Here is a 140,597-nt window from a genome sequence, read left to right as displayed (position 1 = left end):
GCCTCTTTCAGATAGCTTCCATTCCCCACCGACATTAACTTTCTTTCGCCCCCTTGGTGCAAGGAATTGAATTTAGGAACTAAGAGGTGCTAGGTAAGCGCCCCACCATTAAGCTATCGTATCTATCCCTAGCGCTTCTGTTGTTGTTTGCCTTTGTATATCGGCCGAGGAAGTAGTCACTAAGAGCTAATAGAACACCAAACATGGTGGCCTCCGGAGTACATACAATGTAGTAAGCGCTCCGTTGAACCCAAGCCTACTAGGTATGGAGTGCTGTGTGTAAGATGACTTAAAGCTACTCAGTGAGATGGGTTCTCTTACCCTCAGTTCTGCACATTGAGAAAGAGAATCTCAGTTTAAGCAGTTAGAGAAACGGTAAGGCTGTGCTTAAAATCCAGGGTCGTCGTCTGAACCCAAAGTCTGTAATTAGAATCTCTTAAGATAAACTCCTCAAAGGTGAATCTTTCAAGCTTTTAAGACTTTCCTTACAACAGACAGATTTTTTTTTACAGAGAGATTATGTCAGTATCAAAATCATGCAAAGATAGTGCAAGAATTAGCCTGTCATTAGCCAAAAAAAACCCCCGCAATAAATTATTAATGCATACATTAAAAAGAGTTAAGTACTTTTAATCCCTAAATAGCATATTGATTAATTCGCTTGTCTTTAATGTATCTGAAAACAAGCTCAGAACTTATGTCAGGATGTGTAAAAGCATAATGTAATTTTTACAACTTGCCTTCTTCATTCAGTATAACATTACTAAAATTCACCCTTTCTTGCCCTGCTGAATAGTATTATACAGTGTGACTGTGAAAATTTCTAGCTACTCATTTTTCTTGAGACATTTTGGTTGTTTCCAGCCTGTGGGAAAGGGATAAATAAATTCAGGCTCTAAATACTCTTGTGCATATGTTCACATTACTATATCTGGAACATCACAAGTTGTACGAATATTTACCTTCCCAAATAAATCAAGTCTCCACGCTGGTCAAAGGAGTGTGTGCTGCTCCTAGCAACATTTGACATGCTTGTCAACACATGCTATTATTACCAAACGTCTTTGTAGAAAGTAGATATAAGAAAGACTCTTCCGCATCGTTTTAATGGGCATTTTCTTGCTCGCCAGTGATGCTCGTGGTTTTCCACATTTATCACCCCCGCATTTTGCTCATTGTGATAGCTTGCATAGGCAACCATATGCAAATGTGTTCCTCAAAAGTTCGTTTGCTGAAGGCTCGGTATTTAGTGTGATGGTATTGGGAGGAGGTGTTTTGTCTGCGTGCATGTTTGTAGAGCACAGTGGGTTAGGGTGGCGGATGTGTATGTGTAGCATCTCTCAGGTTAAGAAAGGGCATATGGGGACCCGATGCCCTTGATGGTTGTGAGCTGCCATGTGGGTGTTGGAATCAGACCCTAGTCTTCTGAAAGAGCAGCCAGTGTTCTTTAACTGAGACATGGCTACACATCTGTCCCAGTGACTCGCCCATACCATACATGGGATTAAAAACACAAACCCCAACTCCGGGCTCCATGTCTGATCTGAGTGGAGTTTTCTGTCATTTTCAGCCAAAGTTCCCAATAGTAGGTATCTGTAGTGAATTTGTGGGCTATATTTCTATGTTAAAGACATGAACTGCTTCACTGACACAAGGGTCACAATGCTGTGGGAAAACTTTGCCTCTATTTCCACACGCTTTTCAGAGAGCATTAGACATGCCTTTCAACAGGGTCATTTTGAAAGACAAAGGACCTTCCAATGTCCATTCCTTCTCTCTGATCCTCGTGGCATATTTACAAACTTTCCTTGCTTTTACATATATGTGTGTGTTGTGTTGTGCTGTGTTGTGAGTGGGCCTGTGTATGGAGGTGCACATGCGCAGATGCATGTGCATGTGTGTGCTTGTGGAAGCCAGAGGCTGACAATGGGGATCTCCCTTAGTCCCTCACAACCTTATTTTTGAGACTGGACGTCTCATTGGTCTGGCTACTTGCTGGTGAATGAGCTCCAAGGATTCACCGGATCATCCTTATTGCCCGCCCCTCCCTCAGCTCTGAGATTACGTAGGTGCACACGGTGCACGTGGTACCTGGCTTTCGTAGAGTGCTGGAGAGCCAGCTCAGGGCTTTATGCTTGCAAGGCAAGCGCTTTATCAAACAAGGCACTTCCTCAGCCCTGGAATTTATCTCAAACAAATAATCAGAAAGATCACAATTATTAATTCATAATAATCTTTCCACTTTCATTTATAACACAAAAAGAAACAAAACTGGCAAAGACACTTGCCAAACAAACCTGGTGACCTGAGTTGGTCACTGGAACACATAAAAGCGGAGGAGAGAGCTGATTCCATAAAGTGACCATCTGATATCCACATGCATATTGGGGCATGTGCAGGGCCCATACTTTACATCCCACACAAAATGCAAATTAAGAGGTTAGTTTAGAACATTATTGTATACTCAATGGAATATTGTGTTTTAATAATGGACAGGAAGCATCAGTGGATAAAGCACTTGACACAGAGACAGATATTGGGGTTCAACCTGAAGATCATAAAAGCAAAGCAGCAAGCCACTGACTCTTACCTCTACCTCAGACCAAAATTGAACGAGATTCTTTCTCCACAAATCCTGAAGACTCCACACCCCACACCACACACGCCACCAAGTTATTATCTCTTCCCCCTTATATTCCTCTCTCTGCCCAGCCATATTGTTCCTGTCTCCACTTCCCTAGTGCTGGGATCACTTTTGTGTGGGCTTTGCTCTCTGATCTTCAGGCAAGCTTTATTTATTAAAACACAAATAATATACCACATTATTTCCCCCTTTTGTCTAAAATAAAAAAGAAGCCTATAACTAATATAAGAAAAACTTATAGACAAGAAGTACAATAACTATATACAATATATAGGCAATAAATACATCAACAATGTCTAGTCCATTTGCATTTGACAAATTCAGAGAAAATACTCCACATCTATCCTATTTTGTGAGTTCGAAGTCTTGTGCCTAATTTACTTTCTGTCATAACTTGCTTTCTGCATCTGGTAAACAAGGAAAACTATAACTATAGTAATCTACCCTTCAACCTCCTCAGAGACCCAAGAAGGAAATAATACTAAGTAAATAAGAAGTACAAGCAAGCAACTTCCAAAAAATGTGAGAAACGGCAGAAACAGCTGGCTGTCTGGACAGGCACCCAAAGTTCCTCTGCAGTGTTGGGACAACTTCAAAGGTCTATTATTAGGCTCATGGTTCACCACCGAAAACTGATAGAGACTCAAAGCCAAAATCATGTAAGATAGGTATATGAAACCTTTTTCTAGAATTTCCGGGAGCTGGGATTAAAGGCGTGTGCCACCATTGCCTGGCCCTTCAGCTTAATGTTACTTTTGTGTAAATTAATGATTTCCAAGTACGCTCACTGGTCTGTATGACCTCAGTTATTAATTCATTCCTTCAGCCAGCCACATCTTCGTCCCTCAGGTCGGCCATGTCCTCGTCCCTCGGGTCAGTCACATCCTCATCCCTCGGGTTGGCCATGTCCTCGTCCCGCAGGTTGGCCACGTCCTTGTCCCTTGGGTCGGCCATGTCCTTGTCCTTCGGGTCGGCCACGTCCTCATCCCTTGGGTCAGTCACGTCCTCATCCCTCAGGTCGGCCATGTCCTCGTCCCTCAGGTCTGCACAGCAAGTCTGCAGCACCTCACTCCAGCTGTTTCTTCTGTTCTTCTGCTTCGCCATCTCTTCCTTGTATTTCTTCTTTTTTTCACGAAACCAAAGGTAGACCTGCTTATCTGTCAAGCTAAATTCAAGTGACAGTGAAAAACAGTCTTGCACTGTGGGACTATTTCTTAATTTAAATTTTGCCCACAGAGTGTCCAGGAGTGGCTTGCTGACTGGCTTCTTGGGACTCATGCCTTTGTTTTCCTGCTGGGCTTGTTTTTTTGGTTTCACTTTCAGCTTCTTTCTCTGTTCTCTGTTCCATTTTGTTTTCCTCTGTCCTTTCACTTTGCTCCTGCGGAATCGTTCCCATTGCTGCCTTCTTTTCACGGGATTCCAACTTTTCGATTTTGCCATCTTCTTGATAGCCAGACTTTTGCTCATGATGTGAGTACGCTTTCAGATCAGATCCTCTAGGCTCTGAATGGTTCTGGAAGGCTCCCAAAGGACGTCCTTGTCTCTGGAGAGTACCGAAGCCTTGTGTGACTGGACTGTCACGGTAGCTCTTCTTATAGAAGCTGCAGAGATTCAATTACAGAGGCCACACCTTAATGATGACGTATCTAATCCTACCAATCTCCAAAAGTCCCACCCCAAACACCAAGATCTCTCCCGTGATTCCTATTCTTGATTATATATCTTGTAACTGAATAAATAATGAAGTCAATTCGGTATCATCTGGTGTAAATTCTGCAGTTTCAATATGTAAAACAACTCTTTTGGCATATTGTGAGTTGGTAACTATGTTGAGATGTTCTTTAAAATTTCTAAACCGGGCGGTGGTGGCACACGCCTTTAATCCCAGCACTCAGGAGGCAGAGGCAGGTGGATCTCTGTGAGTTCTAGGCTAGCCTGGTCTACAAGAGCTAGTGCCAGGACAGGCTCCAAAGCTACAGAGAAACCCTGTCTCAAAAAACTAAAAAATAAAATAAAATTTCTTAGTTCCATGAGAATAGCATATAATTCTGACTTTTGGACAGAATCATAAGGGCTTTGTTCCACTTTACTTAAATCTTCTGATTTTTAACCTACTCTTCCTGATTTATTTTTATCAGTATAGAACGTAGGGGATCCAGTTATTGATTTGCCAAGTACAATGCAGGAGAAGGGTCCAATTACAATTAGCTCTCTTTATAAGTTGATTTCTCTTGCTTTTGTGATAATTGTTGTTAATCTGTCCCAAAAATTGCTACAAACTCTGTGCCAGGGTTTACCTTCTCCCCATAATTTGTCAATTTTATCATTGTTAAAAGGTACCATAATTTCTGCTGGGTCTATTTGTACTAATTGACAAAATCTCAATTTTTCTTTTAGAATTAACTCAGAGACATTTTCCACATAAGTTTTTAATTTTTTACTCAGTTTATGTGGTAAAAGGATGCATTCTAATATATCCCCTCTATATTTCTATAGAATAATGTTTGGAGGGTAATATGACCAGAATGCAGTTAAGATTCAGATCCATACAATCCACATGTACTGTGTCTAATTTCTCTTCAATCAAAACCAACTCTCTCCAGCTTTAGCTAATAATTCTCTGGGACTATTTCAACCCTTATCACCAACTTAAACACACTAAGGTTTTGTTTAAATTAATCAGTTCACCATGTTTTATCCCAGTAGTGCTCCATAGATGGGAAATGTCTTTGGAACTCATTAAGAGTCTGCAACCGATCTCTCTAATTTGCACCTTTTGAGGTCTAATTTTCTGTAAGCCTATTTTATAGACTAAATAATTAATAAAATCTCCTGTTAGTATTTTTTTTCAGGAGCAATTTGTAATCCCTAACAAGGCAAAATTTTCTTTACTTCTTCAAACATTCTAAAGTATCTACATGTGATCGAGACAGTAAAATGTCATTCGTGTAATGACAAACTATAGATTGAGAAAATTGTTTATGTATCATTTCCAGTGGCACAGGGTGGGGCTCTTTAACATTACCTTGTGGGAGAATCTTCCATTGATATCTCTTGGCAGGCTGAGAATTATTATAAATAGGCACTGTGAAGGCAAATTTTTCTCTGTCTTTTTCTTGTAACTGTATACGGAAGAAACAATCTTTAATGTCAATAACTATAAGAAGCCATCTGTTAGACAATAGAGAAAGCAGAGGAATGCCAGCATTCTCCTTTTTTTTTTTTTTTTTTTTGGCTTTTTGAGAGAGGGTTTCTCTGTGTTGCTTTGGAGCCTGTCCCAGAACTAGACCAGGCTGGTCTCAAACTCACAGAGATCCGCCTGCCTCTGCCTCCCAAGTGCTGGGATTAAAGGCATGTGCCACCACCTGGCAGCATTCTCTATTTTTCTAGATTTCTTTTTATCAACAAATACAGGAGAATTACAAGGGCTGGATTATTCTTCAATATGCTGAGCATTTATTTACTTCTGTACCAGCTGTTCTAAAGCCTATAGTTTCTCTGATGTTATAGGTCACTGCTTAAATTAACTTAGAGGTTTGTCTGTCAACCATTTTAAAGTAGGGCCATTGGTGTCTTTGAAATACCATAAGCTATTTGCCCTGTCCTTGTACAACCTGAATGGTCAGTGACTGTTTATATAATACCTTGTAATATTTTTTCCAGAAGCATATGTTAATTTATGGTCTATTTCTAAGATTAGAGGAATATTAATCTGAGTATTCCATTGCTATAACAAATTATGGCCTCACAAATTCAACGCTGTGTTAGCCACATATGGTTTTAATATTCCTCTCTGTCCTTCTGGCTCTATACATTCAACCCATCTCACACTCTGCTTTGCCTGAGATAAAGTTCCAGTTCCTAAAAACTGAACATTTACATCCTGAAAAGGCCAATTTGGATGCCAAGATTCTGATAAAATTGTTGTTACAACTGCACCTGTATCTGCCAGACCTTCAATGACAATGTCATTTATTTGTATTTTTAATTTTGGTCTTTATTCATTTATGGAAGTTTGCCAAAGTATTCAATTTATGGTTTCTGCTGAATTTTTTGTTCTCTCTTCTATAGATATTCTATTACCGAGAGCAGTATAGTTTTTTAGAATAGGAATTAGGCTCTTTTTGTTTTGTTTTGTTTTTTGAAATAGGGTTTTTCCATGTGACAGTTTTAGCTGTCCTAGAACTAGCTCTTGTAGACTAGGCTGGCCTCAAATTCACAGAGATCCACCTGAGTCTGCCTCCCAAGTGCTGGGATTAAAGGCATGTGTCACCACCACCTGGCTGGCATTAGTTTCTTTAATTGCTCTGGGAAGGAGCTTCCTCTACAATGGCAGGAAATGCCTGAACTGATTTGGCATAGGGACCTGCAAAAGGCCCCTCATGGACTTTCCTGATGGCAAAGGATTACCTTGAATATCCCTTGTTGACCTATATTCATTAGTCCAATGCCTACCTTTGCCACACTTGAATAATCCAGAAGAGAGGGGTGTTCTAAATGGATTATTCTTAGAAAAAAAACATTGTTTCTAGGAATACCCTGTTTACAATCCCTTATAAGGTGACCTTGTTTGCCATGGTTGAAACACGTGGCATTTATATCTTTCCTCAAACCGCTGGAAATCACCTCTCCTATCCATTTATCATCATGGTCATGAGATTCAATATTAATTGTATCAAGGTGCTGACCTTGACATTAATGGCCTAATTATCCTTTTGCAACAAGAATTAGTATTTTCGAAATTCAGAGATTCAATTATTATTTGTATAGCTTCTGAATTTGGTATCATTTTATTTACTGATGAAGTTAATCTTTGTAAGAAACTCATAAAGGTGTTTTTTGGGCCTTGTAGAATGAATCAGTTTTCATTCCTATTTCTCCAATTCTGTCCTAAGGATTCAAAGCTTCTCTGTGGCATAAATCCAGGGTGTGGTCATCGTAAACATATTGCCTTTTTACAGTCACATAATTTCTTCTCCAAGAATTTGATCTTGGGAGATTTTCATACCTCTAGCTTTACTCTGTTGTTCAATAATCTTAGCTTCTTCTCTGAACCACATACTCCATTAAATTGTGGACCAGTCTCTAAAACACCTTTAACTAAATATAACCAGTCTTTTTTGTTGTTGTTTTGTTGTTTTTTTGTTTTGTTTTGTTTTTTTTTTTTTTTGTTTTTTTGTTTTTCGAGATAGGGTTTCTCTGTGGTTTTGGAGCCTGTCCTGGAACTAGCTCTTGGAGACCAGGCTGGTCTCGAACTCACAGAGATCTAGCTGCCTCTGCCTCCCAAGTGCTGGGATTAAAGGCGTGTGCCACCACTGCCCGGCAATAACCAGTCTTTAGGGATAATTCTATTACAAACTGACCACGCGTTTAACATTTGCTTCACTAAAGGTGAATGCATGCCATATGAGACTATTGTTTCCTTGAGTCTCATTAAGTCCAGCATTGGCACAGGAGTCCAGTTAGCTGTAACAGAGCATCTGCCATTTAGCCATTCCTGTAAGGTTACTGGATATATTAAGGTTGGTTGTCCGAAAACCTTAGGCTATTCCTCTCTATTCTTATAATGCAATGTTGAAATTGGTTCTCCATGAAATTCCTCTGTCTGGATTTGATTATGTTATCTATTTTCTTAAGTTTTTCTAAGGCTTGTATCTTAGCACTCAGATTAGCCAACTTTTTTAGTGATAAAACAAATGATAACACTGATAATGTTACAACTGACCTTACATAAATCTCATCTAAATTAGATATCCTCTCATTTAATCATTCCATTTTCAAACTGTCTAGCATAGTACTATACAGAGACCCAAACCCTCCATTGTAATGGTTTTTCCCATTTTTTAATGTGGGTAAAAAAAAAAAACTCTCTCTTTTAACTTATTCCTCCCTTTAAGAATTACCAATTGTCTTACCAAATCTACCAGCAATGTTGACGAAGATGTGAGGCTTATTGCTGCTGTGTAGAACGGTAAAAGCCTGACTGGATTTCAAGGCAGCCACCTAGTTTGGCAGCAATCCAAGAAGGTATTCAGGGAGAGCCCACCAGGAGAGAAAAGAAAAAAACCTAGCCAGTAGGGCAGTGACTCTGGTCATATGTAGCTCTGGCCTATGCTAGTGGATCTAAAATCACAGGCAAAAGGGCAAAGGCTTTTTTTTTTGTGTGTGTGAATTTATACCCTAAACTTTGGATGGCAATTGTAGTTTGAATAATGAAAACCCAGATATAGACATTGGAATTCAACCTGAAGATCATCAGAAAAGCAAAGCAGTCAGCCACTGACTCTTATTTCTACCTCAGACCAAAAATGGGTGATGTACTCAGTTGGTAGAGCATGGGACTCTTAACCCTAAGGGCATGGGTTTGTGCCCCACATTGGGTACCATTTTGTAAACGGAGACTACTCATTTGTTTCCCAGCCTCCCAGACCCAAATAATTACACAGAAACTATATTAATTACAACACTGTTTGACCAATGGCTCAAGCATACTCCTGGATAACTCTTATATCTTAAATTAACCAATTTCTAGCTATCTGTGTATTGCCACGAGGCTGTGACTTACCATTAGGGTTCTGGCATCTCTCTCCTTTGACAGCTGCATGGTGTCTCCCTGTCTCTGCCTTCTCTCTCTCTCTCTCTCTCTCTCTCTCTCTCTCTCTCTCTATCTCTGTTCAGATTTTCCACCTGAGTTTACTCTGCTAAGCCATTGGCCGAAACAGCTTTATTCATTAACCAATTAAAGCTCACATATACAGAAGAACATCCCACATCAGGGTGAGAGCCTGTATCCATGAATCCGGAAAACTTCACACACTCCACACACCATGGAGTTCCTGTCTCTTCCCCCTTGTAGTCCTCTTTCTGCCCAGTCATGTCGCTCTGTCTCCACCTCCCTAGTGCTAGGATTAAAGGCGTGTGATCCCAAGTGCTGGGATTATCTTTGTGTGAGTCCTGTTTCTCTTTTAGACAGATTCAATCTTGGGTAGCCCGTGGTGGCCTTGAACTAACAGAGATCCATCTACCTCTGTCTTCCGATTCCCAGGATTAAAAGTGTGTGCCACTACTCCCTAACCTGTATGACTGACTAGTATGGATGATTTGCTTTCTGATATTCAGGCAAGCTTTATTTATTAAAACACAAATAATTTACTCTTATTCCTGTGTTTGGATCTCCAGAGCCACTGTGAAAGCCGATGCAGTGGAAGGTGTGTCTGTAACCCCAGTGCACCTAGGGGATGGGAGGTAGAGTCAGGGAATCTCCAGGAATTCATGGGCAGCTAGCCTGAGTTATGCAAGAGTAAAGAGATGATGTCTCAAAAACAAACAAACAAACAAAAAATGCGGAGATGCAAAGATTAATACCCAAAGGCCCAAAGGCTGTCCCTACTTTCACTCAGAAATACATCTCTCATACACAAACACAACATCGGAAATACTTAATAAGAACTCTTGACAGCACATTAAGTTTTAAATGCAGTTTGCATATATGCAATCTCTCATTTTTTTTTTCGAGACAGGGTTTCTCTGTAGCTTTTGGTTCCTGTCCTGGAACTAGCTCTTCTAGACCAGGCTGGCCTCGAACTCACAGAGATCCGCCTGCCTCTGCCTCCCGAGTGCTGGCATTAAAGGTGTGCGCCACCACCGCCCGGCCTCTCGTTTTGTTTTTGAGGTGGTTCTCATGTATATCACACTGATCTCAAACTCACTAAGCAGCTGCTGCTGGCCTTGAACTCCTCATCTTCTCCCTCCCTTTTATGTGTGCCGGGATTACAGGTGTGCATTATCGTGCCCCTTGCTGCACCTACACACTCTTGAAAATAGTTTGGAAAAACTAAAATGGGTTTACTTGACTCAGTGAGTGAGTTTTGGTCCTTTAGAGAAAGAATGTCACATCGGAACTTGTACGTGAATGTTTATGAAGATTTATTCATAGTAACTGAAACCTGGAAAATACCCACCTCTCCCATAGTCGTCAGATATTAAACTGTGCTACCTCCCTGCCATAGACCAGTACTCTGCAAGCAGACACTGAAACCTGCGACAGCTCAGGTGAGTCTGAGGGAGCACCTGTGGGTCAGAGAGGTGACTCAGTCGCTGCAGTTGCAAGGGTGAGGGCCTGAGTTTGATCCCAGGACCATGTGATTACAGCGTGTGCCTGTAATCCTGGTGCCTAGGAGGAAGAGGCAGGACGCCTGAGGCAGGACGCCTGAGTGTAGCTGGTCAGCTCCAGGCCAATTACAATCTCCAAGGAAGTGATTGCATTCCTGTGGATGATACCTGGTTGTATCATGGTCTTCACAGGTACCTGCACATGTGCATACATACACCCATAGATGGGTGATTATGCACATACTTAAAGATTCACATGCATAAATTTCTCAAAAATGTACATACTGCACTACTCCATTTATGTCATAATTTGGAAATAATATATTTCTAGAGGTAAAGAACTGATTGTGGTTACCAAGAGTTGGAGATGGCTCTGTGTGTGTGTGTGTGTGTGTGTGTGTGTGTGTGTGTGAGGGGGGGAGAAGTAATAACACAGGAAGTCTTGTAATAGTGTCGGGTTTCTTGATTGTGGTGTTTATGCACGGTGTAATTACAGCTCATGTGTGACCCATGAATAAACTGTGGATTGTGCCAATGTTTCTTGGTTTCAACACTATGTTGTAGCTGTATAAGATGTCACCATTGGAGGACACCGAGCAGGGTTAGAGAGGGGTGTGTGTATCCATAGAGATCTCCTGAAAATGTACAATTAATTTGACAATAAGCAGGCTTCTTGGGGAGTATGGTTTTGAGACAGGGTTTCTCTGTGTAGCCCTGGCTGTCCTGGAACTCACTCTGTAGACCAGGCTGGCCTCGAGCTCAGAGATGCCCCTGCCTTCACCTCCTGGGTGTTTGGTTTGAAGGCATGCACCACCACTGCCCCAAGACAATATAGCTTTAAATTTATTTGTTTGTTGTTTTGCCATGCTAAAATTCATCCAGCGCCTCGCTGGGCAGTGGTGGCCCAGCTTCCTGGTACAGCTGTTAGGATTTGTTTTAATTTATCTCTAATTGTTAAATGGTGCTGAGTTACCGTGGCGTGTGTGTGTGTGTGTGTGTGTGTGTGTGTGTGTGTGTGATCACGTCTGTGCATGCGCACAGGCACCTCTGTTGCCAGAGGTCAGCTCTAGGTGTTCTGTCAGTCATTCTGGAAGAACTGGAATTTGCCAGTTTGGGTGAACTGACTGGCCAGCAAGCCCCAGGGAGTCTCCTGTCTCCACCTCCCCGTGCTGGGATTACAGATGTGTGCCAACTTTTCGGTGGATGCTGGGGATTGAACAACAGTTTTTTTTGCTTTAAAAGGCAAAGTACAAAAATGGTCTATTTGGTAGGATCTCAGTTTTACACACAACTGAATGTATTTACATAGATGTACCGAGATGGGTGTGCTGGCTAATTCTATGTCAGCTTGACACAGGCTAGAGTCATCTGAGAGGAGGGAGCCCAGCTGAGAAAATGCCTTCTTGCCAGCTGGTGGTGAGTCCACAAAGTTGCCCTCTGACCTCCACACAGGTACTAAGGCACATCACTGACTCCCATACCATATACATAGACACAATAGTAAAAATAATAATTTCCAACTGGGCAGTGGTGGCACATGACTTTAATCTCAGCACTTGTAGGCAGAAGCAGGTGGATCTCTGAGCTTGAGGCTAGCTTGGTCTATATACAGAGGGAGTTCCAAGACACCTGTCTCAGGGTGAAAAAACAGAGAGAGAGAGAGAGAGAGAGAGAGAGAGAGAGAGAGAGAGAGAGAGAGAGAGAGAGAGAGAGAGAGTCAGTCTTTGTAAGATAAAGCTGTATGAAAGCCTGTGGAGCATTTTCTTAATTAGTGATGGGAAAGCCCAGCCCACTATGGGTGGGGCCATCCCTGGGCGGGTGGTTCTCAGTTCTAAAGGAAAGCAGGTTGAGCTTTGTGGTGGTGGTGCACACCTTAAATCCCAGCACTTGGAGGCAGAGGCAGGTGGATCTCTGTGAGTTTGAGACCAGCCTGATCTTTAAAGTGAGTTCCAGGACAGCCATGGCTGTTATACAGAGAAACCCTGTCTTGAAAAACCAAATAAATAAGTAAATAAAAAGAAAGGAAGGGGGGCTGGAGAGATGGCTCAGCGGTTAAGAGCGTTGCCTGCTCTTCCAAAGGTCCTGAGTTCAATTCCCAGCAACCACATGGTGGCTCACAACCATCTGTAATGAGGTCTGGTGCCCTCTTCTGGCTTTCAGGCTTACATGCAGACAGAATATTGTATACATAAAAATAAATAAATATTAAAAAAAAAAAAAGAAAGGAAGGTTGAGCAGGCCAGGAAGAGCAAGTCAGTAGACAGCACCCTTCCATGACCTCTGCCTCAGCTCCTGACTCGAGGTTCCTGCCCAGTTTGAGTTTTTGTCCTGACTTCCTTCTGTGATAGACTATGATGTGGAAGTGTAAGCCAAATAAACCTTTGCTTTGGTCATGGTGTTTCATCACAGCAATAGAAAGCCTAACACAATGGGCATGGTGTGTCTCTCTGTGTAGATGTTAAATGACGGCCTGACTGGTATGTTTACAAGCTTACCAACCCTTAGCCGCCCCCAAACCATTCTTCCGCTTTTCTTTAAAATATTCTAACAGAATTTTAGCTGGGCACAATGGCCCCCTGGAATACAGACTGCATTTCCTAGTCTGGAGCAGGCAGGTGTTTTCTCGCCAATGGGAAGGCGATGTGTTGCTGCTTCTGGAATCTTCCCTAGGAGAGTGCTAGAAAGTGCCACTTTCTCCTCCTTGCCCATCTCCACTCTGCCAGCTGAGATGATACAGGTGCAGGATGCGGTGGGAAGCGGGTGATGAGTGACAGACGAGTTGGCAGCCATGTGGGTACCCTGAGGCTTCTGAGGAGAAGAGTTCCCATACCAGCCTGAACTGTTTGTCTTTGGATTTCATGTAGCAGGGAACAAATCCAATGTGGGTTTTATTCAAGTCATTGCTATTCTGTGTTTTCCCAACTTGCAGTTCCACCTAATCTGAATACATACAAAGACTGGTGAGGGTTTTTTTTTTTTTACATTTGTGAAATGTTCTGCATTTCCCAAAACATAAACAATGGACACAGCCCACCAAAAGTAGATGTTATTTCTAAGAAAAAAAAAAAAAGAAAGAAATCCTTCATCAGGCTCCTCTCCACTGGGAATACAATGATTTTGATAGGCTTTTCCAACTCTTCCTCAAGTGTCCCCCATATCAGACATTCCAACAACCATCTCTATCAGGTGTGTTTCCTGTGCTTACTCTGGAGACCAGCCAGTTGGAAAGACAACTTTCAGCTGGAGGTTGGTCCAGACATTTGCGTCTTTCTCCGCCTGAGCTCAAGATTCGCTTTTAGGCCACAGATCACTTCCTTTTCCTGAAAGGCTTTGACTCAACCCTTGGGCATGCGAATGCATCACTGTTTTTATCGGCCTTGGTTGTTTTGCTACGTAGTCATGTCTCCACGCAACCTGAGAACAAGTGCTATTGTCGTGGCCACCTGTTGTTTTCGTCTGCCCTGCACCCCCTTTCCGCCAGGGACTGCCCCTCCAGGTCCCGTGTGACTTGGATGGAACTGGCAACCCAGCACCTTCTGGAGTCTCCAGTGGCCCCTCACCCACAGGCACAGCACACTGCCCTGTCTGCTCAGTCATCCAACTTCCTCGCTGATGGGTATGCAAAGCCCCTCAGTTCTTCCCTGTGACTTGCCAGCTATACCCTGGGATAAAGGAGGGTTCTTTCTGCCACATTATCTCCTGTAAAGAAGTTGGCTTTGAACTGTCAGGGGTCACGTTTCTGGTCTCAAGGAGAGAGCTTGCTCTGCTTTAGGAGAAAACCAGGTAACTGCCCAGAAGGAAACCTGGTATTTGCTTCAGGAGAGGTGTGCAGAGCCAGGTCCCTAGAGCAATGAATTGCCTGTGAACTGATGATTTGAAACAGGCTGACTTGGGCTTTTAGATTCCATCAGGCCTGAAGCTAGAGACCCATAAGCTTTACAACAAACCCCTTGTCTTTACTCTGCTGCTGTAGTCTGGGCTAAGCTTCCCTTTTATCCTCTAGGAGCCCAGCACCGTGCTCTGCCAAGGTGGGATCCATTCTTCCATTGCTTTTGCTGAGCTTGACGCTTCTCTTGGTCTAAATGTAGATTTATATTTTTGTAGAACCTGGCACTGTCCCCTTGAACACAGTCAAGTGTTAGGAATTTGGAGAGAAATTCAAATGACAGACTTGGGACTTGTGGTTAGAAAAGTCCACTTCGCTGTTCAGTTCCCAGTTGGATGTCAGCAGCCGCCCTCACAGACCGGCGCACTCTCCATGTGACACGAGCTTCTTGAGTCCTTTATTCCAGGCTTCACGGAGGATGCAGAAAAGCACCATGCACCTTGCTCCATGCTCACCTCTTTCCTTTGGTAACAAGGGCAGCCCCAGTAAGAGGGCTGGCTCAGATTAAATCAGCTATTCCACTTCTGCTGGGTGAGGAGTACCAAGCCCTGGGTAGACAAAAACAAATGCCGCCTGTGATTCTGAAGAGGGGGTGGGGGGTAAAGACTGAGGTCCACCAGTTATTCTTTCCGCTGTGCTGACAGTGACACTGAATGGTTAGCCATGGAAAGTTGGGTTTAGAAGGTCACAGACAGCCTCAAGCTCACCCCCTATCCTAACTGGGTGATCTCGTTTGTTGGGAGAGATTGATACACAGTAACAGTGGTTCACAGTGGTAGTAGTAGCACTGGTAGACGACAGTCTGATAATTTTGAAACATTGTGACAGACTGTAGAGGTATGGAACATAGCACGATGGTTTAGCCTCAGTAGGTCTAGATTTCATAGCCTAGATGACTTTTTAAAAATCTCTATTAAATTATATTCTAGAGTGTTTAATGAGGACCCAGTTGTTAGTTCAAAGGCCAGATAAAAGACAAAAATAACACCCCCTTTTTCTTTCAAGGGGTTATCACTGCACCTACCCGAGAACACAGCGGCTCAGCAGCTTGCACGCCCGTGCCCTCCCACCAGGATCCTTGGCCCTGGGACCCCAAGCTTCTTGACATTCTGTGCATAAGGGACACTCAGCGACTTGTAGATATGGCCTGATGGCTGTTCCCAGAGGCCCACGGCTCACCCGCTCCCATCATGCCCCTCACCACCACCACCAGGAATGGTTTCCATCCCTGGGATGATGCATGTGGCCAGAAACATCCCGACACAAGGCAGTGATTGTCTGGCTTCAGAGAGGGGTCTCACTGACTGGTTTTGAGAGGGACCCTCAAGCTGCTCTCTGTAGAGAGCAGACTGGGGGAGTGGGGATAACGAAACCTAGAGTTGAGTCCAAAGATTCTTGGGGCTCGCATGGTAGGGACACTGAATCTTACATGCGTGTGCATCCATGTTTGCTGTTTCTCTGCCCACAACAAGGAAGTAATCACTCTGGATTCCCATCAGTACATGTGTGATGAATAAAAATGAAATTATAAAATTTGTAGGAAAATATTATATTAAGTCAGGTAACCCAGGCTCAGAAAAACAAATATGTGTCTTCTCATACTGATACATGTGTATTTATGTGGGAATGAAGGCTAGGAAACTGGAAGGGGCCTGTGGTGGAGAGCTTAAGGGGAGGGCTGGGAAGGGTAACAGAGCATGCGATGAAAGAGTGCAAGGGGAGGGATGACTGTGTAGCCTTTAAGAGCAGCGGCTGCTCCTGCTTCATTTGCAGAGGAGAGTTCAACTCCAGCCGCATGGCAGATGGCTCATGTTGGCCCTATTTCAGCTCCAGAAGATCTGAGGCCTTCTCCTGGAAACACATTACATACACACACACACACACACACACACACACACACACACACACTCAAATAAAAAATAATCTTGTTTTAAAAAATGGAAGGGGAAATCCCTGGGATGGAAGGGCGTAAGCAGGAATGGGACAGAGGAGTGGGGAAGGGAGGGATTGGGAGAAGACCAACCAAGGCTAAGTAGGGAAAATGCCATGTTGAAACCTTCTATTTGGTAAGTTAATTTAAAATAAAAAAAATGAAATGGCAAAACCAAAAACGGTCACTTTGGAGCACTCATGTGTGAAGACCTGTGTTGTACCAAACACTGCATATTTGCCCTCAGAGCCTTCTTGGGATCCACAAGGGCTATGGGGAGAGAGGTGAAAGGGAGTGGGCAGAAGAGTTACCTTAATGTGTAGCCCAGGCTGGCCCGTCTTGAGATCTTCTTCCCTCTGCCTCCCAAGTACCAGGATGACAGTCATGTATCACTGTGCCTGGCTTAACATCTGTTTATAGTAGGGGAATTGAAAACTCTGAGCCCTCATGGTCCCACAGCTAGCGAGGGACAGGGTACACATAGCTTTTAACCCAGGTTTCTCTCTCTCCGGAGACTCCCCTAGTTCTTTCTGGAAGAGCATACCAGAGTGGTAAGAAAAGCCTTTTATCATCCAGTAGGGCACAGGCTTTTACCTGGACCCGGTTGGTCTCTGTGAGAGTTGGGGGGCCTCTGTGTAGCTATCCCTGTCACATGACTAGGGAGCCGGCGGAAGAGACAAGCTGAAGCTAAGACCGCTGAAGAGCGGCGGTCTTACTGCACCAGCCTGGCTAGGACGCTCACAGACTGCTGAGATGGAAGGGTCCTGGAAAAGTCCTGGCTGCCAGCTCCCGGAAGCAGAGCATCTCTCCCGCCTCATGAGACTCGGAGTGAGTGCTCCAGAGTCCAGTGGCCGGTTGCACCCCGTGGGAAAGCCTTGCCCCTGGCCAGCCCAGGAGCCACGATGGTGCCGCCTCCTACCCACGGCTTGGCTCAGCGGGTTCCCAAGTGGCTTGACTTCCTTCTCCACTCCCATCTCCTTTAGTCCCCAGGGAGTCAGGGAGCCACTGGCAAAGTTGTCCTTCAATCCTGAAGTCCCACAGGCTTCCCCAAACCCCTTCCTCGCACACCTCAGAGCCAGGCTTCCCTAGGGGACAGCAAGGGGAGAGCCTCCAGCTGCCCGAGACACCCCTGACCCTGGGTCTCTGCAGACCCTATCTCCTCTCCTTGAGCTGCTCACCAGGCTTCACTCCCCCTGCAATAACAGGGCGTTGGGTATGGGATGTTGTTTTTGCAGCTGGGCTGGGGTGGAGCAGCATGGGAAGGCGTCTTGGGTACTGGCTGTCTGAGAAAGCCCCGAACCCACATTCCCACTAGAGCAAGGGCAGTGTCTTCGGAATAGTGACTGGGCTTTCCTGGGAAGAGAGGATCGCGAGCAAAGAACAGACCCAAAGTGTCGAGGGCCTGCAGAGGAGGCTGGCCAGCAGGGTAGGGTGCTTGAGGCGGGCTAGAAGTCTCGAGGTCTCTATGCCACCCTCTCCACCAAGACTCTGGCTGTGGTTTTGTGTTACCAACTGCAGCTGGAAGCTCCATCCATTTCCACACATCTGGGAGACTCTGGGAGCAAGCTTCTTCTAAACAACGAAAAATCTCATTTATTGAGGGGACACTGTTAGAAACTAAAAAGAATAAAAGAAACGCCACTCATAATCCAATGCACACAATCTTTATGAACCTTTCGACGTATTTCCCCATAACCTACACTTTTAAACTGTCTCAAGATACACATCACATAAAGTTTACCATTTCTACAGATGTTTAAGCACGTAGTTAAGCACATCCTCGTTGCTGTGTGTGCTATAGTTTAAATACCAAACGTTCCCTGGAAGCCCATGTGTTGAACATTTGGTTCCCAGGTGGTGGCGCTATTTGGGGACATTTTTGGAAACTGAGAGGTGGGGCCTAGCTGGAGGAAGTGGCACACCTCTGCAGGTGCTACATGGTCCCTGGTCCCTTCCTCCTCTCCCTCTGCTTGCTGCCCTCCGTCCTCCTCTGCCACACACTCCTATCTCCAGTATGTTCTGCCCAAATGAATGGGACCAAGTACCCAGAGATGTAACCCCTCAAACAGTGAAGCCAAACTGACTCTTTTCCTCCTTTAAGTGGCTCTCTCAGGCATTAGGGTCACTACTACCACACTAATGAATGCTCTGTGCAACCTTCGCCACCGTCTGTCTCCAGAACATTCCGTCAAACCAACAGCAACTGTGCACCCATGCTTTATGCATGAAATCACATCTGTCTGGCTGACTTCACGGAGTATAGCTCCAAAGTTCATCTTTGTTTCGGCATGTGTCAGAATTTCCTTCCTTTTTAAGGTCAAATAATATTCCGTGGTGTGTCATATTTTCTTATTCGCTCATAACCTATTTTAAAACACAATAAAGATTACACATAATGAGTAGACCCCTGACTCTCACTCAGGTGTTGCCACGTCACTGAGTGTTTCCCCAAACACACGTTGCAGAATTTGCTCTTTAATTCCGTGCACAGCTGAAGCTAGAGCAATATATTGAACCGTTATATATCTACCGTTACATAACCAAATGTGTTCTTTGTCTGTTGTGCTTATGTTAGTATACATGACACTGAGAAGGGCATCTTTCTAGGCATCTTTTATGGGTCCCTGCCTGACTTCCGGAATTTTAGAGTATTTTGTAAGGAACAGTACTACCTGAGATGGCCATTTCAGTGACCAATGTTCTTGGTCTCTTAAAGATAAAGTGATAACTCAAGCTTCCCGGAAGCACAGCACTCAGCGATGCATTCTGTTGCTCCCATAAGCAGCACAGGGAATCTGTAGCCCCGCCTCCCTTCCACCTACACCCGGCAAACTCAGAGCCCCCAGGAGCCAAAGTCTCCTAGGAGCAAGGCAGGAACCAAGGCAAGCAGAACTTCGGGAGACCCAGCCACCTTCTTCCAGCCCCTCCTGCCACTGCTCCACCAGAGCAGGCGGCCCAGGCTAGTGGAGGAGCCACATTTTGATGGTCGCAGGGTAGAGTGCATCAGAAGAGTTAGTTTCCAGCCTAGAGCCCACTCGGAGACGGCAGGATAGCGCCACCCTCAGGTAAATGAGCAACGAGTAAGGCGGGAATGGTTCCTTCCTCGATATGGTTCAGGACCACTCTGCAGACACTCGAGGGATTGCCCAGCCAACCCCTACCTGGAGGCAACTGTATAAACAGTGTCATCTTTTTATAAAAATTATTTTGCTTGTATGGGCGTTTTATATACATGTGTGTTTCTGCACCAGGTGCATGCAGGGTGCTCAGAGGCCAGAAGAGAGCATAGATCCCCTAGGACTGGAGTTATAGACCATTGTGAACTGCCATGTGGGTGTTGAGAATTGATCCAGTCCTGAAGGTGACATTTTTAATAAGTTACTATATTGAGTATTGCACAGATCCTATGTCATGGGTGCCTCTATTGTACCCATTTTTCTGACAACACTACCGAGTCCCACAGCCACCTGGTGTCTTGTTGAAAACTGAGGCTGGAGTGTAGCAGGGTCTCTGACTCTCAAGCTTGTCCTGTGTCCTGCTCTTCCTAGGCTCTCTGACAGCATTTCATGTCTAGCAAGGGAGGAGGGAAGAGCTGTGTGAGCTAGGAATGCTCTCTGTGGTGGGATTTGGCTCTGCCGGCTCTGCCCAGTCCTGTCCTAGGCCAGAGACCTCCAGAGACAGGGAATGAAGAGCCCTTCACGCCCCAAGGGATCTGGCTGGAGTAGCAAAGGCCCAACTGGAGAGGGGGTGGCCTGGGACCGCACTACACACAAAGGACCCGATTGTGTTACAGTTTTAGTCTTTGGGAAAATAAGTATCACAGAGTCGTCTTATTTTTGACAGTCTTGCGTCCCAGTGACCCTGTGCCAAAGAAAACACAGATTGAGGAAACGGCCAGCAAGGCTGAGGCCTGCAGGTGGAATCGGCCCCCTGGACTTGGTGGGGTAGGGGTTTCCGCTGGGTCCCAAGCTAGAGTCCAGGTGCCGAGAGCTCCCCAGATGCAGTCCCAGGATGGACTTCAGGGAATCACTCCACATATCCATGGGAGTCTCCAGCCCAAGTCTTACAGTGGTAGCCTTGAATGTGCAGAGGGTACTTGGCCCGAGCATGCAGAGGGACAAGCCCTGAAAGTTTTGAAGGTCTGTAGAGTCCGCTGCCTGAAGGGTAGGGCTCGGGGCAGACTAGCTGGGGACTGGCCAGGCCTGAGTTGTTGTAGTACCCTACAAGGGAGAGGACAGCTACTCAGTATGAACCATGGCAGGGAAAGATGACCTTATTTTTTTTTTTTTATTCTGGAACATGATTCCCTGTGGGCACAGGGCAGAAGTCAGTGGGCTCAAGACTGGGACGTGCCTGTTTGGCTCTGCTCAGGGCAAGAGGGCAGCCCACTGGTCTGGCCCCATCAGCCAAAGCCAACACAGGAAATGCCAACAGACCTCAACATCCGGGCACCTAATTTGCTCTGGCTGGCAGGGAGTGCCCGCCTTCCTGAGCTCAGCAGTTGGCAGTGTTGGCTGGAGGGAACAATGACATTAGTGCTCAGAGGATGCCCAGTGCCTGTCCTCAGTCCCGTGGTCAGAGGAGCCGGGCAAACATGCAAAAGACCAGCCGGCAGCAAGGGAGCCAGGCGTTGCCCTGGATGGCGGCCACCGCGCTGTTGTTGGGATACAATTTCATGCTCCTTCGAGGAGAACTGCTAGGGGTCATCCCCTCCTCTACGCCCCAGGAAGGAGACTGGTGGGCAGACAGTTGTTAACGCTGAACCGCCGCCACTGTGATGATTAAGGCTGCGGTAATTGGTCTCACAGCCCAGCAGAGGCCTGACAGCGGGCAGCCGCTGGGGTCTGCAGGGCCAGGGAGGGGGCCCGCGCAGGAACAGCCCGTGCTGCGCCTGTGTGCATTGAGCGGATTAGTTAAGGGAATTGACACTCAATCCTTCTTAGTGATTTCCTTCCTGGGGCCCTGGCCAGGACCAGCAATGTGAGGGTGGGAGTGGGGGTTGTGGGCAGAGAGAAGACCTCAACCCTCCTTTTAAGTGGGTGGTAGCTGGGTTTGGATGTAGGGGGTCTCCGCTTTCAGTATGGCTAAGCTGGGCCACTCCGCAGATCCCACAGTGACTTCCAACCAGCTCAGATGGCTGAATAAGCCCTCCCAGGGGTACTTCCTGGCTGTTGGTGCTTGCTGAGCCTCACAAGGAGACTCCACAAGCCCCTCAACTTGGCAGCTGGTTCAGGATAGTTTTCTCAAAGACACTAAGAACATGAGTGAATGGGGTCTTCCTTGACTAGCCCAAGTGTTCTGTGGGAGGATCTCTGTAATGCAACATTTTTCCAGATGACCTCAACACTGGAGGTTCTCCAAAGACCACCCATCTGTGCCCTTGTCCCGAGGGAATCATCCCCTGCTGTCTCTGCTGCCAGCTGCGTTCCTGTGGACTTCTCCCTTGTGAGTCAGTGTGGTGCTCCCGAGTGTATGGGTGCGTGCATATGCCCGTGTGTGTGTGTGTGTGTGTGTGTGTGTGTGTGTGTGTGTGTGTGTGCATAGATAGCCGTGTGTGTGTGTGTGTGTGTGTGTGTGTGTGTGCAGCTAGAGGCGCCCGTGTGTGTGTGTGTGTGTGTGTGTGTGTGTGTGTGCAGCTAGAGGCGGCAGGAGGGTGAAGGATGGTAGTCCTAGCAGAGAGGCAGGCTTTTCTCTTAGCACTCTAGCAGGACCAGTGGCCACACCCACCAATGAGCACTAGACAAGACAAGCTGGAGAGGGACAGCCTGGATGAAGATGTGTGCCTGCAGCACCCCGACACTGAAAAGCAAACCTCCCTGCTCTCTTGCCAGGTATGGCTTGAAAATCCCTCTAAGGCCAACTATCGTCCCTGATCTGCTCAGGCCTGCAGGGCCCTGGGCTCTGTGTCTGGGAGCTGGATGGGTTCCAGGGGCCGATGGAGAGGAACATCAGTGCCTCCAAGCCGGCCCACCATCCCTCCCTGCTCACTGCTCCAACCTTACTCTTCCCTCTCCCTATCTTGTAGCTGGGGTTCTAGAGCCTCTGCCTTACAAGCCAGCCTTTTCCTGGCTACGGCTAGGGGCTGGAGGCTACGGCAGGCTGAAAGCAGGGACTGATCGCGCAGGCTGGGGGCTGCACTGAACCTTTAAGAACCTCAGTTTTGCCAGACACACACCTTTAATCGCAGCACTCGGGAGGCAGAGGCGGAGGCAGGCAGGTCTCTGTGAGTTCAAGGCCAGCCTGGTGTACAGTGTGAGTTCTAGGACAGCCAGAGTTGTTACACAGAGAACCCCGGTTTTGAAAAGCCAAATGTAAAATGAAACAAAATAAAAAAATTAAATCATAGGCAGGGGTGACCTCAGAGAATAGGTGTCAGGGAGGGACAGGGTGCAGGCGGTATGTTGGGAAATACTTTCACTTTCTTCTTATTATGTCTTGACATCAGTAGACTTTGACTATTAGGCAACTACACATCTTATTTTGTAATAAGACAGCAAGGAAGGGGTTGGAGAGATGGCTCCGTGGTGACGAGCTGTCGTCATTCTTGCAGAAGAACTGGGTTTGATTCCCTGTGCCCACATGTTGGCCCACAAACATCTGTAAGCCCAGTTTCAGGGAATCTGATCTCCTCTCCTGACTTTTGCAGGCATGAAGCATGCATGTGGTATGCATACATACATACATGCAGGCAAAACCCTCATACATGTAACATAAGATAAATAAACATAATTTAAAGCCAGTATTTTGTTTAACAGAATTGTTGCAACTTTAAGTGTTGCTAATGAACTTGCTAGATGGCTAAGTGGATGGGTGGATAGGTGGGTGGGCTGGCAGCTGGCTGGTCGGATAGATGGGATGGGATGAATGAACGGATAGATAGGTGCATGGATGGATGGATGGGTGGGTGGATGGATAGATGGATGGATGGATGGGTTCATGCGTGTCTGAACTGAGCCCTAAAGCTCGTTTCCCTAGCGGGCTGATCGATTCGGATCCACTCTGCCATGTGTCCACCTTTTTCCTTGGATACAGTGAATCAGAAGCTCCGCAGAGCAAAGGAAAGGTGAACCCACAGCCATGTTGTGGGTGGGTGGCACAGGGGTGGCCTTCCTGGCCCGCCTCAGTCCCCACTCATCTCCTGGATGGAGTGGCTGCCAGCAGGCCGGTAGGGCCGCCCACTCTGCTCAGCTCAGGACCTGCTTCCAATTAGCCGTGAAATTTGAGCTGGAAGAGACCTATTAAAGTCCCATTTAGTTTGATTCCCCTGGGGTCCGGGGATCTTTTCCGGCGACATCCCCCTCCTTGTCTGACTGGGACTTTAAGCTCTTTGGATGTTATCTCCTCCTGGGTCAATATTGTGACAACTCCAGCTGTGACCCGGGCCACCCTGGAGCCAGAGCTAGTCTAAGTTTGGTACGGAGTAGCAAGGATCCCAAACCCAGCCCTTAGCCACTCCAGGGATCCCCAAAATGATGAGCTACAATCACACCGTGTAGACCGCTGTCCTTCCTCGCCAGACATACAGCCATCCTGAACCCTGCTCTCCGGGATGGTCTGGTGGCCCACCCACTTACCCATGGGAAGCTCTTACCACTAGGGACCTCTTTTCTATATTCCCAGTAGTGCCTGGTACAGGCTTCATATTTCATAACACCGTTACATAAGAAATAATAAATAATGACCTCCTCCCATTGTCCCTGGGCTCGCCTGGGTCAGACCTCCCAGCGAGGGCATGGGAGCTGGAGAGGAGATGGAGGGAGCACAAGGAGTGGGGTGCCCCCTTACATTCCCCTTCCAAAGCACCTCTACATGGCCTCACCCCCAGACCACTCTAGGGAGTGAAAAGGAAGCTACTGGGAAAGGCAAGATAGGGATCCTAAAGCCCTGATGGAAAGAGGGACCTCAGTGAGAAGTGGGGCTTCCCAAGCTCTTCTGATCCTGCCCATCAACTGCCCTCACCTCAGCAGAACCACCAGGGGAGAAGGACGGTGCCCACTGCGCTACCTGCCCTCGCGGAGACCTCTGAGTACAGGTGGGTGGAAGGCCACGCTCCAGGGACCAGGCTGGGTGCAGCCAGGCCTGTGGAGTGATCTGCTGTGGAGTAAAGTGACTTCTTTACTGAACCCTGGAACAGCAGGGAGGATGGGAGGTAGCACTTTGGGGGCATGGCTGCGGCAGCCACTAGGCGGGGAGAGGAGGACCCCAGAAAATGAGAGCAGGCAAGCTCCTGAGGGCAATGTAAGATGTACTCAGAACAGCGCACAGAAGTGTGCCAGTCCGTCGGCCCCCTCCACATTCCCCTCTGGGCCCTGCAGAGGTCAAGGGACAGAGTCAGGGGTGGGGGTCAAAAGTCTCCTGCCTGCTCGGCGGACACAGATCTGGTCTTGGATCTCTGTAGTTGTAGACTGCATGGCCTTTGGCAGTGCAGGATCTCTTCTTTAGGTCTAAGTTACTATAATTAATCAACCAGATCCAGGCTCTGACTATGTAGTCCCCGCGAGCCCCAAACTCTTGATCTTCTTGCTTCAGCCTCCTGTGTGCTGACTTTGCAGACAGGTACCACCAAGTCCCGGCTCCTTAACATCCTTTGAGAGTGTATTTCCTGTTTCGTCTAAGGTAGTTTAGCACAGGTCCCTCTCCAGCATTAAATCATTGCTTTCTTCTTCTGAAGTTCACTCCCCAGAGTGGACATCATAAATCTATGCCTCTTGGGTACCCTGACCTGTCAACATCCACTGACAAGCCCAACCCCATCACTCCTCACAGGTTACGGGAGGGATCCTGTTGCCCCGGGGACCCGGGCAATGCTGTCACCTCCTGCTAGACCCCTGCTGTATTTACCTAGTCTTGGTTGCCAACTAGTAAGGGGAGGGATGCTGAGGGCTGGAGACCAGGGACCAGGACACAGCAGCCTTGCGACCTAACAGGAATGCTGCGTTTCTCTCTGTCAAAGGGCAGGACATATTGCACATGCCTCCTCCCTCTCCTGGAGGTAGGAATGTAGAGAGCAGACTAGCTGGCCTCTTCCTTCCGAGGGCTGGGCTGAAAGAAGGCCATCGGTATGCATAGCCCACGGGCACACTGGGTCTGCTCTCCACATACAAGCACGTTCCCTCAATGCATCAAAGCACATGTGCAGTGGGTGGCATGAGTGCCCAGCTCATGCTTACCTGTGTCTACATGCACACTCTCTGGCACACAGGCATGTTGTCACACACTTCCAAACACACATGTAGATCATGTCTCCGTGCTCATGCTTTCTCATAGCATGTTCATCTCAACACAATGGCACACTACACACGCATACACACACACACGAGAGAGAAAGAGAGAGAGAGATTAATCATAGGCCACTAGCTGCTACTGCCTTCAAAATTTTGGAAAATGCAGGAGGAGTTGTTCAAAATCCATTGGCCTCTGGGAGCCACCAGGTTCCTTGGACTAGGAGACCCCAGGTCTTGCAACAGAGAGAGTTTTAATAAGCGAAGCCTGGTGGCAGCTATTCCAAGAGCAGGGGTGTGCACCAGGGAAGCCAAGGGCAGTGGAGACTTCATTTGGATGGTAGGTTCCTCAGGGTGACCAAGCTGACTAGCATAAAAGGGCTTTTTGCAGTGGGAGCCTGGGGCATTCTGGAGTCATAGTGTCAGGATCCAAATGGCTCTTTGGGAGGCTTCAGTCACAACAGTGCCTGCCCTGTGCTTTGGGCCAAGGGATCCGAGATTGGGCAGCAGGGGGGAGGGGTAGTGAGGGAGGCTAAGCCTGGAGTAACGCAGAGGGAGACAGCTTTCCACTTAACGCTGGCCTCAGGGATGAAGCAGAGGTGTCCAGGCAAGAAGGGACAGGAAGGGTGACCCAAACTGAACCTGGCAGCTGCATGGCTGGGTGGGGGGTGACAGTGTTACTCATTTGTGCATGCCCCATAGAGCCAAGCACAGGTTGTCCTGAGGAGCTGAACACAGTGTCTGTGCCAGAATCGTAGAGTCCAGGCAGCTATGACAAAGTCCCCTGGGACAAATGAGAAAGAGGCTCCAAACAGTGCCTGATACTACCCCAGGCCCTACCGGCCTGACCACAGGGAAAAGAGAGACTGTCTTCCTGAGTGAGAACCATCAGGAGATACAAGGCTGAGGAGGCTTCCAAGGCCTGTTGGCTGGCCACGAAACCCACTCAGGTCTCAGGGGCAGTGGTCATCTGTTTCCCTCTCCAGACAGAGGACACCTAGAAGTGCCCAGGTCAACCCGGCTTTGACCCTTTGACACATCCTCCTGGGGAAACTTCCACCAAAGCCAGTCCAACCATCCCTGGCCTCAGCATCCGGCTGAGATGGAGCAGCCCTTTTGTGGCCCCATCTCCAGCCTCCATCTCTTTGGAGCGGGAAACACCACATCCCAGCTGTCTGTCCCGAATCCACCTGGAGGCTGGCCAGCTTGGCTAGAAGCCAACTTAGTTAGGCCAGACCCAGGAGACTCTGCCGGGAAGAGGCAAGAACGGGAAGAAAGCACCGGGCCAAAGAGGGCCCCTTCTCCGAGGCCTGGTCTGTGAGATTGGTCCTGGCACACCCCTGGACTTACCCATCCCTACACAGTTCTGAGCTCCTGGCACTCTGGGCTGTGTCTCCCTGCTTTTCTGGGATGTGCTAAAGAGATGAATGTTACCATGACAGCTGGTGGCTGATTCCATCCTGATTGCAAAAGGCCTTGGAGGCCTGGCTTGGAGCCCCACGAGGGCCAGAAGGCAATCTGCTTGGGAACCCAGAGAATGAATGGCCATGTAGTCTCGAGATGCAGCATGCCCCCGCTCTAAGAGCAACCCTTCCTTCCTCCCGCTCTCCTGGGAAGCGGTCAGCTTGCCTCACCAGCAGCTGCTGTTACAACCCTGGAGGCAGCCTGGGGCCACCAAGGGTGGTGAAAGGCAAGGAAGGGCCCAGGGCTGCCTCATTCTCTGCAGGCAGACCTCTGTCCTTCTTCACGCCCACACTCCAGCCACCAGCCCGAAAATAGTCCGTCCTTTTCCCCTCAGTTTCACCTTCTCCTCTTCCAGCTGACAGCTCTCCTGCTTTCTGTGGAAACTGGGTACCCCCAACAAGAAGTGCCTCCAGAAACCCACTTCATCTCATACATGTCCTCTAGGTCCCTAGGGGGACCTGAAACACACACCAAATGAAACTAGAGTCAGAGTGACAAAGAGCCAGGAGGAGACCCATCTTAGGGATGTCCCTGAGGATACCTGGCCACTCAGAAAAGGGTGTGGGACAGAGGCCCATGGTCAGGGGATCCCGCTGGACAGCACGCAGGCAGCTTGGAGTCTGAAGCTGAAGGTGCATGGCTAGACCTGAGAGATCTACAGAGGATGCCCGTGCTGTGAGAGGGTTACCTGGTGGAGGTAGGAAGAGTTGAGAATTGTGAGCATGGCATCAACCACTGATGTTTCTCCTCACAGATGGTATGACTAAGAGCAAGCACTTCCTTTTGCCTATTTTTTTTTTTAATTTATACGCATTGGTGTTTGACCTGCATGTCTTTGTGACGGAGTCGGAGCCGCTGGAACTGGAGTTACAGACAGTTGTGAGCTGCCATGTGGGTGCTGGGAATTGAACCCAGGTCCTCTGAAAGAGCAGCCACTGCTCTTAACCACTGAGTTATCTCTCCAGTCCCCCCTCCTCCACCTTTCTAGGCCTTGTTTTCTCATCTAGTAAATGGACCACTATTGTACCTCCCAATCTCCCTGCAAACGTGTGTGTGTGTGTATGCACGTGTGAGCAGGCAGAGGTGTGCATAACACATGTACATGTGAGCGAATGCCATGCATTGCATGTGTGCCTGAGGAGGCCAGGAGAGGACATCAGATCCCCTGGTGCTAGAGTTCCTGGCAGTTGTGAGCTTCCCAGTGTGGGTGCTGAGAACTGAACTCAGGTCCTCTGGAAGATCAACAGGTGCTCCTAACTGCTAAGGCATCTCTTCAACCGTTCCATCTTATTTTTGGAGAAGAGCTCACCAGTACAGTCTGACTGACTGGCCAGCAAACCCCAGGGATCCTCCTGTCTCTGTTTGCCCGGGGCTGGGACTACAGGCAGGCGCTATCAGGTCCCAGCTTTGGTTTTGGTGTTTTTGTCAACATGAGTTCAGGGGATCCAGCTCAGGCATTCACGCTTGCATGGCTAGGGCAGCACTTACTGACCGAGCCATCTCCCCAACCCTGTACCTACTGTGTAAAGGGCTCCAGCAGAAGTCCTGGCACTGCCAGGTTGCCACCGCCAGGTTGCCATCGCCAGGTTGGGTCATTATTACTAATATTCTTTGAGCTATTACTTTCTTATTTGCCAAAGAGAAAAAACAATACACAGATTTCTTGTGGTCAGGGACTCGGTAGTGAGAGACCAATGGGACACTTAATAGATGTCAGACCTGCCATTCCCTCCCCCCAACTCCCACTCTCCCTCCCCCACAACGCCCCCTCTCCCCACCCTCCCCCACAGCCTCTCCTGACTCTGCCACCCAGGAGCTAGAGGACCCGGCTCCTACTCAGCTGGGCAACAGGTGGCAGGGTCCATGGGACACAGGTGCAACTTTGCAGGAGACAGGGGGTGTGACCCCTTCTGTTTCCTCCCACACTGCTTCCCCCAGCTGTGTGTGGGGGGAGGCTGCAAACACAGCCACGTGCAGTAGGAGGGCTGAGTAAGCACCTCACTTCCTTCTGCGCCCCCCCCCTCCCCCCCCCCCCCCCCCCCCCCCCCCCCCCCCGCCTGCCCCAGCAACTGTGGCCAGTGGGTGATTCACAATGCTTGTTGGGGCAGGCACTGTGAAATGAAGAGGGGTCACTTCCCTGAATTGTCCTGGCTGCCTGGTCCTCCAGCACACCTGGATGGCTTGCTAACTGGCCTGGGGAACCACAGGGTGCCCTGCCTGGGTGGCAGCAGGCACCCAGGCCTTGCCAAACCAGGAGGTGTGGCCTTGGCTGGGCTCTTGTGCTGGAGCCTGGATTCTGCACGAGGCTCAATCTGAGTTTTGGCTTTCGTTTCGTGTGCTTCAGCCGGATGGGCAACATAAATGTCCCCTGACTGCCACTCTGCACCAAGGCTGGGAGTGGCTCCCCTCCCGCTCCCTGGCCACACCTCTCACTCTCTTGGTGGCCTTGCAATGGACGCATAGCCAGGAAAGATGACATGGCTAGTATTCACGCGGAGACAGGTCAGCCTGATGAGAGCCAAGAAGGTGGCCTAGGACCCGCTCTGAGGTGTGGCTTCTGTGCCTCTGCTGGGTAAAGATGCCCTGGCATGGGGTGGAAAATAACAGACTGTTTCCCTCAGCAGCACCAGGGATTTCCCAGGGCATCTGCATGTATCAGGCAAGCGCTCTGTCACCTGAACCATATCTACATACATATTTGCGTGTTCGTGTGTGTGTGTGTGTGTGCGCGCGCGCGCGCGTGCGCGCGCTCACGTGCAAAACTTTTCCCAAGACAATATCAAGACCCTTTTCCTCAAAAACTCTACTTTTAAGAGCTTAAGGGGCAGGACCAGGATGTTTACTTAACATTGACAAGATTTATGTTGGATTCAAGCATAAATACATGCGTGTAATTACAGAACTCGGGGACATAGAAGCAGCAGGATCAGGAATTCGAAGCTAGACTGGGTTCCATGAGACCCTGTCCTGAAAAGAAAAACAAACAGACAGAATTTAAGGGGCACTGGCCACAAAACTGCATAAGGACATTTAACACAGCACTGGTAAGAAAAGAGAGAACACTGGACAAGACCTGAATTCCCAGTTGTGGGAAAGACTTACAGAGATACATTTTAATCACGCAGGGATACATCATCCCTGGGTGTGTCGCCACAAAAATGACTTCAAATAGTGATACTGTCCAATGTTGGTGTTCACAAGAATTGCTCAAGAGTCTTATTAAAATGCAGATTCTGATCTGGCAGGCAAGTACGTGAGTGCGTGCGTGTGTGCGTGCGTGTGTGTGTGCGTGCGTGTGTGCACGTGTGTGCGTGCGTGTGCGTGCATGTGTGCGCATGCGTGCGTGTACGTGCATGTGTGCGTATGCGTGTGTCTATGTGTGTGCTTGTGAGCGTGCATGAGCAGAGGTCACAGGAGGACTTTGTTTTTTGTTTTTTGGGTTTTTTTTTTTTTGTTTTTGGTTTTGGTTTTTTGAGACAAGGTTTTTCTGTGGTTTTGGAACCTGTCCTGGAACTAGCTCTTGTAGACCAGGCTGGTCTCGAACTCACAGAGATCCGCCTGCCTCTGCCTCCCAAGTGCTGGGATTAAAGGCGTGCGCCACCACCGCCCGGCCACAGGAGGACTCTGAATGTCTTGCTTTATCATGCTCTGCCACATTCCCTTGGGATAGGTTTTCCCACAGACCTGGAGCTAGGCTGGCAGCCAGGTGGCCCCAATGCCCCTCCTGTTTCTGCCCCTCACAGTACACTAGTTCCAGGCCCATGTGTGGCCATTTCTGATTAAAGAAATTAATTCAAGAACTTACCTATTTTCATTTTTATGGTATATGAGCATTTGCTTGCCTGCATGTATGTACACTCTATGCAATGTCTAACCAAAAGAGAGAGCCAGATCCCCTGGAACTGGAGCTACAAGCAGTTGTGAGGCACCCTGTGGGTGCTGGGAACCAAACCTGGGTCTCCTGCAAGAGCAACACTTGGCTATTGAGCCATCTCTCCAGCCCCCTTCTGGCATTGCTTTTGTCTTCTGTCTTTTCCCCCCTTCTCCTCTTCCTCCTTCTCCTCCCCGTCTTGTGTATTAACTCTCCTGATTTTATTATCTTCATAACACAAGCACTTAGAACGGATCACTCGACTCTGTCTCTGCATATTGCCTCCCAGCATCCTCTTTGCTCTGAGGCTGAGCTCAACATACTCAAGCTTCAGCTAATTTTCTCTGTAGTCTTACCCTCTTTGCAGAAAGCAGGCTTAGCTGCCACCGTAGCCGCTTTGTTTCCCATCAGAAGGTCACTTTCTCTGGGCACACAGAGAATCCTTGGTCTTCTCGTACTGCGTCACTTTGCGTAGTTAATGCTCAACACATTTCCTCTTGTTCTCTCTTTTCTTTCTTTTGTTTGTTTTTTGGTTTTTCAAGACAGGATTTCCCTTCGTAGTCCTGGCTCTCTAGAAGCTCACTCTGTAGATCAGGCTGGCCTCAACTCAGAAATCCACCTGCCTCTGCCTCCTGAGTGCTGGGATTAAAGGTGTGTGCCACCACTGCCCTATCTAGTTTTTAGATTTTAAAAAGTTTGTCTTATGTGTATGAGGGCTTTGCATATATATATGCACTATGTGCATGTCTGGTGCCTATGGAAGACAGAAGAGGGCACTGTGTCCCCCAGAACTAGAGCTACGCATGACTGTGAGCCACCATGTGAATGCTGGGAGCTGAACTCGGGTCCTCTGCTAGATCACCCCGAGACAGCTCTCCAGCCACCTGTGAAATAACAGTAGGGTTTTGCTGGGTGATAAGATTGTGGGTGTAAAACTTTTATTCTTTATGCTAATTTGTATTTTCTGTAATAAATATCTATTGATTACGGGTTGATTTTGTTTGATTGCTTGCTTGCTTAGTTGGTTGGTTGGTTGGCTTTTAAACACAGAGTTTCTCTGTATAGCCCTGGCTATCCTTGAACTGGCTCCATAGACCAGGCTGGCCTTGAATTCACAGAGATCCACCTGCCTCAACTTCCCAAGTGCTGGGATTAACCATGTGTGCCACCACTGCCCGGCTGTATTAACTGTTTAATTGAGGCAAAGTTTACACTTATGCTGCTGGGTCACCGGACAGGTGTTTATGCCATGTTCCTGGTCCTCAGAACTGTGAGTCAAAATACCCTTTGTAAATCAGCCAGTTTTGGCTACTGGGAGATAACAGTTGGAAATCAATGATTTGGGAGCATAGGGGATCATTTTAGCTGAACTCATGGACTTCCATAACACTGACTCAGCATGAGAAAGCTACCCCTTTCGAATCCTCTTCACAATCTTCCAGTGGGTTAGCCTCGAACACCTCACCAGCCTTCTGGTGGGCTAGCCTCTGACCCCTCACTCTTAATGAAATGTGAAGTTTCCTTTTCATGAAAAGAGAATTGGCCAGAGGCTGGGAGTGTTCACTGGGGACAGATACTCCCAATGCAATTGACTTGCACACTTGACCTTCTACTTAGGGCAAAGATACAGCGTCGTCTTAAAAATATTTTCAAGTTGCAAGGAATAAAAGACAAACTAAGCCTTCACGGTGGTACCTACATATAATCTCAGCACTCAAGAGGACTGTGAGTTCAAGCCTAGCCTGGGTGACATAGCAAGTTCCAGGTTATCCTGGAGAACAGAAGGAGACCTTTTCAGAGAGAGAGAGAGAGAGAGAGAGAGAGAGAGAGAGAGAGAGAGAGAGAGAGAGAATGAGGAGATTGCTCAGTGGGTAAGAGTGTTTGCTGTATAGCAGGAGGAACTGAGTTCAAATCCCCAGCACTTATATAAACACAAGCATGGCCATCAATGCTTCCAACCCCAGCACTGGGCTAGAGACCTGTGGATCCTGGGAGTTCACTGGCCAACTAGCCTAGTAAAAATGGTGAGCTTAAGGTCCTCTTCAAAAGCAAGGTGAGATGGCTCAGCATCTCATTTGCCATACAGTCCTAGTGACCTGAGTTAGATCCTCAGATCCAGACATTGAAACCCATGATAGAAGGAAAGAACTGACACTCAGCTGTCCTCTGACCTCCACATGTGTGTCATGGCATATGATGATGATGATGCTGAGGATGATGAGTGAGGTATAGAGTCAAAGTGGAAGAGACCAGATATCTTTCTCTAGCCTCTTCATGCATGGCATGGTGTCAGCACTAACGCATGCATACACATGAGAGAAAGAAAGAAGGAAGGAAGGAAGGAAGGAAGGAAGGAAGGAAGGAAGGAAGGAAGGAAGGAAGGAAAGGAGGGAAGAAAGGAAAAGAAGGAAGGAAGGAAGGCATGAGCAAGGAAGTCAGGACTGCGAGGGGTGCGCCCACCCACTGAGACTCTGGGGGCTGATCTAATGGGAACTCATCAAAGTCAGCTGGACTGGGACTGATGGAGCATGTGATCAAACTGGACTCTCTGAACATGGCGGACAAGGAGGGCTGACTGAGAAGCCAAGGACAATGGCACTGGGTTTTGATCCTACTGCATGTACTGGCTTTGTGGGAGCCTAACCAGGTTGGATGCTCACCTTCCTAGACCTGGATGGAGTGGGGAGGACCTTGGACTTCCCACAGGGTAGGGAACCCTGACTGCTCTTTAAACAGTAGAGGGAGGGGGAGGGGAAGTGGGGGGGAATGGGAGGAGGGGAGGAGGTGGAAATTTTTAATTAAAAAAAGGAAAAAGAAAGAAAGGAAGGAAGAAAAAGAAGGAAGGAAGAAGAGAAAAAAGAGAAAAAACAGAGAAGAGGTGAGTGTGGAAAGTGCCAGGTTCTCCAATTCAGTCTGGGGCCTGGGGCCTCCTGGTAGAAGCCACCAGCTGGGACCTGAGACACCACCATCCTTGTCCCTGGGGCTCCCAGGATGTCTAGTAGAGAAACTCCGGTCTTTGGAGTCATCTGACTAGGGCTCCTGTTTTAATTGCTATTGACTGGATAACTCAAGGCAAGTTGCTTATTTTGTGACATATTTTTCTCATGGCTAAAACAGAGCTGATGTCAACCTCTAGGGTCCTGCTGTGAGGTTTGAATGAGATCACCCCCCCCACACACACACACACACAAAGGGCCGGCCTCGGCCACGTATTATACTGTGAATGTGGATTCCAGGGAATTCCTCAGGTTCCTGGAGAGATGAGGAAGTGGCCGGAGTGTGAGATGTCACAGCACCCGAATCATCGTTTGAGGGGAAATTGCACTCTGAGACATTCTTTACGCGAGCACGAGGCTGGACCGTGAAGGAGTCTTGCAGATGTCAGCTTCCAACCCAGCTTGGCCTTCCAGCCACACCTCATCCCACCAAAGTGGGTTCCAGAAGCCCCAGACTCGAGGCCCCACTCTTTGAGATGAGGGAAGCCGAAGACAGAGCAGATCTTGGAAGCAGTAGCCAAATGTTCCCTGACACAGAAGACTCTGGGGTCTAAGGAGCCAGCTGGAGGTTCACTGTCTGTCTGCTGAAGCCTCTGCTAGACTTTCTGGCTCCTCTACCCCTGGGAACCCAAGCATAAGATGTACTAAGCTGGCTCCCCTTTGCACCCATTGCCCCCATCAGTTCCCTTCGTGTGCTCTCTGGGAGAAGACGGAGGCTGGGAGGAAGGGATGTGTCTGGGAGGGCTGGTCCAGCCTACTGGGCCTCCATATCTGTATCCTTACCAGTGGCCTTTCCATGTCTGCTTCCAGATGGGAGGGGATGGGACAGCCCCGATTCCTCCCAGGAGACCGCGATATGACTCACTCCCCAGGATGGGCCAAGGGCAGCCTTTTTCCTGTAAAACTCATGTAGAACAAAGGAGTTCATCGTCCCACCTTGGAGAAGCAAATTGTGAACCAGAACATAACACCAGCTTTAACAACGTGGAAGTTTATTAACTTTTAATATAAATTAATTCTGGATGGAAGTAGAATAGAACAAGGAAGGTAGGAAAACCTCATGATGTTTTGGAGGGATTCTACTTGACAGCAACTCATGGACCAAGATGACTCCCACAGCTCCTACCAGGCTCGAGCTCCAGGGAAACCTGGCAGAGACTTTAAGGGTGCTTTCACAACCCTAACAAGACCAAATGGGTAGGACTGAGCTAGGGCCAGGGCCACAGCTGGCTCAAAAGACAGCTGGGACACGACATCCTTTATCCAAGAGGCATTGGAACTAAACCTACTTTTTTAAGCTAAACTGTCCATCTGCCCCCAGATGCTTCTCCAAATGGTACATGCAGTCACGCCACTCCTCTGCTCAAGAACCTGTGGATTCTCAACATGGTCTTCAAGTTCCTCAAAACAAGGCTCCCACTTTCCCTCCCAGCATCACATCCAGGCCCAGTTTGCCCTCCCCCACTTCCTTTCACACTGTTTAGCTCCTGCACGGGCGTCCGTGTCCCTTAAACAGCCCATGTCTTGTCAACCCACCCTCCTTGGCCACTCCACCCTTCTTCGGGTTCATCTTGTAGGATGCTAAGAACACATTATCTTCACCGTGGTAAACCTTTCTCCACTCTGTTTTGTCTGCTCTGGGGATTTTTCTCAATCTTCTGGAATTTTCCAAAACATGGTATTCATCCTTCCTTCTTTCCTTCCTTCCTTCCTTCCTTCCTTCCTTCCTTCCTCCCTCCCTCCCTCCCTCCCTCCCTTCCTGTCTTTCTTACTTTTAGATGGGAGTTCATATAATCCAAGCTGGTCTCAAATTTGCTATGTAGCTAAGGATGGTCATGAACTTGATCCTCCTGCCTCAACCCTCTGAATGCTGGGATTACAGAATGAACTACACCTGGTTTAAGTAGAGCTGGCGCTGGCATGTGTTCTACCAAGAGAGCTACACTCCAACCCAAGAATGTTCTTTTATATCACCAAGTTGCTTGAGAGCCAGGCATTTGGAAGGTGTCTGGCACTGGTCACTGGCAGAACCAGGGATCTATGTCAGAAGCCCTGGAGACTCAGTATCATTGATGACATTAAGTCTCTCCCTCCAAACTGGAGCCTCCCGCTCACCATCATTAAGTTGGCAGCCCTACTTAATGAGTGAAGGATGCTCTCTCCTGGGAGATCCAGCCCACTTGGCATCCCAGATCTTCCAGAGCACTGGGTACTGGCTCAGAGCAAGTCCAAGGGACCTTCTGATCTCCCTGTCTGTAAAGTACAGACACTGACCAGGGCTGATAATCCAAGGTGTGACATCCCAATTAATCACTGAAGCTGTACCAGTGACCCTGCCCAGATCTGCCTGATATCCCCTCTTCTCGAAGGTCCAGGGCTCTTGGGATCAGCAAACACTGTGTTTCCTGCCGCAAAGAGCTCAGACGCTCCACTCTGTAGCTCAGGGACAGCCACACATTGACTGGCCTTCAGGCCAGTGCTCTTCAGACCCCAGCATGCTCTACCTGTTCTGTGGATGGAGTGGAGACTCCAATTATCAGCCCACAGAAGTATTTCACAACCCAAAGACTCGTCTGGGCTGTCTAGACTCCTTCCCTGGGAAGCCTACAGCCCTGGTCCTTGATTTCCTATCTGTTCACAGACTCATACAGCACTAGACATCCTTCCTGGGGAAAAGGCAATCAAGAGTAGTCTCCCCAGGCTGCGGAGATGCAGGACTCATTTTGATCCCCTGCTTCTGTGTGTTCATGAAGAGGTCAGAGGACAACTTTCAGGAGTTGGTTCTCTCCTTCCGCCGTGTGGGTCCTGAGGACCAAATCTAGATGGTCAGGTCTGGCAGCAGGGCCTCTACCCCCTCAGCCACCTCGAGTTCCAGCATTGTCCACTTTGGCCATTTTGCTTGAGATCAACTTTTAAAAATGTATTTATTTTATTTAATGGATGCTCTGCCTGCATGTATATTTGTGTACCACGTGTGTGCAATATCTGTGGAGGCCAGAAGAGGGGGTAAGACCTCCTGGGATTGGAGTTAGATGGTGAGCAGCTATGTGGGTGCCAGGAATCCAACCCAGGTCCTCTGGGAGATTCGCCAGAGGACTTAACTGCGTCTTTCCAGTCCCCTTGATACCAATTTTTAGAAATTATATTTTATTTTTTTTTTGTCGAGAGAGTGTGTGTACGCACGTGTGTTCACATGCTTGAGAGACTGCGTTCGGAGATCAGAGGATAACTTTTGAGAGTCAGCTCTCCTGCTACAGGGTGAGTCCCAGGGATTAAACAGAGGCCCAAGCACCTTTACCCACTGAGCCCTCTTGCCAGCCCTCAATTTTTTGTCTGTTTTTTTTTTTTGTTTGTTTGTTTTTTTGATTGTTTGTTTGTCGAGACAGGGTTTCTCTGTGCAGCCCTGGCTGTCCTGGAACTCACTCTGTAGACCAGGTTGGCCTTGAATTTAGAGCTCTGCCTGCCTCTGCCTTCCAAGTGCTTGGATTAAGGACATGGGCTACCACAGCCCGGGCTGAAAGTGTGTGTATGCCAGTTACCTTATTTTTGTTTTCTTGTTTGTTTTTGTTTAGGTCTTTTTTGTTAATTTCTCTCCCCCACACCTCCACCCCTACTCCCACTGAAGGCCAAACCAAGGGCCTTGCTCTTGCCTACCACTGAGTTAAATCCCCCAGTCTTCTCTTGCCATTTTTTTTTTTTTTGAGACAGAATCTCACTCTATACTTTAGAATGGCCTCAAATTCACCATTCTGCTTCAGTCTCCAGAGTCCTAGGATTTCAGGGGTGTCACTATATCTGTCCAAGACAGAATATTTAGTGGACTCTGACTGTCTATGAACCGGGGCTGTGTCTGTCTCCTTACCTGCTCGACAAAGTGAAAGGGTCAGGTGGACAGGTTACCCGGCCCTTTCACCCCATTCCTCCCCAGTTCCTTGCTCTATGGAGAGAGGCGCCTTCAATCCCCGAAAGGAAAGGAACAGCATAGAAACCTTAAGCCTGTGATATCAGCACCTACTAGGTTGCTGCTAGACCATGGCGGGAAGAAGCCAGCTGGTCTCTGCCCCCTACAGCGACAGTCATGACAGCTGAAGTTATGATGCTGTTCCAGACCACGGCTCTTTATGATCAGCTTCTGCTTTCTTAGTTAAGCCACACTGCGAGCGAGCGAGAGCGAGAGAGAGAGAGAGAGAGAGAGAGAGAGAGAGAGAGAGAGAGAGAGAGAGAGGTAAAAAGACTTGTCCAAGTCTATACATCTTAAAAAGAGTAAACTCGTAATCCTTGCCTAAAACTTCCACCTTGCCCCTTGGCTGGACCTTCCCCTTCCCCTTGTTTTTACTGCTGCTGGCGGAGGTGCCCTGCACGGGCTACTTCACCTCTCTCTAAACCTCCACTTTCTTTCCTGAAATGTACAGACAATAATTCTTCCCTGGCAGGTGGAGGAGGTTTCCATACACTGAGTGTGTAAAACACAGGGAGTGGCGGGAGAGCCATCACCCGCCAGCACCTTTTGGGCCCCCCAGGTAGCGGGCAGAGGAGAAAGAGGTGACCCGCAGTCCCCATCAGAAGACTGAGTTTCAGAGCCGTCCAGCTGTCCTCCGAAGGCGGGACAGCAAACTCTCCGGGGCTCTCGGGTTCTCCCCAGGCTCCGTTCCACATCACAGCCGATTAGTTACAGATACCGTCCCCTCCTCATGTATCACTGACAGCGCAGAGAAAGGGGTGATTGTTCCTCAGGAGGAAGGGTCTCTGGGCCCCTCTCTCCCACGTAGCGGAGAGCCGGCACAGGGATGAGAGAGGGTGGAAGAGGAAGGGAAAGAGGGCAGACACAGGAAATGAGCGTGCGGTGGGTCCCAGGCAGGTGGACAGACCAGCTGAGGGGCCGCACCGTGGACAGCAGACAGACAGGGGTTCCGGGCTCAAAAAAAAAAAAAAAAAAAAAAAAAAAAAAAACCCAGAACGGGGTTAGCAGGAACAGAGGGTAGCTCTGAGCATCAGATCCAGCGCCGCCGTTTCCTCGACAGTAGCTTCCAACTGTGGAGGGCCCTTTCCCTCTCCCCCTGCCCCCTCCCCACTACTGGATAGATACAACTCAGCAGGTGCCTGGCCTCTGGGTCTCACCAGAGCTTTCCACATCTCTGGCTGGGATCCAAATTCCTTCCTTCAAAGCAACCAGGGTGGGCCAGCCTGTCAGAGCCCCAGCTTTCTGTAAAACTGACTGTCAGGCCAGAGCCTGGAAGAGTCTAGAAGGAATCTGCATCCAGAGACTATCGGGAAGCAGTCACCTCCGGAGCTACCTCGTGCCCTTGCTGGTCCATGACTTTGCTAGGCCCTACACTACAGCACCGGGCCAGCCGTGTGCACAGTCCCTCTTTGTCACTCCCCTTAACACAGCTGAGAGCAGCTGGCATTTCCACAAAGGGCTTTACTAAACACCAAGGAAGAACAAAAGAAAATAATTACAGAAAACACAAAAAACCCAGCCCCAGCTGCCAAGTTCCCAAAATACAGGGTACCATTCCTTTGGTGACAGCACATTGCCCAAGAGGCCTGGGACAAGGCCTCGGGCACCCGGCCTGGTTCTCCTTGTTCCCAGGCCTGTGGTGGGTGCCATCTTTCTTCCCACCCTGGGAACCCTTTGGTCACCCATGGGTTCATCTCTGGCGCCTTTCCTATTCAGCTCTACCCCAGGCCTCCCACTGGGCTTTAGGCTATGGCTAAAGGCAGGAGCCTTGTCCCCTAGAAGTTAGCTCTCCACACTTGCCCCTGCTCCAGAGGCTTCTACCCTCAGTGAGACATGGTGAATGCCGCGGAAGAGCCGATTCCTTGGCAGATGGGAGCCATCTTCCCTATGGGAAGAAGAGGAGACTTGGAGGGTTGGACTGGTCACACTGATTAATGAATCCCCTACTGTGTGCAAGGTGCTAGAGAAACACAGATATGCAAGAGAGAGTATTTGCTCTTATACATCTTAAGGTCTTTGAGGAAAGCAGGTGTGTAACAAGAGAGTCGGGTGCCACTCCAGAGGGTAAATCCGGGTGCTGTGGTAGTGACCCCGAATGAGGGACGCAATAGGATGCTACTTGGAATAGGCCCCGGGAAAAGAGCAGGAGGACAAGGGGCTTTTCCTGGGCCACCTTGTCACCTCTGAGGGAAGCGTCATTTATGACGGAAGCTATAAGATAGTGTTTGGATTAGGCCTCAGGAAAAGGTTAGAGGTGGGAGGCCCAAGAGCAGGAGGACAAGGGGCTTCTCCTGGGCCATCATTGTCATCTCTGACGTAAGTGTCATTTATGAAGAAAGTTCTGATAAGGTGTTCCGAATAGGCCTCAGGAAAAGGGCTCTCGGGTAGAGGTGGGTAGCCCAAAATCATGAGGACAAGGTCCTTTCCTGGGACGTCATGACACTTCTCCAGAGGCGGGAGCTGAACTGCCCCTGCAGGGCAAGAGAGGTCACAGTAGGGGAGAGGTTCACATGGTGACACCAAAGGAGAAAGCCAGTCAGATGGTGTTTGAGACAGTGCCTCACTGTGTAGCCCAGGTGGCTTCGGCTTGCTATCTCCCTGCCTCAGTCTGCCTAGTACTGGAATGAAAAGCCAGCCCTACCAAGTCTAACTGAATCAGCAAAGCTGATTTGACATAAGTCAAAAAGTGGCGATGGGATAGTGAGGGCGTCTCAGAGAAGGACTGCGGGGGAGCTCTGTGCTTGGGGGCCAAGTGCTGACCTGTATCACGGGAGTCCATGCTGCCTCACCCCGAATGTTGACAACCACTTGCCCAGCACTCTGAGAAGGTTAGCTCCCCAGACTAGGACCTTCCTCCTCCTACATGTGGTCTTCAGCACCACCAGGACAGGGTGGGAGTAGTTAAAACCTACTTGGTGGAACCGTGGCAGAATTCAGTGAGTTAATGTGTTGTGAGCAGCAGGTCTGCTTCTTGGCATATAAAGTATGTTCAATAAACATCAGTTTTCCCCTTAAAACAGCGTCAAGGGACCATTGCTGATAAGCAGCTAACGGCTGGACTGGCCTGTGCCATCCTCGTAACAGATGGATCTGCTTAGAGAATCTCAAGGACAGCGGATGCCAATGTTGTGTGGAGGGTGGACGGGCTGGATTGTGATGGACAGAATGGTTGTGTGCATACACATGTGCTTTAGAGTGTACAAATCCTCCATCCATTGCTCTTCCACAACGGACAGAAATAACTTCTTGTTTTCCTTTTGTCTTTGCTATGCTCTGAAAGACTCTGGGATATAACTGGAGCATTTCTATTTCTTTTTTTGTTTTGTTCTGTTTTTCAAGACAGGGTTTCTCTGTAGCTGTGGAGCCTGTCCTGGAACTAGCTCTTGTAGACCAGGCTGGCCTCGAACTCACAGAGATCCGCCTGCCTCTGCCTCCCGAGTGCTGGGATTAAAGGTGTGCGCCACCATTGCCCGGCACGTTTCTATTTCTTTACTAGAGACCTGAAATTGAGTTAGAGACCATGCCCAAGAACTACCATTAGCAACACATGCACACACAGAGAGACACGCACTCGCACACACGCACGCACACATGCACTCACACATGCACAGGGCCTTTTCAGTGCTCCATGACCCTATGGAGTAAGCGCTGTCATCATTCACACTTTGCAGGTGGAAGGAATGCACTTAGAGACGTGGTTTGAAGTCGGCTGCGTGTCTGTCCAGAAGGAGGGCCACAGCACATGGGAGCAGAACCACTAGCTCTTCTCCCGGACGGAGATGATGATCCTCGTGCTGTAGAGGTTTTGGAGTCTTTCTGACTTCTGCCACCTTACCCACTTTGGCAAATTTGTCTCACAAACCAGAAAGCTGCATTTAGAAGGGTCTGGAGTTTAGGGACAAGAGACCGAGGGACACTACCCAAGGGGCTGCGTTCACGCGGGAATGATGAGGAGAGCTTCAGCATCCCCAGCCGTCTGTGGGAATGGAAATGTGGAGGGGTCATCCATGCTGAGTCTCCAGAGTTTGGGCCGGGGCCTGTAGCACAATAGTGCTGGGAGCTGGGGAGATGGCTCAGAGGTTAAGAGCACTGACTGCTCTTCCAGAGGACCCAGGTTCAATTCTCAGCACCCACATGTGTTTGTAACTCCAGTTCCAGGGGGTTTGACTCCCTCTTCTGACCTACCTCTGTGGTCATAAGTGGTGTGCAGACATACAAGAAAACATACTATGGCTAAAGTAATATGCCACGCACCGCGGCCCCGGTCTGCGCTCTATGCGCTAGACCCCAGTTAGTGAGCTTCGGGCAAGGGGCTGGAGGTTGAGAACACAGACGCAGAGACAGACCGACACGCAGACCAGCTGGCCTCGAACTCCCAGAGATCTGCCTGCCTCTGCCTCCCGAGTGCTGGGATTAAAGGCCTGCGCCACCACCGCCCGGCCCAAAGCCTCTCTTTAATAGCACCATGTAGGCTTAAATACAGTACAGTCAATGGCCAACAGGTGAAAATCCCATCCTCTGATCCTCTAAGCTAGGCACAGCTTCTAGTAACTTCAATTAGAAGGTTCTAGGAGAGAAGAGCAGCTGAAGACCAGGACTCATTAGTCCCAACACTAATACATGTCAAATGAAATAATTTGTGAACAAATGTATGTACACACAATGTACAGATCCCTATTCAAGTGCAGTTACCAGAAAACATGCTCAGTCTATTCACTATAATACAGATAATTAAGAATATACACCTGGGGGGGGGGGTCTAGAGAGATGGCTCAGAGGTTAAGAGCACTGACTAGCTCTTCCAGAGGTCCTGAGTTCAATTCCCAGCAACCACATGGTGGCTCACAGCCATCTATAATGAGATCTGGTGCCCTCTTCTGGCCTGAAGTAATAAACATAATACATAATAAATAAATCTTTTTTTAAATTTTTTTTATTGAGAATAAGAAAAAAAAAGTTTCCGCGTCCTCCCAGCCTCCCATTTCCCTCCCCCTCCCCAAATAAATCTTTAAAAAAATAAAAGACACACTTGGGCCAGTGACATACATCAACAGATAGGAGTGCTTGCCACCGAACCTGACAACTTGAGTTCGATCTCAGGAACGCACATGGTGGAAGGAAGGAGAGAGCCAACATCAGAAAGTTGTTCTCTGACCATCTCCATCCACATGTGTACCATAGCAACACACATGCACACACAAAATAAAATGAATGTTAAAAGATGTTCAAAGGGCACCCGCTGGTGCACAATACACACTTGTGCACACATACACAGATCCATCTGGGAGACACACTTAAACGCTCATGGGAACACAAGATGCTCTGATAGAGTGTGTATCACATTGGTCCACAGCATCCTTCCCCCATGCGCATGTGCAGTGACCCTGCACCATGCTCTGGAGCCAGGAAGACAATCCGTCTGCTGTACAACCCCAGCATGTTGGAGCTCGTCAACATGTTCTTTGCAGCCCCCGCTTAGCTGGCCATGACTGACTGGCCCCTGGCTCCTGGGCTCAGAGCCTGCCAGACAGAGAGGCAGCATCTCTGGCAGCCCCTTGTGGGTGGGCAGCAAGCCACAGACGCAGAGGTCACTGGGGGTAAGATCCAGGACTGCCCTGGCCTCCCTGCCTCTGAATGGAATGTGATCCCAAAGCCACCTCCCAAGGCCCATCTCCTCCCCCACAGCCACCCACCGGCTTCTGACTCTGAACCCTGCCAGGTTTCTGCAGTCCGCAGGCAGGCTAGTCACTGGGGTTTGCTAGGGCGGTAGTGATGAAGAAAGACCGCGGAAGCACAGACACGCATGGTCACACCTTGATGCCCAGGTATTCACACACTCAGGACACACACTGGCAGGTAGGTACACACTCACTATCCCATCAAAACACACACGCAGATACACTTTCAAACATCAGTCATCTTCAGGGCCACAGGGCACACACACATACCACACACAATCATACAAGCACACAGAGATACCAAAAGCCCCAGATCTGTGACACAGAGATTTGGATGCTCAGTGGGTAACATATACACACTGTTTCATAGTCCTACACACAATGCCCATGAAGACACCACCTCTGTTCAGTACATCCCTGCTGCTCCTAGAACACCACGTCCTCCTTCTGCTTGGACTCAGGAGGTGATACCAGGCTAATTCATTCCCTACCTCAAGTAGGTTGGCCTGGCCTGACAGGAGGAGGTGGTGCCGGACCTAGGTATAGCCAGGTGCCCTGGGGTGTTTCCTGTATGCTGCCCACAGTTGGGCTGCCCTGTGCTTGCAGTACGAGTTCAGGTAGTAGATGGAATAAAGGCAAGGTTCCGGAGGCACGTAGCTTGCTTTCTTTCTCTGCCAGGTCCCTGTCCACGCAGGCAGATGCCCGCTGGCACACACACACACAAAACACACACACACACTTTTCTAGGGTAAATATGAACATTGTTCAGCATCTGCAGGTGGAGCCCTCTCATAGGATCAGGTTCTTAGTTTATAAAACGGGCTTAGTAATCTTTCACTCCCATCCCCCGGGGTTGTAGGCATGGCAGGAACTGGCCAAGAGCGGTCATAGCAAGATGTCGCCTTCTTAAGGCTGTGATCCCTGTAGAGGTCACTAAAGTACCCAGCCGTCTCCAGGGCAGATGTTGGACGTCAGCACTTGAAGGTTCCCACCGAAGGTGGCACCAGAAGAGCCAGGTGCAACCCTGGCCGTCGCGGCGGGCTGATCCCGGAGCAAGCTAGCGCCAGGCTCGGAGGGGCCTGGCGAACTCCGAGGGCAGCGACCCTTCCACGCCCTGCGGGGTCACGCGCACACAGGTCTCACCGCCAACCCTCTCCCCCAGCGCTCCCGAGCCGCCACTCCTGGGGCCTCGGGGCTCAGTGGGCGGGACAGACTACAGCCACGCCCCTTGTACAGCCTTGAAAACCAGCGGCGGACTAGCTTCAGTTCGTAGCGGAGCTGCAGTCTGAGCAGGAAACTGCATCTTCAGACTTCTGCTCAGCCACGAGAGGAGCTAGGGTCACCGGACGCCTAGGACCCTTTCACAGTCATCCGACTGGCCGCGCCAACTCCCCACCAGTTTCCTCAGCCTTACCTGTGATCTCAGGACTTCCCCGACTTCCAGTGGATGCTCAAACTGACCCAGGACTGCAGTCAGTGGGACACTCAGCCCCTTACTCAGCTCTCCTCCCGTATCAGCGTCTCTCCCAAGGGGAAGAGCATGGTGATTGTTCCTTGAAGAACCCTGACTCTAGACGTCTGAGAAGATGCTGGCCATGAAGCTGTTCACTTGCTTCTTGCAAGTCCTGGCTGGATTGACTGTACATTCCCAGGTAAGGCTTCTCTTGACCTTCTCGTCCCAGCCGTAGCAACGGGGGCTACGGTCTGAAATTATAGTCTCACTTTGGAGAGCAGCTCCTGCTGAGATGTTCACGTTTTTTCCCAGGGGGTGGTCTGAACCTCAGGGAGGAGACCTCTGGCTGGGCAGTCCCCAAAGACTGGGGGGCTATCTTGGTGGGGGCAGGGAAGCCGTAGGGAATGAGGGAGGTTTCCTGTCTGGCCCCTAGAGCCCAAATGGCTTTGCTAAAAGCATCACTCCACTAATCCCAGTCAGTTCTCTGGCCTTGTGGTCAGGGTTGAGGCCCCATGACCAACCAGGCGCCCCCAGGACCTCTGACCTGGCCTAGTGGGGGAAGAAACCAGCTAAAGAAGCTTGCGGTGGGGAGATGGGGCCCTTCCCCCACCAGTGCTCCAGTTGAGCCGCGGGATCTTGGGTGGGCTTCAGATATGACAAGGGATCCTGCCATGCCCTTTTCTCCTGGTGGGTGGCAGCAGGTCCTGAGTGCAGGGCCTGGGGAAGTGAGCAGGGCCCTTTTCCCAGGAGCTGGGTGAGTCTGGCTGGGAGCCAGACTGGGCAGCAAAATCCTGACAAAGCCAATGCATTCCCTTCCTGCTGCACTGCCCCTGCACTGCCCACTGCCCTAGGACTCCTCAGCCCCAGCCCAGCGGTGCATGAGTTGTGCAGTCCTCTAGCTGAGCAGCCAGGCCGTCAGCCTGCTTGCTGCAGTGTTAGCCTGAGGTGTAACGTTACTGGCAGGCAACACCAGCTCATGGCGCCGCCTGCTCCAGCCCCTGAGTTCCCACCAGCTGATCACCTCCCCCTGGGCTCTGGCACCTAGCCAAGGCGGGCTGTAGAAGGCCCAGCAGGGCTGGCCTGGGGGCTGGGTAAAAGAGAGACCCCACAAGATTATAAGCTCTTTGGAACACGAGAAGCCTCCAAAAACCTCTAGTCTCCTCCCCTTTTCCAAATGAGGAAACTGAGGCCAGAGCATCAGGTGGTTTTTAGCAGCGCGAAAGAAGAGGCAGCTCTGAGACAGAGTGGAGTGTGTGTGGAGGATGGGGAGGAGCTCAGGGGGGACTCACAGAGCAGAGCCCCAAAGAGATGCTCCTTCCTCATAGCTGCCCCTTTGTGTCCACCACAGGGGACCCCGCCTGCTGGGAACAACTCAAGAGAAGTGGAAGGTAAGCCAGCCAGGCCAGCTGTGCACGCTGAGCCCCTCTCTTCTTTCCTAACGAGCGAGCCCCAGCAGAGAAGGAACTGGTCTGAAGGGTGGTCGCAGGCCAGTAGTAAGCTGGAGAGGGTCTGCAAGCTGAAGTCCACCTCTCGTGACCCAGCAACCTAGAGAGGTGTGGTCATGGTTTAGGGTCACCAAGCACACAGAAGCAGGGCAGGATAGCCAGGGTGCATCCAGCTGGCTCAGAGCCCCTGCCCAGCATGCTGTCAGGGTGCAGATGGAGTCTTAGTGGACAGGGTTGGTGTTGACTGCCAGAGACCAGGCTGGAGTTTGGGAGCTGAATGGAGTAGGCAAGCAGTCAAGGGGCTTAGTCAGGACGAGGAATCCTGTGTGGCTCTGACCAGGCCTTTCCAGTGATTACAAACAGACGGCCTGTGTCACACCCTCCCTCGCCCTCTCACTCTCTGCCCTGGGTTGTGTCAAGACATAATCTTCAAAGGGCAGTAGGACTTTTGCCAAAGAGACACACATGCAGGAGGCAGGGAACTCATGCCAGGTCCTTTCTCCTTCTCCCTTCCTGCCTCTCTGAGACCCGGAGGATGGCCACATGCCATGGCTGAGGCTTCCAACAGCACCATGGGAGAAGGGATGTGCTTGTAGGGTTGTCCTGACTTACACGGATAATAGCTGAACTGCTGTCTCAGGCTGGCAAGACCCTCTGCTGGCCTGCCCACTTGTCTCTTCACCAGCCCCGTGGGAGCCTCATCTCCCCTGCCTCACACCTGAAGCCTGGGCCACTGAATGGCTGAGAGAAGGAGCTCCTTCAGCTCCATGGCCTTGCCCATTTTCTGAGCTCTCTGACACTGGCGACGTATTGTGCTCTCTGGGGGTCGAGGAGGGCCGCCTCTCTCACCCCAAGATCATATCCCTTATTGATAGTTTTAGTATGTAGATCAGGCACCAGCTTTCAAAGATGTCTCAGCCTCGGTCTCCTCATCTGTGAATTAGGTAAATACTTGATATTAAAAACTTTTCCCAAGGCTGTAAGATTCTGAGTCCTTGGAGGAGACAAGAGTGTCTATACTTCCGAGGACCCCAAGGAGAAGGCTTGGAGGTATAGATTCGGAGTGTAGGCCAGCTCACCTGTAATCCTAACAAGCAAGGGGGCCTGTATTGTGACCAAGGAAGCACCAGCTGTTAAAGTCTGACATCACTATCCCCTCCCGCTAACACCAGAGTCAGAGGCAGCTCGGTGGGTGCAGTCACAGCCGCTGATTTCCACCCCTGTTCTTCCGGGTCCTAGGGATGGGCGTGTCCTGTTACTTGGCTTGACCATCAGCTATGCAGTAGGAAGGTACCAGTGTTTCACAGATGAAGAATCTGAGGCTCAGAGAGGCCCCAGGGATCAGGCAAAGCTCCAGGCACTCTTCAGTGTAGCCGATAGAACCAGCTCGCTCAGCCCCAGGCCTCCCAGCTGGGCAGGAGCTGAGCAGGCCTGAGTAGAAGTGGCCCTTGTGGCAGGCTGGCAGGGTGCCTTGCCAGTGGCCAGTGGCTACTGCAGACCTTTCCAGAAGCTTGCCATCAGGACTGAACAGGGTTCTTCTTGGAGTTCTTCCATCCTGGGTAGTATGCCGCTGGGGACAGATGGCTGCTCACTCACAGGGCTGGACAGGTAGCTGAGGAGCCTATTCTGGGCCCAGTCCCGACAGGAGGAGCCCTCCCAGTCCTGTCACTACCCACTTCCTACCCAGAACAGGTTTGGGGTTAGTGGGAATGCTCTTTGCAGCAATGAAACCCAACCTTTTCCTGAGGGGGCAGTCACACATCTGGGAGGAGCTGATGTCTGTGCTTAGGTAAACCAGGCCTCCGCTCAACTCTCTGGGCCTTTCTAGGCCAGTAAGAAACAGGCCTCGGGATTTGGGGGTCCTGGAACCCAAAATGTTTACATGATAGGATGTGTGAACAGTAAGGGAGCTAGGCCCCCTTTGCCGCTGTCCTTCCCTGGTGGCTGAGCTTTTTGTGCCGCCAACTGCTTCTCTCCCTTATTTACGTTTCCACGCAGAGATTAAATGTTCGTAGTGGCGTGGTGTTCAAGAGGCTTTAGACTAAACACGAAGCTCACGACGCTGGCGAAGGGAGGTGGCCTCTGACCCATTGTACAAAGGCAGGCTTTCCCTGGACTCGGAGGCTGCCTGTGAGGAAAGAGGCCTCGTTTCCCCACTTGGGTCCAGGGAGAGTGTCCAACAGCCTGGAAAAGTAGAGGGTCCCCACATCCCCCTCCAGGCCCTGGTCTAGCCCAAGTGCCTTCAAAGAGCAGCGTAGGAGGGGACACCAGATGCCTAGATAAGAATGGTTTATTGCCTTGGTGACTGCCCCGGCAGCCCCGCCAGCTCCACATGGAACAGCCTCTTGGGTGTTTTCCACCAGCCTGTAGCCTTTGCCGAGGGTCTCTGCTATGTCTGAAGTTTATTTTCCTTCCTAGAGCCACATCCTCGCAGGGTCTGTGGGATGGACTTTGGCCCCCTCTCCCCCTAGGAAGTACCACAGAAGCGAGGGTCTGCTGGGGAAGGCCACTGCTCTCTGTCAAGGCCAACTTGTGGGTGACCCTGGTCCCAAGTCTCCCATGAGTTGAGAGGATGGTCATCAGAAGTGGAGCAGGCTGATCCAGGCCTGGTGTCAAGGCTGACCAGGACTGTACACCAGGGCACCAAACCCAGACAGTCTGTCAGGGCCTACGTGACCTTAGCAACCATCTATTCCCAAGCTGCTTCTCGCTCCCAAGCCCAGGAAACTGATATACCTGGAATGGCTAAGTGACCTCCCCAAGGTCATACAGCCAAGTATAGGGCCTGGAGCCAGATGGTCTGGCTTTGGCTGTTCTCTGAGAGCCTGTGTTGGAGCCCTGGTACCAGGCTACCCCTTAAAGAAAGAGCATCTTTGGAGGGATTCCAGATCAGTCCCCCCAGAGATACCAACCACCATCACCACCAGGACATTGCAGGGGTCGGGAATGTTCCTGGTAATCCTCCGTGAACTGTCACCTCATCAGTCAGGAGTCACTGAGCCTGTGTTTACCCGGGGGTCAGCTCCTGCCTTCCCAGAGCCTCGTTTTGGCTCCAGGGGAGATAAGAACCACCAATGATGGTGGGAAGGATGTGAGCTGGGGACCCAAGCTTTGCTCCCTAGCGGAGCACCGCTCCTCGCAGAGCAAGTGCCTAGAGAAGGAAGGCTTCAGGGAGGAGTGGGGGCTGGGTAACAGGCACATGGTCTTCCTTGGCCCACGCAGGGTAAGATTCAAAGCTGAGGTCAATACTGATATGTCCTAGCTCCTGTAAAGGGTGGTGGGGCCACACAGGCCGGAGGCTGGATCACGTGGTTAGGCATGCTCTCGGCTACAGAGGAGTGATGTCAAGTAGAGCGGGACACGAGGGGGCTGTGATGGGGTTGGGACAGAGGGCGAGGGAAGTCTAGCCGTTCCTGGTAGGAGGACTGTCTTCAGGAGTTCTTCGAGGCTCAGGAAGCACCAGGTCAGGCTGGAGAGAGACCCAGGGCATAGTTCTCGAAGCTCCAAGGAAGACTTGGAACCAGAAAGAAAAACACAAGGAGAACTTGGGACCTTCAAAGATTCTGCTCTATTGACATTTAAGCCCCAAAGAGAGCTAAAGGATCAGCAGGGACCCTAGAGTGATGGCGGCAATAGTTCAGAGCAGAGGGACCCCACATAGGTCCAGGGGCTTCATGGGAGAGGTGAACTTTGTGGGAGCTGAACCCAGGAGCCACGTCTGGGGCATCAAGGAGCAGGTCCCTGCTAACCTGATCTGGCCTTCTGTCTCCCTACAGTGGTGCCCTTCAGTGAAGTGTGGGGCCGCAGCTACTGTCGACCAATAGAGAAGCTGGTGGATATCATCGATGAATACCCTGATGAGGTAGCATACATATTCAGCCCATCCTGCGTCCTCCTGTCTCGCTGTTCTGGCTGCTGCGGGGACGAGAGTCTGCACTGTGTGCCGCTAAAGACAGCCAATATCACCATGCAGGTAGGGAAGCTCTTCCTGACCCGCCACCATCTGCCATAGCCCACACCGTATCCCGAAGCCCACGGACTCTCTAGAAATTACCCAGAGAGGGACAGAGGCAGGTCAAGGACCTACAATAGGAACTAAGTTCCCAAGCCAGTGTCCCTCATTGCCAGCACAGGGTCTGTCCATCTAGGCTCTGAGCCCCTCACAGGCTCCTCACTGGTTCTCATCTCTCCCCTCCCACAGATCTTGAAGATCCCCACTGCTGGCGATGCTTCCTACGCGGAGATGACATTCTCTCAGGATGTGCTCTGTGAATGCAGGTAGGTCCCGGGTGGGCAGCAGGGACACACTGCGCACCTAGCAAATGCTAAGCCTCAGCAAATCTTCCGAAGGCCCCTGGGGCAGAAGAGGGGCTGCCTCCCCTGCTGCAAGTGGTCCCCGGCAGACCCCTTTCCATTTTCTCAGACACCCTCCCAGACCTGAGGAGCTGGCCTCAGCCACCCGCTCAGCTGCTAAGATATCACAGTAGGAAGGGAAGGCTGAGTCTCTCCCAGACTGCCAGGGTCCCCCCTCCCATGCATGTCACACCTCCACCCTCTGAGATGAGCAGCACCTGCCACAGGCCTCAGGAATGGGTGCAAAGACATCACAAGCCTGTACTTGATTCTGGAACGGGCTGCCTGCCCACCAGAGGGAGCAAACCGTGCCAAGAAGAGGGCAAAACGAAACCCTCAGAGAAGGGAAGGGACAAGAAAATAGAGATACAGCGTTGTCTTTAGGGTTGCAGCTCACTGTCCCCGGAGAGCTGAGGCCAACGCTCATCAGCCTTGCTGTTTGTCCCCCAGGCTCTTAGAACCGTTGCTGCTGGGGACAGCGGCCTGCCATGCCATCTAGGTTCAGAAAGAATGAGATAGTTAGATGCTGCTCTTTGCCATGGCCAAGGGCACCCGATTAGGGGTGTGGGGGCCCAGTCTGGAGCTGAAAGAAGGGGAGGGCAATCACCCCTCACACACGTTTATCCAGTACCCACTGTGGGCCATACACTGGCCGAGGTGCTCGGGATACAGTGGCGAGCAAGATAGTAGAGATTCATGCCCTTGTGGCCAGCTCCTTCGGGCGCGCAGAGGAGGAAAGTCAGGCTCCGTGCAGTTCCCTGCCTTGTGAGCGCGGAAGAGGGATCTAGGATTAGATTTGGCCCGTCTCACTCCTGCAACTGCATTTCCCCCGCCGCCTTTCCCGGCAGTCACCATTTCTCCATAGCTCTAGTACTAGCTCCGCCGCCTGGCCCTGCCTAATCCCAGGACTCTAGCTGCCTGCTTTGAACTTGAGCCCTGGCTCCAGGCTCTATCCACTATGCCAATATTGGGGGCCTTGATTCAACCTGTTCACTTCAAGTGAGGTAACAATAGCTCAGTCATGAGCCGCCCACCGCTCGGCCTTCACCTTCTCCATCAGCTTTGCTCTCCCCGTCACTCTTAGGACAAGGTGTGACTGGGGAAAATGGGCCAGCCCAGGACAGCACACACTCAGGGCCCCTGCTGCCCCTCCCCGTCCTCAACACTGTCCCTGGGAAATACTGAAGTTATCCCCTTCCATCAGGCCAGGCAACAGGGGCACCTTTCTTCTCACCGCTGGGCCAACAGCCACGGCCCCAGAAGGCAGAGCTGGGACATGCCTGGTGACTCCCTGCTGTTGCCACGGTGGGGTGGGGGTTGGGGAGACGCTTGAGCCCAGGAGAGCAGCCTTAGCTGGCCGCCACCATTGCCCTGTCGTCCACAGTCTTGTCCATCATTTACTTTCCTTGAGGGAACTCCCAGAATGCACCCTGGAAAGAAAAGGGGGAAAGTGAACAGAGAAAGTATAGTAGCTAAGGACGGATCCGAGATTTGATGCCAAGAGGCTAGGGCGAGCAGAAACATGTGATGAAGAGCCCCCAGGGGGAACTCTGGCCTCTCTGGAGGTTGCCAGGACCTAGGTAGGGCAGGAGCCCAAGCACTGGGACCTCTGCCGCGGTTTCTTCACCAGCTCCCGTGCTGCCTCCTAGTGGCGCTGGCGCGACTGCGTTACCGCCACTTAGAAAAACCGGGAAGTGGGGAGGTAGAGGGAAGCGCCCACTTACTCTTCTCTCCTTGTCTCTTTCTGTTTCCCTAGGCCTATTCTGGAGAAGACGAAGTCAGAAAGGTAAGCGTACTGGCTTGGAGCAGTTGTGGGACCTGCCAGCTCCTGTCCTAGCTGAGAAGCCCCAGCTATGTTGTGCTGATGTTTGGCTTGTTGCAGGAAGAAGATCAAGGGAAAGAGGAAGAGAGAGAAGCAGAAACCCACAGACTGAGGAACCCCACCTGTGAGTGTGCTGGGGCTCAGGGCTGGCAGAAAGGCTGGGTCTAAGGGGCGGGGGTGGTCCCGGCAGCAAGGGCCAATGGTCAGGGGTGGGTGAGGCAAAAGCTCAAATGAGATCTCGAGGTAAGAACAGGGAATTCATGTTTTTTAAGGACCAAGGTGCATCAAGGGACCTTAGTTCTTGCCCCTTATCTCTGCGTGGCCTTAAAACAATCACTTTCCCTGTAAAAGGATGGGGCTGGCATCTCAGCAAGCATTGGGCTAGTCTACAGGCCTCTGCCAAGCACCACTGTGTGCCAGGCACGCAGGTGACAGCCACACTCTTCCAGTGTTTGCCTTCTGCTCCACAGCTGGCCACTTCTGGGCAGCCCTGGGGAAAGCGCAATACCCCCCTGTCGGGTCCCCTGGTCAGTGTCTCTGTCTTTGGGTCCCTTCCTTCTTTTCTCTTCTCTGTTCCTTAACCATCCTGGCTTCGCACCTCGGGGCAGCAGGTGGTACTCAGGCAACAATGTAGCTTGAAGAGGAAGACCAGGGCAGGGACTCCCCCACCAGGTAACCAAGTTAGTGGAGTTGCATATCACACACACACACACACACACACACACACACACACACACACACACACAGAGAGATATCAAGTGCCGCCCGGCCATTTCTCAGACGTGGGTTCTCGGACGTCTCGTTCAGGTATTTTCCCAATGAGACCATCAAAACCTCACGTGCCTCTTGCTTAATTTTAGGTTGGCCATTAACATATGCAGGGTTATTTTAAATGGTATGCTATGTAGCCCACGTTGGCTTTAAACTTTCAGCAATCTTCCTGCCTCAGCCTCCCAGGGGCTGGGTTTACAGACATGCACCACTGCAATTTTTTTTCTCTCTCTCTCTCATTTTTTTTTTTACTTTTAAAATCATATTAACAAACAGTTGGGTTTAGAGGATCTAGCTTTCCGTAAGGGGAAAGGGCTGTAGGGAGGCTGTAGCGAGGACAGGCCTCGGGCACCTCCTCACACAAAGTTAAAACGGAATGTCCAAGAAGGCTGAAAATTCAGTTCTTACAAAACAAAAACAAAAAACACCTGTTTGGGGGGTGGGGATGTAGCACGGTGGTAAGGAGCTTGCCCATCGTGTGAAAGAATCCTCAGTGCCACAGAACATATAGTAAAAGAATACAAACAGGCCGGGCGGTGGTGGAGCACGCCTTTAATCCCAGCACTCGGGAGGCAGAGGAAGGCGGATCTCTGCAAGTTTGAGGCCAGCCTGGGCTACAAGAGCTTGTTGCAGGACAGAGACACCCTGTCTCAAAAAACAAACCAACAAACAAAAAGCAGACGACGAAACCACTGTCACCGGTTCTCAGTCTTTGGAACGTTTGTCTGAAGATTGAGGTGACCAGAGACATTGTTGCGTGACACCAGATTGACTTCAAGTGTCTCTGTCGTGGAACAGTTGTGTGGCCTTAGGCAAGTTTCTTAAACTCTCTGAACCCTCGCCCCTCATTTGTGAGCAGGTAACATCCTTGTGGGGTGTCATGAAGAGGGAGACAGTGCTTGGCAAGGGTGCTAACTGCTTGCTGGCCTGGGTGTGAGCAGCGGTCCCAGGGTGCTTGCTGCTCCTTGTCCTCTGCACCCGCCCTCCTCTAGAGGAGGGGGCCTCATCCTCCACAGTGCCCTGAATCTCCCTGACTTGTCTGTGTTTGGTCTCTGGCAGGTTTGGTGGTGCTGTTCCCCGGAGCTGACCAGCCCCTCAGAGGAGAGACCCCACACCCTGCTCATATATTTATTACCGTCCCCCTCCCAAATCCCTCCCTGCTGGTACCTACCCCCCTCTATTTATTAGCCAACTCGACCCTGCTGAATGACTTGCTCCCGCCAAGATAAGGAGCATGGAAGGACAGGACCCTCAGGAATTCAGTGCCTTAAACAGAACGTGAGAGAAGGAAAGAAGCCAGCCACGGTTCCGTGGGAGCTTCGGCTTGGGAAGACGCAAGACATGGACGTGGCCTCGCAAGGGGCAAGCCAGGCCCCTGAGGCTCTGGTTCTCCAGGGAAATGGAGAAGGAAAGAGAAGGCCCAGTACCTACCCTGGTCCCCAGCTCCACCCGGACAGCAGCTCTGGCCATGGCTGCATTGAAGACATGCAGTAGAGGGGACCCAGCCATGTCCTCCTCCTGCTGCAATCAACTGTTTACCCTGGAGACCAGGACAAGACATTCGGCTCTGGAGAACAGAGCCTGCCTGTGGGCTTTGCCTTTCAGCCTAGAAGTTCACTTCTAGGCTTTGCAAAGCACCCCCCTGCCCCCTCTCTGGGACATAGGCAGAGTGGCCTGGGACTGGACAGAGGGCAGGCTGCATGGGGGATAATCATCGCTGCAAGGACTTTCATCGCTGCAAGTCAGGGGCGTGTGTCCTAGTGTTATGGCTATGGAACGCAAGCAGGTTCCTGGAGGGCCCTTGCAGCTCACCGGGTATCTCTGCCGGAACTGTCTAACTGCCAAGCCAGATTCTCTTGAATAAAGCATTCTCATCTGAAACCAACCTGTCTAGGCTGTGTGTCTTCTAGAGCAGAGAGGGGAGGGATGTGGGGGAGGCAGAGACCAGCATGGTGGCTCCGAGCCTCGCTAACTCACCTCAGAGAGCCGTCTCAGGTTGGGAGGGGGCATGCCACCATGGATGACATCATATATGTTTCCCCTTTCACAGCTGGGGAAACCGAGGCCTGAGAAGGCAGGATGGATGATGGGCTGAGAGTCAGAGGTCAGCCTTACCCCAGGCTTGCCAGGGGACACTGCGTGTCTCTGCTACTGCTCTTGGCTGGACCTCTCTGCTTTGACACATGATAAAGGAGCTTTGCTACTGTCTTGATGGCCCTGGATGGTCTTCAGAGACTGTCCCCAGATAGATTATTTCAGGACTGCCCCCGGGGCTCGCCCATCCCCAAACATACAGTTCCACCTCTAAAAGTTGGGGAAAGGTTTGGCTCCAGGCTCCTCTAAACCCCATTTTCCCAACCCAAGGCCACCTTATACCCAGCCTGGAACCTGCACTCTGGATAGCCTATAAGTGGGTCTCCTCATGTCCTCAGACCTCAGGAGGGCTACCCTGTCCTAGGTTTGCTGAAGCACAATGTCCCCTCACTACTTGGGTCCTGGATGCCTGGATCGGCTGCCACCTTCTTCCTTTTGCCTCCCAACTTCCTTCACTTTCCTCCCTTAAAAAAAAATTAAATAAATAAAAAAAGAAAAACTTGTATTTCTTCGAGTCCAAACCACTTTCTAACAGACACTCAGCCGCTCCTGACGCATGAGGAAGTGTTGTGTGAGCACCTTTTTGGACTGTGTGTGCTGGTTGGAGAGCCCTACTTTATCTCTTGAGGCTGAAACATATAGGGGCTCAGGGGAACAGAAAGGGGCCTGCTTATAGGGTGCTGGTTCTCTCGCTTCCTAATACTAAGACCTTTTAATACGGTTTCTCATGTCGTGGTGACACACAGCCCCCCCAACCATGCATTTATTTTTGTTGCTACTTCCTAACTAATTTTGCTACCGAGTGGTGTCTCAGTTCCTAAGGCCTTGGGAAATAGGTGTTGTTTGGTGGTCTCGACCCACAGGTTGAGAAGTGCTGCTTTGTTTGAAGGTCACGACAATGAGCAGGGTCCAGCAGGCTCTGTCTGTTCACAGAAGCTTGGAGCCCTGGAGGACGGTCCGGTCTGGCAGTCCGGTCAGCATGTGTTCCTGGCTAGGGATCAGAGAGGGTGTGGGCTGGCCCCGGGGGACTCAGCTAAAGAAATGGCTTGCTTCTCTCTTCATCTGCAGCTGTGGGAAGACATCGTCGCTGGCTGGGTTCTCTGAAGAAAGCACCCCTCCCTCACTCAGGCCTCTGGCTGGGCCCTGAGGACCCCAACTCCACCCTGTAGTATCTCCAAGGTTTTCAGCTCCCATTCAGGCCAGCCACCTCTGCAGTAACCTAGACAGAGACCAGGGCAGTTCCTAGGTTAGAGGAAGAAACCCTTGTCCTTGGCCGGGCTGTTCACTGCAAGAACAGTAAGAAAAGGAACTTTTTCTTCTGTTCTGAATGGTGGGTGCATTCAAGCAAGCCGACGGTCCTCTCAAGTCATCTGGGTCCTCAGGGACCCGTGTAATGGGCTTATCACTCTTTGATGGAATACCACTCAATCAGACGTTCTGGAGGCACTGTGGGTAACGGCGCACGCGTGCCCTTTGCCCTTGGCTCTCATTCCATGGAGAGTTGTGTGTTAGAGGCTGCAGGTTGTCATTTCAGTTGTGGGCTCAAAGCTAAGGAAAAGGGGGCTCTCGAGCACCCAAAATTCTAATACAAGAAACTTTAGGGCCAGATCAGAAACACTGGCCTAATTAACTCAGCAAGTGTTAAACTTGAGGGAAGAGGTGAGATGGTTCAGTGGTTAAGAGCACAGCTGCTCTCCCAGAGGACCTGGGTTTCATTCCCAGCACCACACACGACAGCTAACAACCATCATTTCTGTAGTTCCAGGGAATCCGACACCATCCTTCTGGTCTTTTCAAGGACCAGACACACATGTGGGACTCAGACATATACACAGATGAAACACTCGTACACATGGATGGATGGATGGATGGATGGATGGATGGATGGATGAAGCTGAGGAGCAGAGAGGGGGACATAGTTAAGAGGGGCTAGCTTGTCAGATAAAGGTGCTTATCTTAAAAACTCTATGGCCTGAGTACAATCCTTGAACCCCACAAGAGGGTAGAAAGAGAGAAATTACTAACTCCGCAAGTTGGTCTTGTGACCTCTACATGTGTGCTGTGGCACTTGCCACACACACATATACACACGTCATGCACACATACACACACACTAATAACAACAACAACAATAAAAAATTAAAAATCTATAGTTGAAGGTGGGCTGGCGATAGAAATCTGTAATTCCTGTACTCTGGAAACTGAGGCAGGAGAGTCAAGAGTTCAAGGTCAACCTGAGCTACACAATAAGATTCTGACAAAATTAAACAGAAGGGAGGAAAGAAGGCAGTGAGGAAGGAGGGAAGGGTTTTGCCTCTCCAAAATGCAGCGGTGGAACATTAGAGATGGCCTCCACACTGCTCTGCTGGAGGTGACCCTTCAGTCCCCCCCTTTGGCTGAGTTGAGCTGGCTGCTTTGGCCCACAGCCAGTGGTTCTTACGCCAGCGTTCAAGAACACCGGTGCTTCGCCTTGGTCCCTTGGAACGCTCAGCTGTGATGGTGTTAGCCACCTTGAGGTCACTGTGTAGGAAGCAAGCTCAGACGACCGACCGTGGAGGAAACAGAGGAAAAGGCTCCATCAAACCCAAGCTCCCCTGGCTCCAGCCCTCACAGTTATCTCAGCTGACGCCTCAGGAGGCTGGATGGGGAGAGCGTTCAGTGGCTAAGAGCACAAGCCGTTCCTACCCAGGACTTGGGTTCAGTTCCTAAAGTCCAGCTTGGGTGGCTTACAAACTGCCTGTAATTCCAGATCACAGGTATACAAGGCCCTGGTGAGTATATAGGCCCACACATAGACATAATTACAAATAAAGATTATGGGGCTGGAGAGAGGGAGGGGTCAACAGGAAAGAGCACTTGTTGCTCTTGCAGAGGACCCGTGTTCTGTTCCATTTTCTCACCTTTGTAGGCACCAGTCACGCACATGGCACACAGACAAACATATAAACTACAAACAAAACATCCACACGTGTAAAATAAAATAAATAAATCTTAAACATCATTTTTGGTGATTTATCTTTATTTTATGTGCATCAGCGTTTTGCATGCTTATATGTCTGTGTGAGGGTGTCAGATACTGTTTTGAACTGCCGGGTGGGTGCTGGGAATTGAACCCCAGTCCTTTACCAGAGCAGCCATTGTGCTCTGAACTGCTCAGCCATCTCTTCCGCCCCTAAACAAATCTTTTTAAAATAAAATAAAGGTTAGAAGGGAGTTTACAGGCCTCACGGAGCAAAGGCAAACTGTTCCCGCCACGTCCTGCTTCCTCTCCTAGTGGGATCAGGGATCAGAATGTTTTAGAGTGGCTTGCTCTGCAACAATAAGTAATCGGCACAGGAACTGGGGAAAGGCAAAGAGGCAGCGTTCCAGAGAGTGCTGTCGACCAGGGGTCGCAGGAAGCCTCATCGTGGGGGGTGGGGGGGGAGGAGTATGAACACACATTTACATCGTTTATGACATTACGGTCACTCAGAGACCAGAGTGCTCCAAACGAGGACACTGGCAACGGGGTTAGGAAGGCTCCAATATGACTGGAGCCTGATGGGCAAGGAAAGGAGCCAGGAGCCAATGGGTTTACTCTAAAGGCAGGTAGAGAATCAAAATCTGGTGCAATGTGGCAGAAAACCTTCAAAAGGTGTTAAGCTATAGAAGAAAATGACACACACCTTTGTTCTTTTCTTCTCTCTGTCTCTCTGTCTCTCTCTCTCTCTGTCTCTCTCTCTCTCTCTCTCTCTCTCTCTCTCTCTCTCTCTCTGTCTTGAGACAAGATCTCTCTACATAGCCCTGGTTATTCTGAAACTTGCTCTGTAGACCAGCATAGCTTCAAGCTCACATAGACCCACCTGCCTCTGCCTTCCACGTGCTGGGATTAAAGGTGTGCACCATCACCGCCCAGCTACCACTGGTCACTTGGAAAATGTTCTCTAGGGACACAAGGTTGAGAGGTCACAAAATTTCATAAGATGGCAGCAAATCCAGGCGCAATTACGGTAGATGGTTCTAATGATGAGAGGGACAGGGCACAGAGAGATAAAGAGATTTTAGGGCACTCCCACATGTGCTCTGTCCACCTGGTTCCTAAACTTCAGCTGAATCTCAGGGCCAGGCGTTTTGGAGTAGATACATAGTAATTGTAGGTAGTAGACAGTGATGGGGCAAAATATATCCGCATGCAAACGTCCCACACTCCCACTTCCCCATCTGCTAAAGGAAATTCCATTCTAAAGTATTTAGGAAGCTAAGTGCAGCATGGCAGAGAGGCTACGTTGATCTACTTAAGAGAAAAGATAAATGAGGAGGGGCTGGAAGTAGAAAAGGAGTTTGGAGTTTGCCAAGAGACTTTGGTGGTAGAGAACACCTTGGGGCATGAAAGAAGTGTTGTAATAGGAGCGGCGGGGCTGCGTCCCCAACACCCCGGCCGCTTGGCTAGCTCATGCCCGAAATAACAACACACAAACTGTATTCATTTAACTGCTTGACCCATTTCTATCTAGCCTCTTCTAGGCTAATTCTCACATATTAATTTAGCCCATTTCTAATGATGTGTGTAAGCACCCCAAGGTGCGCTTACCGGGAAGATTCTAGCCTCCGTCCATCATGGTGTCTCTGCTCCAGAGAGCAGAGCTGTCCGGTCTCTCTGGGAGCAGAGCAGAGTCTGACCTCACTTCCTCTTCCGCCCAGAATTCTATTCTGTTTTCTCCTCCTACCTATGCTTTAACCTATCAGGGCCAAGCAGTTTCTTTATTGTTCAGCCAATGAAATCAACAGATTGATATGACACTCCCACATCAAAGAAGGGCATTGGGAGCATGCTGTGGTGCTCCCCAAGTGCTAAGGCATGCCGCTGTGCTCCCCGAGTGCTAAGGCACCAGGCAGAGATTGAGCCCAACGGGTCACACAGAGCTGGGTGAGATATTGCCTCAGCCCTTGGAATTTTTGTTGAAAGGGGTTGAAGAGCTGGCTCATTGTTTAAGAGTACTCGTTCCTAAAAGGACTCGGGTTTGGTTCTCAGCACCACATGGTGGCTCACAACCATCCTTAACTCCAGCTCCCCGGGATCTATCACCTTCTTCTGGCTTCCCTGCATGCCAGGCATGCATATGGTACACATACATACGTGCATATCAACCATTCACACACACGAAATAAAAAAATACATTTAAAAAATTGAAAGAGTATTTATTAAATTTATATTAGTGTTGTATTTATATAAATATTTATTAAAAGGGACAGAGGTATACCTCAGAAGTAGAAGACTTGCCTAGCACACAGAAAGCTCTAGGTCCAATTCTCAGAACTGGGGGGGGGGGGGGAAAGTTAGTCAAAGGATTAAGATTATAACTAGAAGGAAGGAGAAGTTAGTGGCATTTGAGTTGTTCCTTAAAGAATAGGCCACCATGGACTAGATGTGGTGACACATGCACTCAGGGGAATGAGGCAGCAGGATGACGAATTCAAGGCTAGCCTGGACAACATAGCCAGTCGGTGTTTCAACAAATAAAATAACAGAGAGGGGAGAGAGAGAGAGAGAGAGAGAGAGAGAGAGAGAGAGAGAGAGAGAGAGAGAGAGAATCACCTCCCAGCTCTAGGTCAAGGCAAACTGCTGACTGAATTGAGAAACAGGTGTTTGAACTGCGTTTGTTCTTAGCAGTTCTGGGGCTGCCGAGCTGGGAGCTGCTGTTTTTTAAACAAACACTATACTGGACCAAAAGAAATTTACAAATTTTCCTTTCCTTCTACAGATGAAGATATAAAGGTCCAGGCTGTGAAAAGCCATGCGGATTAAGTGAGCCAGAACTTTCAAATTCGCCAGGAAGGACTGCCGTGGGATGGAATCCAGCCCTGAAGCGGATGCTTCCTGCCCCGGCCACGGTACCTCCTCCACGGGATGGAGAACAGAGAGGGGACAAGGAGAGGATTGTACTCCCCACTGGAGAAGCTGGCCAACCCATCTGTGAGGTGAGTCTGGGCGGGTCCACAGAAATGGCCTTTCCACAAACTCGGGTGGGAAATCAAGGCTCCAGACAGGGCGGTGACAGGACAGAGTCTTGGTGTGGAAAGATGGCTGTCTGTCAGCAACAAAGCTTAACAGCTGTTGTTTTAGAGAAGCCCAACCCCTCCCTTTCCTGAGGGAAGCCTGAGCACCCCCTCCCATGACATTGGCTGTGACTGAGGAAGATGAGGCCCCACCTCAAAGACTCCAGGCCAAAAACATGGTGTTTCTGGTCCCTGCAGCCATGAAAACATCAGATGGCCAGCAGGGGGAAGGGGGCTGAGGCCGTCTCATAGCTGGACTATGGGCTGTCACCTGGATGGCAGGTGAGACACTATTGGCTCCCCTGCAAGGCTGTTCAGTGCAGGAGACCCATGCACTATCCTCCTGTCCCTCCTCCCTCCTCTGTGGACCTGCCCTGCCTCAGCCAGGGCCACCCGGCACCTTAAGGCTGCCTCAGTAACAGGAGCCTCAGGCAGCCCAGCCCACACTGACAGTGCTAAGAAGTGGCCCAGGAAGAGGGGGTCTAAGATTTGGCCTGAGGTTGGACAGTCCCTACAGGGCTACCCTCCTCTCTTGGCCCATGAAGCCTGTGGAGTCTTCTTCTCATTTACCAAACAAGTCCCCGAGGGGTGAGATCAGCCCTAGGAATTCCTTCCCCAGCTTCTTGGAGGGTCAGAAACTGACAGCTGGCCATGGCTGGCTGCCGCACAGACACAGAAGCCGTGGTCTATGGGAGCAGAGCCAGGCCCAGCAGGCTAAGATCACATGTAGTGGCCTTCCTTCCTCCCCCATGCATCGGGCCAGGCCTGTGGGCCGTGCGTGCGTGCGTACGTGTGTGTGTGTGTGTGTGTGTGTGTGCCTGTGTGTGCGTGCGTGTGTGTGCATATGTTTGTGTGTGTGTGTGTGTGTGTGGTGGCAGGGGGGGGGGGTTCAGCTAGAATTGCATAATTCCTAGACAAGTGCTCCCCAGGAGACTAGAAATACAACCTCTCAGCCCACAGGAAGATGAGGGGTCCTTCTCATGTCAGAATCTCTAGGAAGTGCCTTTGACTCCCCCTTTTATTGCCAATTTATTATTTTATAAATATGAGTACTCTATCTGCCAGAAGAGGGCATCAGATCCCACTATAGATGGTTGTGAGCCTCCATGTGGTTGCTGGGAATTGAACTCAGAACCTTGGGAAGAGCAGTATCTCTCCAGCCCCCCTTTGATTCTTTGAGAGAGAAGCCCTAGCCAGTAGAGATTAGCTCCACCAAAGGCACACAGTGCCAGGCTGGGTGTGGTGGCGCTCGACTGTAATCTCAGTCCTAGAGAGGCAGAGGCAGGAGGATGTCTGTGAGTTTGAAGCCAGCTTGGTCTGCAAAGCAAGTTCTGAGATAGCCAGGCAGGACCACACAGGGAGAGTCTGTTAGAAAAAAGAAAAGAAAGAGACTCAGTGCCTCATTGAGACTCCATCTTTGTGTATGGAGAGTTTGCTGACCCTCACCTTCCTTCCGCATGAGAATATAAAGTCTAATTCTCTTAGAGAGTCTAATCTTTGTGTAGCTATGACAACAGGTAACTCTTTTTTTAAAATATTTATTTATTTATTTATTTATTTATTTATTTATTTATTATGTATACAATATCCTGTCTGTATGCCTGAAGGCCAGAAGAGGGCGCCAGACCTCTTTACAGATGGTTGTGAGCCACCATGTGGTTTCTGGGAATTGAACTCAGGACCTTTGGAAGAGCAGGCACCGCTCTTAACCACTGAGCCATCTCTCCAGCCCCCAGCAGGTAACTCTTAGGACAGATTATAAACCTGATTTACACGGCAGTTTGGTCCAGTAACCAGGCTCTTGAGACCCACACTCAATCAGTAACAGCCCCCCCCCCCCCCCCCCCCCCCCCCACAGCCAACCCCCCCCCCCCCCCCCCCCCCCACCAACCCCCCCCCCCCCCCCCCCGCCCCTGAAAATAGCCAATCCACTGCGGGTGCTCCTAAAGTCAAGGAACGGCCAATAAAAATTGGCTCATTCCTGAACGCTGTCCTTGCCCCAAACCCATCCAGTAGTCTATCATGTTTTCTTTTCTTTTTGGTTTTTCCACAAAGGGTTTCTCTATAGCTTTGGAGCCTGTTCTGGAACTCCCTCTGTAGACCAGACTGGCCTCAAACTCACTCTGCCTCCTGAGTGCTGGGATTAAAGGCGTGTGCCACCACCGCCGGGCCATCTATGTTTTCACTTTCCAAAGCCTGAGTTACTTTGAATTGCGAAACATAAAGGGGAAACTTCCAGAAATAAACAATCTGCTATTTTAAAACCATAGGCTGTTCGTGGTGGTGTGACACAATCTCTCGCCGTCGCGAGCTATGCCACAGGGTGACGGGCGGCATCCCTTTCTTTGCTGTATCCACACTGTATGTGCTATCCTCCGATTGGTCGCTGACTAGCTGTCTGCTGTCGGCTTCATTTCAACCCTGGTGGTGTCACAATACTTAGATACGGGGTTTGGTACAGGGCAGGTTTTCAAGCATCAACTGGGAGTCTTGGAGCACATCCCGTACCTCTAAGACAAAGGGGACTACTGGATAGAAGAACTATCCATGCCTTGCCAACACAGCTCTCTCCCTTGCTTAAGCAAGCAGCAACTGCTTCTGGTTTCACATAATTGGTGGCCATATCTCCTTTCAATATTCTCCTCCAAACTCTTTCTTACAGTTGGCCACAAATTCTCCTAAAATCCAAAGAACAAGCAATAAATTTGCTTTAAGGCTTTGGTACAAAACCGGCCTAGGCTGCAGACGGACATGATTTCCCCGGTATACCTCTTTATCTTCTCTGCCCCCTCCACCGGAACCCGGCCCAATCCTGGCAGAATGTCTGTGGACCATCCTCATGTGTTGCTCTTTGGACGAAACAGATCACACCTCCTGTCGTAGTTTGTATGAGGGTGTTTTATATCAAAAGACCCCACCATTACACCATCATCCTCGGGATGAAGACGAGAGAAGGGAGCAACGCAGCCCCTTCGCACATCTACTTAGCTTACGACCCAAATGTAACCAGGATCCGTTGTTTATTTCATAGCCTGCGTTTAAAACTTAGTTTGGTCAGGGGCTGGGTGGATGGAACAGTGGTTAAGAGCACTGCCTACTCTTCCAGAGAACCTGGGTTCATTTCCCAGCATGCACATGGCGGCTCACAACTGTCTGTAACACCAGCTCTAGGGGACTCGACACTCTCACACAGACAGGCATGCGGTCTAAATAAATACCAACGCATAGAAAATAAAAATAAATAAACTAAAAAGAACTTAGTCTGGGCACTGAAGAGATGGCTCAGGGGTTAAGATCACTGGCTGCTCAGTACCCAGATGGCGGCTCACAACCATCTGTAGCTCCAGATGCCTCTCCTGGTCTCTGGGGGTCCCACGCATGTATGTGGTGCTCTTACATACATGCAGGCAAAACACTCATACACATAGAATAAAAATAAATAAAAGCTTTCTTTTGAAAATATCTGAAAGAGGCGGGCAGTGGTGGTGTACGCCTTTAATCCCAGCACTCGGGAGGCAGAGTTAGGCCAATCTCTGTGAGCTAGTTCCAGGACAGGTTCCAAAAGAAACCCCTGCCCGGAAAAAAAAAAAATATCTGAAAGAAAAGAAGAAAAAAGTCAAAGTCAAAATCAAAATCATCTGGTATGGACTGTTTCCAATGACATCACCTAGTCTCCTATGATATGATTTTAAGTACTGCATTGTTTTTCATCATCTGGAATTCCCACGGTTTGGTCAACAGATGCACTATTGGGCATTTAGGTTTTAGTGGTGGTTATTATTAAGAAAGCTGTGATAAGCAACCTTGTAGCTAGCTCTTTGTGTGCAGAAGTTTCTCGCTTCGCAACAGCCTTGGACATCAAAGGCATCCCTCTACTGTAAATCTCTGTCCAGTTCTTCATGCAATAAAACCTTCTCTGTCACTCACGGTTCATACCCAGCTCACGTCATGGTTGGACGAGATGGCCGTATTGCTGTTTCCCCAGCCGTCTAGGCTCTCTGCTTCCATAGTCATTCTGGTGGGAGGAAGGGGAAGACGAATTATCCACCGGCTTTTGAAGCTCCCACCCTAAAATACCACATGCTTCATCCCGGAGCACTTCAAAGTGAGTCCGATGACTCAGCCTAGCTTGTGCAGGGTTGGAGCAGCAGCATCCTGCCTTCTGCCAGGATGGCTGACTGTGGGAACACTTCTAAGTTACATATGGGGTTTGCGCAGTTTCTGGAAGATAACCCATTATCAAGTTAAGAGGAAAATCTGCGAGCTTTGCTTAGAGTTTGTGAAGAACTGTTCGTCTATCAGGAAGTGGTGCTAATGTCTGTCAATGACTACATGCCTTCTGTTTGATAGGCAGATGTGAACCTCTCCCCCCCCCCTCGCGCCCTTACTTTACCAGTACATTCATACGTATTTTGTCTCTGTCCAGAACCTTCTCCGCAGCCCTTCTCAATTGCATTCCCTGGTTAATTTCTTAGGTTTTAGCGCTCACTCATTCACTCAACACACATTTCCTGGGCAATACTACGTGACATATGCCATTCTTGGCATTTGGGGACAGCAGTGAACTAAGCAGACCAAAGCCCATGAGGGTCACACCAGAGTTAGGAGAGGAACATAAGCACAGAATGAACGAGTGGATTAGAGGGGAGACGAGGGGAGCGGATGGGGAAGAGCGGCCAGACTACACCATTTCAGGGGCCTGTCTCAAACTAGGGGAAGGGGAGCTAGGCAGATTTCTGATGAAGACTGTTCTAGAAGGAGGCAGCTCCAGGGCAAAGGCCTTAGTGTAAGCGATGTCTGGTTTGTGGAGGAGCTGAAGTTGGATGGGTGAGGTCAGTAAGGGAGAAGAAATTAGGAAGGGCAGTGAAAGGAGGTCTTGGGGGCCACAGGAGGTCCTTGAGTACATCTTGGAGCAAGATGGGACTCCTCAGGGTTTGAGAAAGGAGGGGCAGAATCTTACTGATGCTTTGAGGAGCTCCCCAGGGTGGCAGTGGTAGTTGCATTTAGGACAAGATTAGGAAGAGAAGAGCCAGGTAAGGAACGTTCAACAGTAAGTCAAGTGCGTGTAACCGGATTCGTGAACTCTACTATTGCAGTGTGTGTGTTTGTAGACCAGCCTGGCCTCGAACTCACAGAGATCCATCTGTCTCTGCCTCCCGAGTGCTGGGATTAAAGACGTGCACCACCACCTGGTAACTGTGTGTAATTTTTATGGTTACTTGTTTATTTCTTGTTTTGGGTGTTTATTTGTATCTATGTCTGTATCACGTGTACGCCTGGTTCCCTCAGAGCCTAGAGAGGGTGTTATTTCCCCTGGGACTGGAATTACAGACCATTATGAGCTGCCTTGTAGGTGCTGGAAATTGAGAATCAAGCCTGAGTTCTCTGGAAGAGCAGCAAGCGCTCTTGTCCACTGAGCCATCTCTTTAGTCTCCAATTTGTTTATGTTTTTGAAAAATAAATTAATAAGACTGGGCAAGGTCACTTATGCTTGTAATCTCAACATTCAGTAGTCAGGAACTTAATGAATTAGAGAACAACTTGAGCAACACAGGAAAGTCCTGTCCTAACAGCAAAAACGGGGGACAGTGAGATGGCTCAGGTGGGAATGCCCCCTACGGCCAAAGCTGGCAGCCTGAGCTGCTTGACCTCTGGACTTGTGTGGTAGAAAGAGAGAAACTGTCTTCTGTGCTCCATATGTGTCATGGTGCACATGTGTGTGTACACAATACACACAATAAAAAACAAAATGTTAAGAACCCAAACAGAGACAAAATTAGTTAAAAATGCTCCCACAGTAAATGAATAGCAAATAAAGGTGTTCACATCAAAGTATTGTTGCAAATGTGGAAGAAATGGGATAAATATATATATTTTATAGTTCACAGAAAAAACCAGCATGCATGGTGATTTGCACACCTTTGATCCCAGCACTAAGGAGGCAGAGGCAGGTGGATCTCTGTGAGTTTGAGGCCAGCTTGGTCTATAGAGAGTTCCAAGACAGCTAGGGTTGTTACCAAGAGAAACCCTGTCTCAAAAAAACTAAAAATATATAAATAAATAAAATTTACAGTCCACAGGAAAAATCCAAAATGATTTAAAAAAATAAAATTTATAGATCACTGAGTTTCATCATCTTTACAAGTTTGTGCAACAGTTGCAACTGTCTAACTCTGGTCATGGATAGGATAGCCTCCTCCCACTGTCTACCTTAGAGTTGGGATAGCCTCCTCCCACTGTCTACCTCTGTTCGTGGATAGGATAGCCTCCTCCCATTGTCTACATTACAGTCGTGGATAGCCTCCTCCCACTGTCTACCTTAGAGCTGGGGATAGCCTCCTCCCACTGTCTACCTTAGAGTTGGGATAGCCTCCTCCCATTGTCTACCTTACTGTCGTGGATAGCCTTCTCCCATTGTCTACCTTAGAGTTGGGATAGCCTCCTCTCAAAGAAATGCAACATTCATTCTGCTCTCCCTGACATCTACTCTCTGTTTCTGCAGATCTACCTGTCCTGGGAACTTTATATAAATGACATGCAGCTTTTTGTGTCTGACTTCTTTCACTTGGTCACTCTTTCCAAGGGCCATCCATATTGCATTATCAGTATTTCATCCTTTTATACCCAAATACTAGCCCATTTAATATAAGTTTTTTATAAATTGATTGACTTTTTTCTATTTTCTTTACTTAAATTTTTTTGGGGGGGAAATCAGAGGTGGTGAAATGCACCTGCAATCTCAGCCCTCTGGAGGTAGAAGGATCAGAAGGATCAGAAGTTCAGAGTCATCTTTAGCTTCATAATGAGTTTGGAGCCAGCCTGGGCTGCATGGGACTCCAATTCAAATATACAGAGGAAATGAGGGGGTGAATCAGCATCTCCTGTAGCTCAGGTTGGCCTCAAACTCACAGTGTAACTGAGGATAACCTTCAACCCCTGTTCTTCCTTGACTCTACCTTCCAAGTGTTGGGATGACCATAACCTTCTGTGCTGCTCATCTGGGTACCACAAACTTGACCTTAACGCCCGGAAAGACCCGGGCAGATCTGTCGAGGCCGTCAAGGCATCCCTATACTCAGGCCCTGGGACAGACGACACACCCAACCAAGAGACATTGCCTAACTGAAGCAGTGAATGAGAAAAGTCTCAGAAGAGGTGTGGTGCGTTTCGTTAGCCTAGAGGTCTGAGGCAGCCCCTCCCGCATCCCTGGGTGACAGTAGCCCTCTTCCCTCTACCCTAGACTCACTCATCCCCATACATCCCCACCCATTCCCACTCCCACTCCCGCCCCAGTCCCAGTTTGGGGCAGAGCAAACTCTAGGGCTTTAAGAGCCGTCAGAAGCCGAGGAGGACGATGATTGGAGGTTTATTCTAACGGGTTGAAGATGAGCTCATCCGTAGCCAATGGCCAGCAGGCACCCGGCTAGACGCCCCCACCCCCACCCCAGGCACCTGCAGAAGGGTGGTAGGCGCGGATCCTTGCGGAGGTGAAGGGACAGCATTAGCCCAGAATCCCGGAGCTGGCACGCGGACAGGTATAGTGTTTGCTCTGCTCTTCAGCCGTCCTCCCAGGCGAGGAGGAGCCTTCCCCTCCCTGTTTCAGCCCGACCTCCTTGTACGTTTCCCAGATTGATGCACCTTGTGCGCCCGGGACGTGCTAGCTTGTCGTCTTAGGCATGCGGCTCGGAGAGCCAGCTGGACCCAAAACCTGCAGCTCTGCACAGCAGGCGTTAGTCACCCCGGGCTCAGGCCTCAAAGATACCTGTCCCGCCAGGCCTGGCAGAGCAGGAAGGCGGCCTTTCTCCATCCTCGGCCTCATCCTGGCCAAGGCACAGGTTCAGGCTCCTTGAAGATGTGTTTGCTTCCCACCTCTCCCTTTATCCCGTATGATAAAAAAACTCCCCCTAGTCATTCTCCAGGTACCCGAGACAGCAGAGGTGGCTGCCGGGCTGCTGTGAGGGACAGAGATCATGCTGCTGGTTGCTTTTTCTCTGCCCCTTCCCGTCTGGCAGCTGCCGCTCTAATCCCTTGGGCCACTGGTGTCACACGCTGCTTAGGGAGATATTGGTGTGAGGTCCTTGGGAGGGCGCGCTGGCCCCCTGGTCTTCCGAGAGTCAGGAGGAAAAAGCCAGCGAGTCACCCTGGCAGTCACTGAATTAATTCCCCGTTAACTGTCACTCAGTCATCTTATCTGCTCATGGGCTTTGAGCCTGCTCACTGCTTGAAGGATAAGGGGACTCCTCACTAACCCACTCCTGACCTCAGGGGCAAAGCTAACAAGAAGCCTAGACATGTGTTTTGTCTAGGGGAAAGATCCCACTGAGCTGAAGCCCAAGGCTGGATGACATTCCACATGGAAAGCAGGGAGGGGGGGGGAGAAGTGAAGTGGGAGACCAGGGGGAGGAGAAGTTTTGCGCCCGTGTTTGCCTTCCGTATGCTTCCTGTGTGCCAGACACTGAGTTTGCGCTGCGGACGCCCCTTGAAGGCGGCCGTGGACCACAGGCATCCCCAGCTCTCTCTCAGTGCTCCACACAGCATCCCGGGGAAGGACTTGAGGAACTGAATCTGAATGGAAACGAAAAGAAAGGGCCCAGCTATGTTATTCTGTCATGACCACCCCCGAGGTAGAACTGGGCTCAAGGAAGGAACCTTCCCAACGTTAGCTCGACTCCCTCCAGCCTCTGTATGCGGATACCAGGCTCTCCGATGTTTAGTGGAGGACGCTGGAATGCAGGTAGGGGTGTGACTCCCAGCAAGTGCCTCCCTACTGCATTGGCTTCTTGCAGGTCACAGCTGCAGGGCCGCTATGAGCCTGGTAGCCTGTGAATGTCCACATGGCCCAGGCCCGGAGCCGGAGCCCTGTTCGCGAGCTCGGTCCCAGGCCTGCCTGTACCTGGAACAGATTCGTAACCGGGTAGCTGCGGGGACGCCTGACGTGACCAAGCGGGACTACCTGGTAGATGCAGCCACTCAGATCCACCTGGCCCTGGAGCGAGATGTCAGCGAGGATTACGAGGCCGCCTTCAACCACTACCAGAACGGTGTGGACGTGCTGCTCCGCGGCGTACACGGTGAGGGCGGGGATGCGCGGGGACAGAGGTGGGCAGGGAAGGGCCAGTGAAGGGTCCTTTGTCTGTCCATACTTGGGGTGTGGGGCACTGTACTAACCCTGCCAGGCCTCCATGAAGGGCAATAATGAGGACTTGAATGTATTAAGGCATTCTACATAGCAGGCACCACTAGGCTTTACCTATAGTAACTCATTTGAGTTTCACGTTAGTAGACTTTTTAATTGCATGTAGTTACAACTATACAGGAAATATTACCATCATTAGCTGAGATAGGTCTTTCACTATTACCCAGGCTGACCTTCCTATCTCAGCCTCCTGACTGCTCAGACTACAAGTGTGTGCGACTCTGGGCAAGAACTAATTTTCATACTGAATTTTCCAGATGAAGAAATTAAGGCACCGAGTGGTCAAAGAGCTTGTCCAAGGGTCCGCACAGGCTCCACAGCTACCAAGGGGTACATGGGGAGTTGGAATGTTTCAGCTCCTGTGGCTGTGTCCTTGGCCCGCTGCACCTGGCTGGCCATGGAGCTGGGCTGGGCAGCGGCCCTCTGGAAGCTTGCACTCCAGATGACGGGAGAGGGCTGGCGCTCAAGTGCATATGTGATTATAGTCCTGGGTGGGGACAGCGTGGAGGGGAAGAGGAAAACTGAGGTCAGATGGACCTAGCAAGGGACCTTTTCTAGACGTGAGGACCAGTGGGGCTGTTGAGGGACAGCATGTGTGCTGTCCAGTGGAGGGGGAGGGGGTCCAGGCCTATGGGGGAAAGGGGAGGGCTGATCAGGGCAGATTGAGACATTTCCATGCTGGGGCCAGTTTGAGATGCTAGAGCCTTGTGGCCAGGCTGTGGTAATCAGGGTCACTCCAACTCTCCGTTGAGGAGACCCTACCATGTCTGGGCTGCAGGAGTGCCTGGGGCATGCCTCTTCCATCTGGTCTGGTCTCCATCCTAGCCTTTTCCATGACGGGCAGAGATAGAGGAAGCACTGTATTCCAGAAGCTGTTCTGAAGGAAAAGGCCATGCAAATCTCCACCTCATTCCTTCCCCGGATATGAGAACAGCTAGTGAGGTGGTGGGTGCCAGCTATAAAGAGCAGTTGGCAGCCGCTGCTCTCGCCCCAGAGCAGGAGCCAGGGGATGAACCAGCTAAAAGTGTCTAGGAAATAGGAGCCATTGGCTGTGATAGGCAGAGACAGTTAACAGGAGCTGGGATCTCAGCCCACCAGTAAAGCCCAGGACACAGGGCAGGGGTGCAGTCCTGGCGACCACAGATGGTGACCCCACCCCCCACAGTTGACCCTAACAAAGAGAGACGTGAAGCTGTGAAGTTGAAAATTACCAAGTACCTACGGAGGGCAGAGGAGATCTTCAACTGCCACCTGCAGCGGACACTGGGCAGTGGAGCCAGCCCAGACACGGTGAGGAGGGCCTCCCGGGATCCCTAGGGAAGAGACAGCCGCTTCCCACCCCTGTTCCCTTCCTGCTTCAGGGAGGAGTGGGTAGTGGAGGGTGTGAGTCCAAGTGTGAGCCAGGGGTGCCCTCCCATCCTTCCTCTCTCTCCCACACCCTCGCACCTCATCCAGCCTCACAGAGCACTTGGCATGCGTGTCACAGATGCCCACCCCAGTTTGCGTGTGACTCTACGCCATTCCCACATGTACACTCAGTGCCTCTGGATTCGGTTTCTGTTGAGTAGGCACACCATAAGTATTAGGAATGCGCGCGTGCACACATACATGCACACACACACACACATACACACACGAATACCAAACGCATTCTCCAAGCCACAGACCTGCACACTCCTTGGCTCACTGCGTCCTGAAGCTTTTCCTTTCACAAAAGTTGTCTAAACTTTGAGGCTGAGACCCGGATGTTCCACCCCAGACCCTGAGAGCATCTGCCTTTTGTAGACAAGGCTTTTGAGAAGGGGCTTCTATGTCCCTGAGAAACACTCCTAGCATGGCCGGATAGGGGCTGAGCAAAAAGTCAGCCTGAGTGCCTTGAGCCAGTGTGCCCCCAAACTCTAGGTCAAGAGCACTCCTCTGCTCAGTCTGTCCCAGGGAGGCAGGCTCTTCCTGGGCTCCAAGTCCTACCCAATGCTGCGCTCTCCTGGAATCCAGATGCGTCAGCCCACAGCCAAAGCTGAGGCAGCCACGGCTGAGGCCTTGTCTCTTTCCTCTGCAGGGCTTCAGCAGCCTGAGGCTCCGGCCCATCCGCACACTGAGCTCTGCTCTGGAGCAGCTGAGAGGATGCAGGGTGGTTGGGATCATTGAGAAGGTGAGCGAGCACCGAGTGTGGGAAGGAAAGATGTGTGCAATCAGGAGTGGTGGGGGAGGGACTGGCAGGATGGAGGGAGGGCGGGGTAGGAGGGAGGGTGGGGTAGGATGGAGGGCGGGGTAGGATGGAGGGCGGGGTAGGATGGAGGGCGGGGTAGGGTGGAAAGTGTAGCAAGTTTTGTTGAATCACCCACCCCCAAATAATGACACAGACTTATTAATTAGGAAAGCTTGGCCTTAGCTTAGGCTCATTCCCAACTAGCTCTTATAACATTCTGCCGTGTGTGTGTGTGTGTGTGTGTGTGTGTGTGTGTGTGTGTGTGTGTTAACCTCTCTTCCATTCTGTATGTTCAGTTTGTTCTGCATCTTGCCATTGTCTCATGCATGCCTAGATTAGTCTCCTGAGTTCCTCTCTGCCTGGAAGTCCCGCCTATTCTCTTCTGCATAGCTATTGGCCCGTCAGATCTTTATTAAACCAATCGCAGCAGCACATCTGCACACAGTGTAAACAAAAATTCTGCAATGGGAAGGCATCTGCAGCTACTGTCTGTATCCGGAGGGTGGTGTGCGGCCTCAGAGGGGACGGCAGCCGAATCCAGTGGTTCCTCCTCTCTCCCAAAATGCACCAGCCAGGTTCTAGAGAGGAAACCGAGGCTGAGAAGAGGCAGCAGTCTGCTCTCTCTACCCTCCAGCTAGAGACCATGGGAGGGGCTATGCCCAGGGCCTCTTCAGTGCTCACCGCCCTGATCACCCCCATTTCCCACAATCCTCCACGTTACATTTACTCTGCTGGGGGAGGGGGACTGTAGCCCCCGAGTATCCCTGACACCCACCGCTGAGCACTTCCTGTGCCGACAGGTCCCTCTCCCAGCCTGTCCAGCGGGCACACGCACTTCTGAAGTGTGAGGTGGCTTATATTGTCCACGGCCTCGGCAGCCCCACTCTTTCTCCTCTGGTTGGGACTCCTGCCCTCATCCGACCCCATCTTGCACCTTTTTCCTTTTCTTTAATTCAGAGTGGACGAGAAGACCAGCCATGATGGCCCAACCCCTACTAAAATGGAGAAATCTGAGGGACAAAGAGGTCCTCTCAGGGCTGAGCCTGTATCAGATTGCCCTCTGCCTCTAGCCTAGGACTCTCTAAACAGTTCTTTCCCAAACTGGCCATTTATGGGAGTCATCTGGTGAGTTTCTCAAATATGTAGATGTCAGGACTCCATCCCAAACCTATGGAATCAGAATGTCTAGGGTTGCACCCAAGAATGGATAGTTTAAAACACTGGGCAAGTTTGGGGGCCCTGGGAGCCCATAGAGAAGGGAACAGCGCTGTGTGATGCTCTGCCACACAGTGGGGCAGCCTGCTGCCTGGGGGGAGGGCCTGGGTTTGGCCAATGAGCAGTAGACAAGCCCTCTCGCAGCTCTGAGAACTGGTTTCCTCATTAGTAAAGTAGGGTGGGGATTTCTACCCCAAAGGGGTGATCTGGGAAGGAAATGAAACCATTTTTGGGAAAGGCCTGGCACCTACTAAGACATTCATGCGGGGTCGATGGCTCTGAGTGCAAGCTACAAGAGTGGGAGGTCCTAGTTCCCATCTCTAGGCCCTTGCTCCAGATGCTTCTCCCGGGTCCCTGGAACAGGCCCCAGGCCCAGTGAAGGTCCAGCCGCTTTCTCATCTGTCCAAGTCTCCCCTCCCATTGAACTGCCCAGTGGCCACAGTCTGACCTTGGCTAAGCACAGCTGCTCTCACAGACAGACCTACACCATTTCTCTGAGTGAGATGCCAGTTATGAAGGCAGGGTGCAAACTAAGTAAGTTTGGGAAACAGTGAACTGAAGTTACACCACTTGGACTTCAATTTTAGGCATTCGCAGAGCCTTTGGGGTGTGCATGGATAGGAGTCCCCAAGGGAATCTGTGCCTCAGAATGCTCCGATTTGCTCAACCCTGGGACATCGCGTGTGCAAAGCATTTTAGACATCAGTGCCAAGGCCTGTGCAGGGGAAGTATGCATCCAGATCTTTAGGCTGCTTCTCTCAGATACTCAAGTGGTGAATGCCAGCTCCCTCCTGGGGTCTTTCTTCCTCCCCTGGGCTATGCCCAAGCCAAGGACAGTTATTTCCCCAAATTAGGAAGGTGTGAGGGCCATCGATCTAATTCCACAGCTCTTCCCAGACAGATGCAGGGGGCAGAGCCAGGCCAGTGCCTGCTGGTGGCAGCCCTCGGGCTCAGGAAGAGAGCCAAGGACAATCCCGCGTCTCTTAAAGGCGCTGGCTGTGAAAGGGATGGAGGCAGTCAGGGAGTGGTGAAGTGAGCACGTCAGGGACTAGGTGGGCAGCCAGGATGCTCGGGGGCTGCAGCAGGGATTGTCCCCACCTCCTCTGGACCTCCTCAGAGAGCCATGTCTGAACTGGGCATGGGGAAGAAAGGCCTCCTGAGGTGTTTCTTGTTTTATTTGGCTCAGATACAAATGGTTTTTGTTTGTTTGTTTGGTTGGTTGGTTGGTTGGTTTCTTTGAGATAGGGTTGTCTGTGTAACAACCCTGGCTGTCCCGGAACTCACTTTGTAGACCAGGCTGGCTTTGAACTCACAGAGATCTGCCTGCCTCTGACTCCAGAGTGCTGGGGTTAAAGCCGTGCGCCACCATGACCAGCTTGTTTTGTTTTTTTAATTGTTATCAACATTTTCAAATATGTAGATTTCATATAAACGTCCGCATTTCAAGCTTCTTCTGGAGAAAAAGATCAGATCTGGAGATGTGGGGCTCACACTCCCGTGTAGTACTAGGGAGCCAGGGAGGAGCTGCCCACGTCAGGGCCCTGGCCTTGTCCACTCTACTCTAGCTTTGCTTGAGCGTTTTTGAGTTTAAGAATCTGTCTGAGCTGGGCATGATATCTTTAATCCTAGCACTGGGAGAGGCAGAAGCAGGTGGACCTCTGTGACGTCGAGGCCAGCCTGGTCTACATAACAAGTTCTAGGTCAGTCAGGGCTTATAATAGAAAGACCTTGTCTCAGGGCTGGAGGGATAGATCATCAGGTAAGAGCACTGGCTGCTCTTCCAGAGGTCCGGGTTCAATTTCCACGTGGTAGCAAGCAAAATACACATGCAATGCAAATAAAAATAAGAATAAATAAATTATATTTAAAAGACCCCTGTCTCAAAAGCAAACAAGAACACCTTTGAAGCTTTGGGACCTGTTAGCTTCATGAGAGGTTCCACCGAAGATTTAGATTCCTTGTGTGTCTTTAAAGAAAGGCCTCACTGCGTTCCAGCAACGTTGTATCACCATGCCCCCAGAATTCCATCTGCCTTCCTTCTTTTCTTCCTGCGTGTGGTGTATATGCATGTGTGCCCATACGTGTGTCCATGAACACACACAGGATGTCCTTCTGTCCTCTCTCCTATATTCCCCTGGGGCCTTGCGCTGAACGGGCTGGTGGCCAGCACGCCCCAGTGACCTTTTGTCTATGCCCCCTAACAGTGCTGCTACTTGCATGGCTGCTGAAGACCTGAACCCAGGTTTCATACCTTCACAGTAAACACTCTTGCTCACTTAGCCATTTCCCTAGCCCCTTGGGAGTGTGTGTGTGTGTGTGTGTGTGTGTGTGTGTGTGTGTAGTGACCACTACTGTCTTCCTCCTTCCCAGTTATAAGGCTAGCATCCCATTTGTGGATTAGTTAAAATCCAGTGCTCTGTGTCTCAGCTCTACGGTTCCAGCGCACAGAAAGCTCTGCTTGGTGGTGCTGTATTTTAGTAATTGTCCCCACTTTTGAGAAAGAGTCTCATGTAGCCCAGTATGGCCTCAAACTTGCTAGGTAGCCAAGGATGACCTTGAACTGATTTTCCTGCCTCCGTATCCTAAGTACTGGGATGGCAGGTGTATCCCCAATTTATACGACACTGAGGATCAAACCCAGGGTTTCATGTTTGCCGGGCAAGCACTCTACCAACCAAACAACACCCCCAGTCATTAATAATCATCTTAAAGGAAACAAAGCAGAGTTTGTCAGGTGCTGGGTATTCTGTCCCCCAACCCGCTTATCAGAGGAAGGGGATTTTTTTTTTTTCATTTGTTTGGTTTTATCGATGGGGAAATGCCTGCTCTGCTGGGAAGACACGGAAAGAGAAGAGAGCTCAAAACAAGAAAGAAAGTAGGTAGAGGAAGGAAAAAAAATTAATTCACCATCGTACCTAACTTCAAGATAATTGCTGTTAATTCTTAAGTCTAATTCCTTCTGTAAAATGGGCTTTAAGGTGTTTTAAATACGGAGGTTTCTGGCTCCCATCCTTGGCTGGGTTTCAGGCTGTAAATCAGAGGGCTTGACTAAGAAGGAGGTGGCGGGGAATCCCACTTGGGGAATCATCAGGGGTGCCAGTACTTGTGGGAAACTTTTCTTAAATGACCCCAGCTTTTACTGCCTCCCCAGATATTGCACAAGTTTGGTCAGGGAGCCAAGGCCCGACTGAGTTAGGTCTCTAGCCATGAGAGGGCGACCTCTTGTGGTCAAAAGCAATACTGCTGCCCTGATGTAGGAAGGAGGTGGTGCTGTTCACACAGCCCCTGCTTTCTCTTTACCAGTGATGGAGAAACTAAGGCCCAGCGTAGCAGGCAATTACTCATTTTAGGAGCAGGCTGTTTGTATTCAAATTCTGATGCTACCACTTCTTAGCAAAAGGGCTGTGAGTCATTTCACTTCTCAGAACCCCAATTTCATCAATAAAGTGGCTCACCCCCACCTGGACAGGAGAACACAATCAAATAAGCACAGAATAAACACATTATAGCCAATGCTTCTTTCTTCTACAGTGACATGGATAATGACCATGAATTTATACTTGGATTTTCTGCTTTTATCAACAAGCACAATGATGCTATAAAGTATGAACTGCTGTGATCCCATTTTTAGGGCACTTAGGGAAATGGCTCAATTGATGGAATAATTCCTGTGAAAACATGAGGACCTGAGTTTGATTCCCAGAAATCACATTAAAAAAGCTGGGCATGGTGGGGCACATGTCTGTAACCCCAACACAGAGGAGGTAGACAGGCAGATCCCTGGAGCTTGCTAGTCAGCCAACCTAGCTGAATAGGTGAGCTCCAAGCTCAGTGAGAGGCTCTGCCTCAAAAGATAAGATAGAGAGGGGCTGGAGAGATGGCGCAGAGGTTAAGACCACTGCCTGTTCTTTTTATTATTATTATTATTATTATTATTATTATTATTATTATTATTATGTATACAACATTCTGCCTCCATGTATGCCCACATGCCAGAGGAGGGCGCCAGACCTCTTTACAGATGGTTGTGAGCCACCATGTGGTTGCTGGGAATTGAACTCAGGACCTTTGGAAGAGCAGGCAATGCTCTTAACCGCTGAGCCATCTCTCCAGCCCCCATGCCTGTTCTTTCAGAGGTCCTGAATTCAATTCCCAGCAACCACATTGTGGTCCACAACTGTCTATGAGATTCGGTGTCCTCTTCCGGCATGTAAGCACACATGCAGATAGAACACTGTATAAATAATAATAATAATAATAATAATAATAATAAACCAAGATGGGGCCTGGAGAGATGACTCAGTGGTTAAGAGCTCTTCCAGAGGACCTGAGTTCAAGTCCTACCACCCACGTGGCAACTCATAACTGTCTGTAATGCCAGTTCCAGGGGACCCGAACCCATGGCAAAACATCAATGTACATAAAATAAAATCTAAACAAAATTAAGAGAAAAAAACCCAAGATGGAGAAGAATTAAGTAACACACCCAGAATCATCAACTCTGGCCTACACACACACACACACCACAAGAACAAGGTGCGGCTTGGCAAGTGTATCATATTCTCATAGCTTTCATTGACCAGTGATAATAAACCAGTGATATAGCAAAGGTGTGTTTATAGTTTCTCTTTGATCGGTTTATTTGAAAGTCAGTTAGTTTATTTTCCCAAGCTCTAAAACTGGGGCCCTGGGCTAGGGGATCTAAGAGCTCTCGAATAGCATGGATGCGGTCCTAGGTTCAACCCCCAGTACAGTAAAGAAACAATCCAGGGCTCTTTCCCCTCCTCCATCCCTAGGCTCCAGCTTCCACCACTGTCTAGCAGTGTGGGCCCAGCTTCCCTCTCCGGCCAGCCTGTCTGGTCAAGTAGTCACATCAGGGTGCTGTCTGGCTGTCCTCGTCCTGGCAGAATCCTGCCTTCCTGCTCTGCCACAGCCACTGGCCACTCCTTCCCTCTCCTGCAGCTGGGTCCACCCTTGCCTGCCCAGGAGATGATTCAATGGCACAACTCCAAACAAGGCTCAATGCTGAGTGGACCACTGCCTGCCAACAGAACCACCCTAAGAAGGAGACAGCTACTGCTAAAGGGCAGGGCAGCCTCAGGTGGTTGGTGCGCACAGTCACACTTGATTTATTTAAAGGAAGGGAAGCAAGGCAGAGAGGTTCCTGGTCTGTCGAGCCTGCCTCCTTCAGTCTACCTGATCTGGAACCGCATTCTTAAGAGCCTCAGCTCCTTCGCTTGCTTGGGGTTTTGTTTGTTTGTTTTTCAAAACAGGGTTTCTCTGTGTAGCCCTAGCTGTCCCCAGAATTCTCTCTGTAGACCAGACTGATCGTGAACTTAACAGAGGTCCTCCGGCCTCTGCCTCCAAGTGTTGGGATTAAAGGTGGGTGCCACCGCCGCTCGACTGGTTTGGGTTTGAGACAAGGGCTCACTGTGTAGACTTGGCTGGCCTTGGATTCACAGAGATCTGCACGTTGCTGCCTTTCTCAGTCTCTGCTAGGGTTAAAGGCATGGACCACCATGCCTAGCCTAGCTTCACTTGTAAGCAAAGCTCGGGAGAACTGACTAGCCATTAGGTCCTTCAGCCATGCCCCCTTCAGTCCCTGCCAGGAGGCTGGACTCTGGCCAAAGCCTGCAGTGGAGGATTGACTAGGCCTGAACTTGGGCCACACAGGGCCTAGCTAGTGTGGGTAGTTGGGGGTGGAGTGTCCTAATGAGGGTTCTGGCCCACACAACAGAGGGTGGTACTTACACCACTTGCCGTCATACGTGAAGTACCTACTTCATCCTTCCATTTTGCAGAACTGTGGGGACCCCGAGTTAGACAAGGTGATCCCTGCTCTTGTGGAGCTCACATCCGGGCGGGGACAGGGGGCTAATGTGAGAAAGCTCCCCTGAGGATAAGCCCAGAAATCACTCAAGATAGGGTAGGCGTCCCAGATGCTGAAGGAAAAAGCACCAGAGATCTATGAAACTTTGGGCATAGCAAGGGTTGGCCGCTAGGACAGAATGGATGTCAGCCTCAGGACATGGAAAGCCCAAGGATCAACAATGCCTTGACCGGTGCCTCCTTTGGCAGGTGCAGTTGGTCCAGGACCCAGCAACGGGAGGAACCTTCGTTCTGAAGGCAGGTGTTGCTCAGCTGCTGCCGCGTAGCAACTCCTCTTGGAACTGTCGCAGAGCTCTTGAGACCACTGCCCACCCTTTCCCCAGAAGGCACAGATGAGGCCCATGCTCCCTCCAAAGCCAAGGCTGCTTGTTCTCCTGGGCACTTCCCAAGGCTTTGCCTCCACACTATCTCATCCTCAGACATCAGACTCCGTGGGGCTATGGGGCAAGGGCTGGGCCAGGGACTGGGAGAAGCAGTTGTTGCTCTGCCTGGCTTCCGATCCAGATCCTAGTGTCCTGAAGAGTCATGGGCGCTGTCAGCTCATGGACATACCCTGTCCCCTCCCCAGAGCCTTCCCAGATGCCACGTGGTGAGCCGGGAGCGGCTGACCATCATCCCACACGGCGTCCCCTACATGACCAAGCTGCTGCGCTACTTTGTGAGCGAGGACTCTATCTTCTTGCACCTGGAGCATGTGCAAGGTGAGGGGACCTGCGGGGCCCTGTCAACTCCCGAGAATCGGGGCATTCCTGTTTCCCACACCCCAGAAAAGGATGCCGAGCCCCGAGGAGGAATGCCGTTTGCTCCAGATGTGTGGCACAGACAGGGAACCCAGTCTTTCTGAAGGCTGAGGGCAGGCAGGGCCAGGCTGCTGTGAACTTGTGTGTGGTGCTGAGGGAGCAGGGGACATCCTGTGGAGGATGTCCCCACCCTAGGCAGGGGACGAGGGCATTTATTCAGCTGCCATCGTGTTACCATTTCCTTTAGTCTCTTTGCACTTTCCCAGTCACTGCCCCTCCCCGGTGGCCACAGAGCGGCTGGGAACTAAAGCTGTCAAGACGGGAACTGAGCTGTGTGGCCGCTATTTAGTGACTTTATTTTTTTTAAATGTTTATTTATTTATTATGTATATAGTATTCTGTCTACATGTATGCCTGCAGGCTAGAAGAGGGTACCAGACCTCATTATAGATGGTTGTGAGCCACCATGTGGTTGCTGGGAATTGAACTCGGGACCTTTGGAAGAGCAGGCAATGCTCTTAACCGCTGAGTCATCTCTCCAGCCCTATTTAGTGACTTTAAAATGTGCGGCACACCCTCGGGTCATGGCACAGTCGCTGTAAATCCATGCTTGGCTCTTTACCCTTCGGTGACAGCACTCTCCCTAAAACGAAAGAGAAAGTCTGAACACTGGTGCTCATACTTGGGCCAAGTTCACCAGCAATCGGGGTTGTGGGCTGTGAAGCCGAGCGCCCTGGAAGTGGGTCACAGCAGGAGAGCGGGTGTCCTATGTCACAAGGTGGAAGAGCAGGGAGAGGAGAAACAGGGGGCATGCTGACATGGGGGTGGTTGGGCCCGGACCTAGTGTCCACACTTCTCCTTCCCTGTTTGGCCCAGGAGGCAGGCTGTGGTCACATCTACTCTCCCAGGCCCACTTTAAATATGCTGGGCTCAAGTCTGGCTCTGCTCAGGAGAAGTCAAAAGTCCAGCTCAACACCCGCCTCTGCCTCGTGACCCCAGCAAAGCTCCACACTTTGGGGCAGGACAGAATCCCAACGGAGCCCCCATGGACTTCTCAGAGCCTTCCCCCAGTCAAGGGGGTCCCGTCCCTCCAGCCTCAGGAAGAGGCTGACAGTGAACCTTCGGCCAGGACCAGTCCTTTCTGCTTTTCGGACCTCACAGAAGCTCCATGTGGCCACTCACGCAGCCAAGTCAGGCGAGCCGGCCAGAGTTCGAACACTGCACCCAGCCGGAGGCTCCACTGGTTACGGGAAGGGGCTGACCGGGTGCTAGGGGTCTATGGCCGAGGCAGAGGCCAGAACCCCCCATCGGCAAACAGGGCCAGCTTGGGGTGTGGACGAGCCGTCTGGAGCTCGAGGGAGGAGCAGGTGAGGCAGTGGGCAGCCGAGATGCTCGTGGCCTTGGAGGCACTCCATGAGCAGGGGATATTGTGCCGCGACCTTAACCCACAGAACCTGCTTCTGGATCAGGCAGGTAGGAGCCCTAGCCCCCCTGCTCCAAGTCCACTCCTTGGGAGGAACCCAGAGTCAACAGGACCCCCAAGGTTATAGGGCTACATGTCGTCCCTCCCCACGCCCCTTCCTCATCTGGCCCCTTATGAGAACCTGAGCCTGGGGTTGCCATTCCGGAAACACTCCCCAGGCCCTTAGGGAGACTGCACTTGGGATGACCTTTAACCCCTAACATGACTGTATTGGGGGAAGCCTTGGGACCGCTTAGGGATTTCAGCTGCTCAGTGATGCTACTTTCAACCTTTGCCCCACCATTCCTCCCTACACACCCCGGACAAGGTCACATCCGACTCACGTATTTTGGCCAGTGGTCAGAAGTGGAGCCGCGTTGCAGCCAGGAGGCTGCAGACAGCCTGTACAGTGCTCCAGGCAAGAAGGGAGTTGGGGGAGGCTTCTAGATCTTGGGTGCCTTTTGTGTGGGTTAAAGACAGGGGAAGGGCAGTGGGTACCAGAATGTCACCAGAAAGGGCCATCTTACGTGTTCTTGTTCTTGCAGAGGTCGGGGGGATTTCTGAGCTGACGGAAGCCTGTGACTGGTGGAGCTATGGGTCACTTCTGTATGAACTGCTCACGGGAACGGTGAGTAGCTGGGCAGGGTATAGAGCTCTGCTGGGGACCACAGAGGAAAGGCCGAGCAAAGACTTCTTAGCCAGCCAGGGTCTAAACAGAGGCCACCTGGTTCTCCGTGCCTGACTTTTGGATGGTCCTTCTACCCACCAGACCATCAGCAATAGAGGAAGTCACTCCCACCAGGCCGTCAGAGCACACGAGGGACTGGTCTACAAGAGCTAGTTCCAGGACAGGCTCCAAAACCACAGAGAAACCCTGTCTCGGAACAAAAAAGCAAAATACACACACACACACACACACACACACACACACACACACACAAAAACCAAAAAACACAACAACAACAACAACAAAAAGATAGTCAATTTCTATGAATTACATGAGCTGGGATAGCCAGGGGTTTAGGGAAGAGCATGCCTGGCTTGAGGGTTGGAGAAGCCGCAACCCTTCCCCGGAAGGTTTCTGGATCATGTCCTAAATCTCCTCCTCCTCCTATTGTTCACCCCCACTCACCCTCCAAGGCTGTGATCCCTAGACCTGGAAGGTGGGAGAAGGTTCTCACATCCCAGCCAGCCCACTCGCAGGCTGGGGAGCTGGCTCAGTGGGAAAAATGCCGGCTGCTCCAGGATGAAGGCTTGAGTTTAGATCCCCAGCAACCTGTGAAAGTCAAGTGAAGTCCAGTGAGACAGAGAGCAATAGAGGAAAGACTTCCATCTCCAGCCACATGCACACAACAGAGAGAGAGAGAGAGAGAGAGAGAGAGAGAGAGAGAGAGAGAGAGAGAGAGAGAGAGAGAGAGAGCCCACTTTTGCCCTCTTTACTCCTCTCAGATGGGCCCAGAACTCCCTGCTCTGGTTGTTAGGTTGGGGACAAGTGAGAGGACAGACTACATCTGAGCAGGAAACAGTTTGCGTGGCCCCAGCAAACTACTGTGTGACCCAGAGACCTGATGCACGGGGCTCTGAGCACCCTTTAGACAAATACCCGAGGCCCCACGTGGCTTCCCCGCCTCTCTTCTCGCTGCTCATCCTTACCTCGCATACTTCTGCTTCTCTCTACATTCCTGCCTTGCTCTCAGTGGCTGAGGGCCAGGCCTGCCATCTCATGTGTGGCTCGTGGAACCTTTTTTTTTTCTGCAAGGAAAGAAGTTCTAGGGCTGTTCCCAATAGTGTCCACCCTAAAGACAATGGAGAAAATGCTTCCAACTAGCTGCGGGTTCAAATCCCAATGCTAACCCAAGTCCCCTTTCCTGAACCACTTTCTTGTCTTTAGTGTCAAGGGTCTAGCTTTGTGTCTGGGTCATCAGTAGATTCTAGCAAAAGGCAACTATCAACAGCATCTTAGCCCTGCAATGTGCCATGGGAGTGGGCCAAGTCCTGGCTGCCACTAGGGTGTAAGCTTCCCCAAAGTGCCCACTTCAGTGCCTCTCCCTGTGTCCCCCTCCTCTCCAGGCCCTGTCCCAGAGCCACCCCTCAGGATTCCAGGCCCACACCCAACTTCAGCTGCCGGAGTGGCTCAGTCGCCCAGCAGCCTCTCTGCTGACAGAGGTGAGGTACTGGCTGGCTCATTGGTATGTGGGCAGCGGCGGAGGTGGGGGGGGGGGGATGGGAGGAACCACCTGTCCAGTGTAAGCTGAAAAACACTAGGGCAATAGGGCAATAAATGCCCACGCATGCCTGTGCCAGCTACCACCAGCATCATGGGGAAGGGGAATGAGCGCCCTGAGGGTTGGTGATAGGAGTTCCAGGAGGTGGGTGCCGACCTCCACGATGGGGAAAGGAGGCAGAGCGCTGATCCTTTCCCCACAGCTGTTGCAGTTCGATCCCCAGCGGCGCCTTGGTGCTGGAGGTGGTGGCGCCAGCAAACTCAAGTCCCACCCCTTTTTCAGTACTATTCAATGGAGCCGACTAGTGGGGTAAGGGGTAAGTGGACAAAGACGATGGCCTAGTTCTTGATTGTCTGCCACCTGGCTGGCCCTTCATCAATGGACCTCAGGGGACGAAGGTGGGGCGGTAGCTGCTCTACCTGCTCAGAACCTGCTTGGGCCTCAGACGGGTGACTGCTTCTGTCCTAAAGAAGTCAGCCCCTGTAACTGTTGGGAGAGGCGGTGAGGTGCACCCTGCTGAGCAACCTGCACCCATCAGCAACAGATGCCTGTTGGACACACACCTTGCACCGTTGGCTGGGACCTCTCATGTTAAAGGCTGCCTTCTGTTGCTCTAGCTCCAAACGTCTCAACACCAGCCGAGCCGACTGACACACTTGGTGACACACACCAACCACTTAAGACATCTCAGGACACTGATCCCATGACTCAGTAGACCCAATCCAAGACTGTCCTGGGTCCATTTTCGCAGGCTGCTTCTACCAGATGTTTGTTCCCACAGGGGTTGGGACACTTGGAAGTAGATTATTCTGTAGGGTTAAGTGGGGAGAGGTGGGGAAGTATGGCCCACTGACTTTGGAGAATCAACTAAGGGGAAGAGATGTCAGTAGGGTTACAAGTGGGTAAGAATGCACTTTTAGCACTCAGACTGAGTTTGCAAACAGAATAAAGAGCTTTATTCTCTGGCTGGCTCTCGTGTGTCAGAAGGGTCTGCTGCACAGGCCGTCGGCAGTCTTTTCTCAGGCTGGTTGTTTCCATTCTGCATTTTAGTATGAAGTTTATTCAATCCACTGTCCGCTTTTAGAACGAGACACCACAGAACATACGGACTGATTTTACCCAATGCTTTAAGTCCAGTATTGCTGGTTTCTGAAGAACTAGGTAAGTGGGTATCTGCACAGTCCTTTCCCTAGGTTTGAGAACAGGACAACCCAGTCCCCGAAGTGTGGCACATGCAACAAAATTTCACTTGACCAATCTCCAGATCCCTCCAGTGTTACAACACAGGTAGCATCTGGTATAGTTCACCCATCGGGCAACTCACCAAACACGTGTGTGTGTGTGGGGGGTGGCAACACAAGGAGACACCCAATACTCCTGGTGCTGAACCTGGAGCAGAGGACAAGAAAAGCGCAGCTGCTCCATGGCTGGAATCCCAGCAGCCCCTGGGGCTGGTCCACTCTCTAATAAAGCCTTCTCTTTTGGTAGCATCTTTGTCTCATTGCTACAGTCAAAGTGGTCTGAAAGGAAGCAGCCCCTGCTCTTCCAGAACGGGCTCAGGAAAGAGAGGAAAGGGAAGAGATGCCCTAGAAGACCATGGTGCCTGAGGAAAACACTACCTTAATCTCCACAGTGAGCCCATGGAAGCTCCTCCTCAGAAAAGAGGTTCTGGAGAGGTTTAGAACCGACCACTAGAGCTGGCTCACAGGTGTAGGCTGCTGTGGTAGACCATGCAAACCAACTTCTGCCACTGCTTGAAGTACAAGCCACTTCGTTTGGAACACCAAGGTCCCAGCTCTGACAGCAGCTATTCCAGAAGTTGCTGGAAACATTGTATCTGGTAGCATGTCTAGCACTGAGCCTGACACACAATTCACTGAACCACCTACCAGCTTCCTCTTCCTGCGACAGGGGGCCTCACTGCAGGCAGGATCAACAGACCAGGTTCTGTGTGAAGGCTGGGAGGGTCCAAGTCTACCCTCCATCATACCCATTATCCCTTGTGGTCACCCTAAAGTGACCAACCCTGTCCTGTCCCTCACATACTACTGCTCCTAGGCAACCTCTGTTTATTCTAACCACAAACATCTTGGTACACATGTGACAACTAAGTTCAAGTGAAATTAGAAGTGTTCATGTCTCTCCACTCCATCTCAGAAATAACACAAGTCCCTCAAAGGGGCAACTGTTCCCCGGTGTTTTAAAGGGCTTCACATAGGAGCTACATCTCTTCAAGAGTTGGCTTGTCACAACTGTCGGGCTCCCTGAAAGGAACCCAGGGTACTAAGTGGTTTGTGGGTGCCCCTGGCTGACAGTTAAGTTAGCATAGCCCTAACATGTCTAAAGTATGGGATGGGGGCCTCAGGACACCACAAGATAGCAATTCAAGAATAAGTACTTTTCAATGATAAAGACACTGTGGCTGTACAACCTCAAGGACCAAAAGGAGCACAGATGCTGGAACCCTGTTTGAGAACATTTGCCCTTTAATTTTCATTCAAAATCAGCCTCTTTAAATATTTTAGCTACAAGTTCTGGATAGTGAAGATGTAGTAGCAGACGCCACAGGCACTCAATACTGGCCTCTCCCCCTCCCCCCAGCTTGTCCTGGATGACAGAAAAAAAGGCATTGAACACTTTGGCCCCGTGTCAACTGTCAGCAGCCTCAGGCCTCAGTGCAGAGGACACAAGGCCTAGGAGCTTCCTTCCATACCTAGCCACTTGCAGTTTCCCATGCTTCAAGAAATTCCAGTGATTGTGCCGGCACCCAAAGGGCAGTACCTTGGAGATGACATCAGCCCTTCCATCACTCTGGACTGACTCCCTAGGCTGGATCCCATCACAGTCCATCCTCCCCTGTATCTGTGTCCTGCTAGGGGTGCCAAGACCTTGCTCCCTACAAGCCACACCCAGAAAGGGAGAGAACAGCCCCTTCCCATCACGTGCTGATTCCTCCTTGAATTTGAGAACTCTAGCCAACCTGATCTGGTCAGAGCCAGTCCCTTCACCAGGCTCTTCCCTCACTCACCGCCATGATGTACTAAAAATCTGCTCTAAATGCGAAGTGTCCTAGAATGACCCCAGAACTCTGGGAAGGGTTGGTATGACCATAATTGCATGTGATTACACCAAAATGAATCTTCCCAGTGTGAACTTACAATGAAGCCTGTGAGGCAAGTCAGGGTTCTACTCCTATCTGGGATTATAAAAGGTAACCTCAGGGGACTCTGCACCACATTGCCTATCCCCAAGGCCCCCCGGCCTGGGCTTCCTGGAGAGGTAGAGAGGCACCATGAAGCCACTGACAGCTCAGAATGGTGGTGCATTTAAGCAAAGCAGCGCCTTTGTCTGTGTCCGATACCTCCACACAGGCGGCAGCAGCTGAGAATATGCACAGCTGGAACAGAGGCTCAGAGCCTGGGAGGCAGAGCACCCCCTAGGCATCTCTGGAGAGCACTTTCCAAAGACAAACTTGGTCACATGGTCCCTGGTGGCATCCCTGTAGTATACTGTTCCTGGGGAGAAACAAAACCATCTTTGCAGAGGGCTGGAAGAAAGGTGGGATATCAATGGGCATCCATTAGGGCTCTCACTCTCTCTCAAGAGGACACAGAGAGGGAGAGTCAGAGTCTAGAAGGAACACGAAGGAAAGGCCTGTGAAAGCTGGTTATATAGTGCCCTGGCTTCCTTGCTTGAGGCCAACACTATGGTGCCTGCCTGTCGTCAGGCGAACTCTGGGACTGATGAGGGGACAGGGAGAAGACTGTTTTCAGTTCCTGCATGATTGATAGGTAGGGGGCGTGGCTTCCTCCTAAAGGTCTAGGAGGAGGACTCTTGGATCTTCTACTGCTGCCTTGATTTTTCGGAGGAAGGTCACAGCCTCTCTGCCATCAATCAACCGGTGGTCATAGGTCAGGGCTACATACATCATAGGTCGCACTTCCACCTACAGAGAGGAGAGCAACAGGTTTGTATCCAGATCAGAGAAAGCTCCACTGAGGAAGGGGTGAGAGAACAAAGCCCACACTAGCATTCCCATTCCAAGTCTTCCCTACAGTGATGTCTGGGGTAATGTGGGTTTATTCTGATGACCAAGCTAATCTTTAGTGCAAACCTCTGGGACTCGGAAGCAAGGTCCAAACAAGAAAGCAGGTCCTCAAACCACCTTAAAAGAAATAGGCAATGCCACATTCAACCGGCTAATTTGGTCCCTAAAGAAAGGTTTTCTCTTCAGTTGTGACTGCCAAGAGAGATAGTCTTAAGATACAATCTTTTCTTTTTGTTTGTTTGTTGCTTTTTGTTTTTCGAGACAGAGTTTCTCAATAACTATGGAGCTAGTCCTTGAACTAGCTTTTGTAAGACCAGGCTGGCCTTGAACTCAGAGATCCACCTACCTCTGCCTCAAGAGTGCTGGGATTAAAGGGTGCATCCCGGGGTTACAATCTTTGTTATAGTTTTTCCAGACAGGGTTTCTCTGCACAAGTCTCCACCCCTACCACCGTCCTTGAATTCAGAGACAACCTCTGTCTCCTGAATGCTGGGATTTAAAGGCCGGGCTGAAATTACAATCTTTATTACTATTATTCTTTTTTAATGATGTGGAACCAACGCTAGGCCTTGAGTATGCTAGGCAAGCATCCTACTACTGAGAAATATCCCCAACCTTTTGAAGTTACAATTTAAAGAGGAAAAATGTATGCTATTTTTTTGTTTGTTGGTGTTGTTTTTTGCAACTGGTCACATGTAACACAGGCTGTTCTCAAACTCACTGTAAAATTAAGGATGACACTCAATCTTGGGTCTCTGGCTCTACTTCCTGAATGCCGTAACTACAAAAGCATGTACTATCACACCTGGTGTATCAAACCAGAGGCTCTGAACACACTGGACAAACACTTTACCACTAGTTTATACTCATAGTCTGAGGGGGAAAATTAATCTTCCGAGTTCAAATTTCCTGCTATCTGCCAGGTGTGGTGGCACATACCTTTAACCCCAGAACTCAGGAGGTAGAGGCAAGATCTTTCAATTCAAGGCCAGCCTGGTCTACAGGGAGAGTTCCAGGACGGATAGGGTTACACAGAGAAACCCTGTCTTGAAAATCCATAAATAAAACAAGAATCTCTTATGTATAAAGTTAGGCATGTAACTGTTTTGCAGAAAGAAGACCCACGGTTTTTGGACTCACACATGTTCCAGACACAGCAGTCTCAGAAATCTCTTTATTTTTAAACTAACTTATCTTCCAATGGCTAGCTCAAGCTCTTTGGCCTCAATTCTTGACCTCCCAGAAAACTTCTAAGTGTCTCATACAATTCTATAGCTCCCAGACTGCAGTGCACTGTGCTGTTTCCCAGGGTCTCCCAGTCTACCCATCCTGACTCCCTGGGGACTCTGGCAATGAAGCATGTCAACAAGTCCTAGAGGCCTGGGTGGAGTAGTTAGCTCAGTAGTTCTCAGGCTTTAAGATCAGAACCGTCTGCATGTCTGCTTCTGTAGTTAATTAGCTTTTTCAAAAAAATTTATTTTAATGTGTATGAGCATTTTGGCTACATGCATGCATGTGTACCATGTGCATATCTGGTACCTGAAGAGGACAGAAAAGAGTGCCTGATCCCTCAGAACTGGAATTACTGGTGGCTAATGCTGAAAACTGAACCCAGGTTAACTGCTGATTCATCTCTCTAGCCCAGCGCTTGCTTTTTTAACAAATTCCCACATGACGCTGACATCCACAGATCAGTTTGAGAAGCAGAGCCTTAGCTATCATTGAGTAATTAAAGAAATGGAACTTAAGTCTGAAATTACAGTGAATGCTTTATAATAAGGATTTGGTTAAAGAATTAAAAAAAAAATTCAAAGATAATGGTTCTTACCTTGCCTCCCACAGCCACAGGCCTGTCAAAGATGCCATGCATGCCTAGAATGGCAGACTGAGGGGGGTTGATAATGGGTGTTCCAAACAGTGACCCAAAAACTCCTCCATTGCTAATGGTAAAAGTACCACCATCCATGTCTTCAATGGCAAGTTCGTTCTTTCTGGCCTAAAAACAAGTTTCATAATTGAAACATTAAGTCAAACCAGATTTCTTCACTCCAAAAAAGTAAACTTTAGAAAACTCTTATCTGAGCTCAGTAATACAAACTCTGGCCAACAAGACAGGAATTTAGCTAAGGAGGCTGTGAGAAGAAGCAGGATTCTACAGCCAACATTTCTTCCCAGCAGATCTGACTGCTGAAGTTTCTATCATCTGAGCATGGAAGGCTCTGGCAGATACCTCTCCTGGACTCACACGGCCACGGCTTTTCTAGGTGGCTCTGCATCCTTTGATCCCAGATGCCTGAGCAACAACACCTGTACAGGCTGTGCTCCCTCAACTGCCCAGCAGCTCACCAACATACTCTGCCTACTGTACCTTGTCTCCTAGTTCACTGATGGTCCGTTCAATATCTGCATAGTTCATAGTTTCCACATTCCTAATGACAGGAACCACGAGACCCTGGAATGAAAAGTTGTTTTCAGTTGCAAAATAACAATATTCTTTATAGTTATAATTTCCTTGGTTTAATCCACAGGTCTCCCTAACCATAATACCCTAAACTCACTAGAATTAAAAAGACTCACATGAAGATAAAGGAATGTGGTATGATGTAAAAAAAATTTTACTAATGATCCCTTATAGAATTGTAGAAACGACCCCTTCATGTACTCTAATATAAATAAGGTGAGATCTGTAGTGGTTTGAGTGACAATGGGCCCCATGGGACATATATCTGAATACTTGGTCTGAAGTTGGTGGAACTGTTTAGGAAGATTAAGAGGTGTGTCACTGCAGGCAGGCTATGAGATTTCAAAAGCCGTGCTGTTCCCAGTAACCTAGCTCTCTCTGCTTTGCTGACTGTGTCTCAGCATGCTGAGCTCTCAGCTACTGCTCCAGCAGCATGTCTGCTGCCACACTCCCTGTCACGATGGCAGTGGACTCTGACCCCTCTGAAACTGAAGCCCACCCAATGAACTCTTTCTTTTCTAAGTTGCCTTGGTTGTGCCATTATCATAGCAGTAGAGAAATAACTAAGCCATGATCTAAGCAAGCACTCCCAATTCTTGCCCCAACATACCCTTGGAGTAGCAACAGCAACACTGATGTCAATATAATCTCTATACACCACTTCTTTGGTTGCATCGTCAATCACTATGAAAGAGAAACACATGTTACATACAACCCTTTTGGCCAAGACTAATGAGTTAACAGAGTGAAAATTTTTAGTAGCCAACACAGTGTGGATTGACAAATCAACAAGAAAATAACTACATCACAAGCAACTGGCACTGTCCTTGCTCCCATCTCAATTTATGACAGTATTTGCCAAGCTCTGAATGAGCCTGCACTAGGAGCACAGCTCACAGAAGGTTCCCACAGTGAATGCACATTTTCTATCTATGCAAGCCTTCTCTGAGCAGAGAATAACTAGTTATTGAGTGCTCTGTAGAAAGGCAAAGGAAGGTAGAGGATGCTGCCCAATCCACTTCCTCAGCAAGACAAGGGAATCCTCTCTCTAGAGATCCAGGTAGATGTGGAGGTGGTTTGGCTTTTAAATACGCCATCTTGAAATAGCAAGCCACCTGCTGAAAATTGTAGCTACATAAGTGAGATATAAAGTGATAGCTTTATAAGTGATAGCTAATAAAATCAGGGCTTGGGACTTTTCCAAAGAGTCTACATTGTATTGTCAGAATGCATGGAAAATGGATGAGAATGCTGAGATGCCTGCAAGCAAAGACAGCCTCCGACTTAGCTAGAGCACAAAACTCAAAGGGGGGGAGACTAGGGATTTTATGCTGAAGACTCCAAAAGTGTCAATGTCCCCTCCCTTTCCTGTCTTCCAAGGAACACAGAAGTGCCTCAACAGGAAAGTACTGTGAGCTAGAGCAACGCTTCAATGATGAGAGTGAAAGGCAAAGAAACGAGCACCAAGCCCACGCTTCCCAACGAGGCCCCTAACGCAAGATCAAAGGTCATCCTCCAGGGTGAGCCTATGCTAAATGTGGAAGTCAAGTCCCAAGTAAAGGGCCCACGTGATGGTGAGAAGCAGTAGCCTGGAAAGCTGGGCTGACCCCGAGTCGCCTGCTGCCAGAGCAACTGCCAAGCAACCCAGTAGGGGAAACCTCTCTGCCCACTTGCGGGGAGATAGTAATCATGAGAGTATTTGGAAAAGGAGAATGGAAAAATTCACTTAGGGAAGGCAGTTATGTTTCCACAATTGTGAAACATGAAGCCTTGGTCAAGACCCCCTAAATGTGACAGCAGGTCTGTATTCACAAACAGCTCTAAAGACCTCTGCCACACTGGTCTTAAGAAACTCACCTGCATTTACAACCGGCTGCTCCTGCAAGGCAAAGGCCGAGGCCTTTACAAATGCCGACATGAAGCCGAGTTTGAGGTTATGTTTCTTCAGGAAAGCATCTTTGTGCCGAGCTCTCATCTCTTGGATGTTACTGTAAATACATAATACAAAAAAATCCCGATGCAGCTCTGGTGTGTGTGTCAGTGCGCACATGTGCATATTGCCAGAGGCTGAGTCAAAGACCTCGGAGCCACGCTGGCAAGTGCTGTACTCCTGAGCTATGCCCCTCACCCTTTTAAAATTTGAAGACTGGTGTCATGAAATTGCACAGGCTAGCCTTAAACATGCAATTCTCCTGAGTCAATCATCCGAGGAGCTGGCTGTACCACCTACCAGGGTGGCTAAAGCCCAGTTTTGGACTTTCATAGGTTTTCCCATATAGACAACTGGATGAGCTTTTCCCTTAGTCTGCACTATCTAAGTTCAAGTTTTGAAACATTCACTGCTCTATCACAAAAACACTGACCTAGAAGAATCAGTGCCAACCTATCTTTAAGGGATCCTTTTTAGTTCTGGAAGTCACAGATTTCAGTGTCAGATACATGAACAGAAGAGCACACCAAATGTCAACATCCTTTCCCTGAATGGAAAAGCATTTCTGGCTACACTAAAGTCATGAATTATCCACACTGGACTCAAATTAAGTTTATTAAAAAAAAAAACCTCTTAAAAAACAATATTACTTTTGATAGAATTATATTAAATAAACAAAAACTAAAGCTGCTTATTTTGTGATATTTCTACCTAATTGGCAGAAAAAGAAAAAAGCTACCCATAAAGTATGGGCTCCGTTCAAGTCCAAGCAATTTTAACTACACACGGAAGGGTAAACCCAATCCTCTTTCAGGCTGTGCAGAGCCAGCAGACTATTTCCTGAGTTAGCAGTTCTTGCTACTTGTTCATGAAATGGTAACTAAGACCCATCACATGTGAGGGCTTGGCTGGGCACCAAGACAAGGCTCAGTGCCTGCCCCTAAGATTAGTTTGACTGACTGTGGTTTCCTTGGTATTTAGAAAGTGACTCCGTGTGGGCTGTGGCCTGTCTTTTAGATTCAGTAGCAGGGCTTGTCTCTGAGAAGACTGCAATTTGAACATCCTCTGGTCTATCAAGCAGGGTTTTTCTTTCTTTCTTTTTTTTTTTTTATTATTAGTTTGTTTTCCACACAAGCACTACAGAGTTACTGAGAAACATCTCTCCTATCATTTTCCCAAAGGAACTGATTATAGGAATGATATGCTGTGATGGAAATTGAATTTAACTTTATCTCAGGCCCAAATGCTCAGTTCTCCCTTTCCCCCTGTAATGGCTTAATTCAACATTAACAGGAAAGAGAAGATGTGGTACAGTTTTAACTGCCCACTTCAGACCTTTCGTTTTTGAAAAAAAGAAAAATTTCCTAGGGGGACTGATTGGGTTTAAATGTTTTTTTTCCTGAGTCTAACCTCATTTAGTGCTAGGATTACCACCCTAAAGACATTACTGGTTCCCAAGATGCAAGGCAACAAAAGCGGGAAAAGAGGCGTGATAAGTGTCTCTGCTCTCAGACCTGCCTGAATGCCATTTTCTGGTCATTAAGGAGTTTCTATTTCAGAGCTCTGTCCTTGGAGGCAGAGCTGGGACAATGGAGGAAGGAGCAAGTCTCAGAAAAGCCTCCTCTGGGTTAGCTGATAGGCACAAGACCCAAAGGGCACTCAATCTAAACCAGATTACTGGCCACAGGGAGGCCTCATGCCACTGCTAAGTGACACTAGAGTAGCCACTGAAAGGAGACCCAGCTATTAAACTTACTTGCAATCACGGATGTTGGGCCAACTACATCTTTTAGGGACATAAATATTTACATGCTTGTCTTAAGAAACTGGGTAAAATTTCAAAGTCCAATTTAATTTGTGTACAATTTGCTCCTAATGCAGGAAACATAAGCTGCAGCCTTGGTGATTCATTACTGAAAGTCCTTCTATACTGTGGATGGTCCAGAAAATGACATGCAGTATCCAGAAAGCTTCCTAGTAGAACAATGACTCTAGTGAGATTAAGCAGACTCCACCAAATAAACCAAGGAAACAAATTTCCTCACCGAAAAGTGCATGGGAGAGACTTAATACTCACAGAAAAGGAGATGGGTGCTAGGAGATTTGATGATCTTTTGATTTAATGAATTCTTACATTGACATTCAAAACCTAGTGACATATGGATCTAACCACCATTCTTCTTTTGTATACTGTTCATGGCAGTAATGACCTTTTCTGTTTTTTGTACTTTCTTGACTGTGTCATGATCCAGACTGTTAAAACTACCTGGAATGATTTTCTCTATAACACTACTTAGCATTTTGTTTTTGGTTTTTTCTTTTTGTTTTTATTGAAACAGGGTCTCATATAGTATAGGTTGGTTTTGACCTCTATGTAGCCGAGAATAACCTTGAACTACTGATGCTCCTGCCTCCAACCCCCAAGCACCAGGATTGCATAAGTGCACCACTATATCTGGTTTAAATGTTTGTCATTCTTGATAGCTCATTCAAACTCCTTCCTCCTGCAGACCTTCCCTGACCCTACTTTTGCTAATGCTACCCTTATCAAGAACAAACCCACTCTCTTCTCCACTTCATACTCATTTTTATGTTTTTGATGCTTTTTTTTCTATATTTTCTTTAGTGTTCTCCAAAATGGGACAGTAAGCTTCAGAGAGCTTCTATACTCATCTGCAAATCCCCCTGAACTTCACACTTTACTCTGCATATGATAAACACTTAAAATGCTTGTAAAATAAAACTATTTTCTCACCGGGCGGTGGTGGCGCACGCCTTTAATCCCAGCACTCGGGAGGCAGAGGCAGGTGGATCTCTGTGAGTTTGAGACCAGCCTGGTCTACAAAAGCTAGCTCTAGGACAGGCTCCAAAGCTACAGAGAAACCCTGTCTCCGGAAAAAAAAAAAAAAAAAAAAAAACCAAAAAAAACAACAACAAAAAACACCCAAAAACAACAACAACAAACTATTTCTCTTCTCCACAAAATTTTGAACAAGTTTTGTATTGCACAAACAAGTAAATCACCAATTAGCTCATTACAGGAATGGCTGTAGTAAACTAAGGTTTATATTTTAGAAATAGAATTATTTGGGGGCTGGGCAGGATACCTCAGTTCCCAGGCAAGCACGAGGAGTTTGAACTCCAAAACACACATGAAAACCAACCAACCTGGGTGTAGTGACACACACTTGAAATCCCCTGGGGCCCGCTGGCCAACCAGCAGAGCCTATTTAACAGACTCTTAACAAGTAGAAGCCCTGCCTCAATAAACAAGGCAGATTACTCCTTGGAACAACACTAAATTGAGATGTGGTTTTTATATGCACACATGCACACCCACCCACATTCATATTCCCTCCCTCCCCAACTTAGTTCCAATTCCATGATCAAAACTGGGAAGAGTGAGAGGTGCTAGTAGCTGCCCTTTGGTCTGCTTGATTCTGAGTTGTTTGGGAAACATACAAGAAACAGTCCCCAACAGTCCCCGATAGAAAGAAGCAGAATGTGGTGTTCTGGCTCTGGGCATGATGTGAGGGTTTCCCATTCCAGAGAGTAGTATGTCTGGAAGTGGGCCACCACAGCAGTAGGCCATGGTGCACCATGAACATCATCCTCAGCTACAAAGAGTGTAAGCCTAGCTTGGGTAACATGAGAACCTGTCTCAAAAACAACCAAGCAATAAAAACAGATTGGTCATGATGGCACACATCTTTAATCCCTATATTATGGAGGCCCAGGCAAGCAAATCTCTTGTGTGTTCAAGGTCAGCCTAGTCTACATAGTTATTTCTAGACCAGCCAGGGCTACAAAGTGAGACTTTGTCTCAAAAACAAAACAGGGTTGGAGCAATTATCAACACATGCTGCTCTTTCTTCCAGAAGACCCAAGCTTAGTTTCTGGCACTCATGTCAAAGGGCTCCCAACCCCCCGTAGTTTAAGGGATCCAATGCTCTTTTCTGCCCTCTGTGGGCACTCCCACACACATACATATACAGAAGTAAAAATAAATATAAAAACCTAAATAAAAAAAATAATTACTTTAGGCTCATTTATCAGAAATCATAATAGTTCAGGCATGAAAGTTCAAAAGGTGAAGCTTTTTACATTGCAGAAGAGGGAGACATAGCATCAAAAAAGTAAATTAGCAAATGAAACTAGTAGGTCATGTTGCGTAAGTCAACAATGAGCAAAGCTGAAAAATACCTCTCCCTGTCCAGGCTAGTTTTGGAATCAGCAGTGGGTAAGGAATGGAGTACATCCCAGTACTCTAACAGAAACACAGACTAGAAGTCTAGAGATCCCACCTCATGTCAACCTCATTAAAGGTAGTCAGCATTGCACACGTATTCTGGGCTTCCTTCAGACGCTGAGCAATGCGCTGCCGCATCCGGTTCATTTTCTCCTGAAAGGAAAAGAGGAACAAGTGTTGACAACCTGACTACAATCTCACTCCCCAGGCAGTGACAACTCAGCACGCCAGAGATGGATGGCAAGCACCACAGCTTTGTCTTGAGATGGGTCTCACTACTTAATCCTGGCTAGCTGGGAATTCGCTATGGAGACCAGGGTGGCTAGAGACCCTCCTGCCTCTGCCACCCAAGTACTGAAGTACTGGGATTAATGGCATATGCCACAATGCTGGCCCAATCATTACTGCTTAAACTACAGGCTTCCCTTTTCCTGAATGGCCTCAAATCAAGAACACAGAAACAGAGATCAAAGTATTCACTCAGATGAGCCTGATATTTGACCAAGAACAGAGGCTCAGGAAATAGTGTGATTTAAAAACCAAAACCAATTTATAAAAGGAAGACTGTGGTATAGACCAGCCAGCTTAAGAGTCATTACAGAAAGGGCAATTTCTGTTGATAAAGGTTTGCGTGAGAATAGTTACTTGGGGAACGGAAACTCAAAAAACAACAAATTGTTGAGGCTATGGTATTTTTAGGAAGTATTCTCAAGCAAAAACCCACACTTTTGACCATACTTCCTTGAGGTTTTGTCTGCTCTGACAGCTTACTGTTACAATGCAACAATCTGGCCCACTGCCCCCCACCCAGAAGTTTAAGAATACAGCTCTCAGCAGACTGCCTCTGTGGAGTGCACGTCACTGTGGGAAGGAGAAGGTGTGTTCTCCACAGATAGTTTACTCATCGGAAGCATTTCAGACAGCACAACACAGCAGAGAACCCACTGGACAAGTGTTCAGAAGATATTATGTTTTAGTCATACCATCTGAGAACTTAAAAAGTAACTTTCCACACCCTCAAAGCTGAGGGAAGGAGGCAGCTTTTTAGAGATGAGCACCACACTCGCTCTCAGCAGCCCTCCGCCACTTTCCTGGAAGTCTTCAGAGGCTTACCCGATGTTCCGAGCGCACACCTTTAGCAGCTCCTGGCTCAGCCAGGGGAGGGGCAGCAGTGGGTTTTATTGCAGAAACTGAAAATGAAGAGAGGGTACAGCTACCTTAGACATGGAAAGCAATACTCTCACAGCATATTATCACGGCCATCAAGATACTGAGGGTTATCAGCATCATCCCAAACTCACAGATCTGCTCATAGAGGCACTGAGACTAATGTCAGATGGGTTACTAAATAGAAAGCTGGGAGGCAAACCCAGTTCTTAGAAATCTAGAGGTCTTTCTACAAAGCAGTCAATGTGGCGTGTTTAGAGCCATGGACAGCCTCAGACTGTACCTGTGAGGGAAGATGGTACTAAAAGAGGCACTCTCCGGCTGGGCAGTAGTAGTGCACACCTTTAATCCCAGCACTCGGGAGGCACAGACAGGCAGATCTCTGTGAGTTTGAGGCTAGCCTGGTCTACAAGAACTAGTTCTAGGGCAGCTCCAAAGCGACAGAGAAACCCTGTCTCAAAAAAAAAAAAAAGAAAGGAAGAAGAGGCACTCTCTCCTATAGAAACTATGAGGATTAATCTTGACTCAATTTGGCAGGACTTAGAACCACTCAGGAGATAAAACCCTCCAGAGAAACCGACGTTCCCATTTTCAGAGTGGGAAGACTCACTCTGAGTGTGGATAGCACTATAACTTGGGCTGGGGTCTGGGAGTGATTTTTTTTAAAAGAAGACATTTGGTAAGTGGATGGAGCAGTGTTCATCTTTCTTGCTTCCTGGCTGTAAAAGCTTTGGGACCACCTCACACTGACACCATACCTTCCCTGACATGATGGACTCTCGTTCTCAAAACAAGCTCAAATCAGTCAATCTTTCTTAAGTCGTTTTTCATGAGGTGGTTTGTTACAGCAATGAGATAATTAGCTAACATAAGGTCTTACCTGGTTTGCTAGAAGGAAGTTGTGAGGGTGGGGGCACTGGTGGCATCTGAGTGGGTATAGCTGCTACAGAGGGAGGAGAGACTGCCGGTGCTTGCGGCTCTGCTTTTGGGGCTGCAGCAGGAGCTTCCGCTGGTTTGGCCTTAGCAGGAGCAGCTGGATTTAAAAAAAAAAAAGAGAGAGAGAGATGCCATTGGGACTGTCTGAAAGGGAAAGCAACTAAACTACAGATACTAAGGAGGATTTAGAGACAAAGGTCTGTTTCCAATCCTTTAGGTTTGCTACGGGCAAAACACCAAGAGATATACACACTAATATAAGCCCCTACTCTCTATTCTCAGGCTTCCCTAAATGTTCTACTGGATCAATTAAAGCTGCCTTCCTGATTTCACAAATATTAGTATCTATTTTCAAATCCTGTAAATACTTTCAAAACACTTACTAAGTCCAAAGAAATAAAACTTTTAGTTCAATGGGTTCTCAACCTTCCTAATGCTGTGACCCCTTAAGACAGTTCCTCCTGTCCTGGTGACCCCAACCATAAAATTATTATTATTATTGTTGTTGTTTTTGGTTTTTCGAGACAGGGTTTCTCTATGTAGCTTTGGAGCCTGTCTTGGCACTAGCTCTTGTAGACCAGGCTGGCCTCGAACTCACAAAAATCTGCCTGCCTCTGCCTCCCGAGTGCTGGGATTAAAAGTGTGTGCCGCCACCACCACCTGGCTTAGAAAATTATTTTTACTACTTCATAACTGTAGTTTTGCTAGTTTTATGAATCATAATGTAAATAACTGATATGCAAATGGTTTTAGGTGACCCTTGTGAAAAGGTCATGTGACCCCACCCCTCAAAAAAGGATTACAACCCACAGGTTGAAAACCACTGTTTTATGTCACAGTGTAGGCAACTGAAAAATGGACATATAAATGTGACATACTTCGAATTATATCAATGCTGATATATTCATCTTGTTTTAACATAACACACAGAAGGAATACTCTTATCCATTGAAAATAAAAAAGGTTACAGAAACAGTGTTTCTCTATATGAGCTCTGGCTGTCCTGGAACTTGTTTTGTAGACCAGGCTAGACTCAAATTCACAGAGATTCACCTGCCTTTGCTTCCTGACTTCTGAGATTAAAGGCATGCGCCACCACCACCAGACCTAGACTTATTTTTTAACTGTGTGTATGTGTGCATCGCATGAGGTATGTGCATGTAAATGCAGGTGCCCAGAGAGGCTCACTGGAACCCACAGAGCTGGTGTTCCAGACATCTATGAGCAGCTATTTAAATACTGGGAAGTGAACTTGGGTCCTCTGTAAGAGCAGTATGTACTCTGAACTACTGAGTCAACCCTCCAGCCTCTGAACTCTTTAATCTTTTAAAAGTGAACATTTGATAAAAGTTTTATTTTGGGGCCTGGAGATATAGTTCAGGAGTTCATAGTACATACTGCTTTTGCAGAGGACCTGAATTCAGTTCCCAGCATGCATGTGGGATGGGTCATAACTGTGTGCAACTCTAGCTCCAGGGGATCAATGCTATTCCTGGACTCTGAGGGTATCTGCACTTATATCTGCACATTCATTCAGTCTCCCTCTCCATCTACGCATGGACACACACACACACACACACACACACACACACACACACACACGCATGCACACACTAACTAAAAGATTAGACAGTTCAAAGCATTTCGTCCAGAATAACTTTTTTTTTTAGATTTATTTATTAATTATGTATACAACATTCTGCCTCCGTGTATGCCCGCACGCCGGAAGAGGGCGCCAGATCTCATTACAGATGGTTGTGAGCCACCATGTGGTTGCTGGGAATTGAACTCAGGACCTCTGGAAGAGCAGCCAGTGCTCTTAACCACTGAGCCATCTCTCCAGCCCCCAGAATAACTCTTAATAGGAAGCAATTAGATGCTCAAGTAATAAATCTACAATTTTAATATGGACATTATATTTAGTTTTGTAGTTAAATTAGAAGAATATTATTTTAAAACTAAAAATAAATGATAAAGCCGAGTTTGGCAGCAAACACCTGCTATCCCAGCACTTGGGAGACAAAGACAAACAGATCTCTGTAAAACTGAGGGCACCCTGATCTAGCCAGACAGGGCTACAGAGTAAGACCTCGTCTCATCCCCGCCCCCAAAAACAACAACAAAACAAACAAACAAACAAAAACCCACGACACAGTTCAGACTGGAGAGCTAGCTCAGTGATAAAGCTCTATTAACTAAGTGAGGATCTGAGCTCAGTTCCCCAAAACCAATGTAAAGCTGGGTGCAGCGGGTACATCTACAATCCCCGTCCTCGTATGGCAGGACAACAGGTGGATAAGTCTTGGAAACTCTCCAGCCAGAAAACCTGGCCTGTGAGGCAGAGAACAAGAGACTTTGTCTCAAACAAGTCCAAGTCGGAAAGCAAGGACCAACACCCAAGACTTGTCCTCTGACCCCACTAACACATACACACATACCTGCATTCACACACATGAGCACACACACAAAGAGGCACACATTAAAAAAACAAAGAGGGGAGGATGGACTTAATCCAACAGATTCATTCTTCCTAACTACTTTACATTTTTTCCTCACTTTGAACTTAATCCTGGCCTGACCAACCTCAATAGTCCAATTCATCATCTTTCTGTTTGACTATTTTAGCAGCTAAATGCTACAACTACAAAAATCTATACCACACCTGTTACCAAGTCTGAGAACCTGAGTTTGATTCCTATGCCCGCATGGCAGAAGAGAAAACCGACTCTTAAGTTATCCTCCAACCTCCACACGCATGCCTTTGCATGTACACTCCCCGTCACAGATACAAACATACAAACACACACATGTCTTTGGGCCCAGCACTTGGGAGGCAGAGACAGGTGGATCTCTGTGAGCCTGGTCTACAGAGCTAGTTCTAGGACAACCAAGGCTACATACAGCAACCCTGTCTCAAAAAAAAAAAAAAAAAAAAATTAAAAGAGAAAAATTACACTGAATAGTCTATAACAGACAACATAAAACAGTAATTCTCGATTTTTTGTTTGTTTTGTTTTTCAAGACAGGGTTTCTCTGTGTAACAGCCTTAGCTGTCCTAGAACTCACTCTGTAGACCACACTGGCCACAGAGATCTGCTGCCTCCCAAGAGTTGGGGATAAAGGTGTGTACCACCACTGCCTGGCTGTAATTTTCACTTTTAAATAGAGGTTCTCAGAGTTGACTATACATCAAAATCACTTGGGGGAACACTAAAAACAAAAACAATCAAACAAAAAAAAACAATGCATCTATTATATCTGGCACTCAAAGCCTTTCCATTTGTATTTTTCAGGTCAGTGTAGAGAAAATCACTATCTTTATACTCTTCACTTCTGTTAGTTAAGAAAAGGTTCAATCTGAGAAATATGGAAAGAGCAGAGTATTATGGGCTATCGTTTTATATTACCCTTGTTCTAAAACTTGACAATTTAAGTTCACCACTTGGCAACAGGATTTCTCCTATCTCTCAATTAAAAGTGGAACCAGAATGCCAGTGTGGGCCACAATGAAGTTGCTACCACGGGAAAATACTGGAGACCTTGACCACCAGGAGAACTTCTTTACCACCAGTTTTCCTGAGTGTGAAAAGAGGAGTTCCTCCTTCAACTTTGCCCCCATCAGGTACTAAAAGAGCTTCAATGATGCCATTTGCTGGTGATGGAACCTGCACGGAAGTCTGGAAAAGAAAGAGAGAGAGACATGTTCTACATTTGTATCAGCATTAATCAATTGTGTATTCACTAACAGGATGAGTCATAAGAGTTGCAACATGTTACATCTCCTCTGCACACGGAAACACCTAAGGCCACATTTTCAGAGTTAGAGAATGACAAGTACATTGCTACTGTGACAATTCACCCGTCTGACCTTTCTTAGAAATATTAAAACAAACGTTAGTATGTTTCCAAGTGATACAAGGAAAAACACTGAAAGCAGGCCAGGAACCACAAAGAAAACAATGAAATCTATCAAATGATGGATACTATACATAGTACATACAGAATAATCAAAGCTAAACTTTAATAAATCTTTTTTCCATGATTCCCTCAAGAAATTTTTACAAGTGAGGTTAGAGCTACTTAAAATTGATCTTTGAACAGTAAGTTCCTATCTCTTTCCTTAGACTAACATGAAAACGTCACCCACCTTGTCAGTTTCAATCTCACAAACCACTTCATCTTCTGCAACTTTATCTCCAACAGCTGAAAGACAATCAAAGGATATCTCCTCTTAGCCAGGAGCCTCTGTACTCTTTCAGCCTAATGTGTTAAAGAACTTTCCTACAAAACTGGGAGGAAGTAGGCACGCAGGTAAAGAAAGGGTGGAGTCCCAGGTCCCACAGGCTGTGGTTCAGGTAAGAGGCCTTAGAGGTTTTTAGCTCACATCAGAAGGAACGACATCGTACCTTTCTCCCACCTGACGTCTCCCTCTGTAACTGATTCTGCAAACGCTGGGGTTTGAACTGTAATCACATCATTCTCTAGGAAAAAAACAAATTAGGAAAATCATGAGTGTTCCATTTTGTCTTTAATGATTTTCTTTAATAAGCTCAGTCAGTCGTTGTTCTTTCCAGTAACAGTCCATTCACGAGAAATCAGGTACTTACTGCACACAGCTGTGGTTTGGAAGAAGCGAACACGGGAGACACTACTGCTGTTAATGCTACAAGAGAAACACAAATGTTAGCTCATTCAGACTGTGAACCACTAGTATCTTGTCCAGTCCAGGCTCCACATATCACCTCTTTAAACTGATGAATCTTGACCAGATTCCCACGCAGGGGAGCTTCTCAAAGCACACACGCCAGGCCAGACCTGGAGAGACTCTGACTTACCAGGTAGGACCCCAAAGACATGACCTAGGTGCCATAAGAGTGCTCTGTACTGTAACGAAATGTCACTTTTCAAAAAAAAAAAATCTTGGTTCTTTAAGAACTAACCAAATGATTTACCTTCCTGACTAGATTCCTTTATCCAAATCTAAGACACATGGCACATCCTCAGCAGTGCCAGCAGGTGTGCCAAATACAAAGGTGTTTCTATCCTCAGGGTCACAGATTTAGATCAGAAAAGGCAGCAAGATGATAATAAACCCAGAAACAAACAAGCAAAGTTTTTAGGCAACCACTAACCCCCCCCCACAAAAAATAACCTAAAAAAAAAAAAAGAAAGGAAGGAAGGAAGAAACAGAAGCAAAAGCCCACCTACATGGCATTTCCTTTAGCATGCTCTTGCTAAGAGGCAGCACACCTGCCCATCCTGGACTCACTGCAAAGAACTTCCAACCAGGCCTCTTTAGACCTGGGGTAGAACAAGCTGGGAAGAGCTATCACCTGTGTGTACACTCATTAACAGTTACTTCTGGGGGGTGAAAGATACACATGGCTACTAAGGCTATCTGCCAGCCAGCAGTTATTTCTACATCTCACTCTGTAGATCAAGCTGGTCTCAAATCAGAGATCCACCTGCCTCTGCCTCCGGAGTGCTGGAATTAAAGGTGTGTGCCACTACACCTCAACAGGTATCTTTACAATACATAAGTAAAATGGACTTAATTGCCGTTTGGCCTTTTTACTTTGATGTCGATATGACTTTATAAAGTACATATGTAGCACCAAGGGGAACAACACAAAAACTGTGATGTATAGAACACGGAGCGCTGTGTATAAAGTTTGTACAGATACATAACTGTGTAACAAAAGCACATGTTCGTGGGCAAAGACTAACAGCTAACGTGGACAGGCAGGGACTGCTCTGGCAGACACCTAGGACACTGGTCCTCCCGCTACCTCTTGGAAGAGGTGTTCAATGTGCTAGAGGACAAGGATAAAAATACCTGACAGCTTTTTTCCTTTTTTTTTTTTTTTTTGCCTTTTGAAATACGTAATAACCTATTAGATAAAAATAAAGTAAAAAGTTATACGTTAAATGATCTTTCAAGGAGGTGAGGTTGCTCAGGGGAAAAGGTTCCGTCAGGCCTGATGGCTGAGTTTGGTCCCCCTGGGACCTACATAGTAGAAAGAGAGAACCAATGTCTGCAAGTGGTCTCTGACCTCCACATCAGTGCTCCCTTCACCCCGTCACACAAATAAGTGTAATAAAAAAAGCAGATAAGCATAGAAGAAAGACAATATGCAACACAAAGGTATTATTAGGGGGACATAATTAAGAGTGTCTCAACTGGAAGTTTAGATATTTTTCACAAGTAACATTCAAATAGCTATGTGATATATTCATTACATAAATCACGATTACTCCTGATTATCCCAATTTTATTTAAACCACACAAGTAATACGTTTCAGCTTCCTCTAAGTCACTTTCTTAAATTATGAAAGCATTACTTACTCACTGCAGAACATTAGAAACAGAAAAAGAACTCTATAATGGAATTACACAACAATCAGAAAATGGAATTCTGTAAATCTCTCTTATTTAACATGTCATTGTTGGAACATGTTAAAATACTAAGCATAACCCCTGGTTGTTTCTCATTTTTGAGAGGGATCTGAGAATGTAAATTTTTCAATATAGATTCCTAGAAATGCAATTTCAGAGCCGGGCATGGTGGGGCATTTCTTCAACCCCAGCACTTGGAGGATCTGAGTTTGAGGCTAGTCTGGCCCACAAAGCTATTCAAGATAGCCAGAGACACAGAGAAACCCTGTCTGCAAAACACAAGTTTCAGGAGTTTTATACTTCTAATAGCATGTTAATGAACCAGTTTTGGAATAAAAGGCAAACTTATTGTGATGCATAATAAGAAAGTTCTCAGGCCAGCTCTTCAGGCACCCTGTAAACAAGGCAGCTCCACAGTTCTTCAATAGGTTACTAGAAAGGAGCCTCTCAGCACCCTAAAAATACTTGGAATGCAAAATAACTCAAAACAACATTCACAAGTACAAGTTAATCTTGACCACACGTGGATGGCCCTCCTCCAAACTCTCCATTATGCAACAATAGCATTCCTACAAACCAGTCAAAAGTCGTAGGCTTAACTGGTCTTTTGCATTTAAATAAGTAACTATGCTACCAACAGAATGCTCTCAATTTTTACAACTGTGACCTCCAGCCCCTCAGCTGAACTTATATCCAACTAGAATCTTTTAGTTCTCTTTGACACCCATTCCCATTTAAAAAAAAAAAGTTCCAAGTCAACACTCATTATTTTTAATTATCCAAGAAGTTACAGGACACTCTTGGTCTAACACCTAACCACTGAACTGATGACAAATGTAGATTATAATAAAAATGACCATGACCATCAAGGCTGGGTCTAAGGGTTCAATATAATGACCTCAATTATAGGACTGGAGGTCTGTAAAGACATGTTTAGATTCAGAATCCGTGTCTAAGTAAATCAATCGTGGCCACATATCTATAGTACCCAGTGATACTTACACCATCTTCCTGCTGCCAGGGTAACCTGGTCCCTGACATAAGGAGACCCCTGCAAAGACAAAAAAAAACCTCTTAATCAAGAGCTCTTACTATACATAGTATATTAGATGGAGCTATTCATCCCACATACCCTAGACGGAGTGGACCAACTTCAGGCAACGTCATAATCTTTATCATATGGAATCATGCTTATTAAACATTCTATCTGTCTGACTGGCAGAGAATAGGTATGGGAGATTAAGAGCAGGTATGCATCTGGAGAGGAAGACAGCCCTAGAAGTTGTATAATCGACCTGCCTTTATGTTTGCCCCCAGGTTGTCAAAGACAATTAAAACTTGAAAATAAGACACACAATGGCTTACCCCGTGACTTCACAGGACCTAACATGAGGTGGGAGCTGGTCTGGGATTTATGGATTAGGCTACAATGTTTGCTGACTGACCCCTAGCAGCAAAGACCAGGCAGCTTTAGGCCTAGGGTCTCCAGCTTGTCTCTGACTGAGCAAATCATCTCTCTCCTTGTCAGCTCTTTCCTCCTAAGTCTTCCAGCCCGGTCACTCTAACAAAAGATGAGTCTTGAGTTCTAATTCAAAAAGGATAACTTCCCCTTTCTTTTCCAGACAGTGGTCAATGACCCAAGCTTGCTTTCCTTGGCACTCTGGGTTCCCACTGTCTCTGTGAAGACTGTGTTGTCTATAGTTGCTGCCCACAACGTCCACTGCTGAACACGCCTGCTTTCCTAGACCCTAAATCAAAAGGTTCTGGGGTAGTTCCTCCTCATGGCAGTTGCCAGATCTACAGCTTACTGACCTGCTTTTCTCTCAAATTCTAACAAAATGATCGGAAGGAGGGAGGGAGGGACGGAGGGAGGAAGGGAAAAGTGTCTACCCACCAAACCAACTGTCCTTATCGTAAATTCATTTCCCCAATATCTACTAAGCACAGCTGTTTCTTCTGAAGATATTATTTCTCATGTTTTCTTTGCTGCTATTTGTGTCTATTAACAACCCTTTCTACACTGTGGGTGCAGAAGGTATGAACTGCAAGACAGCTGGTCCTTACGCACACTCCCTAGCAAACATTCCCAGAGTCAGGTCAGTCTGTCATCTCTGCAGTGCACATTCTAAACAGAGTCTGTCTTGGAGCTAGAGCACAGCTGGCCACACAGATGATTGGAAACTGGAGTTCAGTGCAAAGCTTATCCTATAATAAGTTTATAAAGAAGTTCCATACAATGACCTCTTCATATTCACAGCAACACCCTGAAGCAGAATGGCCATTGGCCATTATTCTTATTTTATATACAACTAGGTTGGTGACTAGCCTAACCAGAATGCCTGAGTCAAGATGCCAACCCCTAAGCACAAGGCTTTTCCTTTTCCTGACAGATTAAAAAAGGAGAAAATACACTCCCAGTTGAAAAGGAAGGCTATTACTGCGAATGCACTATGAACTGTGCTAATGCCTTATGTCCTCCTGACACGGGCTTAAAGTCCAAGCACCTTACCGTCCGCCTAGCCTGCTCTGAATTTCCAGCTTACCACTTCTATACCAAGGCAAAACTCTTCCTGCTTGGAAACCTTTGCACAAGTAACTCCCTACCTGGAATACCATTTCCCTAGCTAACTCATGCATTCTTTATCTTAAATGACAATTCTCTGGGGAGGTCTTCACCAACACTCCCTTCTACTAACTTCCCAAGCTGGGTTATATCACGCTACCCTCATACAACATCCTGTATTTCTTAGTAACCACAGTGCTATTTTGTCCTAATGTGTACATAAATGTGTATTCGCTCCATCTATCCAGTTAGCCCATGAGATTCTTGCAGACAGAGACCATCCATATCCCTATCACCTAGCACAGCAGCTGGCAGAGTAAGCACTCTAGTCTGCTGACAAGGCAGTTTGGTAAGAGTTTTGCCCGGCATGCACAAAGAAAGCCTCGGTTTTGTGTAAAATCAGGCATGGTGGAGCAATCCTGTGATTCCAGCACTTGGGAAGTTAAATGTCATCCTGGGACTGCTTACCCAGTTTGAGTTGAGCCTGGCCTACATCAGATCCTGTCTTTTAGACTGACAGACAGTCATACTCTGTTGAGTACACCAGTAAATAAGAACAACACTTATTCATTCAGTGAAGTAGTTTGGACTGAGGAGGGGGGGGTGTGTGACTTTGGCCTAAAACTCTAGCCCCTTGGAAAATGCTTTTGTAAAATAAAGACACTAAATCTCATTTGGTTATGATTAATCCAAAGTTGCACAGAAGGCATTCAGAACAATGTTTGGCACAGGAAAGCCTACAGTAAGATTGAATCTTTCAAAAAATAATTTGTCAGAGTCAGATGTGGTAGGCACAAGATTGTAGTCCCAGCTCTCAGGGTCAGAGACCAAGAGGAAGCTCAAAGTCAGCCTGGTATACATAGTGAGCTCTAAGTCAGCCAATGCTAGACAGCAAGACCCTGTCTCTCAAAGCGGGGGAGGGGGAGAAAGAGGAAAATAAACGTTTGCCAGGCATGTGACAAAAAGTCAGCTACATAAGACTGTTAATAACGTTCTCTCTCCCTCCCCCCTACCAACAACAAAACCAACCTCAACAAGAACCTACACACAGCTGTGAGAATGAGAATCAAACTTTGTGGGGCCGGAGAGACAGATGGTTTAGTTGTTAAGAACCTGGACTGCTCTTGCAGAGAACCCAGGTTCAGTTCCCAGTACCCCCACCAGGCATTTCACAACCACCTGTGACTCCAATTACACCAGAAAAGACACCTCTTGGGGCCTCCATGGGCACAGAAGGACAAGCAAGTACACACACGCACATGCACGCACATACAAACACACACGCACACACATATAAAGAAAATAAATTTAAGCCGGTGCGGCAGGAGTGGGGGGATCTAAACCTCCAACAGCCTCTCCACCATCATTTACCTTAGGATACTGTTGTCTTTGACTAAAGTCTTCTAGCAAGTCACTTTGCTTCCAATTTCAAAAGACTACCACACCTGCTTCCTTCTCTGTGGACTTCATGCATACTATCCCGTTCCCTCTTCTGCTGGACACTTCACGAGCTCTATCACATCCTCCAAATCACAGCTTTAATGTCGCCTACTTAAAGAACACTGTTCTGTCCCCTCTAGCGTTTCCAAGCACTTAAACAATTTGGTCACTTGGTTAGCAATTTACGCTTGGCCTTTCTAACTTCAGCCTTAAGCTCCAGGAGGACAGGACTGTTTTAATGGCTGTGTCTCTAATGAGTAGCTAGCTCAGTGCCTGGCAGTGGAAATCCAATAACCAAGGGCTGGTGGTGTAGCTCAGTGGTAAGGTGTTTGCCTCTCATGCCCTAGGTTCCACCCCCAGCACCAGAAAGAGCAGAACAAAACTTAAGTCATTATGTACCGAGTGATAAAAGACAGCCGTTAGACTTAAGGAGCATTTTGCTTCGCGTCTATCTAAACTCACTGTCTTTAAAAAGCATGAGAAGAAACACATTTCCTGACCTGCTGCTCTGCCCACGAGAAGAGCATTTTAGGTGACCACAAGGGCAGAACTTACCAGGCAGGGAACGTCTCCCTAGAGGGCAGTTCCCCTGTTGAGAAAGAAGACATTATCGACGTCACCCAAAATGAAAAGAGGCAAGAAACATTAATTTTAAGTGCACGTTTAACGAGTTGCTGACAGGTGAGTCTCATAACTCAGAAGGTAAATGCAAAACACCGAGTCGGCCAACCATGTCAACCTCGCCACGAGACTGACAAGCGCTGGTTTTGAGGAAGACAGGCCGCGGAATCCGGTGGGGGCCGTGCCCCCACGCCAACTCTGAGTCAATGTCGCGGCGGGCGCGGCTCCCAGCCCCGGGGCTAAGGGTCCCGGACAGCAGGAAACGGCCGGCGCAGGCTGCCTGGGAGACGCCAAGGGTGGCAGGACTCGGCACACGCGGCGGGGCGGCTCCGAGGGCGTCGGCTGCCTCCGCGTCCCGGTGCCCTTGGTGCCCGGCCTGGCCAGCGCCCCTGCCCTTCAGCCCGCCCGTCCGCCCACAGCCGGCTTCCGAACCCGCCAGTGCCCCAGTCCAGCCAGACAGTACCTTCTGGAAGGCAGAAAGCGAGCGGCTGAACGCCCGGGACACGCAGCGAGACCGGGACAGCATCGCGGAGGGAGCGGGATGGAGGGCGGGCGGACACCGGATATAGGGCCCGGCAACAACCGGAAGTGAGGCAGGCCGCGGCACCCGCCGTGCAGCGAGGGGTGTTCGGAGCGAACCACTAGCAGGTTGAGGTGGAACGAGAGTGTGAGCCAGGCCTGGAGCGTTAGCTGCCCCGGTGCTGGGGATGTGGTGCTGTCAAGAGGCCGCCAACTTGGACAGCCACCTGGCCACCGGAGCGCCCCCGAGTTCAAGCCTTCCCTACTTTTTCTCAGAGCTTGTTCTGTTTGGCGCCCTTGGCTGCCCCGGGCTATTCTGCTCTGCATTCTAGGAAGAGAACGGCTTCAGGACGAAGGCTAATGAATTCGGATCTCAACCTGAAGTGAGACTTAGGCGGACTTGGGCAGGTGGCACTGCCTCTCTGAGCCTGGAGCGCCTCAAGCATATGCATGCACTTTTTATTGCCCCGTCTCCTCGGTGCCTCGAACAGGCCAGAGTACCGAGGAACCTGTAAAGGGCGCTCTTATTTGTTCTTTTATAACCTCGGTTCTCAATCTATGGGTCGCGACTCCTGGGTGGGGCGGTGAGGGGGGTGGCGCGTATTAGTAACCTCCATCTGAGATATTTACATTACATTCATAACAGTAACAAACTTAGAGTTATGACGTAGCAACGGAAATCACTGTGTGGCTGGGGATCAGCACTAGGTGAGGAACTGTATTAAAGGGTGCAGCATTAGGAAAGCCGAGAACCACTGTTTCAGGAGCTGGAAGGCATCAACTAGCCTCACTCCGCTTCATCTCCTGTTCTTTTCCGGACCCTAAGCAAACTCTCCAGCCAAGCTAACTTCCCCACCCATCCTGTGCATTCTGTAAGCCATTTGTTGCCCAACTCTGGGCTTGTAATCTCAGGGGGCTTATATTGTTTAGTTCAATGATGTATCCTGCTGGCATAAGTTATACAAGATAAACATTTGTAGGCTTCCCATTCCCCAGCTTTGGGTATACCATTCTGCCCACTGCCTTACAATGAAAGCCCATGGCATCTCTTCCCCCTCCTTCTCTGCTTGCTCTCAAATCCTGTAAGCCATTAAAAAAATAAATAAATAAAATAAAATAAAATAAAAAGAAAGTGAAAAAAAAATCCTGTAAGCCTGGCTTCCTAACAGAAGAGGTATCCCATGAGGTGCAGCTGAATAAATAAACTAATGTATGGACAGATGAACGAACCACCACCTATTGCCCGTTGTTTGCTTGTTTTACTTGCGTCATCTTGCCCAATTCTCAAAACCTTCACATCTTGCCAAACCCTGGAAACACTGCCACTTCAGTCTTGGAGCACTGGACAGAATCGCTACCTAGAAATAGAGAAGTCGCCCGTTCCCAGCTGCTGCTCATAACTGGGTCTGTAGGGCCTTCATCTGGTTAGTTCCAAAGCTTCCTAAACAGGTTTGAGTCTCCACTTTCACTTCCTCCACCCTGCCACTCCCCTGCTTAAAGTCTTCCAGTTGCTTCTGTCTTCCTAGGAATCCGAACTCCTCGGCTAACCAGAACTCCTGCTAATCTGCCTTCTGGGCTCCGGTCTCCGTCTTTGCTTTCACAGACGCCAAGCTTTAGTCATAATGCCCTGCTGGCCATCACCCCAGACACTATTTCACGCCACATCTTTGTGTAGGCTGCTCCTTCCTTTTTATCCCTTTTGATTCCCCTTTAAATCTCTTCCGGAATCCTTCCCCTTTCCCCTCTGGCAGAGGGAGCAGGTACTTCATCTTCCAAAGTTGTGTGTCTGTATCACTACAGTGCTTTATGCCATGATGATGTATTTAAAACTGTCTGTCTTGGGGCCAGAAAGATGGCTCAGTGGTTAAGAGGCCCAGAGTTCTGTTCCTGCACCCACATCAGGTGGCTCACAAGCACTTTTGTCTCCGACTCCAGGGGATGCAACGCCTCAGGCTTCATGGACACTTGCATAGTCCCAGAACAGACACAAATGATCAAAAATAATAAAATTTTAAAAATACCAACAAACTTATCATCTGTTGGCTAAGCAAAGGGAAACAGAAACCGTTCCCTTTTCTGAATCGTCTGCTCATAGCACAGTGAGTAGCTAGCCAAAAAGTAACTGAGAAATGACCAAATACTTCTGTGCTCACAACACTGAGAGGAATACAAGACCAATAGCCAGGTGTGTCGATTTCTAGCTGCTGAGGTTGCTGCTAACATTTCTTAGATAGCTGCTTAAAACTTTGTGGTGTTGTGCTGAGGGTTGAAGCCAGCTCTTCATGCGTGCTAAGTGCTCTGTCACTGAGCTACGCCCCAGCCTCCCCACCCATAGTTACGTAAGTTTTTCATGGTTTTTATGATTAATTTTTGACATCCTTCTCTAAGTTTTAAATGTGGCAAGCATATATCCTGGAATTTTAGTGATCACCCAAATTCATCTTTAATTTTATAGTCTTCGGGTGGGCATGTTCACACGTGTTTATAATCCAAGTATTAAGAAAGTCGAGCAGGCATTGGTGGCACTTGGCTTTAATTCCAGGCCTTTTAAAGCAGAGGCAGGAGAATCTCTGTGAGTTCAAGGCCAGCCTGGTCTACAGACCTAGTTCCAGGCCAGCTAGGGCTGTTACACACAGAAACCCTGTCTTGAAAAACAAACAAAAAAAAAAAAAAAAAAGAGAGAGAGAGAGAGTTAGGAGGGTTATGAATTCAAGGCCAGCTGGGAAATGTAGCATGATCCTCTTTCAAACAGAAGAGTAGACTGGGAATATAGCTCAGTGGTAGACTGTTTTCCAAATCCTAGCATGCAAAATACCTTAGGTTTAATCCCCAGCACTTCCAAAGGTGCTTTTAATGTATATGAATACATTTGTACACAATAGTATGCAAAGCTTTTCCCAGAGAATAAGGGTTGAAATTGTCTTTTGTGGTCTACAAGTTACGATCCTACAAGCTAGAACATTTTCTGGTAAAGTCTCTCTAGAAACAGCGCTGCCTAGGCCAGTGGTTCTCAACCCTCCTAATGCTGGGGTCCTCATGTTGTGCTGACCCCTAACCATAAAACTATTTTTGTTGCTACTTTATAAGTATAATTTTGCTACTTTCATGAATCATAATGTAAGTATCCGTGTTTTCTGATGGCCTTAGGCAAACCCTGTGAGAGAGTTGTTCGAGAGAGTTGTTCGAGCCCCAAAGGCCAATCCCCAGGTTGAGAACCACTGGACTATAGGGACATGTGCTCATAAAAGCAAGTAGCAGCACTTGTTAGGAAAATGCACACATTCAAATTCCATAAAGATTCTGTGGTTTTAGAAAGGATCACCTGGTTCCATGAATGGAAAACTCCACTCAGTGGTCAGTTCACCTTGAGTAACACAACAATGTTCTTTCCCCTAACCTCAAATCCTCTAGTATTTGTGTATGTGGTCTGAGCCATGCTTTCGCATCTTTACGTGTGTGTGTGTGTGTGTGTGTGTGTGTGTGTGTGTGTGTCTATACGTGTATGTCCATATGAATATTACTGAATGGTACTATACAGCCTTTCCTTCCATCTATGGACTAAAGCCATAGAGGGTCACTGTGTATCACCAATGGCACCCAGATTTCATCGACTGATATACGCAGCTATAATGTAAACTAATGAATAAATTCATCTATAGTGAAAATCCAGCCCCTTTGGGGCGCTGTTTTTGAACTTGATGGAAATGGAATCACAGTCCTTGTACCACCCTGCGCTGCACCACACTGACTTTTTCCCCTCCACATAATGTTTCAAGGATTGATTCACGCTGATAAGATGAGCTATCCCGTGCTGATTGTCTCTCTTTTTTAAGACTTTTAAATTTTATGTAGGAATGGAACCCGGGACTTCTGGAAGAGCAGCAGATGCTCTTAACCGCAGAGTCATCTCTCCAGCCTGGTGCACGGATTTTCATTGCTGCATTTTACACATCATTAATTTCCCTTCCCAGGGTGAAGTGGAGAAAAATGTAAAATTCTGGGTGATGATTCGGGTAAAAGCAGGTTCTCGACTCTGTCAGAAAATGGGCTTCCGTATCAGCAACCAGCCTTCCTAACCGTGTTCCAGCCTCTCCTGCCGTGGCAGGCCTCGCAGTCAGTTCTTCCTGAGATCTGAGGTGCGAGATTTTGATGCTAGGTAGAATTCAGATTCCTGAGGTTGCTGGAAGGGTCCGAAGAAATGATCACTTTGGAGGTGTCTCACCACGGAATTCGGAGACAGAGGTCAGGCGCTGAGGCAAGAGCAGTGGGAAGCCGAGCAGTCCACGCTCCACATCTTCAAAGAGGTCTGCAAATTCTTAGCAATGATGGACAAGATGGCATTTCAAGAAACCCTCTGAGCTCACTTTCAGAGAACCCGATTTGCAATGGGGGTGGGAAATGACAGGGGTCAGCCAACCAGCTCAGGGGCTCCAATTTGCATATTCATAAGCCCCCATGCTGGTTGGCTGGGCTAAGCAGCCTACTATCCCCAGTAGGGTTGGATCTGACAGATAGTGTCTTGCTTTGAGAAGTGAGCAGAAGGCTCCCCCAACCCAACCACAGCACCTGGCAGACAGAAGACAGAAAACCAAAAATCACTTCCTGACCCTGGCTCTCTCTGCCCAAAGCTGGTGAAGACCTGGTAGCTGCGCTAATGGGGATCAGACCTCCATGAGGACTTCTTTTCAGTAAGTGATGCCCACCTTTCCTCTTGCCTCATGAGAATCCATTGTTGTTGTTGTTGTTAAATGCTTGTAATGAGTTTTCAGATATTAACTTACCGTTATTACATTGTCACATTTGCTTCGTCTGTTTATTTTCTTTTATTTTTTGCTGAAATATTTTCAAGTGAATTCCAGGTACGGAGACAGTTTACTCCTTCAGACAGCTCCATGTCCAATATCTGCGACAAATGGAAGCTCTTCTTAGCTAGGGTCTCACAGCATTTCTCCGTGAGTAGGGGACTGCCGTATCCCCGTTTCAGAAAAATGCACTCATCAGAAACTGCGGCTCTGGGGCCAATTCATGAGGGCAGAGCCCAGATCCCTTCTTCTATCCCAGACTCCTGTGCAGCCGCACAAGAGCTACACCATCTTGTCGCACAACACCATCTCTGAGGTCCGGAGCTATTTTCCTAAGTCTGTACCGTGGGCACGGCATGGGCACAGCGCTCCACCTCTCTGGACTCCTGTAAAGCTGAGGGCGTGCCAGGATGAGCCAAGTTCTGGGATGTTCTCATCAGTTTCCAGGGAAACAACAAAAGTCAGGACAAACATTTTCCCCCAAGCTATGTGTGTCCTTCTCCTTCCTTATGACAGGATGGTTAAGATTTTCCTTTATGGAAACTAGATGATAAAAGATTACAATATTTTAAATGCTTACTTTTGTGTGCCCTTACCTCCGAAATAAAATTCTCCCAGGGGTCCCATTTCTTTTCCTTTTTTCATTTTGTTAATGGTCAATGTTTATAAGTCTTGGAAAGCGCTGTATCAGTTGCTCCTTAAGACCATGTAGGCGTCACATTTTGTGCTATAGGAACCAGCACAGGAAGAAAAGCAACTGCAATGGGAGAGGCGCCTGTTCCCAGCCCGGCCCTAGGCATGAGTGACTACTTGGTACCCTTACCTTAGGAGGCTGACTGCTGTCAGCCCTGTTTTATAGACAGAAATCCTAAGCCGGAAGGCAGGACTTGCATAAGGTCATTAGAGAGTTAACCATTCTGATGTAAGCCCAGGATCCTTGACAGCCAACAATGCCTCAGGTCGCCAGCCTTCTCACCCAGTTGGGTCCATGCCTGCAGAAGGATAGGGCTATGCAGAAATGGCCTGGAAGTATATGATCCCCTTTCCCATGTCTGCCACCAGCAAGTGCAGTTCAGAGTGGGGACAACGCAAGGGGCCCCTTGTTGTGGAGAATGTGACAGAGATAAGGTTATGCATGAAAAGACCTCGGTATGACAGAAAGCACGGCAGGACTTTGGGATGTGCCCCTGAACGGGTCTTAAGTTGGCAGCTTCAGTTAGTTGTGCCAGGTATTTGTGTAAATAGTTGAGAGGCGTAGTAGGTATACAATGAGAGAAGGAAAAGGGCATCATATAAATGCAGCTGAATGGTTGTTCACCAATGGAGGGTCCTTTGGTCTTCTGCATAGGGAAAGACACTTTGCTCCCTATCTCTCTGGATGGAATTGTGGCTGGCAACTACCAAGACACTAGGCTAGTCTGGTTGGAATATAAAAGAGTCAAGGGAAGGAATGGGCAAAGTAAAATCCTGAAGGCAACTCCTAAACTGTCCTTAGAGGAAGCCGGCAGGAGCTTTATCAAGGAAGCCAGAATACATTGTCTTGTATGAATTAGGATTTAGCTTCGGCGACAGTGCTAGAACAAGTTAATATCTCTTGGACTTCCCAAGGGGCCCTTTACCCGAAGACTCCCCAGAACCCATCTGCTTTCTCAGCTGGTTCCCCTGCCCTGGTTGGAGTATGCCGTGGCATAAATACGCACTCACCAGAGAAGGGAGATATAGCCCGAGAGAAGCCGCTTGCTCCTGAGCTGGCCCCAGGGGCAGCCGTCCCTTCCCCTTCGCCCGACTTGGGCAAAGCTTTGAGAGATTGCCAGGGATATCTGAGAGGAGGGCACAGACTCACGGGAGAAGGGCCATGGTGCTGGAGTATAGGGGAGCAGCTGGGGGAGCCGGGCGCTCCAGATGTTCCTTTTCACAGCTTGTCCATGGGCTCCAGCAGCCGGCTGCAGGGGAGTGCAACCACCTCTCCTTTGTCTATCATTTACTTGACATTCAACCTCAGTTTCATTTTACACTTTTTAACTACGGAAAAATCATATGTAAACATTCCATTATTTTGCCAGTTCTGCTTCACATTTAAGCATGTAAGATAATTTTGCTTCTCTGGGTTTTTTTTTTCATATGTGATACAAGAGAAAACTGAAGGCAGTTTTTGTGCTTGAGACTAGGTCCCATTTGGCACAGTTGCCCTTGAACTTGCTAAATAGTGAGAATGACTTTGAACTTCTTTTTTGTTTGTTTGTTTTTCTAGACAGGGTTTTCTCTGTATAGTCCTGGCAGTCCTGGAACTCCCTCTGTAGACCAGGTTGGCCTCAAACTCACAGAGAACCCTCTGCTTCTGCCTCCCCAAGTGCTGGGATTAAAGGCGTGAGCCACCACTGCCCTGTGATCTTGAGCATCTGATCCTCCTTCCTTCATCTCCTGGGTGCTGGAATTACAAATGTGTGCCATCACGCCTGGGTTGCATGGAACCCATGGCTTATGCAGGTTAGACAGGCATTCTACCAGCCCAGCCCTGAAAGTTGTAAATACACACACACACACACACACACACACACGTTAGTTGTGTGGATGTATGTACACATGTGTGCAGTATGCTTGCCCATGAGGACATGTGTGGGGGCCAGAGCTATTTTCTCTCTCTTCCTTTTCTCACAGAACAGCAAACACTTTATCCACTTAGCCATCTCCCCAACCCCTGTTTAATTTATTTCTTAAATGATTATTTATTGTGTGTGCATTGGTGCTTTGCCTGTACATATGTCTCTGTGAGGATGCCAGATCCCCCGGAACTGGAGTTAGACACATGTGAGCTGGGAATTGAACCTGGGTTCTCTGGAAGAGCAGCTGTGCTGTCCACTGAGCCATCTCTTAGAGCAGTTTTATGTTCACAACGAGACTGAATGAATAACGTAGTCTTCCCCTATAAGACCCTGTTCCCAACTAGTATAGCTCCCCATACAAATCTTACTTTTTGCGACAGGGTCTCACTACGTAGTCTTTAGCCTGGTACTTACTAGATAAACCAGGCTGGCCTCTTACTCACTGAGACTCTGCCTCTGTCTCTGTTTCTGCCTCTGGAGTGCTGGAATTAAAGGCATTCACCACCATGCCTGTGGCAAACGCAAATGTTAAATAAGAGCAAAACGTTTCCAATTTTATTATTTTTTTTTAATTTAATTTTTTTTTTTTTTTGTTTTTCGAGACAGGGTTTCTCTGTGGTTTTGGAGCCTGTCCTGGAACTAGCTCTTGTAGACCAGGCTGGTCTCGAACTCACAAAGATCCGCCTGCCTCTGCCTCCCAAGTGCTGGGATTAAAGGTGTGGGCCACCACCACCTGGCTTCCAATTTTATTATTTATCGATATTTATTCTTACTGCATTTTAGTTAATGCCACGGCTATGTCACTGAGAAAACGCCATCCACCAAAAGGGAGATTATAGCACGGCTAGATAGGAGATCTCACCCCTCCTCATTGCTTGATAAGGCGGCTCTTGCCTGTACTCACACATTTAAAATACAAATTACTATTCTAGGGGCTGGAGAGATGACTCAGTGGCTTGCTGCTCTTGTAGAGAACCAGAGTGTAGTTCTTAGCACCCCTATAAGGCAGCTCACAACTGCCTGTAACTCTAGCTCCAGGGGGTCTAAAGCCCTCTTCTGGCCTGTGCATCTACATGCACACACACAGAGGAGCACATGCCTTCACACACACACACACACACACACACAAAAGATAAATGTTAAAAAGATTTTTTCATATATACATTACAATACTCATGGTCAAATTGTCAAATTATCACAGGAAGTTAAGGAACATTTCTCTCTTCAACAGGGACAAGTTGTAATGGTCTGTCCTGTCCCTTTAAGAGACAAGTCCCTCCCTCTTTCCCCCTTCTGCCTCTCCCTGCTCTTCTCCCTTCTTCCATCTCCCCTTTCCCCTCCCCCTCCATAACCCACTAAATAAATATCCAACCTCACTCTGCATGGTGTGCTTATCCGTCTGTCTTTCATCTGCCGCGGCTGTGGCTCATGGGACTGGTTGCCCTGCCAAGGTCTCTCACGTGCCACCATGGTCCCTGACTAGGACCCTCTGGCCCTTATGGCCCACAGGCCACCTGGGGGCTCCCGGCCTGGGACTGGCTGCCTTCGTGGCCTACAGTGGTCTCGGCCCCGCTGCCCACAGCAGCCACTCGGGGAACAGTGTGGTTTTATTTTTACCATTACACAAACCATTATTATTACAAATGTAATAATAATGAAGTTTTCAGCCTGCATTAATTTTCCAATTTTCCTTTTTAATTAAAAATATTTTTTGAGACAGGTCTCACTATGTAGCCTCCGGCTAACCTAGAACTCATTATAGAGATCAGGATGGCCTAAAACTCAAAGAGATCCACCTGCTTCTGTCTCCCATGTGCTAGGATTAAAGGCTTCAGCTACCACACCCAGATCTTTATTTTATTTATTTATTATATATACAATATTCTGTCAGTGCGTATACCTGCAGGCCAGAAGAGGTCACCAGACCCCATTACAGATGGTTGTAAGCCACCATGTGGTTGCCAGGCAGGCAAAGCCCCTAACCACTGAGCCATCTCTCCAGCCCCCCAGATCTTTATTTTAATAATTTACAAATGTCTTATTCAAAATGAAACTCTCCCCATTAATGTGACCCATGACCCTAACTTTATTAGCGGTGTGTTCCCCCATGATATCACTGCACATACCACCGCCCTCTGCTCCTTGACATGGAGAACTTGAGTGTCTCTACCTGGCATCTGGCAGCCTGGTAGAGACTGAAGCCAAGGGTAAATATCACCAGCAGGCTTACAAACCAACAAAAGAGGCAGCCTCAGATAACAGTGGGCAGAAATAAGTCAGCTTTCCACTGCCAGGAGTGTGTGTGTGCTTGTGCAAGCGAGTGCATGTGTGCACACACGTGTGTGTGATTGAACCTGTAGTCATTTGCTCTCCCTGTTAGAAGCCTCTAAGTAGACTCTGGGTGGACAGAACATTTCCGGGTGGCTCTCGTGAAAGCGGCTCCCTTCTTATCTCTTCTCCCAGTTCCTGCTTTCAGTGCTTTCTTCTTGGCAGGGTTCACACCCAGAAACAGCCTTCTGCGCCCCCCTCCTAGACCAACAGGATCCCGTGAGCAGACCGACAGTTGTTGTAGGAATTTAGCAGTCATTTTATCTGGGTTTGTTTTTTTTTTTTTTTTTTTTTTTTTTTAGAAGTCCTTTGACCTTGAAGAGTCCTTGTGGAATACAAGGATTCTTTGTTTTCTGTGATTTGTAGAATTGTTTTGCTGAAGGGATATTGTAACCATCCCACGCATTGGTCACAAGACACCTCAGGCACACCTGAGGCTCTCGCATTATTGTGTGTTGCAAATGTTACATAATAAGGACTAAAGCCTTGAGGGCGTGTGATGTTGTCCTTTAGTAAGCCGCGTAAATTAGCTTAGGGACCTTAGTATGAGGAAGTAGTTTGTGTAACAATCAATAAATAGGCCTTTGTGAGGCTGTTGGGGTTCAGTCCAGCAGAAGAGGCTGGACCTTCCTGCTGCCACATAGGTCTTAAAAGTTCATCTTGGAGTGCCTTCTTCCTTCAGCCGCCCGGCCCCACACGGTGCGCCCCAATGCGCGCCCCAACAGTTCGTCTTCAGCCCTTCCACTGCAAGGAGGCATGATCCGAGCAGGGGTTCCATAGTAGTTGTAGAATAGATAGTTAAGTTAAAAATGCACCTTCTGGGGCTGGAGAGATGGCTCAGAGGTTAAGAGCACTGGCTGTTCTTCCAGAGGTCCTGAGTTCAATTCCCAGCAACCACATGATGGCTCACAGCCATCTATAATGAGATCTGGTGCCCTCTTCTGGCATGCAGGCACACATGGAAGGAATGTTGTATACATAATAAGTAAATAAATAAGCCTTTTTAAAAAATGCACCTTCTGGTCTCAAGGATGCAGGACAGCATTTCGGTCAAGCAGCAATGACTCAACTTGTTTCAGATAAGAATCTTGGGTTCTGGATGTGACCAGGCTTGTTTTGACATCAGCCTCCCAATACTTGGGCAACGGAAGCAGCAGGATTTCGGGGTCAAGGGCAGCATATAGTGAGACACTGTCTCGTACAAAACCAAACAAATCTAGGGATATGGCTCAGTTGGTAGTAATCCCAGCACTCAGGAGGCAGAGGCAAGAGGATCCGAAGTTCAGCATCACTCCCAGCTACACAGTAAGTTCAAGGCTAGCCTGGGCTACGGAAGACCCACCCGCCAGGGTCCTGTTTATTCTAACTGGACCAATGGACGTTGCTGTTTTAAATGAGAACCCAGGTAACACTGTTGCTCTCGTTCCTTCTGGATGTGACCAGGCTTGTTTTGACATCAGCCTGCCACTTCCTAGTTGTACCAGAGCCCAGAGAAGCTGGATAAGCTGTTCCGTTGGCCGCCGTCATCAGCTGTTGTTTTGACCCAGTCTCACTAATGTGGCTCTGGCATCCTGGAACGCATTATGTAGACCAGACTGGACTCCAGTTCACAGAGATCCATCTGCCTCTCCCTCATGAGAGCTGGCGTTAAAGGTGCGCACCACCACATCCTACTGTCATTATTATTTATTTTTCTGCCCCGACAGATAGTCCCCACCCCCAAGAGGTTCACTTTTGGAAGTTTCTCAAAGCAGTGCCCCAATGAATGTGGCCTGGGAGCTCACTGGAAATGCAGTCTCTTCCCGTTGCAGATTGGCTGCGCTGAAATCTGGGCTTTATCCAGCTCCCAAGGCGATTCCTTTGTATATTCAAGTTTGAAAAGCATCGCTCCACGTTGTTTTCTTCCCGTCTTTCATTTCAGGAGTCTGTCCCGAAGGTTCCGTGGCCCTGGCCTTCCTGAACTCCCGAGGCAGCTGATTCCCACCCTTCTGAGTGTGAGGCAGTCACTTCAGCGGGTCCGTGCACCTCTGGCTGCTCAATTCAGCCGAGCTCTCAAAGGCCCTGAGCTCCTTCAGGGCGTCCGGGGAGGCAGGAATGGATGTACCTCCTGTTTTGCTTTCTCCTCAGTCCCAGACCTGCTCCCACCTGGCAGAAACCTGCGTGGAAGGCGAGAGAAGCCCCCACACAGTAGAGCTGGGCAGAGACCCCTCTATTCCCAGTGGTCAGCTGACCAGCTCCAGCCTAACTGACTCGGATTGGTTTTGGAATGAGCACATCCAGGCAAAGAGGGCCAGAGTGGAGACTATTGTCCGCGGCATGTGTCTCTCTCCTAGTCCCTTGGTGTTGGGCAGTGCGCGAGCCAGGGAGCGCTCATGCTATCCAGAAAAGGCCCGGGAGCGGAAAAGAAAGCAGAGCCTTCCGATGCACCAGGGTCCCCTGAAATCAGTTCCTGTCTGGGATCGAGCATCCAAGAAGGGGGGGACCCGGGTAAAAGAGCAGCTCCATCTACTGAAACAACAGCTAAGACATCTACAGGAGCATGTCCTACAGGTCTCTGAGCCCAGAGCACCTGCGCAGGGCCCAGGAGGTACAGAGCAAAGAAGCCCCACGGGGGCAAAGCCGAGGAACAGCTCCCTGCCTAGCCCCCGGACCATGGAGAGCAAACCCCAGCCGAGCTCTAACAAGGACATCGGTGGATCAGTAAAGCCCAGAATGGTTGAGGTACAACAGCAGGCGGAGGAGGCCATGCTCCGTCCTTCCGGACCACGGGCTTTAGTGGAGACGCTGAGGAAGGAACTAAGCAGGGCCATGTCCCAGGCTGTGGACTCAGTATTACAACAGGTGCTACTGGATCCACCAGGCCACCTCTCCCAGCAAGAACCCAGCTGCCTGGGGCTAGCATCAGAGGGCAGAAGGAGTACCGATCAGTCCCCACTTGCTATTGCCACCCTGCCTAGGAGGGTCCAGCCACAAGCTGGGGTGTCCTTGGGTAGTTCATCACTGGCTACGCCTCTAGATTCTCCTATGTGTCCTGCCTCTCCGAGAGCAGTTCCCAAACCGTATCAGAGTCCCCTGTCAAACTGTCCCTTGACAGCCTTGCCTTCCCACATCTGGGAAAACCAGATTCTTAGCCAGCTTCTGGGTCGTGGGCCCGACGGCCATTGGAGTGGCAGCCCTCCCCAGGACTCGTCCCAGGCCCAAAGCCGTGCCTCCCCGGAGTCTGCCCAGCAGCCTTGGGGGTTGAGCCAGCAGCAGCTCCCCCTGTCGTTCACCCCTGTCCACCTGGAAAGCCGGCCTCGCCTACCCTCTGTGAAGATGGAGCCCGGTGGGCTGCGCGGCTTGGCTGACAGGATTCCTTTCTCGGCCATCCACGTATCCTTTACTGCTCATGGGTGCATCATGGTCACCGTCCAGAGAAACAGGAAAACCACAATTTGAGGAGGAAGTGGGGACAGATATCTATGTTATACAGGAAATAGCTCTGTTTACCCAGTGTCTTTAAAAAACAAAAAACAAAACGAAACAGGGCCTCACTCTTTAGACCAGGCTGGCCTGGAACTCACTATGTACTCCATCCAGCTGGCTATGAGAGTCTTGGCAGTTCTCCGGCTACCGCCTCTATAGCGGCGGGATTTCAAGTATGAGCTTCCATGCCTGGCTTCTCAGGGTTTACTTAATATGCTTTTGGCCTTTCTTCCTCGTGCCTCAAAGCCTATTAGTTTCATAAGCAAGTGGAAGCCGTATTCCAGGATTTAAATATGATAGGGAGGTTCATTTGCTTTATGACCCAGCAGATTCTGCCGTAACTGACTTGTTCCTTTGGGTCTGAAATGGTTTTGTTTGCTGGCTTATGAACTCAAGTGGGCTTCTAAAAATAAGAGAAATGCCCCCACGGAGGAAAAAAACTCGATATAATTGGGCTACCAGCTGCCATTCTCCCAGGCAGAGAAAGGGTTAAAGGAAAAACTTCATCTGAGGCATGACCTCCCTTGACAAACCTCAAAATCCCTAACACAGAAGGTCTGCAGAGTCCAGAGTTATGGTAAACACATAAGGGACCAAGAACTAAGGCGTGAAAAGGTAGCTTCCCTCAGAGAATTGACCCCTCAGCTGCAGCTGGAGGATGAGAAGCCCTCAGCTTAAGAGAGGGCTTTCCACTGGGTGGTGGGGGCACACACCTTTAATCCCAGCACTCGGGGCACAAGGGCAGACTGATTGGCTGATCCCTGAGTGTGAGGCCAGCCTGATCTACAGAGCGAATTCTAGGACAGCCAGGGCTACACAGAGAAACCCTGTCTTGGAGAGAGGAGGCGTGGGGGGCGATTGCAGCTATCAGAGATGGAAGACTAAGCATATGAGATAAGATTCCTACTCCTTGGGGAAGCCCAGACCATCCGAGCTGGCCTGCAGCAATCTGGATCTTACTCTACTATAGACATGATTGTTAGGCAGAGCCTCCCTTCTTTTCTTTCTTTCTTTTTTCTTTTTTTGAAGACACTCTTTCTCAGTGTTGTTCTAGCTGTTCTGGAACTCACTCTGTAGACCAGGCTTGCCTAGAAATCAGAGCTTCACCTGCTTCTGCCTCCAGAGTGCTGAGATTAAAGGTATGAGCCACCACTGCCCAAAGGGAAATTGTTAAAATTAGAAGAAAATGTAGCTTGAATAACTATTTGGCCCAAATTCTTTTTTGTTTTTGGTTTTTTTTTTTTTTTTTTTGGTTTTTCGAGACAGGGTTTCTCTGTGGCTTTGGAGCCTGTCCTGGAACTAGCTCTGTAGACCAGGCTGGTCTCGAACTCACAGAGATCCGCCTGCCTCTGCCTCCCGAGTGCTGGGATTAAAGGCGTGCGCCACCACCGCCCGGCTTGGCCCAAATTCTTAGGGCTGAAGAACCCCTTTCCCAGCAAGCATCCTGTAGAACTAGTGTGCCAGAGGGCGTATTTTGGATGTTGCTTTTCTTAGCAAGCTGTGGGCAGGGAGCCTCTCACTGATTGCATGGAGCCCTGCCTTCAGGTTATTGTGTCTGAGGCCCTATGAATAGTCCTGTTTGCCTGGTGGCTTCAAGGCTTTAAACCCTGGGGACCAGCACCAGCCTGTTCCTTAAGAGCTATGAGCGCCCCCTGCTGGGACGTAGTGGTAGAAACACCCTAGAGCTCAGGCTTTCCTGGAAGGCAATGAAGCATTTTATTTCCCACCACTCCCTCTGTGGGCAATAAGAATGTCCTTATCCAGACTGGAAATAGGAAATTCTACCTGTCTGTACCTTTGATATCACTGGCTTAAACTCCTTATTAAAGACCGCCCTTTTAAAAAAATTTTTAAATTTGTTTTTTTGAGACAGGTTTTCTCCGTGTAGCTTTGGCTGTCCTGGAACTAGCTCTGTAGACCACGCTGACCTCAAATTCACAGAGTTGCCTGCCTCTGTCTTCTAAGTTCCGGCACTAAAGGTGTGTGCCGCCACCACCACCTGGCCAAAGGCCCTCCTTAAGAAGACTCATTTGGGACTGGGTAGATGGCTCAGTGGGTAAGAGTGGTCACTTCTCAAGCAAGAGGGCTTGCTCTGGAATTTCCAGTATCCACATGAAAAGGCCAGGCATGGCTGCACATGCCTGGAACCCGATGGCAGAGACAGGCGGGGCCTGCTTGAGAGCTTCTTAGTCAGCTAGCCTAGCTGAAACGGTGGGCTTCTGCTTCAATGAGAGATCTTCTCCCCCACAATTCGCTAGTAATTTTAGGCTTGTCCCTGCCTGGTGCAAAGAGGATGAGATGATGAGATTTAGGTTTAGGGGCCTATCCTAAGACAGCCCTAGCCCCCTAGCCCAATCCCGGTTCCAGTGTCAGAGTACAGGAGATGTGTTTTTTTTTTAATATTATTTATTTATGATGTATACAATATTCTGTCTGTGTGTATATCTGCAGGCCAGAAAAGGACACCAGACCTCATTACAGATGGTTGTGAGCCACCATGTGGTTGCCGGGAATTGAACTCAGGACCTTTGGAAGAGCAGCCAGTGCTCTTAACCACTGAGCTATCTCTCCAGCCCAGGAGATGTGTTTGCAATGACCTGAGACTCCCAGGGAGCATCCTGCCACCTTTTCCTCCAATTATTTCCTCCCCTTGCTGCCTCTATGGGCCATGAAAGCCACACAGAGTAGGCTTCTTTAAAAGGGAGAAGTGTGTGTTACACCATGCTGGACAGGGTGATAATGATCAGCAGAGCTTGAGGGTTTCCTCTGTGGCAGGTGGGCACACAAACATGCTCTCCATCACACCGTGTCCTCTAAAAGCTCTATGATTGGTTCAAATATTTTTGGTGGCACAACCAACTGGAGGCTATTTATACACTTTCTCCCACTCAGCCCCTGCATCCACGTCAGCCCTGTTTATCTATTTATATTTCATGTGTTTTCTCGTGCACGTATGTCTATATGAGTGTGCTAGATCCCCTGCAACTGGAATTACAGTTGTGAGCTGCCATGTGGGAAGTGGGAATTGAACCCAGGACCTCTGGAAGAGCAGCCAGGGCTGTTTCAGCACTGAGCCATCTCCCCAGACCCACATTAATCTTTTCTAAAATAACTGAAATTCTGAACTCAGAACTCCATTTGGCCCAGTGACTCACATTAGGGCTATAGCTGAGGATCAGGTATCTAAGAGGCGAGGCAGGAGCGAGGAGCAAACTAACCTGCTCAAGGTCACAAAATAGGCAAACGAGGATGCAGGATTCACACCCAGTATCTAATGAGCGGCCAAACGCAAGTTTTAACCACTGTACATTTTAGAAAGAAGCCACCGGAGAAGTCAAGTGACTTCCCCAGATCATACAGCTATAATAAGTGACCAAATCAGTAAACCAACTTAGGGTTTTGGGTTCCCAAATCCAGAATTATTTTCACAGCTTTTATGAACCAGTGGAGCAGGGGGTGGGGTTTTCCACACAGCAGACTAGCTGCCTGGCCCATCTACATTCAGTGATTTGGTTTCTTTTGGTTAACTCGAGTTTTCTTACTGGGATTGCTGTCATACAGTTACAATTAAATGGAGGTGACACCCAAGGTTACTCATGGAATGCTCCTTAGTAGCCTCAGGACTGTCCCTGCCAACTCTAGACATTCATGTGTGCTTAGGGCGGCACCACAGAACCCCTCCGATTGTTAGAGAAGCACATTCGTCTTCACGGGGAGGGGTGGCTTGAAGTGTCATTTTCCATACGTGTATCTGACTTAGTGCTGGCCATCCCCTCACCCCTTTAACATGCTTTCACTGAACAGCTACTGGGATGGGTGTGTGGAACCTAGGTAAGATCAAGCCCTTGCCCACAGGGAGCTCACAGCCTCAGTGGGGAAGACAGCACTTGGAGTGAAAGTTCCAGTGAGTCTAAAATCGTAATAGAGGTTTGTGCAGGGCCCGTGAGTCCTGGCTAAGCAAGGCCTAATTCTGTAAGGAAAGCTACCATAGGACACCGAGCTTCTGAGCTGCAGTTTAGCAGACAATGGGAAGTTCTGCCAGGTGCCAGGAGGGGCACAGTGTAGCTCAGGACAAGACTTCTCTACAGAGCAAGAGCTTTGTGGGATCTGATACTCTGCCTGGCTAGTCAGGAGACCACTGAGGCGACCCCTCTCTTACTCTATAGGAAACTGAGGTAGAATGAAAGGAAGTCCCTACCCGAGGCTCCCAAGGGCTCTGTCTGTGGCAGAGCTGTCTCTCCCACCCTGTTCTGAAAAAGCACACAGGATACAGGATGCTGTACTGGTGCCAGACAAGCCATGAGGTGTGACTTTCACACACCAAGATGCTTGAATATTGTGCAATTTGATGCAGGCGACTTCCGGCTTATCTGATCTATTTCCAGAAAAGAAAAATATGGCAAAATCCCCATTCAGTCAAAATAAATAAATAAAACTAAAGCAGAAACCACAAAGAACAGGCAATCATTTCTCAGAAAATCTGACACAATTATTTGATAAACTGGTTTAATATTATTTATTTTTAATTTGGAGTCAGGCTGGGTGACCTTGAACTTCTGGTCCTCCTGCCTCCATCTCCCAATTTCTGGGATTCCAATTGCACACCTATAACTTCATGATTTTGTAGTAACAAAATCCACTTAGACTGGGTCACTTGCCCTTTGTTGCCTCTCTATCCAAAATGCTGTCATCTCTTAGAGGCCAGCACTGGCTTGGCTCTGCAGGTAGGTTCTGGACAACCTTCTGGTAGTTTTAGTGGAAGGGCTAAGGCTGCCCCCACATCAGCACTCTGCTTTCTGCCACAAAGGCTGCTTTCCCTGGGTAGATGGAGAATCCCTGCTTCCACAGTCCCATGTCATTCTGTAGGGCTGGTGCTTCCCACATGACTTAGAGAAAGTCTGGTGAGTTTTACAAGTGTCCCCCATGCTTGTGGAAGTGCCATCAGCCCAGAATGTAAGCTGGTGCTTTAAGATGTTCTTGTCCTTGACACCAAAGCACATCCAGGAAGGCCTGAGCCCTGGTCACTTGAAGAAGGCCAAACTCATGTTTTTCTTCACACGGTACCCCAGTTCCAGCCTCCTGAAAGCGTATTTCTCTGATGTCCAGGTAAAGTCACACACTGTTTCAGCCTCTGTGTAACTCTCCAGCCGCTGTGTTTTGCCCAGTGTGAGGCAGGTCCTAGGTCTTCACTGCCCTTCCTTCGTGTGATTGATGGAACTGGTGCAATTTCCAGTTCTGAGACTGTCTGGAGAAAATCATGGATCTCCTTATACTACGAAAAGGTGGGTTTCAGAATGTTTCAGCCTTTGAGCAGTAGATAATCCCAGAAGTGCACGGGAAGTATAAGTATGGGAGAAAAATGATAGTATTGGGTAGACTCTTTGGTCTAGTAATTACTCTTTGGTGGGGACCTTATCAAAAACAATAAATGGGGCTGAAGATATGGTTCAGTGGTTAAGACCACTTGCTACCCCTGGAGTGGATCCAGATTTGGTCCCTGGTACCCACATGGCAGCTCACTGCCATCTCTAATTCCATTCTAATTCATGAGATCTGATGCCCTCTTCTGGCCTCTGCAGGCACTACAAGCATATGGTGCATATACATATATGTAGTCAAAACACTCATACACATATTTTTTAATGGGGGTTGAACCCAGGGCCTTGGGCATGGCAGGTAAGAGCTCTACCACTGGGCTATAGCCCAAGCCCAAATCTTATTTTTTTCTTTTAAAGAAAAAGAATGTAGTTTAAGAAACCGAGAAAGGGAACTGCTTACATTGGAATCAACTCTGTGCTAAAATGCTCTGTGGTGTGAGAGGCCCGGAGTGCAATCTGCCAGGCTCTGTTTTCACCGATCAGTTCTAAGCATGAAGTGCAGTTCAGTTTCCACTAGTGGTGCTGGCTGCCTCTCTACATACAAGTTAAGATCCCTGGACCTCAATAAGCCAGGCCTTCATACCCCTCAAACCAACAGAGAACAACCTTTGGAAAGCCGAGTATAAACAAACCTACAACTGAAAGAAAAGTCTCAATATTTGGTAAAAGGACTAGCAGACACGGGTCCAGGATTGTCAACTTGGTATATTTTCCAGTTCTGGAAAAAAAATTAAGAATCAAAGACTACTTAATGGTAAAGCATCATTCAGAAATGTATTTGACAGCTGAGTTTCTTAGAGAAAATGTATATATATATATATATATCGTATCCATGAAGTCTCTACAAGCCTTATCAATGAAAGGTCTCCTAAAGATCTTTGTCTTTCTTTATGGCTTCCTGTGTCCAACATATGAACTTCCTGATATAAAATTTGAAGAGGTCCCAAGAATTTTTAAAGACCTTGGGCATCCTTTGCACTGTCCAAAAACTTCATGTGTACAGTGGGAGCCCCTCATACCTGGCCTCACACTGTGGCAGTCTTGGTGTGGCTGACAGACCGCATCAAGACTTATACTGCCACGAAAGGAAGCGCACCTTTATTTGATGACAGGCAGCCTTGGGGAGAAGAAACTGAAGATGGAATTCTACATAATGAGTTGGTTTTGGACTACACCCTAAGATGCTCTGAGGGTTTCATGATCAGTGCTGACAGCTTTGAAGAGATGAATGCAGAGCTGCAGTCGAAGCTGAAGAATTCATTTAAGGTAGATGCATCCAAGCTGGAGTCATTAGCAGCGGAAAACAAAGCACTAAATGAGCAGATTACAAGACTGGAGCAAGGAAGAGAAAAAGAACCGAATCATCTGATATCATTGAAGAAACTGAAAACTTCCTTGCAAGGATATGTTCAAAAGCATAAAGCATACACGAGCGGTTTGGAATTGCATTCATCCATTCTAGACCAGAAATTTAGTGGTCTTGATGAAGAAATTGATAGAGAATAACTAGAATGTAAAACAATAAGACAGATACAGAATAAGCTCACCTACAGAATATTATTGATAACCAGAAGTACTCAGTTGCAGACACTGAGACCTGGAGGCTGAACAACAAATGTGGACGGAGGTGAAGGGGTGACTGGAGCACAGCTAGCAGAGTACCACAAGTTGGCTACAACAGGAAAGCTTATTCCCATAGGTGCTGACAATTTCAAAGGTTATGACTTCAAAATTACACTTAATCCCGAAGTTGGTGGCAAATGCCTTGTCAAATACAGGGCTCAGTGTATGTACCTCTCAAAGAGTTCCCGAATGAAAGAGAGGAAGAAGTGAACAGAGCTCTAATGAAAAAGGTCGGCCTGGAGGCTTTAGAACAACCAAACACCATGAAGACAGAGCACAAGTGTGAGGTGCAAAGGCTGGACGACCTTTACCAGCAAAAAGCTCAGGAGCTGAGGAAGAAGATGAGAAGTGTGCCAGCGAGCTTGAATTCCTGGAGAAACACCAGTGAACGAGGGCCTCAGGGAAGCCATGGATGCGTTACAGGCTGTCCAGGTGGAATACCAACAAAAGTTGTACTACCCTCAACTGAAGAAAGGAGAAAAGAAAAAACTTACAGCATCTTTTTGAGATGATCGCTACACATGTAGGATCCTTAGAAAAACATCTGGAAGAACAGATTGCTAAGCTGACGGAGAATATGAAAAAGGCATGTCTGAAGATCTCTTGGAAAATATCAGAGATCACAGAGAAGTTTAAGAGTAACGCTGCTCTATTTAAGGCTCCTGGTGAATGAGCATAAACTAATGGTGGCTGTCTTGTATCTGTCAGACATAACATTAGCTGAAAATATTTATATCCCAAAATTATGGTAACTTGGTAGATTAACTTTTTAGGTATAACAAACCAGTTAATAAAGTACATTAGTAAAAAATGAATAAAGCACAGTAAAGAAATGGGTAAACTGTAAGGAGCTTGGGATATAGCTCAGTGGTACAGGACATGCCTAGGATGCATAAAGACATGGGTTTGACTCCCACTCAAAATACATATAAGACGCCAAACTTACAACCAGACAGCTGTGTCTCAAACCCAAGTGGAAGCACATACAGATCAAGTGTGCCGGTGAGGTAAATCAAACTGCATGTTGGAACCAACCCCTGCCTGTGCCCACAGGGGGTTTCTGAGATCCACTAGTCTATAAGTTGTGGGGTAAGGGCTCTTATCTCAGTCATGAAATCCCTGCAGTAGACACTGACTCACATCTGTTCTGCAGCTCCAGGAGTCAGGAAACTGCTCCCTGAGCCATACCCTTACCATCCCCCTTGGCCCCTTCCTCCTTCTGTTTCTGGGGCCCAACCCAAAGTCTTGCTTAGATATATGGACAAAAGCCTAAAGGTCTAGCACATAAACTCTATTTTCTAGTGAGGGTAGGAGTTTTGAGACTAACTGCACAGGGTTGGCCAGCACCTGTGGCTCCTTTTCCTGAAGGTTGGTGGTTGAAGCCATTCACATTGATCCCAGGTTGAACTGGACACTGACAGTTGTGACTGCGAGCACCCCATGGCAAATGTCTGACTTGATGAACCCCTTGTTCACACAGTTCAACCGCTGCATCACCTCCCAGATGATCAAGTGGTTCAGCAATTTCCGTGAGTTTTATTACATCCAAATGGAAAAGTACGCCCGGCAAGCAATCTCAGACGGTGTCACAAACCCCAAAATGCTGGCGGTTCTCCGTGATTCAGAGATTTTTCGAGTCCTCAATACACACTATAACAAGGGAAATGACTTTGAGGTAAGTCGATGCACTGGGTCCCCTGAGATCTGAGATGTGTTTTCTCTGAATGACTGGCTCTCTAAGAACGTCCTTTCTAGGTCAAATGCTGGGCTCTGTTGTAGCATCTACTTCTTGCCTAGCTTTTCTGACAATTTCTGCTCTTACTAACACGTGGTTCTTGTATTTTCTCAGTTCTGTATGTGTGTCAAATTCAAATTTCTTCTGGATGTAACAAGGCTGAAGAATTCTCAAACTCTCGGGGCCTCCGTGAAGGTGCACAGTGGTGCCTTAGAGCCTAAGTGGCGAGTGCCATGGGTTGCTGTTTGGCTGCTCTCTTCCTCTCCAGGGGCCCAGTGTGTCTGGTCACAGGCTGCATTGCTTTCTTCTTGCTTTTCTCACTGTGATCACAGGAGTTTATCGATCCCTTCAAGAGTGTAAAGTCTGCTGGTTTCCACAGCCAGAACATGTTGGAAACTGAAGGCTATCTATAGAAGAGGAAAGGGTTAGAGACAGCGTGAGGTGGGCAGCATGGTTCTACCCTGCCGTGTGGGGATGGTCATTTGGTAGGCATTGGCAGCAATTTCCTAACCAAGCTGCATCTGAAAGGCCTGTGGGACATCCTGTCACCTATGGTGCTGATTTGGGTGAAGGTCCTGGACCAGCCCCTTCCAATGGCTTTGGAAACAGGGATTTAAGTCCTTGGGATCTGAGCCCTACAGGATGGAGGGTGAGGCATGACAGTCATAAGCTTGAGGGCCCACCTTCTCACAACAGGTCTAGGGAAAAGAATGTTACTACTTCTCATTTCCCTTCACGTCATTTCTCACTTAGTTACGAAAACATGCCTAATTGGTGGAACCAGTAACTCCTATAAGTCTCTGATACTTGCTCCCAAGACTGCTTCCCTGGATGGTCATCTAAGTTCTGGGTTTCACTAGGGAACAGGGCAGTCCTGGGCTGCAGAAGCTGGGGTGGCAGAGCAGGAATACTCTAAGCCAGCAACAGGCATCACTGCCAGAGGGCTCGCCATGGTGCCAGCTCTTCCAGCCTCAATTCTTCCTTTTCTTGGGGGTGTCTTTGGGGATGCAGGTCCCAGACTGCTTCTTGGAAATTGCCACCTTGACATTACAGGAGTTCTTCAGGGCTGTCTCCACAGGGAAAGATTCAGATCCTTCCTGGAAGAAACCCATTTACAAAATTATTTCAAAACTGGACAGTGACATCCCAGAGATACTCAAGTCTTCCAACTATGCCCAGGAACTGTTTCGAAGTTAAGATTAAAAAAAGGAGGTCAAGTACAATGTCTTGTAAGGAAGGTGGAGGCAGGAGGATCAGGAATTGGACAGCCTTGGTTACACAGACAGATGATCAAACAAAATGAGAAGACTGGCCCAGGGTTGTCATAAATGCCAAGCTGTAGTCATGTAAGAGGGCACAAGAGGACACCTCCCATGGGTACTTTTGCCATTTTGAATACTTGTTTCCTTGTCCAGAATCATCCAAGACTTAACCTTAACCACAGTGTATCCACTGAGACTATCAGTGTGTTGGTCAGTGCCATTATCATCAAGTGCTGGGACACGGGTCATCCTGGTATTTCTGCAGCTCTACAAAGAGATTCAGAGCCAGGCGGTGGTGACACACATCTTTAATCTCAACACTCAGGAGGCAGAGGCAGGTGGATCTCTTTGAGTTTGGGGAGAGCCTGGTCTACAGAGGGAGTTCCAGGATAGCCAGGGTTACTCAGAAAAGCCCTGTTCAAAAAAAAAAAAAAAACCATATAAACAAAAACAAAACAAGAAATTTTGAACTGTGGATAACTCATTGATCCTTATGCCAGGAAACTGATTGGTCAGGAGTGTGGAGGAATCAATGCTATGTAAACTGGACTTGCGCTGGGCAATTCATGCCGTCTCTCAGGATCTCAAACAGGAAGAAGTCATACCAACAGGGCACGTGCAGAGTGGCATTTTCATCTGACAACTTTGGCACTCAGGAGTGCTTGCTTCATCATCCAAGACTTTCCCTGATGATGTCAGCAAACCCAGCACAGGCTTCCTAAGGGACTGTGGCATTGCTGCTTTTTGTATCTGTCTGCTGGGAAAGTAGGTCCTCAGAAAATCCTAACAGTCCTACTTGACCTATGCAACAAGATCCCAGGCTGCCTATGCAGAGAAAAAAGCCAGAACTTCATGATGAGAAAGCCAGAGATCATCTGATACACCTGTTTAACTCGTGGAGGAAACTGAGGCTAACATAGGCTGCACAGGGCCTCACAGGCCATAAATGGCATGGTTTGGACAAATGCAGAAATGGAGATTTTCCTACTCCAAAATGGTTACAGTCCATGACAGAACTCGCACACATGAACAAATGACGTCCAATTTTTCCCTTAGGCACCTGTAAAGCTGAATGACTGTGTCATCTAGTCAGAATCAAGCTCATACGCATTGTTGGAGTGGGCAGGCGGGCATGCTTCAGCTTTCATTGTGCTGAATAAGGGGCAGCTGTGCCCACAGGGGCTCCCTTCCCTGCCATCAACACAGAACACACTCCTCATGTGGCTGCTCTGCCTTCATGACTTTACGGCTATCGCTAGACATGTTAGAACGCACCAGCATCAACAATGGCTTTCCCCTGAATTTCCTGTTCAAATAGTGGAAAGAAACAAAACACACTTAACCAAAATTAATCCTTATAGATCACTGGTGTTTTGGGTGTTTTACTGGATATTGAACCTAGGGCCTCCTTCCCTCTTGCTAAGCATATGGTCTATCATTGAACTCCACTCTTTTGAGACAGGGTCTATGTAGTCCTAACTGTCCTTGACCTCCCAGAGATCTGCCTGCCTCTGCCTCCAAAGTGCTGGGATTAACGGTGTGCACCTCCACAGGAGGCAAGTCTCATTTTAAATGCCCCTCAATACACCTAACTATACACAACCACTGCTCTAGTTTATTGCTGCTTTCGCAAGGTTCCCTTTGATCAAAATCAGGGCATTTTTCCAAAGCTGTTTTGAACATCAGTAAGCACTGAGTCGTCTGTGCAAGGGCACCAGTTGTTTGGAAACAGAATGACTCTCTCTCTCTAGAATGATATTACATCTATTCAAACATTAATAGGAAACAATCCAAGTCTATATATTTGTCCCTTGTCCCAAACCTGAACTTCATTAGTCTGTTTTTAAAGCTTGAGTCAAGCCATCTCCAGGGCAGTGAACTTTATCCTGAATACTAATTAGATGAAAACACACCAGCTCAAATTGAAAACGTTTGTGTACTGCAGTCATGCCAGAAAGCACTCTAACCACTGAGTTCGACACAGAAGAATGTATAAATACGTGTGCTCTGCCAGCCGAGAAACTCTTACTCCAGTTTTCTGTTCCTATCAAGTATGTTTATGTCAGTGTTGGGAACTGAGGGTGAGTGTGAGCTGAGCCAGCTATTATGTTCTTTCATCAGTCAGAACACTGCCAAAGGTGTGGTCATCTTTTCCACTAAGGTGTATGTGGGTGCTTATCTCTCCCCAACCAGACATACTCAGGATCTGGTCAAGTACTGCATGATGCCAGAACCCTTCGATAGCAGACAACAGGCATGGGCTGTGGGGCGTGCTCAATCATCTATCAAAAGCAGGTAGTTCAGTGACGTTCCACAGGGTAACAGTTACATTACGAACTTAGTTTATGCTGAGCCAAGTCTATGTAGCCTTGGTGGGCCTAGAATAAGTCATATAGAACAAGCTGGCTTTAAATGAGCAAGTGTTCTCCTGCCTCTCTGGGGCTTATAGGCATGCACCACCCTGCCTGACCTAAGAGCCTTTATTTCAAACATTTTTAAAAACAATCTTTTTTATTTTACATACCAATCCCTGTTCCCTCTCCCTCCCCTCCTCCCGCTCACACCACCTTCCCCACACCCTCATCCCCGTCCATTTCTTAGAGAGGGTGAGGCCTTCCATGGGGAGTCAATGAACTCTGTCACATCACTTCTCCATATCTAGGCTGAGCAAGTTCATGCACTAGGGATAAATACTGGTTCCATGGCCAGTGGCCCCACAAACTGCCCAAGCCACACCAACTGTCACCCACAAACATTTTCATACAAAAACTCCAGACCAGACTCAAACAGTAGGAAGCCAAAAACACCTCCTGGGCATATAAGTGCCTGAATCATATTTATTGTTCACCAAAGGAAGGCCAAAACATAAATGGCAGATAAAACATATTCTTTAATGAAGTTTTATACCCTGGCTTTAATATGGCCATGCTTTTTCAAGTAAGGGTCTTATTGTATAGCCCTGGCTGGCCTGGAACTCACTATTTAGATTAGGATGCCTCCCAAGTGCTGGGATTAAAGGTGTACACCACCCTGCCCAGTTTGGAGGTTCATTTTCTAAACAGTCTCAGGGATAAAGATATAGTTCAGTTGAGGAGTGCTTGTCCAGCATACACAAGGCCCTGGGTTTCAGCACTGCATAAACCTATGTGTGGTTGCACATACCTGAAAATCCCAGCACTCGGGAGCCAGGAGGATCATAAATTAGTTGGAGGCCAGCTTGTTCCAGATCAGCTGAGCTATATAAGATCTTGCCTCCAGCCGAGCAGCAGTGTCACGCACCTTTATTCCCAGCACTCAAGAAGCAAAGGCAGGCGAATCTCTGTGAATTTGAGGTTAGCCTGGTCTATAGAACAAATTTCAGGACAAGCTCTAAAGTTACAGCGAAACCCTATCTCAAAAAAAAAAAAAAAAAAAAAAACCCAAACCAAAAAAAACCAACCCCCCCCAAAAACCAAAAACCCAAAAAAGATCTTGTCTCCAAAATAAATAAAGTCCAACTAACTGCAATTTCAGTGATTTCTTGAATAGTCTAATATAGTTTGAATTTTTATAAATACCCATTCTAGTCCCCATCCCCTTTGACATATGATTTCTTGTTCTGTAAAGTTTGACAATATATAAATCACAAACAGAAATCAAAAATCTACTGATGTTCTCATACAAACTATGAAGCCTTGGCACACATTCCCCCACTGCAGCACGATTTCTGACCCTGAGAAGGTAAGGACCCTAAGACTTGCAGTGATGGTCAGAGATAACCAACACTTTCCTGTAGGGCAGAGCTCTACCAGGCTGATTGGATGATGCACACCCACACTGAAAGATGCTCTCTAGTTCTTATCCCCTGCTCCCTTCCTCCGTTATTTTGAGGGGGGCTGAACCCAGGGCATCACATATGCTAAGCATACACCCCACCAGTAAGCTATACCCCATACATATTCTCTGCAGTTCCTAACTGCTTTCAGATTTAATGCTTGGAGGACAGCTTTCAATAGGCATGGCAAATATGGTATTTCTCACAAAAATGAAACATTATTCTCAATCAGATATACCATAAGTACCAGGCTCCCGTGATCTCCATTAGTAAAACCTGCTATTGTCTGCCTTAGTTTCTCTTCCTGTTGCTGTAATAAAACAGCCTCACAAAAGCAGTGCAAGGGGAAAGGGTTTGTTCCGGCTCACAGTTCGATGGTATAGTCACTGTTGCTGGCAAGTCAAGGCGACAGGGGCTTGAAGCAGCTGGTCACATCCATCCACACAGGAAGCATAGACCCATGAGTGCTGGTACTCAGCTCTGTCTCTCCATTCAACCGTCTGGGATCCCTGCCCAGGGACTGGTATGGTTCAAATTAAGATGGATCTTCACAGACATTCACAGAGGCTAACCTTAATCTAGATAATCTCTCATGTGTCTGCCCAAAGAGCTTTCTCCTGGGTGATTCTGGAGTAATCCCTGCAGTAGATCCAGGCACCTGAACTTACATATATTTATAAAATGCTCACCTTCAGAAGTTGACTCATGGAAAGTATTTTCCAGGGTTAGACGGCACAAACCTGAATAAACAAGTGCTCAGAACAGCGGTTCTCTACTGTGGATAATGACTCCTTTCATTCACAGGCGTCACCTAAGACCATCCTGCATATCAGATATTTACATTATGATTCACAACAGTAGCAAACAAAATTTATGAAGTAGCAATGAAAATAATTTTACAGTTGAGAGTCACTACAACACGAGGAACTATATTAAAGGGTTGTAGCATTAGGAAGGTTGAATGCTCAGTCATAGAATAACTACCACCACACAGAGATGTTGGCCTCTGGGGAAGGGAGTGTCCAAGGACAGCAGAAGGAAAGAGTCCCCCAAACCTCACAGGCTCTTCAGGGCCATCTCTTATAGTCTGGTTTCTCTTAAATGGCGAATTTCAGAGACCTTCTCCTCCCACTATCCAGCTTCTTGATGCCCACAACTGCTTTGCCATGTCCAAATGCTATGTTACTCTTAAATACATGTTCTTTGTCTTGGAAATAGGTATTTTCTCCTTGTTTCCTGGAGTGTATGGCTCATTCTCCTCTGCCGTGGAACTTCTGTCTTATACAAGAACACTTCTCTCGCTTTGCCATCTACTCTCCTCTTCAGGGTCTGACTTAATGTTGTTCCTCTTCTCTCATCTTCTCCCTCACCCAGTATCCCCAGAAACTGTGCTCGGGTACCTACCAACCAGTCTTGCATAGGTTACCTACTGTCTTGGCATCAGCTTTGCCATTTATAAAAAGCACTCATCTCTTAGTACTGCCTGTCCTAGGTTCGGGGAGAACAATGCATGTGAAATGTTTAGCACCCCTAAAATGTAAAATGCATGGTATGTTCCCAGTAAATGTTAGCAGCTCTGCCATTCAGCTGTCAGATATGAGCAAAGTCATAAATTTGTACTGCTTTTCAGTGGCAAAGAATTGAGTGGCATAAGCATGTGGCATCACTGCTACAAAATCTATTTGAATCCCAGTTTTACTGTAACCATGATGTAGCATGTGCTAATGTGTACTATGTAGTGCAGAACTTGGTTTTGAAGAGATGTCAATACACTGTAAGGGTGAAGAAACGCTAAAGCCATGCACTGTAAACTTTGTGAAATGTTTCTGCTTTTCCTCATTATAATACTATGTTGTGCCTGTCACTTGTTCGTTTATTTCTAAAACTTACCTTGCTTACCTTTTCTAGGACGGTGTAATTCATTGCATAGCTGACATCCTTTTAGTTATAGGCTTAGTGTATTTCTAAGATTATATATAGGGGCTGACTATATATAAGAGCACTGACTGCTCTTTCAGAGGTCCTGAGTTCAATCTCAGCACCCACAGGATGGCTCACAACTGTCTTGTAACTATAGTTCCAGGGGACCTAACACCCTTACACAGACAATACACCAATGCACATAAATAAAATTTAAAAAAAAATACAAATTTTCACTTTTAATAATGTCCATTAAGTAGACTTTTTTTTTGTTTTGTCTTTGTTGGTTTTTTTCAAGACGGGGTTTCTCTGTGTACCCCTGGCTGTCCTGGAACTCACTCTGGTATCAAACTCAAAGAGATCCGCCTGCCTCTGCTGGATTAAAGGTGTGTGCCTCCATGGTCTGAGTAAACTGTTTCTAACTTGAATATTTTCCTGATTAACTTCTGTAGTTATCCAAAACAAGTATACAGTCATTTCACTTGTAAAAAGCTATCTCTTTTTAAAATTTCTTTTCTTTCTTTGAGACAGGGTCTCACCATGAGGCCTGGGTGACTGGAAACGTTACAGTTTTTTTTTTTTTTTTTTTTTTTGAGACAGTCAGCCTATGTAGTCCCAACTGGTCTGGAACTTGTTAATTACAGCAGGCTGTCTCTGCCTCCC

General features: G+C 48.4%; 4 protein-coding genes, 1 long non-coding RNA gene and 1 pseudogene across 9 annotated transcripts; 4 read left to right on the top strand and 2 right to left on the bottom strand.

Moving 5' to 3' along the window:
• The first annotated feature begins 24,393 nt into the window (after positions 1-24,393).
• Pgf (placental growth factor) lies at positions 24,394-55,475 on the top strand. Of its 3 annotated transcripts, XM_050164579.1 has the most exons (9): positions 24,412-24,604; positions 41,757-41,887; positions 44,623-45,415; positions 46,565-46,604; positions 50,438-50,634; positions 50,863-50,939; positions 52,771-52,800; positions 52,897-52,960; positions 54,667-55,475. In XM_050164579.1, the coding sequence occupies exons 3-8, from the start codon at positions 45,350-45,352 to the stop codon at positions 52,946-52,948; spliced, it is 462 nt and encodes a 153-aa protein (XP_050020536.1). In that variant the 5' UTR covers positions 24,412-24,604; positions 41,757-41,887; positions 44,623-45,349; the 3' UTR covers positions 52,949-52,960; positions 54,667-55,475. The 3 variants fall into 3 exon arrangements, with proteins under 3 accessions (XP_050020538.1, XP_050020536.1, XP_050020537.1); XM_050164581.1 differs by lacking the exon at positions 54,667-55,475 and having other exon boundaries at positions 24,394-24,604; positions 52,901-52,964; XM_050164580.1 differs by lacking the exons at positions 24,412-24,604; positions 41,757-41,887 and having other exon boundaries at positions 44,607-45,415.
• Positions 55,476-69,214: 13,739 nt separating this feature from the next.
• On the top strand, positions 69,215-87,300 carry Rps6kl1 (ribosomal protein S6 kinase like 1). Of its 3 annotated transcripts, none has more exons than XM_050164573.1 (11): positions 69,215-69,272; positions 70,524-70,808; positions 72,099-72,223; positions 72,993-73,085; positions 80,436-80,483; positions 80,815-80,947; positions 81,863-82,459; positions 82,777-82,866; positions 82,994-83,076; positions 84,519-84,614; positions 84,876-87,300. In XM_050164573.1, exons 2-11 carry the CDS (start codon positions 70,544-70,546, stop codon positions 84,984-84,986), a joined length of 1,641 nt encoding a protein of 546 aa, XP_050020530.1. In that variant the 5' UTR covers positions 69,215-69,272; positions 70,524-70,543; the 3' UTR covers positions 84,987-87,300. The 3 variants fall into 3 exon arrangements, with proteins under 3 accessions (XP_050020530.1, XP_050020529.1, XP_050020531.1); XM_050164572.1 differs by lacking the exon at positions 69,215-69,272 and adding an exon at positions 70,177-70,471 and having other exon boundaries at positions 70,640-70,808; XM_050164574.1 differs by lacking the exons at positions 69,215-69,272; positions 84,519-84,614; positions 84,876-87,300 and adding an exon at positions 70,177-70,471 and having other exon boundaries at positions 70,640-70,808; positions 82,994-83,316.
• LOC126515161 (uncharacterized) lies at positions 81,109-83,901 on the bottom strand. The gene is made up of 4 exons (XR_007595760.1): positions 83,581-83,901; positions 83,215-83,322; positions 82,976-83,103; positions 81,109-81,629 (listed from the first exon to the last, which is right to left on the bottom strand). It is a non-coding gene; the product is annotated as an uncharacterized lncRNA (long non-coding RNA).
• Dlst (dihydrolipoamide S-succinyltransferase) lies at positions 87,137-111,088 on the bottom strand. Its single transcript, XM_050164575.1, has 15 exons — positions 110,949-111,088; positions 110,420-110,453; positions 106,864-106,912; positions 104,072-104,127; positions 103,871-103,945; positions 103,612-103,667; positions 103,030-103,141; positions 99,409-99,561; positions 98,475-98,551; positions 97,417-97,514; positions 93,040-93,170; positions 91,793-91,866; positions 91,090-91,173; positions 90,550-90,717; positions 87,137-88,619 (listed from the first exon to the last, which is right to left on the bottom strand). The coding sequence occupies exons 1-15, from the start codon at positions 111,009-111,011 to the stop codon at positions 88,485-88,487; spliced, it is 1,365 nt and encodes a 454-aa protein (XP_050020532.1). The 5' UTR covers positions 111,012-111,088; the 3' UTR covers positions 87,137-88,484.
• A 9,948-nt stretch (positions 111,089-121,036) lies between these two features.
• On the top strand, positions 121,037-134,639 carry Prox2 (prospero homeobox 2). Its single transcript, XM_050164582.1, has 4 exons — positions 121,037-124,109; positions 129,198-129,308; positions 132,684-132,878; positions 133,950-134,639. Exons 1-4 carry the CDS (start codon positions 122,832-122,834, stop codon positions 134,133-134,135), a joined length of 1,770 nt encoding a protein of 589 aa, XP_050020539.1. The 5' UTR covers positions 121,037-122,831; the 3' UTR covers positions 134,136-134,639.
• On the top strand, positions 128,698-134,639 carry LOC126515154 (kinetochore protein NDC80 homolog; annotated as a pseudogene).
• Positions 134,640-140,597: the final 5,958 nt, after the last annotated feature.

Source organism: Alexandromys fortis, unplaced genomic scaffold (genome assembly GCF_014885135.2).
Source record: "Alexandromys fortis isolate MF-2015 unplaced genomic scaffold, M_Fortis_MF-2015_v1.1 scaffold_159, whole genome shotgun sequence".
In the NCBI taxonomy this organism is placed as follows: Eukaryota; Metazoa; Chordata; class Mammalia; order Rodentia; family Cricetidae; genus Alexandromys; species Alexandromys fortis.
The sequence above is the reverse complement of the archived record's forward strand: the minus strand, read 5'-3'. Positions and strand labels throughout refer to the sequence as shown.

Coding starts and splice junctions, on each gene's coding strand:
- Dlst (XM_050164575.1), bottom strand. CDS start 111,011: ATGCTGTCCCGGTCTCGCTGCGTGTCCCGGGCGTTCAGCCGCTCGCTT. Junction 97,515..98,474: donor GTGTGCGCTCGGAACATCGG/GTAAGCCTCTGA, acceptor TTTTCCTTTCAG/GAGAAAATGAACCGGATGCG. Junction 88,620..90,549: donor CTGTGGCTGTGGGAGGCAAG/GTAAGAACCATT, acceptor TCCTCTCTGTAG/GTGGAAGTGCGACCTATGAT.
- Rps6kl1 (XM_050164572.1), top strand. CDS start 70,307: ATGGAAACGAAAAGAAAGGGCCCAGCTATGTTATTCTGTCATGACCAC. Junction 72,224..72,992: donor GTGGAGCCAGCCCAGACACG/GTGAGGAGGGCC, acceptor TTTCCTCTGCAG/GGCTTCAGCAGCCTGAGGCT. Junction 82,867..82,993: donor CAGCCTGTACAGTGCTCCAG/GCAAGAAGGGAG, acceptor TTGTTCTTGCAG/AGGTCGGGGGGATTTCTGAG.
- Prox2 (XM_050164582.1), top strand. CDS start 122,832: ATGGATGTACCTCCTGTTTTGCTTTCTCCTCAGTCCCAGACCTGCTCC. Junction 124,110..129,197: donor TTCCTTTCTCGGCCATCCAC/GTATCCTTTACT, acceptor TTGACACCAAAG/CACATCCAGGAAGGCCTGAG. Junction 129,309..132,683: donor CGTATTTCTCTGATGTCCAG/GTAAAGTCACAC, acceptor TTGTTCACACAG/TTCAACCGCTGCATCACCTC.
- Pgf (XM_050164581.1), top strand. CDS start 45,350: ATGCTGGCCATGAAGCTGTTCACTTGCTTCTTGCAAGTCCTGGCTGGA. Junction 46,605..50,437: donor CAACTCAAGAGAAGTGGAAG/GTAAGCCAGCCA, acceptor GTCTCCCTACAG/TGGTGCCCTTCAGTGAAGTG. Junction 50,940..52,770: donor GATGTGCTCTGTGAATGCAG/GTAGGTCCCGGG, acceptor CTGTTTCCCTAG/GCCTATTCTGGAGAAGACGA.